Source organism: Talpa occidentalis, unplaced genomic scaffold (genome assembly GCF_014898055.3).
Source record: "Talpa occidentalis isolate TD23 unplaced genomic scaffold, MPIMG_talOcc4v2.1 talOcc4.5, whole genome shotgun sequence".
In the NCBI taxonomy this organism is placed as follows: domain Eukaryota; kingdom Metazoa; phylum Chordata; class Mammalia; order Eulipotyphla; family Talpidae; genus Talpa; species Talpa occidentalis.
The window spans coordinates 96,934,703-97,067,923 of NW_023604861.1; the positions used below are offsets into that span (position 1 = coordinate 96,934,703).

Here is a 133,221-nt window from a genome sequence, read left to right on the forward strand (position 1 = left end):
TTTGACAATCATCCTTAGCTACAATGTGTACAAAAATTATAGCTAATAAAAAAAAGGTGCTAACATTTGATTTTTCTATATAAGGACATTTAAAAACCTTATGGTTGTTTCAAAAAAAAAAAACCCAAAAAAAGTAACAGGGTGGTCCCCAGGCAAAGGAGAGGTTCCAAGTTCCCTGTCCCACCCAAGGAAGGTTGGAGCTGAGAAGGGAAAAGAAGCTGGAGAGGAGACTGGAGGTGGGAAACAAGAAGGATGGGGACCAAGAAGGAGACCTGGAAGGGGCACATGGAGCAGAGAGACGTGAAGAAACTGCACTTGGGGTCTCCCCTGGTGGCAGAGGCGGTTGAGCACAGCACTGTGAAGCTGTCCACAGCCTCTGCAGCACGGGTTCAATCCTGGCCTGTGAGAATCCCACACGGCAAGGCACACCTCTCCTGTCTCACCCCTGCTCCCCTCAGCAGTGTATTTAGGTAGATCTGCCTGTTCTGCTCCCCACTCTGTCTCTGCTGAATCCTCTCACCCTCCCGCGCATCTGGCCTGTACCCCTGTTCTTGTATGCATTAATAAATAAATCTTTTAAAAAAAGAAAAAAAAAGTGCACTTGCTTCTTGGTCTTGGTTCTGTCCCAGACATGCTGTATAATCAAAAGAGTCTCTTGCCTAAAATGGTATACAAAATCCCAGCAATGCTTTTTTTAAAAAATTGAACCAAAAAATTGAAATTTATATGGGACAACAAAACACCTTGAATTGCAAAAGCAATCCTAAGAAAAAAGGAGAGAAATGGAGGAATCATGTTACCTAACTTCAAATTTTACTAAAAGCAGCAGTATTAAAAGAAAAAGGTATCTTTGGGACACAATCTTAGGGTGCTATAAGTCATGCTAGAATATGGACATCTCTGAGTGCAGATGTTTAGATGGATTTGTTATGTGTTCAGAAATAGATACATGGACCTATGGAACAGAATTGAAAGTACAGAAATAAATCCATGCATATATCAGCACCTAATCTATGGTAAAACATCCATGACCATAAAATGAGGGAGTGCAATTTCACTAATAAATGGTGCTGATATATGCTGAGAAAATTGGGAAGCACACACTAAAAAATGAAGTTTGATGATTTGCTAACACCATCCAAAAAATAATTCCAAATGATTACAGATTTAGATATAAGACCTGTAACAATAAAATACATAGAAGGAAACATCGGTGACATAGTCTATGATATTAACAATAAAAATATTTTTGATAATTCAAATCTTATGGAAAGGGAATTAAAAATAAAAATTGGGATTACCTCAAATTAAAAATCTTATATACAGTGAAAGAAAATGTAAGACAAATAGATAGCCTATAGAATGAGAGAAAATATTTGCACAATACATAGTTGATAAGGGATTAATATCCATGATACATAAATTCAACAATAAAATAACAAATGGGCAGCAGAAAATGAACAAACAATTCACCGTAGAGGCTATTAATGCACATGATTAATTTTTGTAAATATTTCAATTATGCTTAAGAAAAATGTAAATTCTCCTATTGTTACATGCAGAACTTTATAAATGCCCCTTAGGTCAAGTCTATTAACTTCAAAGCTCTTGTCTTCTATATCCTTGCTGATTTTTGTCTGGTTGCTTAAAAATGGGCCTGCCTGGTGGCGCTGCGGTTGAGCGCTAGGTTGCGAAGCTGCCCGCAGCCTCTGCAGCGCCGGTTCGATCCCCGGCTGCTCCCCAGCCACTGGAGGAGGGTCCCACATGGCGCACAGAACTCTCCTGCCACCCGCTGCTCCCCTCAGCAGTGTGCTTTGGTCCTTCTGCCTGTTCTGCTCCCCGCTCTGGCTCGGTGAATTCTCTCACCCTCCCACGCTTCTGACTGTACCCAGTGCTTGTATAAATAAATAAATAAATCTTTTTTTTTTTTTTTTTTTTTTTAGAGGCATGTTTTATTTATTTATTTATTTGTTTGTTTCTTTATACAAGCACTGGGTACAGTCAGAAGCGCGGGAGGGTGAGAGAATTCACCAGAGTCAGAGCAGGATGCAGGACAGGCAGAAGGACCGAAGTACACTGCTGAGGGGAGCAGCGGGCGGCAGGAGAGGTCTGCACGCCATGTGGGACCCTCCTCCAGTGGCCGGGGAGCAGCCGGGGATTGAACCGGCGCCGCAGAGGCTGCGGGCAGCTTCGCAACCCAGCGCTCAACCGCTGCGCCACCGGGGAAGCCCAATAAATAAATCTTTAAAAAAAAAAAAAAAAAAAAAAAAAAAAAAGAGGCAAATAAAAATCTCTTGAAATCCCTCACTTTGATATTGGATTAATCAATTCCTTCTATAGCTCTATCACATTTTCTTCACATAAGGCTATGTAATTAGGTGATATGTACACATATATCTATTTTTTACCTATTGATTTAATTTCCTTTTGTGGCCTGGTTAACTTTTTCTATGTGCTGGGTATTTTATATGTAAAATTATATGTGGTAATAATTTGGCACTTTCCTTCAAATGAGTACTACTTTAATTCAAATTTCCTCTGAATTTTTAGTAATGATTCAAGGACATAAGAAGGTTCTTGCTTATAATATAAATGATGGGGAAATATAACTTCCCTGGGAAAGATGTCTGGTTTCAAAGAACTTCTCTAAGTCTCTCACTTAGAGAACTATCTCAAGGTTCTCTGTCATTGATCACACCTACTGTTTGAAACATTCTACAAATCCCCTACACTAGCATTATTTTAAGCGGAAACAGAACAAGCTTCTTTTTTTCCAAATGTGTCCTCTGTTTTCCTGCCTAGTAACAATTATCTCCACTCTAGATGCCCATTTACCACTAAGACAACCTTTTCTTATGAAAATTACTCAAGAATTGGCTCAAATAATACCTCATTTGCGAAACCTTCCCCACTAATTCCCTTTTTTTCTGAATTGTCTTAACGCTTTATACTTTCATTTTAAGAAACTTTACTTTCTATAAACTGTATTTCCATTTTGTTTACAAGTTTGTGGAAGAACAGTTCAAGACCACTCAGTGGTTATTCTTACCCAAGCTGTGACCTGAGCAGTAGGAAATGCTGTCCAGTCGTCAATGGCTGAGTGCCCCAAGCTTCGCCAAGCAACAGCTGAAGAGAGATAGAAGAGACCTGTACCTTTTGATCAATGTGCAACCTCAGCTTTTGTGGAGTAAATTTAGGGCCTGGAACATATCAAGCATCCTGAAATTCCTCCTTGGTCACAGTCTTTTTTAGCAGTGGCCTCCTCTTCCTTTTCAATCTCTTCAGGATCTCTATGGAAGTAGAAATCAGGTATGTACGCACATGGGAGATGGTGCCACGCATGTGCAGAACTTCTTGGCCCAGAGTCCACCCATAGGGCGAAACCCAATGAGTGAGCGCCCAAATTGTTCCCTGGGCTGGCAGTTGTCCACATAGCGCGGTGGAGAGTATGTGTCGCACAGGAGGCAGATTACCATTAGCTGCCTCTGAGAGCTGCTGGTGGTCAGCCCTGGGATCAGTAACCAGTTGAAGTTGAGGCTTCTGGAAAGCTGCCTGGATTTGCCAAGTGAAGGTTGAAGGAGTGAACGAGATCAACCACGTGAGTAGTTATAGCAGCAGCAAACTTAGCACAGTTCCCTGGCCAGTACTCTTGGACATGATGCTGTCATCACCTCCTTTTTCAATGGCAACAATGACATGAGCTGCCAACACATGCTTCTCCCAAGTTCTTTCCGCATTTATGCTGTAACTGTTATCACTTTTCCTTTTGTAGATGTATTGTGTATTTGCAGGTCAAAGTTGATGCATACAAGTGGGTTACTGCTGCACAAGGAATTTAAGGACATTGTGCCCCTTTATTTGTAGAACATCAGGCGCAGTATATTATGAATAAATCCCTTTAAGTTACTCAGATCAGCCTCTTTCCATGTAGCCAGGAAAGGGCCTCACTGAGTCCTTAAGAGTTTTCGACTTTAAAGCCACAAGTTTTTAATATTGCATTAGATTGTAGGGACGCTACAGCTACATAACTTATTCACACACCTGAAAAACATGGAAGGTAATAGTACATTGCCTAGAAAGTTTTGTTTTGTTTTATTTTTTAAAAGATTTTCTTATGCATACAGAGGTGTGGGGTGTGAGAGGACCCACCAAAGACAAAGTGGGGAACAGAACAGGCAGATTGACGAAATACACTGCTGAGGGTCAGGAGAGGTGTGCTGCGCCATGTGGGTAGCTCCCTGGGCGGGGATCGCATTCGTATTGCAGTGGCTGCAGGCAGCTCCACAGGTTGCGTCTTAACCCCTGCGCCACCAGGGAGGGCCCCTTGGAAAGTTGTTGTGAGAATCTGAGGTAAACTGGCATCTGGCATAAAACATTGAAATAAACGTTAGCCTTAGGCTACCATTCCTTGGATGCACTGTGAGGACCTTCGAACAGTCCTCACTAAAGTGAAAAACTGGCGCATTCCAAGAACCAATACGAAAAACTCGACGAAACATTTCCGATCACAGATGAAAGGGCGCCGCCGAGCCCCGCACACGGTGGCGCCTGCGTAGCGCCGCGGCGCGGCGGGGAGAGGGCGTGCGCAGGGGCGGGGGGGGGCGGCGCGGCGGGGAGAGGGCGTGCGCAGGGGCGGGGGGGGGCGGCGCGGCGGGGAGAGGGCGTGCGCAGGGCCGGGGAGGGGGGCGGCGCGGCGGGGAGAGGGCGTGCGCAGGGGCGGGGGTGGCGGCGCGGCGGGGAGAGGGCGTGCGCAGGGCCGGGGAGGGGGGCGGCGCGGCGGGGAGAGGGCGTGCGCGGGGCCGGGGAGGGGGGCGGCGCGGCGGGGAGAGGGCGTGCGCGGGGCCGGGGAGGGGGGCGGCGGGGAGAGGGCGTGCGCAGGGCCGGAGAGGGGGCGGTGCGGCGGGAGAGGGCGTGCGCAGGGGCGGGGGGGGGCGGTGGGGAGGGGGCGGCGCGGCGGGGAGAGGGCGTGCGCAGGGCCGGGGGGCGGGGCGGCGCGTGCGCGGAGCGGCTCGCGCCCGCCCTCCTCCTCCCGCTGCGGTGGTTGCTCTAGAGCCGCCTGGCCCTGGGGAGGGTGATGGATTTTGAGAATCTCTTCTCTAAGCCCCCCAACCCGGCCCTTGGCAAAAAGCCGGCCACGGACTCTGAGAAAAGGTGATCCCTTGTCTTTTCATGCTTCGAGCGCGGGGCCCGCCTCTGCGTTCCCCCGCGGGCCCCGGGGGCGCTGTCCCCGCCTCGCCGCCGGCTTCCGCGGGAGCGCGTGCGGCAGCCTGGCCTGCGCCGGCACGGATGGTTGGGCAGCCGGGGCGCGGGGAGAAGCCGGGCCATCTAGTGGGTCACCGCGGCCAGAGGTGCCCCCGGCATGGGCGAAGGGAGCGGCGGGTCCTGGCGTCTTTCGGGATGGGGCAGGGTCTCCTGGATCCTTCCTTTCTTGTGCGCTCCTCTAGCCGGGGTAGGAGCCGGTCCTCTGGCCTCTTGGCACTTGCACCAGGCCGTGGGCTCGTAGAGGAGAGATCACTAGAGATTTTTCACTAAGACGATGCTAGGTATTTTTCTTTTTGGCAGGAAAGACCAAAATTTTAAAGCGGTGATAGGACAAGTAGTAAGTAGTCTGCCTTGAATCCACTGATTTGCACCAGATGATCCTAAAGACCACATGTAATAAAAGTAAAGCATCAGACACCATTTGGATATAATGTTTACTTTAGGTTGGAAATAGAATTGAGAATGCTGGCCAAATGTGGCGAATTTTTTTACCTCATTTTTTTGAAGATATGTAGCTCATTCATTACATGGTCATTCACTTTTATTCATTCACATCACAGCTGTCCGTTCACTTGTTTTCTGAGTTTGAAGTGCTGAGAAACCTAAACCTAGCCTTTCCCTCACAGTTTCTCCAGGCCGAAATCCACATGCACATTCTTTATTCCCTCTTTCTTTCATTCATGACATAACCTATTCCGGTTGGTTTTACCTCTAGGTATTTCAAATTTGTTCACTTTTTTTCTAATTCAAATACTTTACCCAATTCAGGTAGCATCTAGAGTTTTACTACCAAATTTAGTGAAATATATTACTTAATCTTCAGAAGAGAAGAGAATTAGAGAAGAGAATTAAGCAAAGGTTAATCATCACACAAAAGATAGCAACACAAACCCAATAGCTATCAGTTTGAAAATGTATTCGACAGAAAATTCGTTCACAAAAACTAAAGTACAGAAGAAATACTTTTGGATTTTTGCCAAAATATTAGGTGAAGGATGGTAATGAAGTGTAGTGAACTTCCCTAACTTGAAGGTCTGTAGTCTGTAAAAATTTTACCCTTAGTAATTTGCCTTTTAACAGCCTATGTATTGTTTTCCATGCATAAATATTTTTGTTGGCTTTAAATGCAATCAGATGAATCTTTTATAGCTTCTGGGTCTTTTCTTTCCTGGTGGTTTTAGGATGGGACTACTCATTTGAGCCCCTGCTATGTTTTGAGGCATTTTTCTAGGCCCTGGGGATGTAGCAATAATAAATAGTACATAATAAACAGTACATAAATAACTCATTTTAGGTGATGATAAATGCCATGGAGGAAATGAAAGTAGGTTGGAATTGCTGTTTAAGATATGTTAAGACTGTTTAGTAGGTACCCAGGTACTTGTGCTGAATAAGAAGTTGACTTTGCCTGCCTGGCTTAAATCTCACCTTCACTTTTTACTGTGACAAGTTACACAGCTCTCTAATTCATTTTTCTCATCTGTAAAGCAGGCTTCTAAGTAGTAGTATGTATTGCATAAGATTGTTGTGCTGGATGTAATCGTGCACAGAATCCTGAATAAGCATCATGTAAGTGTTAGCTGCTACTGTTACTGTTATTGTCATTATTGCTCTGCTTAAGGAGAGGTTGCTTCATATTCTGTAAGATGATTCATTAGTGAAAACTAGAACAGTAGAGCTTCATAGTATTTGGTGTATTGGCTGTTAATACGGAGTCTTCTGTAGAAGACTCACAATTTGGTACTTCATCTGATGGATGTAACTCAGAAGATGACTGGGGACAGATCAGTGCTAAAACTGTTGAATCGGATGAAGCTGAAAAGCTGGAGATCCTTAAATTTGAAAGAAGCACAAAGCTACCATTCACATCCCGGTGCTGGCAGTGCTTTTCCATGGCAATGATCTTTACAGAAAGTACTAATGTCTAAATCTTTGCCTTTATCTGGCTTGTAACTCATCTTAAGCCAGAGTTTTTATTCAGAAGTCACTACTTGCTAAGATACAGTTGTCCTCAGCCCCCTGTATTCATAGACTCAACCATTACTTTGATTTTCCTATAAATTTTATTGGTTCCTTTACCAGTTACTTATATTTCCTGTCTTCATCTTTCTTGGTTTCTTTTACAGTTTTGCTGGAATGAATATCCTCAAGCATTTGTCTCAGATGTGAATGCATGCTTTTCAGTCCTTGTGAGTCTGAAAATAACTTTTCTTTTTCATCTTCACACTTAAATAAAAGTTTGCTTTATTCCTGATCTTAAAAGATATCCTATGTTCTACCTGAAATACTCTTCTCTGTTACATTCTTCTTTGTGAACTCTTACATAGCTTATAATTTCAGAAAACCTTTGACCCTTCTGGGATAAGTGTGCCTCATATATGCACTTATCCCATCATATTGAAATCACTTTATTTCCTTCTCCTAAGCAGATAGAAAGTTCTTGGAAGGCAGGGTCTGTCTTTTTTATTTTTGTGTGACAGGATTTAAGGCCCAGAGCCTGGTATATGGTAGATACTCAGTTTTTGTTGTATGAATGGCATGCTAATTTATATAGCTATTATTACTTAAGTAGTATGATCATATAATTAAAATTTCAGTTTTACAGTTTACTCATAAATATGTTGATGTTTACTTCTCATCATAATTTTGTATATTATTTCTCTGAAGTATTTGGATAAGAGTTTGAATTTGGAATTTATTTGAGGACAAGCTGGAGATAAACCAAAGCAGTGAATTTTAATGCAGTGGCGTCTACCTTTTTAGGTTGAGAAAACCATTTTGTGTTATTTGATATTTTTGCTACAGAATCGATGATGAAATAGATGATACAGAAGTTGAAGAAACACAAGAAGAGAAAGTAAAATGGAAAGTAAAACTGGAGCGTGAACAAATTCCCAAAAAAGTAAGCTTACGTTGGCATATTGAAAAAGCCAGAAGGAATGGATGTGAGAAATTTATTAGGGATCCTGTTTGTCTCATTTAAGTCAGCATTTAAGACTCAGATACTTATACCTTTACTTATATGTTTAAAACTTTTATTATTTGAGAACTTTGTTGTCATTTAACATTAGCTTCTAGTATATTGCTTACTTTGATTTTCCCTGTTTCTGAAATGGGTTGTAAACTATTTTAAAAACTTCTTTCTTTTCAAATTAGATAAAAATTTTTGAGAGTTTTGATTTGCTAACTTAACTAATGTTAGTGATTTATAGCTTAAAGCTTCTGTCATTTTGCTAGAACTACCATAACCAGTACCACAAACTGAGTGGTTTAATAGAAATATTTTGTCTCACAGAAATAGAGGCCAGGAACCCAAGATCAAGGTGTTGGCAGGGTTGGTACCTTCAGAGACATGTGAGAAAGAATCTATTCTAAGCCTCTCCCCTGGCTTCTGGTGGTTTGTGGGTAATTGCTGGTGTTCCTCAGTTCACTTTCATCTTTACCACTCATATTTGAATGGTGTTCTCCCTGGGTCTGTGTTTGTGTTTCCTCTTTTTATAAGGATACCAGTCATATGAATTAGAGCCCACCTTAATGACCTCATCTTATGACATGCAATGGTCCTATCTTTGTATTTCATATGTTTCAATGCCCACTGAAAATAATTTTATCAATTAGTAACATTCATCTGTAATGTATAATAAAAATCATCGTAGCTGATTATTGAGTTTTGTTGCCAAATCATCTCATCTCTTTACTTCAAATGAATCAGACATGTTAGTACTTCTAGTAAGTAATAAGGGTCTGCTTCAGTAAGGGTGTACCTAATTACTAATGTGAATCCTTCTGATATTTTAAGATTTTTTTTTTTTAAATTTTATTTATACAAGAGCTGGGGTACAGGCCAGAGGCATGGGAGGGTGAGAGGATTCACCAGAGACAGAGCCGGGAACAGAACAGGCAGACTGACTGAAATACACTGCTGAGGGGAGCAGCTGACGAGTCAGGAGAGGTCTGCTGCGCCATGTGGGTATCTCCCTGGCCAGCTGGGAATCGAACCCACATTGCAGAGGCTGTGGACAGCTGCTCAGCACTGAGCTCAACCTGCTGCGCCCAACCCACTGCACCATAGGAGGCCCCTTCTGATATTTTAACTTAAATACACTGAATAGAATCTCATCTCTGAATATTTAAGCAAAATATTGTGGGAACTGTTGCATATTGAGTGATTTTTTTTGGGGGGGGGTTTCCCTGTGTCCACTAAATAAAGGCCAATATCAAGTAAACATATTATCTATCACAGGAGTGGGCCAACTTTTTCATAAAGGACCAGACAGTGAATCTTTTTAGCTTGGCAAGCCATGTTATCTCTACGACTACTAAGTAACAATATAGCAAATAAGTGAAAGGGTGTATCTGGATTCCAGCAAAACTTTTTTGAAAACTGGGGGCCAGGCTGAGGTTTGTCATTATCTGATCTGTTAGTCCATAAGCTGTAAGTTTGTTCTGTAGTTATTTGGAAAAAGGTGTTCTTTCTTGAGGACTTGGGCACAAGGATCTTGGTGGCCTGAAAGTTGTTGGTTTGGTAGATAGTTTTGTCTTGCTATAATGAAGATAAGGTGTACATTGAAGTTGTTGTCAGGTTAAGAAATTTCCTTCCTCAGCCCCTTTTGATTCTTTAAGCAGGGAGCAAGCTCAGTTTCTAGGTTTGCCATCAGTTCTCTGGGGGTTCTTTTGACTGTGAATTTAACCATCAAAGGTAAGCCATTAGGTTGGACTACCTAGACTATTTTATAATAGTGATTCCTCTTCTTTTTTCATTTGTTTGTTTTGTTTCATATTTGCTGCTTTCATCAGTTACGTGAAAGTAAGTGAGACACCAGGCCCCAAAGCAGGATCCAAAGCATGATCATTAGCCAGTTTTACGATATGTATGTCCTTTCTTCCTGACATCAAAATAGGAGCTCTTTGGCACTATATTTTTTCCCAGTATATTCTTTAATTGAAATGTGTCATACTTGCTAGTTATGATTTTATATCTTGTTAAACCTGTGTCGCCAAGTATAGAAATCTGTGTGACCATTCCTTGGAATTCTTTGTACATAAAGTGCTTAAAGTTGTCTGCTATGATCAGCTGAGACTGCTCCAGCAACAGCTGCTATACCTGAGTTTCTGTCCCAGTGGATGAGCAGCTTCAACAGCAGAATGAAAAAATTACTTCTGAAAGTAAAATTAATTTGATTACAGAGAACAGGGCAATTCTTTATTCCTGTTGTCATTACTTTCACAGTCTCTGCCTCTAGTGCTCTGAATTATAGGGAAAGGAATAAGCTTTGGTAACTAATAATATCTTGAGATAGTGAATTTTCAGTCGGGCCATTATAGTTTACTTGTTCTTTTATGAAATGGTGACTTATTAAACTAAATCATTTAAAGAATAGTTGATACAAAGGGAGAAATAAAATGTAAACTGTAATGTTAGAATTCCTTATATCAAATAATTAAGGTTTGGGATTTAGACTTTTAAATCAGTAAAGTACATGTGGTATACAAATTCATAATCTTCCCTTGAATTATCCTTAAGGAGAAGAAGGTTGTGCTATGGTTTTTTTTTTTTAATTCTAAAAAATTGCAAATAAATGAGAGTGGAGAGAATATGAACCCTCAGGAAAGCCAACCTCAACAACGATCAACAATCTAGTCTCTAGTCTTATACAGCCAGATTGTTTGAATATTACTAGGATTTCTAATTGAAAATGTAATTTTTACTTAGTCTAGGCACTTTGGAAATTCTACATCGTCAAAGAATTTGTCATATAGAAAATCAAGAAGTAAGGACTATGATGTATATAGTGATAATGATACCTGCAGTCAGGAATCAGAAGATACTTTTGCGAAAGAGCTTCAACAGTATATACAAGCTAAAGAAATGGCAAAAGCTGCTCAATCTTTATGTGCTGAAGAATCTCTGAAGAAAGATGTTGCAAAGGATACTCAGAAAGGTAAGGGTCAATCTGTTTTGTCATTTAAAGTTTATCTAGAGGGCATACTCCCTGGTGGCACAGGGTTTCAAGACAGCTCTATCAAGCTATCACCAGCAACTGCAGCATGAGTTTGATCCCTGGCCAGCCAGGGAGCTAACCCACATGCACAGCAGACCTCTCCATTGCACCTGGTGCTCCCCTTAGCAGTGTATTTCAATAGATCTTCCTGTTCCGCTCCTCACTCTCTCTCTGGTGAGGGGAGCAGTGGCTGAGACAGGAGAGGTCTTCTGTGCCATGTGGGTTAGCTCCCTGACGGGGATCTAACTCATTCTGAGCAGTGGCAGCTGATAGCTTGATAATGCTGACTTAACCCCTTGTGCCACCAGGGAGGCCCTATATAAAAAACTTTAATGAAAAACCTGACAATTACATATGAGTTTATTTTACTTGAAGCTCTACTGTTATAGTGCTATGAAGTCCCTAATTAGGTCTTACTCTGAGCACTTGAAAAAAGATATGACTTATGGCTAGCAAGGTATATTTGATTAATTTACCTTGCTTCGTCTGTTCCCCTGCTTCCTCCCCAGTAATATCTTATATATTTTCATAAAGAATGAGTCAGGGATCCCAAATATATTCATTATCATTTTGATCTCTTAATCACAGAGCTTCTAGAATGATAGGTGGGCATCATACCAGTTTTCACTTACTGAATTGTGGAGAGCTTTTCCTGCATTATTATAGAATATACTTCTTAGGAGTAAACTGCCTATTTCACTTCATGTCATCTTTAAAGTTAATTTTCTTGTTTTCAGCTGTTAAACAAAAAAATAAAAGCCTTAAAGCTATTCACAAGAATGGTAAACAGAAGAAAATGAAGCGAAAATGGCCTGGCACTGGGGACAAAGGATCAAATGCTTTACTGAAGAACAGTGGTTCACAGGAACAGGTACATGCATGTGAGGGGATGCCTACATGCTCTTGGATTTTTATCTTATACCTCAGTGACAGGAAGTATTATTTAATCTTGAAAGGTTGGGACATCCCCAAAATGAGGGTTATCTAGTAGTAAAAATCTCTTACCATCAGTGGGGTCTCCATGTTCTTCCTTTTCACTCATTAGCTGCCAACACCCATTGTAATTCTGAGTGTTCTGCCTATTGCCCTTCAATCACACCAAAGCCTCTTGGTTTTGGAATGTTGTACTGTCAGTGATAATGGGAAAACATACGAGAAGCAGGGAGAAGATAAAATAGCCATGAGGACATTTCAAAGGGCACAATCTTACAAAATTTCTGTGATTTCAGTCCGTGGTTTACTACTTCCTCATTCCCTCTAGAAGTGAAAAATTAGTATTTCTTAGCATTAGCCTTACCAACTACTCCTTATTCTCCTGATATTTTGATTTTACTTTGTAGCAGTCCTCCTTCTTGGTCTTTAGATGTATTCAAGATGTGATAGTAAACAGCTCCTCTGGATCCTGCTTTTCTGAGGGCTTTCAAACTAGATGGCAACTTTTTTATTAGGCTTGGTCACAGGAGACGAGAGTTAAGGGTGGTAAAATATTAGTAATACCAAATATTGTAGATAGAAATATTTATATAAAAATCTATTGAATAGCTCTGTAGATGCTAATGTAATAAATAACATAATCAAATAGAACCAAAGGTTTAAACTGACACATATTTATAAGACATATAGTTGTGATAATGATAACTGGAAATTTGACATTATTGCAAACTGGGTAAATGTCAGCCCCCTTCTTTGCTTGTTCTGTAATTACTGTAGTCCTAAAACTGTATTCAGCCATTTGCTGTGTAGAAACTAAGCAGTACCACAATTTAACACTCTAAAAGTAATTTGTGTTTCTAAAGAGCTAAAATATATTATGAAATTCTCCTTTTTATACCTTTATTGCCATCTTGAGGGTTTTTTCTAGTTATGTTTGTCAGAATATATAATTGGCCGGTATGCTCAGTTCAACCCGTGAGCATATCATTAAAGCTAAAGATTATAGATTTTTTGGCTTACCTTATGATTTTCAGTTTTGACTCTACTATTCTAAGGAACCTGTTCTTAGGCTTCACTTTCCATCATGAGTAGTAGCACGTTAATTTTTTTATCCATTAAAATCATAAAGGCAAAGTACAATAAAGGATTCAAGTAGCACAGACACCAACGTTCAGTGATGGAATGCTGTTGAAAATGATTCCAACTGATGTACAAAAGTCCAGATCTTACACATGAAGATCAATGTGAAGTCACTTTTCAATGCTTTAAAGGTGGCTTAAAATAATTTTGTGTAATGGCAAAATGTTTAATTTTATGTTTCTCATATTGAGCTTTTTGTTTTTGTTTTTAAAGGATGGTAAACCTAATGAAAAGCAGCAGCATGTGAGAATGAGTCAGGAATTCATCAACCAACATACAGTGGAACGCAAGGGAAAACAAATTTGTAAATATTTCCTTGAAAGGAAATGTATTAAGGTACAAAAATGTGTAAGCAAAATTATGCTGAAATGTCAGGTGTAGTAAAAATGTACTAAAACCAACTCGTTTCCCTTAGACATTCTGGAAGCATACTTCTACATTTTGAAACTGTTTTCTTCTGAGAAAGTTTCCATTAGAAAATTTTAATGAAGTGTTCTTTTATGTTTGAGAAAGTAGATAATTAAAAAAAAGATTTGTGTTAAAAATGTTTAGAACTTAACAAAATTTAGAGCAGATATATGTGCTGTGGTTATAACATGTTAAGAATTAGGCCATACAGCTCTAAAACTCATTTTTTTCCACAGTTATTTGCTTACTTTATTTAAAGGAATTAGTGATGATTTAAACCTTGAGAAATAATGACTTTTCTTTCTTTTGATTCAGGGAGACCAGTGTAAATTTGATCATGATGCAGAGATAGAGAAGAAGAAGGAAATGTGTAAGTTTTATGTACAAGGATATTGTACCAGAGGTGAAAACTGCCTGTATTTGCATAATATCCTTTGTCAAAAAACATAATAATTCTGCTCTTAATATTTACTTTTTAAATACATATTTACTTTTTAAAAACATTTAAATAAAAAAAATTGTTAGTAAAACCAATGTTTTAGCTGTGGCAAAATCATATTATCTAAGCCCAACTCAGTATCAAAGTGATGAAATTATGTCCCGACACCCCCATTGCCCTGAAGGAAAAGAGGAATTCTTTAAAAATTCTCTCAAATAAAGATCCTTTCTGCTTGACCTGAATAGGATAGCAGGTTCATGGGACTTTGTCAAGTCCCAGAAAGACTATGTCAGAATTTGTGCTATGATATTCACTAATAGAATCTGTATTCATATAAGCTACTTCATAAAAAGAGGCTGGGATTGTATAATTTGAAAATTCTGCACTGTATGGAAGTTAATTGTCCCTTAATTTGAGGAATAACCCTAGCACTTCAGTGCAAATATATCGACATGTTGTCATAACATGAAACGTAAATGTTTTAGGGTAATAGCATCTTTGGTCACCACAAAAGCTGTTTTCCTTTATTTATTCAATACTAGGAATCTCAAATTCTAACTTAAGAATTTTTTCCTAAAAAAAATATTGAAGTTGTATAAGTGGATCCTGTTGTAAGCAAGCCTAAGTATATGAAGAATCCAAACTTGAACTCATATTATTGTCATTGGCTTTAATTCCCTCATCCCAAAAGAAAGCTTTAAAAATACATTTCTTAAGGTGTTTTATACCCCTTCCTTACACCAGTGAAATATTTATAGTATATTATAAGAGTGGATATGAAAGAAGAGTTCTGTAAAAACCAATATACTTGATTTATATAATCATCCTTCAATGTAACCCATTTCATCTTTATTATCTCATTTTTTAAATAGTGAATTCAATGTTTCTACTAGTAGTAAAGTCCTTTAAATAGATATGAAAAATAAAGTAATTAAGTTTTAATAAGTTATTTTATTTGATTAAAATTGTTCTCCTTAACATTTCGGTTACATGAATATCCTTGCAAGTTTTATCATACAGGAACAAAATGTTATCAAGGAGATTATTGCAAATTTTCTCATGATCCACTGACTGCTGAAACACAAGAACTATTGGCTAAAGTAAGTACACTTAATAACATTTTGTTTTCCTTTTTTGAAAGACTGAACTTAGGGCGAGAATTTGAAAAGATATTGTTTTTTAAGGACAATGCCTCTTTGATTAGCAATTGGAGTATCTTAGGACTGATAATCTAAGAATTTTCTTATGTTTAGAGAATTATTAATTTGTATATTTTTCCATATAGCTTAAGGGAAATTTTATACTCATTGCTGGTACAAACTGGAATGTTCTTAAAACTTTAATGGGAGTCAGCAACTTTAAAAACTAAGCACAACAAAGGAAAAACAAAATAAATAGAAATAGTTCTCCTGTTACACTCTTAGAAGGAAAGTTAAGGATCATTGGTTGACAGATACTTTAGAGTTATATCTAACAAAGCTCAAATAGTTATTTCAAAATGTTTTCTTCAAATATTCTTTGTAAGAAAAGGTAACCAAAAAATAATCATTTATACTCTTTTCATTTCCCACATCATTGGAAGCTGCTCTCTTCAAAAGTAAATTGAAATATAAGTGAAAAATAAAACATTCTTTTAAAACTAAACCATATCTGTGGCAAGTGTTCCCTTGAGTCTATATTTTTAGGTTGTAAGATATGAAGGGTTACCCTGGAATTAGAAGTTATGCCAAATATTTGATTTACTGGTAGTGTGAAATACAGATTAAAAAAATGACATTAAAATTAATTTTTCACTTCCTTTTATACAAATATTATGTCATTATTAGGATGAATATTATTGTAATCATTAGAAAATTACAAGAGTATGATTAGTTACCTGAATTAACCATTAATGCATAAAAATGATTTTTTTTTCATATTAGGTTTTGGATACTGACAAGAAGTCATCATGAAAATAAAATATATAAAAAAAGGTAAAATTAGAATTTAACACTGAACCATCTCTAGAAGTTGGTATAGAAACATTAGGGCTTTTTCCGTTTTCCCAATAGTCTTTTTCTCCTTTCTCATTAAAAAATTGTGAAATATTTGATACATATACATAGATATATGTAGGTTTCCATGGACCTGCTTCTTTTTCTGCATTTGTAACTATCTTTTATGTTTTTATTCTCTTTTGTTTCTTTTTTTTTAAGAACAATTTTTTTTTAAAGATTTATTTATTTATTTATACAAGAACTGGGTATAGTCAGAAGTGCGGGAGGGTGAGATAATTCACCAGAGCAGGGAGCAGAACAGGCAGAAGGACCGAGGTACACTGCTGAGGGGAGCAGTGGGCAGCAGGAGAGGTCTGCGCGCCATGTGGGACCCTCGCCCTGCGGCCAGGGATCTAACCGGCCCTGCAGAGGCTGAGGGCAGCCTTGCAACCCATAGCTCAACTGCTGTGCCACCGGGGAGGCCCCTCTTTTGTTTCTTAATAGACCTGCCGAATGTGTGTGATTTGCTAAATGGTATATTTAGTTTTGTTTTGGATTTGGATTTTATTTTTTTTTTTATTTATTTTTTTTTTTTAAAGATTTATTTGTTTGTTTATTTATACAAGCACTGGGTACAGTCAGAAACGCAGGAGGGTGAGAGAATTCACCAGAGCCAGAGCGGGGAGCAGAGCAGGCAGAAGGACCAAAGCACACTGCTGGGGGGAGCAGCGGGCGGCAGGAGAGGTCTGCGCGCCATGTGGGACCCTCCTCCAGTGGCCGGGGAGCAGCCGGGGATCGAACCGGCACTGCAGAGGCTGCGGGCAGCTTCGCAACCCAGCGCTCAACCACTGCGCCACAGGGGAGGCCCTGGATTTGGATTTTATTTAAAGAGTATCATATTTGTGTCTTAATTGCTACCTTGCTGTTTTCTTTTTTTTTTTAACACTTTTTTTTTTTAATAGAGGCATGTTTTATTCATTTATTTGTTTTGTTTGTTTATACAAGCACTGGGTACAGTCAGAAGCGTGGGAGGGTGAGAGACTTCACCAGAGCCAGAGCGGGGAGCAGAGCAGGCAGAAGGACCGAAGTACACTGCTGAGGGGAGCAGCGGGTGGCAGGAGAGGTCTGTGCGCCATGTGGGACCCTCCTCCGGTGGCCGGGGAGTAGCTGGGGATCGAACCGGCGCTGCAGAGGCCACGGGCAGCTTCGCAACTCAGCGCTCAACCGCTGCGCCACCAGGGAGGCCCTACCTTGCTGTTTTCACTAAACATTATGCTTTTAAGTCATTCATGTAGATGCATGTATCTTCATTCATTCATTTTTATTCCCTATGACATTTTATTCTTTGAATATGTTACAATTTGTTTCTGATTATTATTTTCAATTTTTGAAATACAAATTCTTATAAATAATCTAGATTTTATAAGATACACATGGGTGTGAGTTGTCCTGGGTATATATCAAGTAGCAGAATAGTGGTTTATCTTAAACCACATCTTTTCTACAGTAGTTATAACAATTTATACTCACACCAACTATGTAAAGGAATGCCTATTGTTCCGCACTTGTCCATGTTTTGATTGTCAGGACTTTAAATTTTTTTACTAACTTAGAGGGCATAAAAAAGGTGTATCATAGCTTTATTTTCATGATTTAGCATCTTTTATTATGCTTACTAGCTTTTTTTTTGAGTTTTTTTTTTTAATTTTTTTTTTTTTTAATAGAGGCATGTTTATTTATTTGCTTGTTTGTTTGTTTTGTTTATACATGCACTGGGTACAGTCAGAAGCGCGGGAGGGTGAGAGAAATCACCAGAGCCAGAGCGGGGAGCAGAGCAGGCAGAAGGACCGAAGTACACTGCTGAGGGGAGCAGCGGGCGGCAGGAGAGGTCTGCGCGCCATGTGGGACCCTCCTCTGGTGGCCGGGGAGCAGCCGGGGATCAAACCGGCGCCGCGGAGACTGCGGACAGCTTCGCAACCCAGCGTTCAACCGCTGCGCCACCGGGGAGGCCCGAGCTTTTTTTTTTTTCCGAGCTTTTTTTTTTTTTAAGATTTATTTATTTATTTATTTACAAGCACTGGGTACAGTCAGAAGCGCGGGAGGGTGAGAGAATTCACCAGAGCCAGAGCAGGGAGCAGAGTAGGCAGAAGGACTGAAATACACTGCTGAGGGGAGCAGCGGGCAGCAGGAGAGGCCTGCGAGCCACATGGGACCCTCCTCCGGTGGCTGGGGAGCAGCTGGGGATCGAACCGGCGCTGCAGAGGCTGCGGGCAGCTTCGCAACCCAGCGCTTAGCCGCTGCGCCACCTGAGAGGCCCTATGCTTACTAGCTTTTGAGGTTAATCTTTGGTGACATCACATCTGTGAATATCTTTTGCCCATGTTTCAGTTGGGCCAATTGTCCATAATAAGCTGATTTTATATATTCCTAATTTAATCCTTTGTGAGGTATTTGTGACATGTCTTATCCTATTTTGTGAGTTATCTTTTGTTCTTTTTGAGTTGTATCAATGAGCAGTTAATTATTTTTTTGGTAGGTTCTGTGTTTTTTGTCTTTGCATTGTTCTCATGACTAATAATGTTGAGCATCTTGTCATGTGTCATTGGTCAAATCAGATCTATGTCCCTTTTTTAACTGCATTGTCTTCTTACTATTGAGTTATAAGAGTTCTTTATATATGTTGGATATAAGTACTTTATCAGGTGTATGATTTGCAAATTTTTTTTTTTTAAGATTTATTTTATTTATATAAGAGCCGGGGTACAGGCCAGAGGCTCAGGAGGGTGAGAGGATCCACCAGAGGCAGAGTGGGGAATAGAACAGGCAGACTGATGAAATACACTGCTGAGGGGAGCAGCGGGCGAGACAGGAGAGGTCTGCTCACCATGTGGGTTGCTCCAAGGCCGGCGGGGATCGAACCGGCACTGCACAGGCTGCGGACAGCTTCACAGCACGTCGCTCAACCGCCTGTGCCACCAGGGAGGCGCTGATTTGCAAATTTTTGAAAAGATTTATTTATTTATGCATACAAGAACTAGGGTGTAGACCAGAGGTGTGGAGGGTGACAGGATACACCAGAGATGGACTGGGGAGCAGAACAGACAGACTGACTTGAAATATGCTGCTGAGGGGAACAGCGGGTGAGTCCCCAGCATAGTCACAGGCATGCAGGAGAGCTGCTGCCTTTTTTCTTTGATGAATCACGCTCTGGATATTGTATCTAAGAATTCTTTGCTTAACACAAGGTCACAAGGCTTGCTCTTACGTTCTTTTCTAAGATTTTTAGTTCTAGCTTTTATGTCTAATTCATTTTGAATTAATTTGGGGTATAGTATAGTTAATGATCTAAGTTTTTATATATAAATATCCAGTTGTCCCTGCACTGTTTTAAAAAAAGACTATCCTTTGTGCATTGAGTTGCCCTGACACCTTTGTCAAAAATCAATTGACTGTAAATGTAAGGATTTATTTCTGAGTCCAGAAAATTGATCTATGTGTCTGTCCATTGATCTATGTGTCTGTCCTTTTATGCACTTGTGCAGTTTTTTTCTTTTATAATATCTTGATTACTATAGCTTTATAATCAAGTATAAACTACCCAGTTTTGCTCTTTTCAAAGATTGTTTTGGCTATTCTGTGTCTTGATTTTCCATGCAAATTTTAGAAGCAGCTTTTATTTTTTTATTTTTTTTTTTTTGGAAGTTTTTTTTTTTTTTTTTTAATAGAGGCATGTTTTTTATTTATTTATTTGTTTGTTTCTTTGTTTATACATGCACTGGGTACAGTCAGAAGCGCGGGAGGGTGAGAGAATTCACTAGAGCCAGAGCAGAGAGCAGAGCAGGCAGAAGGACCGAAGTACACTGCTGAGGGGAGCAGCGGGCGGCAGGAGAGGTCTGCGCGCCATGTGGGACCCTCCTCTGGTGGCTGGGGAGCAGCCGGGGATCGAACCAGCGCCGCAGAGGTCGCCAGCAGCTTCGCAACCCAGCGCTCAACCGCTGCGCCACCAGGGAGGCCCTAGAAGCAGCTTTTAAATTTTTGCAAAAAAAAAAAAAAAACCCCAAAACCTGTTTACATTTATTTGTACACTGAAAACTACAAAACTCTGAAATTAAAAATCTAAATAAATGGAGATACATTTCATGTTCATGTCAGAGGATTCAATGTTAATATGGCAGTTCTCTATAAATTCAGTGTACTCCATATCAAAATCCCAACATTTGATTTGCCTCTGTGAGCTTGAAAAATATTTTCCAAGGAGTTACAAAATTATACATGCCTGAGATATCTATCTAACCTATAATGTAGAGCTAATGGATCTTTATGTTATAGTACAAAAAGTTCCTTGATGTCCTTTCAGTCTCCCTTGCAGTTGGAATTTATTTGCCCTTGCTTTTAATATTCATTTGCCCATCACTTTACTTTTAGTTTTTCTGAGTAAATTTTAGGGTTTTTTTTTTTTTTTTTTGTACCAGCATGTAGTTGGGTTTTGCTCTGAGTTAAACCAGAAGTACTTTTCATTTGCTAAATGAATTAAAGCCCATTCACATTTATTGAAATGAGAGAAGGTTTGGTTTAGCCTCTGTCATAGTTGCTGTGTATATTGTATTGGTATATTTTCCCTCTCTGTAACTTTTTTCTCTTTAATACATTTTCTTCATTCCACTTTTATTCTGTTTTGCTTTTTCCACTTTTGTTCAGTAACACTTAAGTTCTCATTCAAACCTATTCTTGCAATATAGTCTTCATTTTTGAAAATGATTTTTTCAATTTACCAAAACAAGAGTTTTTTTTTTTTTTTTTTTAATAGAGGCATGTTTTTATTTATTTATTTGTTTGTTTTTGTTTATACATGCACTGGGTACAGTCAGAAGCGCGGGAGGGCGAGAGAATTCACCAGAGCCAGAGCGGGGAGCAGAACAGGCAGAAGGACCGAAGTACACTGCTGAGGGGAGCAGCGGGCGGCAGGAGAGGTCTGCGCGCCATGTGGGACCCTCCTCCGGTGGCCAGGGAGCAGCCGGGGATCAAACCGGCGCCACGGAGGCCGCGGGCAGCTTCGCAACCCAGCGCTCAACCGCTGCGCCACCGGGGAGGCCCAAAACAAGAGTTTTTAGTAACATAAGCTTTTGGGTTTTGACAAAATATTAAAATTTTATATTATATTCATGTTATAAAGTCATTTACAATCTTAACTTTCTCACTTTTTTTTCATGGTGTAAGTAAATAAGTGATTACATGTAGCGATAGAAAGTTTTATAAGATTAATACATAATTTATAAGACTAATACATAATTTAGACTCAAAATTAAATACGGGAAGCTGGAAATCCTTTAAATATACTCTATGGAAATAAGTGGCATTTCTTTTTTTTTTAAAAAAAAATTATTTATTTATGCATACAAGAGCTGTGGTATAGGCCAGAGGTGTGGGGGGTGGGGTGGTGAGAGGATTTACCTGAGACAGAGTGGGGAACAGAACAGGCAGATTAACTGAAATACACTGCTAAGGGGAGCAGTGGACTAGACAGAAGTGTGCTGCGCCATGTGGGATAGCCAGAGATCAGAACTCATGCTGCAATGGCTGCTGATAGCTTCATAGTGCTGAGACTTAACCCCTTGCGCCACCAGGGAGGCCCCCAAGTGTCTTATTTCTTTTTTTTTTTTTTTTTTTAAAGATTTATTTATTTATTTATACAAGCACTGGGGCACAGTCAGAAGCGCGGGAGGGTGAGAGAATTCACCAGAGCCAGAGCGGGGAGCAGAGCAGGCAGAAGGACCGAAGTACACTGCTGAGGGGAGCAGCGGGCGGCAGGAGAGGTCTGCGCGCCATGTGGGACCCTCCTCCGGTGGCCGGGAAGCAGCCGGGGATCGAACCGGCGCCGCAGAGGCCGCGGGCAGCTTCTCAACCCAGCGCTCAACCGCTGCGCCACCGGGGAAGCCCCCGTGTCTTATTTCTTAATGGAGAAAAAAAATCAGAATTTTTGGATTTAACATCAGAAAATTTTGATAATGACTTTCTCTTGTATCATTTCTGAGGTCAGTCAACTCTTGTTTTACTATGTCCATTTTTTTGTTCAGTTCTGGTCTTAGATTTTGAATTTCAATTCAAGATATATTTTCATATTCCTAAAGTAGGAATATTTAATTCAGTTTGGACTTTTGTGTTAATTTTTTCTGGCTCTTTTTTGCGGGGGAGTAAGCAGAGGTGACTAAGATGGCAATTTTTACCAGCTAACTTGTTTTTGTATTGTGTTTTCTTTTGTAGCTTTGATTGAATGAAGAGTGCTTATGTCCACCTGTTAAAGACAGTTCAAGACTGATGGAGTGGTTTGAGATTCCTTATTTAAAGCGCCCTCTTGTGTCATTGTGATGGCATGCACTTCTTTTTTTTTTTTTTTTTTTTTAAATAGAGGCATGTTTTATTTATTTATTTTATTTGTTTGTTTGTTTTGTTTATACATGCACTGGGTACAGTCAGAAGCGCAGGAGGGTGAGAGAATTCACCAGAGCCAGAGTGGGGAGCAGAGCAGGCAGAAGGACCGAAGCACACTGCTGAGGGGAGCAGCGGGCGGCAGGAGAGGTCTGCGCGCCATGTGGGATCCTCCTTTGGTCATGCACTTCTTAATGGATGGAGTGAAGAGACTTAGTGCATCAGTGAAGGGGGTCTTCACCCCGTTCTAGCCATTGGAACAAAAGAAGAACATATATGACAGAGATACCGGCTAATGGGTAAATGTTGTGTAGTAATTGCAGAAGTCTCTTCTGATTGAGTTTTCTTAATAAGAATCAAAATTAGACTGAGTACAGATGGGAGGATAGGTGTCCAGAGATTTGAAGAGAGCAAACTGTAAGGTGTTTCTCTAGGAAAACACTAAATAGTAGATAGATGATGAATATTTAATGTCATTAAGTACTTCCACAACATATTTTTAATAGTTGCTCACAATTCTGTTTTATGACTTAAAATATGGTTCTATGATTTAAAAAAAAAAAAATTCCTGTTTTGGACATTAAATTTTGTTTCTAATTTTCTACCATTATAAATAAAGAGGAACAATGTCTCTTGTTATACTACTCCTAAACTTGAAGTTCTTACCTTTTTTGTTTTCAAGAAAAAAAGAATGGTTATCTTTCTTATTGATTCATAAACAAAAGTTAGATTATATGTGTGGGTATAATATAAATTTTTGGAATATGAGGAAGTATTTAACACAGTATTCAAGTACAGAATTTTCCAATTATAAGTAATGAGATTCTAAATTTGCATTTTTATATAATTATTAGAAAAATACCACAAAACAAACTATTATCATATTGTTTTACTACTGGGAAAATAATACAGTAGCATCACTAACTTGCTGTAAACGTGGCACAGAGTATGCGAAATTTGGTGATGCTCCTTAGCAAAGTCCTACTTGAAATATGAAACAAATTTATTATGGTCATATTGCATATACTCCAAGCAAAAGTTTATCTGACAGGTTCTAGGAAAAAATGAAAACAGACCAGCATTTTCTATTTTTTCCTGATGGAGAAAATGACAGAGAAGAAAGTTGGGAAGAAACTAGGTCCTTGGTAACAAATCAGCCATGGAATTCACCAACTTTAGAGGACATACTTTTCAGATTTCATGTTGTGACACATGAAATAATGTATTTTCTGGACTGCTTTAAGTCATTTTGACTTGAGTTCTATTACTTGCAGCCAAACACAAGCAGATAATAAGCTAAAAAATTATGAGCCAAGACGTAGGCCTACATTGATCTAACCAAAGTCCACTTTTCACCCCAACCACCCTCTTCATGAAGATTACCTTCAGTCTTGGCACCTGCAGACAGCACAGTAAGAAGTGGGTATTAGAAAGGAGGAAGCATGACAATGGGGAAGGCTGTTTTTATGACAAAACTGGGGCAAAAACTAGGAAGAAATAGATTTATTTGGAAGGTTTTGAGCATGTGTTGCGTTGGAAGGCATGGCTGATGCCCCACTCCCCTCAGGCTGGTGTTGATTCCTGTGAAATTTGGAGCACTCCTTTACATTTTTTAAAAATAGAAACTTAAGGGCCTCCCTGCTGGCGCAGCAGTTGAGCACTGGGCTGTGAAGCTGCCTGCAGCCTCTGCAGCGCCGGATCATCCCCGGCCACCGGCGAGGGTCCCACATGGCGCAGCAGACCTCTCCTACTGTGCCCGCTGCTCCCCTCAGCAGTGTATTTTGTCAGTCTGCCTGTTCTGTTCCCCGCTCTGGCTCTGGTGAATTCTCTCACTCTCCTGTGCTTCTGACTGTACCCAGTGCTTGTGTAAATAAATAAATAAATCTTAAAAAAAAAAAAATAGAAAGTTAAAAAGAGGACATTTTATTATATGTCATTTTCAGATACATATTTATTTTCATAGCTAACATCTCTGAAATTGGAATATATTTTATAATTGAGAGAATATCACTTTTTTTTTTCTTGGTAAAACATAAAAAGTGGTGGACCTTACTAAGTTAGTCACATATTTAGATTTGAATGTAATTTTTAACTGGAGTTATACATGTATATAGTAACCATTTATTTGAAATTAAAATTTATGAATTTTTTATGAATTAGTGAGTTATGAAAACAAAGATTTTTTTATGAAGAAGAGAGGTTCCCAGTCTCTTTCCCCCACTTGTGGTAGTCAGAATTTCCTGATGACTCTTAAGATTCCTTGCCTCTGATATACACTACCTGTACCATTCCCTCCCGTTGAGTGTGGCATTACCGAGTATCCTGAATGACTATGATGGACTTTACTCTCAGGATTAGTTTATATTATGTCTGAAATGAAGAGATTTTTACCTTTGGTGTAATTAATGTCTCAGAGGTTGGTTTTAATTTAAGCAAAAGGGAGATGATCCCAGGTGCATCTGAACTAATCTGGTAAACCTGTAAGAGAGACCAGCCCTCCTGAAGTCAAAGATCGGAACATGAGAGAGGTCCTGCTAACTTTGGAGGAAAAAGCGACCATGTGTCCAGAGCTGAGAGCAACTCCAGTGACATGGCAGAAATGGGAATTTTAGCCTTACAATCACGAGTTACTGAATTCTGCCAACAGCCTGAATGAACTGGGAAGGGTTGATCGAGGCTCATTTTGTATATTTTCACCTCAGTCAATTTGACCATATTTTTACGAGCCCAGATTCCTTTTAACTGAGAATAGTACTTGCAATCCAAGATCTGGATGCTGGATGTGCTCATTGCTTCGGAGGCTGACCAAATGATGACGGGCCCTGAGAATGTAGCTTTTCAAGACCTGTCATAGATCAACAAGTGACAACTGCAAGTGGGGAATGGGGCATTTGAAGAGTTCCAAATCTGTTTGCCCACTGTGGTGACTACTAGGGTACTGGTTTTCAGTGATTGTGATTATAGGCCTGTTGATCTTCAGGGCTGCTTTGGAGCTGGGGAGAAATTGAGAATTAGAGTAAATTGAAATACTCAAGGCATTTTACCAACATTCCATTGTTTTTCTTCAGTAAATTCTTTTTGAATTGTTGTAAGCCTTTAATTTCCAGGGTTCTGAAGAAAAGTTGGACCTTTTTTTTATTATATTTAAAGATTTATTTATTTATACAAGCACTGGGGTACAGGCCAGAGGCACAGGAGGGTGAGAGACAGAGCAGGGAGCAGAACAGGTAGAAGAATCGAAGTACACTGCTGAGGGGAGCAGTGGGCAAGACAGGAGAGGTCTGCCGCGCCATGTGGGAATCTCCCTGGCCGGCCGGGAATCAAACCCGCACTGCAGAGGCTGCGGACAACTTCACAGCGCTGAGCTCAACCCGCTGTGCCACTGGGGAGACCCAAAAAGTTAGACTTTTTAGCTATTGGTCTCATGTCTTTAGTGGACTTTCAGAGATCTTTAATCTGCTATTCCAGACAGAAATTTCTGGTTCAGGGCCTCCCCTGGTGGCGCAGGGGTTGAGTGCTGGGCTGCGAGGCTGCCTCCAGCCTCTGCAGCGCCGGTTTGTTCCCCGGCTGCCTGCGAGAGTCCCACAAAAAAAAAAGAAAAAGAAATTTCTGTTTCATTCAAATGTATTGATATCACGCTACATTTTTTTTTTGCATTCATATTTGTACTTTAGAAATATTTATTTATCACTGGTAAGAAGACTGTGCCATCTACTAGTCCTTTTATCTCAGAATCCTTCCCTCTCTGGCTGTCCAGGGGCTCATCTTCCTGGCAGGATGCTCCTTGTTCCTTAGTATTTGGGACTTTTACCCCTGCTCCAGATTTTACAACTATCCTTTTAAGGGATTCCACAGAAGCAGTCTTATTTAACATTCACATAAGTCTTAAATAAATACAAATTTTGTGTACCAGCTGTATTCTATGAAAAATATTTCAAATTTATTTGCCTGGATGTGTTGCTTGGCAGGTATGTTTGTTACATAATAATATAAACTGGATTTTAATCTTGAACTTCCTGAACAAATTTGATTCAGTCCCATATCTGCTGACACACCAGCTCTTTTCAGCTTTCCGTATGCCCACAGACTCAAGCCAATTTAAACTTCCTTGTGTAGCTGAAGTCAGGCAAACGCGGAATCAATAGAAATGCCCTGTTTTAGCCAAATGTACATAAAACAGTCATTTCAGCCCACGAAGGAGGAAAACCTGGTCCTAGTGAATTCCTGATTGTCTGAGACTGAATGCCTGTCCTTATGCAGCTGTGAAGGGATCTATGTTCTCCCCAAGCTGGGGAGACCATGTGAGCAGCCCCTCAGGAAACAGAAACCTGTGCGGCCTCCCCTGGCTCCTGCCGTTCTAACCTGCCAGCTCTGCAGGACTGTGTTCTCCGGGACGTGCCCTACAGCTAAATCTGTGTCAGGAAAAAGCAGGGGGAGATGGTCTTGACTTTCGAAATGGGATGTACAGACCTTTCCATTTGGAGACTGAAATGCAAAACAAAGAAGGGGGTACCCTTCTGGGTAAAAGGGGAGTAGTAAGTAGGGCGAGCTGACACTAAACTGGGAAGACACTGCTGGCGCCCACATGTTAAATCCCAGCAGGAATACCACAGGTGTAAAAAGCTGTGGGCGGGAGCTCCATGAAGGTCCATGAATTAGCTAGGGTCTGAACCCAACCATGAATTAGAAGGGTCTCTTGTTCAGAACCTTTCAGGTCAAATCAAGGTATGGGAAATTGGGATTCAGGATGCCAATAATACCCTTAGGTCTCAGTCTCCTTGCTGGCCTTCACTGTTGCCTTTGAGGCTTCCCCCACATTCCTCTTGCCAGGGGCAGCTTTAGTGAACATCAGGCAAGGACACACCTCACTCCACCCTTTTTTAGTCTCAGCTTCTCTCACATCCCTTGTCTTAAATTGTTCTTGATATTCTGGAAACAGCTCAAGGGTGTTTAATGCCTGTCTTGTTGAGGCTGTATTTTCTGCAAGAATCAGGAACATAAAAAGTCTTCAGTAATAATAAAATATTAGAACATTAAAGGGGCACTATTTTTCTTTCCCAACCATATGAAAAATGGTGGATCTTTGGGTGAAAGAGTAAAAAGGATTTTTAAAACATGTTTAAGCTTTGAAGTGGTAGAGAATAAACCATGAAACAGCTCAGATGGGGATGATGTGTTCTGCTCAAGTCATTCAAGAATTCTCCAAGGACAGAAATAAAGGACAGTCACCAGAGATAAGTTAGGCATGTGTGAGTCAGAGTACTGGATGGCTTCCTGTGTATAAACTAGGCATGTAACATGCCTTCCTACACATGATATTCACATGTACATGTGAGGTTTCCCCCATTGAGGATTCACTGGTCCAAGTACATTTCCCCTGACTCAGCTGCTTGTGACTACTTCAACCAAAAGAATATGGGGGAGGTGACCCTATGTGATTTCCAGGGCTGGGTCAAAAAGGCCATGCCTTTTCTGGAACACTTATACTAGGAACCCTGAGCAACACATCAGAAGTCCGACCACCCTAGCCAGGAAGAGTCCATGGCTGGGGACTCTGTCCACTAAAACCAAGAAACAATGACTAGTCAGTTCCAATGAGTACTCCTAGCACTCAGATTTTTATCTCTATTCTACATGGAAAGATGTGTGATCCTTGGGAAGAAAATGGCTGACCTAAAGGATGAGACATAGAAAATAAAGATCTGAGACATTTTGTTATATGAGACATCCACATACCTGTCAAAGACCAGTAGGGATCTGTCAAAAGGAATCAGCCAGCTTGATTCTTAGGGAGTTTCTAAGAGCCAAAGATAGCAAAAATAAGGATAATATTGCAATAGATTACTCAAAGAAGAAAACAATATTCCCTGGACATGTTGAAAAGGTTCTTTCAGGATACTACCTCATTTGGAACCAGCAAAGGGGTTGGAAAGTCAAGACTTTCTCCCGCCTTTCCTATACAAACCAGACCTCAGTGTAACCAAACAATTGATGAAAGCAAGTTTATAAAGTATGCTAGCTAATAAATGAAGAAGAACCAATGACACTAAAATTATTTGCAACCCCTTAAAGAAGTAATGATCTAGGTAATAATCATCAATGACTGCTGACATCAGAAAAAAGAGGCCACTAGAGATTTGGTGAAATCTCTAGATATAGCTGATGATAGAGAAGAACTGGGGCAAAGACACTACAGAGATGCACTTAGGAAAATACAGATTGTAAGACATGATAGAGGACAAACGATCCAGTATTCTATCTTCTAACAGGTTTTTCCGATGTAACTGTGAGAACCACTGCTTTCAGTTAAAGGAGATTAAAGAGATTTATCAACAAATTACAGTGCATGGGCCTTATTCAAACAATAAATCACCACCCACTGAGAAATTTGAACAATGACTGAGTATTTGAAGGTATTAAGGAATTATTGCTGTTATTTAGGAATGACTGGTATGGAGGGGATGCTTTCTTTAAAAAAAAGTCTTTATTGTCTAGAGATACATACTGAAATATTTTACAGATGAAATGATATAATATCCAGTATCTGTTTCAAAATCATCGGGTGGGGCAAGAATAGAGATGAAACAAGATTGGCCTATGTTTATTGTTGAAGTTGGTGACTTGGACATGGGATTCACTGTATTTTTCTCTCTAGTTTTGTATATGTTTGCAATTGTGCATAATAAAAAGTTTTAAAAATTCCCAACCAAATAATATAGAATTATATTACCTGGTGAGGGGTGTAAACTAGTAACTGTTAATTATTAGCTACTCTAACCTAGAGCAGATTGGTGCTTTGAAAGGACAAAAAAGTCTGTTTCCATTTAGGAGAAAGTAAATTGAGAGGATATAGAGAGCACAGTATTGCCTAGGGAGGGAGGACACAGACAATCCACAAGTGGAGGACTCACGCAGCTGGGTACTCTTATGTTGAGGCCAAGGGGACTGGGCCTCAGATGGGATTTTACAAATGGAAGCAGGTTTGTTGGCAATGGCAGATCTTGGCAATGCAGACCACTCTTTACACTGGACCTGTTTGGCATTCATATTATTATCATACATTGGTTTAGGTGGGGCACCTGTTCTATAGGTCCCAAATGATTCCTCACATGCTGGGAGGTAAGAGGCTTCTCTTTCTAGGCTGCACCCACGCCCTCTGCAGAAAGAAGAGGACAGTGTTGGGGCATCTTATTTTCAGGAACATGGCCAGGCCCTTGGGCTCTGGTGTTCTGTACAGGGGTTTGGGTTGTTCCATCATAGCACCATTTGGGAACATGAGGCTGTGGATAATCGTTTTAATAAAGTCTTGAAACAACCTGGAAAAGTACATTTGTAGGCCCTTTTTCTGTTGTTGGATGGAGAGAGTGCAGCTGAGACCCTGGCAGCAGAATTTCGAAGGCAACTCTTGATTGTGTCTCTCTCTTTGCTGACAAAGTAAGGTGTCCCAGAAACCATTTTGATTTAGGATTTGATCACTAAAGAAGCAACATGTTTCTCTAGCTCCACCTCACACCAAGACGAATTTTTAAGTGAAATGTGATGCAATCTCACTTAAGACTAACATTGACACATCTTCACAGCTTAGCTAGCTCAGTTTGAATTTAGGGTCTTTCACAGTCCATTCCTAGCCTCAGGCAGTGCTTTCTTTCCTCATTCACCAGGAGGGCATCATCTCTGGCTTTACCATCAGAAGTAACTATAATCAATGGCAATGCAAGCATTTTCTAAAACTCTCTGTTGCCAGATATTGCCTTCCTTACCAATCTACCATTTGGCCAACCCAAATTTCTATTGGTAGAGCAATCCCAACATCAACTTTGTGTTTTCTTTCTTCCTCATTTAAGCCAGGGGTCCAGCCTAGAAAGACAATCAGGTATCCTTTCCTAGAAGGAACTGGGCTAGCACGTGCTCAGGGACAGGCCAGGTGGATGGGGAGGAGCAATAGACTGTTTCTCCAATTATAGCAACAGGTTATCTTTTGAGATATGATTTCTCAAAAGGGGATCAATTCAGGCAGAATCTATGCTTTAACACTGGTCCCTTAGTCTAGAAGAACTTGCATGGGGGTGCCAGGACCTCTCATGGTTCCCTGATGAGAGAAGGCTGGCTGTCATGCCAAAGAGAGGAATTTGAGTAAGAGTAATATGGACGGGTTGTGGTTAAGGGCCCCTGGACCCATGCCACGTGCATGATTTGACCCCCAGCATGATTAGAACCACTTCATCACAAGGTTTGACTGTAACAATACAGAAGGATTAACTGTCATCTCAGACACATACCAGGAACTTCTCCCTCCCCAGATAGTTCAAACTCAATGCCATTCACATGACATTTTGAGAAGCCGCCTATGCACCTGAAAAAACAATTTGAGAAAATGAGTGCATAATCTAGGGGAAGCACCTTAAAGCAAAAAATATGGTGGCAGCAGTTTGGGTTTTGTGGCTGTCCTTTGCCACTCCATGGGTGAAGAGGCAGGTTGGCATGTGACAGGGGTGGGCAGAGAGGTCTGTTGCAGTCCATACCCCCTTCTGAGTCTTAGGGAAAGAGAAATGAGCCCAGACCTCCACACCCTGGCACCCCCGTGGCACCCTTAGAAGTCGTAAGGGGATACAAAGATGGTGACCTTGGACACATGATTGGCCTGGGAGGCGCGGTCCAGGTATTCTGTCATGTCAACGTCCACCTCCAGCGTCTGAGGCCCCTCCAAGGTCTGGACGAGGATCAGCTCCCCAGTCTGTCTGTCCGAGCGGTGCATCACAAAGTGGCCACGACCATTCCCACCCACAATTCCAAATCGCAGGCTGTTGGGTCCAGGTCGGCCAGGGGCTGAGGCTGTGGCCATGCGGAAAAGTGTGATAGGCGTCTTCAGGTTGGAAGGCAGAGAGAGGTAATGGAAGGAGATGGTCTTGGGCAGGTGGTGGCATGGTCTGCTGTCCATGGGGCAGGGGTTTCGCTCACACTGGCTGGAGCAGAGAGGCAAAACACAAGGAGTCAGCCTTGGGGAAGCTGGCCAGGGGCTGGCTTGGACCTGGCTTGTTTGCCCCACCTGACCACTTGTAGAGGCCACCAAAGTGGCCTTCCCAGTCTCGGGTCCCTCAGTACAGGTGCAAGAAAGCAAGGCCAGTTTTAGGCGTGACCAGGGGAGAGATGCTGTCCTGAGTACCCATACATGTGTGCATGTGTGAATACGTGTGTATGTGCAGGGACTGTTCCTATACTTTTTACAGAAAAGTAAAGCAGGGAAGATTAACAATGGTGATGCTGGTATTCAACGCAGGTGCCCTTCTGTAGGAGCTGAGACCTCTCTTGGGATGGGATCCCAGCAGCTAGCTGGCAACATCCTGGATGGGTGGTTCCCACATGGTGAGCTTTCTTAACACCCACTATTTATTCTTCAAGTAGGAAACCATCTTCCCAACCATCTAGAGCCAGCGTCTTGTGGAAATGCTTTTGATGTTTCTCTGTCTTCTCAAACATAAGAGATAAATGCAATGTCGCCTATTTGGTGACTGATATCATCATGGTTGATATCACACCCACGGTTAATAAATGATGTTCCCAAAGGGCGGACATACAGGCTCTCTCCCCCTTCACTCAGTGACTCCTGTGGAAGATCCTGGTGTCTTCACTCTCACTGTGGCTCCCAGGCTTAAGTGCCACTGACTTGCTTGCTGTTTCTAATCTACTATCGCTCCCAAAATAATTCGAGCATCTAAACTTGTCTAGTCAATTCACTCTAAAGCTAAGCTTCCTGTGATTCTATTTCAGAAGAAAATGCATACAATTTGTCATCACTGTAATTATTTTTAAAGGTCCATCACCCACCTTTTGGAAAAAAGACTCACAAAACTATTAAGGGTTGAGGTTGCTAGAAGTTGAATCATCTAGTAAGTAGCATTAGAAAAGCAGAATGATAGAATGTAAAGTTACAGGATATACAAGTGACTAGCTGGGGGAACATGAGAAACTGGTATAGATACACCTGCCTCCTGGTAAAGTTCTCCCTGCAGTGACCCTCTCTGACAGTGCCACCCTTGGGGGGCTGCGGTCCCATCATCCTTCATGTCCACACAGATGCGCTTGGAACATTACTCCTATCATGCACAGTGGACTCTTATGGCACAAAGCAACAGTGTGTCCAGTGCAGACAATTAAGGAAGCTCGGAGAAGCCATACTTCCATCTCCCCAACTTTCATCTTTCCTCGTACATATCTGTACTTCTCCCCATTGTACTTCTCCCTAAAAACTTCTTGGAAGAATGTGGCCCAGCCAACGTGGAGGCCCAGCTGTGCGTGGCCCAGGCTATACTCACAAGGGAGACGTCTTCACGTAGCTGGCATTGTCGCTGCCCTCAGGGCACTCTGGGCTGACACACTGGAAGCCCCCACCTGTGTTGATGCATGTGGTTCCCGGGGGGCACACATGCTGTGGGCTCACACACTCATCGACATCTGAAATATGGGATACCCGGTGAGGGTGAAGGTCCTCCAATGTTTCCTCCTTCACTGACAGGACCACACTAAAGGCCCCATCAGGCATCGGCATGTGTTGGTCTGACATGGCGAGCTTGCCAGACACCTACAGCTTATTCTTAAAGCAGGAAAGCCTATTTTTCTCAGCCATTTGAGAACTTGGTCTTGTGGAAGTGCTGCAAAACCATGCTGGGGAACTCCATCCCCAGACCCTGTTCTCCTTCCCTGGGGTATGAGTGGTTGTGGAGGTGCCGGAATGCAGCAAGTAAGGGTTACAACATAGACTGCTCTCGAACCTGCCTCCTCCCTAACCGAAAGGCCCCGGTCCTGTCTTAGGCTGTTTTCATGGCCCCTTTGGACTTCCTACTCAGCCTTACTCTCATTTGTATGCATTCTCTGCTCCCTTTAAGATGTGAGTTTCCCAGGTGGAGGCTGTGTTTCTACCCAACCCTGCACAATTCTGCATGGGCCTTCATGTATAATTATCAGATGGATGGAGCAAGCCATTGTGGATACCTTCTCCTGCTTTAGTACCCGATATCCTCAGTCCTGCAGTAGAGCCCACTAATTTTTCACTGGGAAGCCACCTCTTTTCTCCCATTCCTACATCAGCCTGCCAAGAGCCCTCTGCCCTCTCTCCTGCCCCTTCTACCTCACAAGTTCAGAGCCACTGTCTGGGACCTGCTGGACGCTTGCTATGTCCTGTCTCCATGGGGGCAGTATTGCTGAGGGGTCTCCTAGTTGAGGCCAGCCTGCATCTGCAGACCCAGTTTTCTCCAAAATCACTGGATCATTGGGGTTGCTGGGCCAGCATCTGGGGACAGCAACAGCATGAAGACCATTTTGTCCTCATGTCTGAGATGCATATTCTGACTATGGACTAATGTGAAGACTGTACATCTGTGTTTCTCAAACCTGTGTTTTCCTTAAGAAGTGGGGAAGTGGGAGGCCTCAACATGGTAATAATAGTCATCACAAAAGTGAACACAAGCCACTGGCAGCAGTCCCCAGATGCCCCCTATGTACCCAAGTGGGTAATGAACCACCTTCAGTGCAGAAGTGTTTGTGTCCTTGACATAGTGACCAGATTGGGACTGTTAGTGTGCCCAGTGTCCCTGGGACCTCTCTGCTGGTGATGTTGGTGACTGCTGGGAGGGTCCTCAGCCTCTCCATTCCGCCAATCATCCCCACTTTGCACATATCCCCTTTTGCCCTCTTTGGGATCCTTCTGCTGACATAGCAGCCAATACTTGCCAATGAAATCACCTTCCCACTGTGTCTGGAATTGGCCTCAGAAACTTCAACCCAGTCCTCCAGGAGGCTACTACCTAGGATCAGGATTCTTCCGATCTTATTGCTCCCCTCACCATCTTGAGATCCACTTTCTGTTGCTATGGCAACTGATTGCTCTGGACTGTACCTCCTGGCTCTCAGGTCCTCTGACTTACAGTTGGGTTTGGCAGATGGGAGACTTGAGGGACTAGGATGTTGATTCTTCTGTACTGTCCCTGCCTGGATGCAGTTCTGGTGTTAACTGTCCACCATGGTCATGCTCTATTAGGCCTCCCCTTACTTCTCAAGGCCAGAGGTAGTGATGGTCTCTCCCTCTTGCCTGTCCCTGAGTGCTCAGTCTTGTTCTGGTCCTCAGCTGCTATGGAGCCCAGCCACACTAAAACTTTAGTGTCCATCAGGTACTGCCCATTTCAGAGGCGGATTTGGCAGTGCAGGGCAGTGGAGAATCTGCACTGTCCAGAGCCTCATGGTCTCCTCCAGGTTGCATAATGTGGGTGACCAACTGGTTGCTCTGCTTTTGAGTCCAGCCCTAGCTAAAAGCATTGCTGAGTGGGAGGACATAACCTGACCTTGAAACCAGTTATTCCATAAGGTCTATTCCAAAAGAGACTATTTGCCAGTATGGTTAAGCAACTAATTTTCCTACATATATAGATGACGATGTGACTGATTTTGAGAGGTCCTTCCCCCCCCCCTTTTTTTTTAAGGCTGAATATATCTGAGATTTTGAAGCGCTTAAAACCCCTCCCCGTACTCCATTCTGAGGTCCTGGCAGGTCACTGAAGCAGCAAATGACCAGGTGTGGAGGCCACTCTCCAGGCCCAAAGCCACCTGCCTCTGAAACAGTCTCACTTACCCTCACAGCTCTTCCCATCAGCCAAGGTCCGGTACCCACTTGGGCAGGTGCAGCGGTAGGAGCCCGGGGTGTTCACACAGGTGTGCATGCAGAGCCGGGGATGCCCCTCTCTCCTGTAGAGCTCACACTCATTCACATCTGGGGACAGAAATGCTCAGTATGATTCCAGATGCTGCAGGGCAGGCATCCAAGGACTGAGCCCTCATCCCAGTAGAATACCCAGAAGAGGAGCAGGGATGCTCCCATTTTCCCAGAAGACAATGGTATGGAGGAGTGAGAGGGAGCTAATGTGTTCGACCCTCCCTCGGCCCCCAGTCTAAGGCTGAATACTAATTGGAGACCCCACAGAGGCTGGCAAATCAGGTCTAGCAGCCTAGAGGGCAAGGGTGCACCTCGCTCCCCTGATGAGTTCAAAGCCCCATCTTAATGCTTTGGGAATCATCTTTGAGAGTAATGGAGCATTATTTCTGCTGTTGCATTATGAGGCTGTCAGCACCAACTCAGCACAAACTCAGGTTTGAAGCCATGGTTTCAGGCAGAACTTTGGTAATCACGAGAAGAGAGCAGGAGCGGGCGGGTCAGCAAAGCTAAGCAGAGCAGAGGGCAGGGAGTGAGTCCCAGTCCCTGTACACCAGCGCAGCGATTCAAGCTCCTCCCTGCCACCCACTCTTTTGATTCCAGTCAGAGGGGGATTGGGAAGAAAGGGGTGCAAGATTTTCCTAGATGAATGCGCAAGCTTGTGTGGAGATAGGATCTGATTGCACGTGAACCTGTCCCCACGTCCCCCTCGCTGCTTCCTCTGCAGCCTTCCTTTCTTGTGACCCTTGATATCTACCTGCTAGCTGTGTCTTAACCACAATTAGGTCAGCATTTGCCCTCCCAGCTCGCTGCCCCAACCTCCCGCCCCCTGCACCGCCGCTGCGCCGCGCCCGGGCCGGAGGCCGCACCTACCCTGGCAGACGCTGTCGGCGCCGGCGGCGCGGCTCAGGTGGAATCCCGCTTCGCAGCTGCAGTGCTGCGCGCGCTCCACCTGCGCACAGCGCGGCGCGCGGCTGAAGGCAGGGTCGCCGGCCACGCTGCCCTCCGGGGCGGCTGCGGGGAGAAGACACCCTCAGTGCCCGGCCCTGGCGCACCTGCCGGGGGCCCAACCCTGAGTAGGGCCCGGGAGGAAAACCGAGACGGGGCGCGGCCCTTCTCAGAGGTCACTCTGGAGTAGGGAAAGGAAAGACAAGTCATTAAGCAAAAAAAATTCAGCCGAAGGTGTAGCGCCCAGTCTAAGGGACGGAGGGCGGGGAGCGCACCCGAATATAATAATATTGCATGAAAAAGCAGGCCCCACAGGGCCTCCCCGGTGGCGCAGCGGTTGAGCGCTGGGTTGCGAAGCTGCCCACAGCCTTTGCAGTGCTGGTTCGATCCCCGGCTGCTCCCCGGCCACTGGAGGAGTGTCCCGCATGGCGCGCAGACCTCTCCTGCCGCCCGCTGCTCCCCTCAGCAGTGTACTTCGGTCCTTCTGCCTGCTCTGCTCCCCGCTCTGGCTCTGGTGAATTCTCTCACCCTCCCGCGCTTCTGACTGTACCAGTGCTTGTATGTATTTATGTATGTATAAATAAATAAATAAATAAATCTTTTTAAAAAAAAAAAAAGAAAGAAAAAGCAGGTCACACAACTGAGCACCAAGAGGGCCCAGGGTGATGTGAAATTCATGTTTCCATTTAAAAACACCAACATGCTAACTTTGATCACCGGAGTTTAAAATTAAAATGCTGTTTTGGGGGTTTCTCTTTTGTTGCACTTTGTTCTTTTCTATGCGACTAAGTTTTTTTGTTGTTGTTTTTAATCAAGAACATAAATCACTTTTCTTATCAGAAAAAAAGGAGAGGTTTTGAAGGTTTTCAAAGGATTTAGAGCTCTCATTTGGTTAAGGGAGATGATAGAGAAATCGGTGGCAAAAGGAATTGAATGAGGACAGGAACTGTAGGATTCCACTTAAATGAGTTCTTAGAGTAGTTAAATTCAGAGAGGGGTAGTGGCGTGATTGTTGGGGGAGGCTGATGGAAGAGGGTGGGGGGTGCTAGTTTCAATGGGACAGAGTTCCCTTTTGCAAGATGAAGAGTTCTGGAGGTGGTTGGTAGTGGTGGTTGCCCAGCACTGTGAATATTTAATAACACTGAACTGTATGCTTAAAATGATATAACATATATATATATATATATATATAACAGCAATCAAGAAAAGGTGAATGGATTAAAAAATAATAATAATCACAGAGTGTCTCCCTGCGCTGCTGGAAAGACACAGGCAGAGCTGGTCAGAAGGAGGGCTCCAGGCTGAGCACCAGGAGAGGAAGAAGCCATGGCTTTGCTGGGCCCTTCACTGAGACTGAGAGGACATGAGCAGCCTTTGGATGCACCTGCTCACTCACTCCTTCCTTTTCCTGGAGTCTATTTCTATCATGAGGATACTTTATATGTAAAGAGCCCTCCTGGACCTGAGGAACTACTGGCTGGGTACAGAAACCCTTAGGTGGGGCCTAAAATATTGTGTCTGGGACCAAAACATTAGGGTTAAAAGGGGGCCCGTTTCTTTTTTTCCTTCCTGTTTGTAAGGCGGGGAGAAGCAGCAGGGCTGCCAAGAAGGCCCTGCCTCCTTCTGTTTCCACAGAGAGCAGCCCCAAAGACAGGAGCTGTCAAGGGGCCTCTGGACTCCCTGGATGGCAGCCTCCTGAGAAAGCAGCCAGTAGGCTGACTCAGCTGAATAGAATCGAGACATATTAGGCAGCAAATCTCTTGGGGGTAATATTTTAAACTGACCTAGGGCTGGGCCCAATGCAAGGATATCAAGATTTGGCAAAGCTCTTGCTCTCTGAATACTATGCTGACTATCAGTTCCCCCACCAAGCACAGACATTGCACACACATTGACAGTACACTCCAGGCTCTTCTGGCGAAGGAATAGGTCCTCTTTTGGCTCTTCCTTTTTAAATATAAGAAACATTGATTACAGCACAGTATGAGGAGTCCCCTCTCTCCCTCACACATTCCTTATTATTGGGGTTTCTTGCATTTGCAAAAACAGCTGCTGTTTGACTTATAGACCTTCTGCCTGGAGATTTGTTAGGCTTTAAGATGTGGATAATAACCTCATCACCAGTCAAATGTCTGGTTTTCCAGGACTGAAAATACTTGAGCGTGTATCAATAGCTACTAATTTTGAGGATGTGATGGGAGCATTTAAAAGGAGAAATTGTTTTTCTGATCTGCAGGGGAAATATCCATGAAGTGAAGGTGGCATCAAGGAAATTTTTCAGGTCAAATACCCAATCAGGAAGCTTTCAGGTTGGGAGTCAGAACTTCCATTTTCATTTCCTTCCATAAGAAGGATTAAAACTGTTACCCCATGGAGCTAAACTCCATCCCCAATAACCATCTCATGGAACCAGAGGCATCAGTAGACAGGAAACAGAAGAAACACCAACTCTCTGAGATCCCAACAGGTCTGCATTGGGGGACACTTGAACATGGTCTTCTTCCCTGTCTTCACCCAGTTCCACAGCAGCTACATACCAGTCTGTGCCTGATATTGACAGCGGTTTCCAGTCCTTCCTACAGGACAAATGCATTTGTACTGGTTGACTCCTTCTGTACATGTCCCACCATTTTGACAAGGTTGGCTAGAGCATTCACTGATTTCTAGGAAAAGAAAAAAATTTCAAGGACAAGACTGTGCATTCTAATTCTAAAACAAACAAAAAATGATGGGTTAACTTTCTTCACATTGTAGGATGGTTCCAATTTCCTATCTCTCCCCTACCCATCCCTTGCTACTGTCTCTATCACATGAAATAGGGCTCTATCACATGCCAATGGGGCTGGCATGCAGCCTGCCTTCCATTCAGCAAGCCACGTGCCCTGGTACACACTGTGCCCACCTGAAGCTCTGCCTGTGGGAGCTGGCCCATCACCTGGCCATGCTCCACCCAGAGGCACCACTTTCTAATTTGCAATGCAGGTAGTTTTAGCCAGAGGCAGCTACTGTGGGCACAAGCCCACACTTCCTTTGAGTCAAATCCTACCTGACCCTACCTCTATCAGCCTGCATCCAGGTAGAACATGTTTTGAATGAGTGCCCAATTCAGGGAAGTTAGATGTAGAAGAAATAGCCCATCAGAATGTCCAGAGATGGAGAAATCAATTTTCTCCCCATCCTGCCCAGAAGCTCTCCTGTGCTTGACATTTCCTGTGCATCTAGGGAAGACCCTTTCTTGATTCTTACCCTCCTTAATGTTGAAAAATAGAAATGTTCCTTAATCATATACACAACAGTCATGTGCAAAAACTCTGTACACATATTTAGAAGTTTAATAGGTTTTTCTCTATGTGATTAGGGCTACAGGTAATTTTTCTTTGCCTATTTATACCTTTTTGCACTTTTCTATTTTCCCACAATGAACATTTATAAATGTTCTAATTAGGAAAAAAGATTGTTAAAAACCCTCCAGCCACATCTGCTTGTTATGAATTCTTTAAGCCCAGTTTAACACACAGAACAGAGACCATTTCCAGCAGAGAGGTCTGTCAGTTCACTGACTTGACCACAGCATCCTGGGAAAGAACATTGGAAACATCTCCTTGTTGGCATAAGAGCATGGCCCTGCTGTGGCTATTGAGAGGAAGAAAAAGGTGCTTTGCTTCTAATGAGAACAACAGCTTGGCTGTGGGTGGATTGGCAGGCCCTTCAGCTTCCCTGAGCTTCTCGTGATTGGGATGTTATGTAGACAGTTATATGGCTTCTATTAAACATGAAAGGACCCATATGCTCCAAATACTGCTTATCCCTGGGGAAGGAGCCTTTTCAATTTCTCAGTAATCTCAGCCGGGCGCACTCTTGCACATACATTCTGTTTTCAGATGACCTATTTCCTGGAATGTGTCTGGAATGACACTGAACACAAATACCACAGTGCTTAGAATTCCTACACCCATTGTCCAGTCCCATTGTTTCTCACCAGTGCAATCTGAGGTTGGGCAGCCCACTCAGCCATGAAGTTGTGGGCAGAAAGCCAAAGAGGGTGAACACCAGTATCTTTCAGTTTGGCCCCAGTGTGACCCACACCATGGTTCCCTGTTTGGCTTCCAGGGGAAGGCACTGAGCCAGGCCACACCTGCCTGCACTGTGGGGTGGGGGTGGGGGTGGAGGGGTGGTTGGCTCCAAAGCCAGGCACAGGTGCCCAGGACCCTTGCCTTATCTCCCTTTCTGGATCGTGTTGCAGGATTTTCATTTCTAGACAGGCTCCACACAGACTTTCTTTCTTCTCTTGATGTACAGTCAGTGGTGTTCCGCCGCCCAGTGGCCAGCCCGGCGCCCCATTATGTCCTGGGCGAAGTTCAGTCATCACACTCACATCCATCCCAGGAGGTAGCTTTCAGTTCAGTGCATGGAGACTTCAGAGCTGTGAAGAGGGCGCCGGTGTTGGCCACAGGACAGGCTGCCAGCTAAAATCGTGGCGAATTCTGTTTTAATTTACTGTTTAGTGAGCAGTTACTTTTTCCCTAGACCTGAGCTAAGTGCTTAATAGACAAGTTCTGATTGTTTTTCCTTTATTTTAATTCTTTCCTGGATTCAATCAGCTTGTTTCAAAATTCCATTTGTCCAGTCACTTCTCATTTTTATTGATGCTGTTCTTTCAGTTTTTATCTTCAAAAGATTTCTTTCAGCTCATTTAGAAATATCAGATGACAGTTTTCATCTGTTTCATGGGCATGTCTTCTGGCATCTCTTCATTCCAGAGACGTGATTCTCTGTTTTGTTGTATGGGATTTGACAAAAAATTTATTTTCTATTACTCATTTTTAGGCAAAAGAAGTCTTCCCACATGGCTTTCCTAACTTCCTGACTCCTATTCTCTCACTTCTGTCATTGTTTCTCATGTGGCTCATGCCTTCTCAGCTCCCCTGTCCCACTTTCTCTGGAATCTCTTTCATTTACCAGTTTTCTTTGTTGGACTCAGTCTGAATTCTCTTCCCATTAGAGACCTTGATATCTGAATTTTGTCCTAGAGATTTTTGAGAGTGCCCAGAGACTAGGCCCCTTTCTAGTGACTGAAACTTCTATTGACAAGATGAATTAACACCTGAGGGAATCGATTCAAGAAGGCCGATACTGAGATGACTCCTCATACAATTATTCAGTTACAAATAAACAGAAAAAAATCCTCTGGGCATCTGGGTGAAAAGACCTAGATGCTTATTACACCAATAATTACATCAGTTAAACAGAGGACAGAAGACATATTAAGATACTCATGTTGATTTATAATGACACACATTTGAAACATACATAATGTTATAAAGCAAAGTTACCTTTAAAAAAAAAGATAATCTAGGAAAGAAATTGTAAGATGGGTTTATTAGGTCCATACAAAGTGGCATCCAGTAGTAAAGCTGCACCCTTTCTCAAAGGGCAAGAACATTGGCCCCTTTGAGTTCCTTTTGTTGCAGACTTGTGGGATGTTGACATAAGGATGGTGACCATCAATCACCAAGAAGAGCAGATAGCTCTTCTATGTCTACAGAAGGATACAGTCTGTCCCACCCAGATGAAACAAAGATCCACCTGAAGCCAATCTAGCTTCTGGAGTGATGGCCAGAGACCAAAAAGATGCAAACTTCCAGTTATACGTACAAGGGAGGTAGGTAATGCACACTGATATCTATAGCTGGCCCTGCCTTATGGCATGTTGGAAAGTTAAGATGGTAAATACATAAAGTTCTCCCATCACAAGGGAAAAAAAAGCTTCTTTCCTTTTTTTGGGTCTCTGTATGAGATGACAGATGTTAACAAAAGGATTACTGTGGTAATCACTTCCTAATATATGAAGCCAGGTCATTATGCTATCTACCTGAAACTTACACAGTGCTGTGACAATTGTATCTCAATAAAACTGGGGGCAAGTACAGAGACCAGAAGGTTGTGTTCAATGACTCCATCCAGAAGAAGTTAGCAATATGGAGCCTGGGGGGAAAAGCTCATTTTCTTGAACAAACTGCAAAGGAATAAGGCAAGGCATGTGAGCGGGGGGCAAAGATTGTCGATTTTAAAAAGATGTAATGACAAATTTGATCAATTGTAGTATATGGAATTTATTTGAACTCAGGCTCGCAGAAAGTGTTAAAAATATGAAACTATTGGAGAAATTTTCACCCTGACTAAATATTTGAAGATATTAAGGAACTGCTGTGTTGATAATTACTGGGTTATGAGAACATGGGGGTCATCATACTGTTCTTTCTACTGAGTGTTTGCATGAAATTTTCCATGTTGAAAACGTCTTAAGATTGCTTGCCTAAGCATTATTTATGATTGCAAAAATCTGGAAACAGTAGAGAAATGACTAAATAAGTATAGACTAGTCTTTCTGAGGAAGTGCCTCATATCATTCAATTTACATTTATTTATTTATTTTTTAAAGATTGATTTATTTATGCATATAAGAACTAGAGTAAAGGCCAGAGGTGCGGGGCGTGAGAGGACTCACCAGAGACAGAGTGGGGAGCAGAACAGGCAGATTGACTGAAATATACAGCTGAGGGGAGTAGCAGGTGAGACAGAAGAGGTCTGCTGTGCCATGTAGGTCCCTCCCTAGCTGGGGATCAAACTCATGCTGCAGTGGCTGGCACAGCCTGACAGTGCTGTGTCTTTAACCCCTGAGTCACCAGAGAAGCCCCATTCAAGTTACATTTAACAACTATAAACCAGAGACACACTATGGGGGGGGGCAGGGAAAGAAGGGATTGGGGTCAAAATAAGGGGGGTGCAATTGTATGGGGAATATAAAAATAAAAAAATAATAAAAAAACAAAAAAATGAAATAGTGGAAAGAAGAGTTAAGTGAGATTTGCTTATGTTAATTAACACAACACAGATGATGCTGAATATGTAATATTTGCATATATATGCTTAGGTAAAAGTCTGAAAGGAAATTCATTGTCTTTAACCATAATCTCTCATTCATTCAATCATTGGATACATCAGCCAGCTAATCACTCAGTAACTATTAAGTGACTGCTATATGAAAGGAAGCTTTTTCTAATCAAATCCTTTCTTAAAGTTCTCCGAGGAAAGGCCAAAAGATGTGTGAAGTGGAGCTGTCCTCTAGCCTGACTAAAATAAACTTGGAAACATGCAAACCGATGCTGTGCCCGGCCCCCTGTGGCTCACCACTGGGCCTCTTCTGTCTCCTTTGCTCTCTTCCATTTATTTTTTTTAATATTTTATTTTATATAATTCTTACATCATTTTTCATTTTTGCACAATGTATGCATTTTCATTTTGGTTATATTCCCCATACAATTGCACACCCCCCTTTATTTTGACCCTAATCCTTCCTCTCCCCGCCACTCCCCACCAAGTGTGTCTCTGGTTTATAGTTGCTTGTTGATTTTGATATTTTCTTTGTATTAATTTGTCTTTTTCCTGGTCTCTTATTTAGGTTTTCTAAATTCCTGCTATGAGTGAGACCATCCGGTATTTTTCTTTTTCTTTCTGACTTATTTCACTGAGCATGATCCCTCTTGCTTCATCCATGTTGCTGCAAACTGCAGCGCCCTTTGGGTCTCTATCCTCAGTCACTTCTTTTCTATCTCTAGCCTCTCCTCTTTTTTTTTTTAAAGATTTATTTATTTATTTATACAAGCACTGGGTACAGTCAGAAGCGCGGGAGGGTGAGAGAATTCACCAGAGCCAGAGCGGGAAGCAGAGCAGGCAGAAGGACCGAAGTACACTGCTGAGGGGAGCAGCGGGCGGCAGGAGAGGTCTGCGCGCCCTTCTCTGGTGGCCGGGAGCAGCTGGGGATCAAACCGGCGCTTCAGAGGCTGCGGGCAGCTTCGCAACCCAGCGCTCAACCGCTGCACCACCGGGGAGGCCCTAGCCTCTCCTCTTGCTACTCTTATCACTTCCATGAATTTATATACTATCTCTGTGCTAATAGTTCCCCACTGCGTATCTCTGGCCCTGCCTTCACCCTTGAGCTCCAGACCTTACTTCCAACCATCCGCCTGACAGCTCTGTTGGGAAAGACAAACTCTTGCGTGCTGTCTTTTGACTTCTACTTAATAAGAATGGGCCTGGGCCTGGAACGCTTCCTTATCAGGAGATAAATATCTACACGGTCTTTCTTAGAAATCTTTTCCTGTCTTGTGCTCTTCGTTCTGCTTATGTGTGTGTCAATGGCCCTCCAGCATGCCTGCAGCTTTCAATATTTCAATAGACTCCATGGAAGTTGGGGTCTTCCACTGCTGCAGGAGAGGCATACATGTAGGTGAACTGTCGTGCATTGCCTGCTGCGGGAGCCCCACTGGCCGTGAAGGACCAACAGCCACTGCTGATGCTGATCTTGCTGTCTCTTCCCTTTGTGAGTAAAAGGGTTATCCCATCCAGTCTCTGACTGCAGCGTGTTTTCTTTAGCCACTAAGATAACAAGATGCAGGGGCAGAAGTATCCAGAGTCCCCCCTGGGATTGGTAATGGGTACACTGTATTTGCTGTTCTGGAATCGATAACTAGATATGTACAACTCATGTCTCCATGGGTTGAATAAATGGATCTCTACTAGTATGTCCCATAAGCATTTTAACTTAACATTTAACTTTACTTAAGTAGGATTCTGATCAATGACCCACTCAGGGATTGTTTAAAAAGAAATCTATGTATGTCTCTAGGTCTTCACTCCTCCAAAGACATCATACATCTTGCAGCCTTGATTTCCCTTCCTCCATCATAGCCCATGTGGGATAGCAGCAAGTCCCACCAACTCTAGCTCTAAATTTACTTTCACTCTCCCCTGCCATCTCTCTTCCCTGAACTTCTCCAGTGGTGGTTTCCTGACTCCCATTTTACCTCCAATTCATTCTCTGCACAGCAACAAATCACCAGGTACTGCAACTAAAATCTCACTGCCTGCACAGCCTTCCTGGCTACAGGCTGACCTGTGTGTGTCTCTACTTCCCTTGCTCACTCTCTGTTCACACATTTCTCCTACGACAAGGTTTTATAACTTATTTTTCATTTCCTCAAGCACGCCAAATTCTCCCCTTCTTTGGGGCCTTTTCACATGTTACTCCTTCCTAGAATGGCATCTTCCCCATGCTGCCCATTTACCTGCTGGTCACGTGACTAGGTTCCGTTTATCCTCAGCATCATTGTCATTGTCTTAGAGAGACCTTTGACTATTCCTCATATCCACGGTATTTATTCTTAATCCCTTGTTAGATAACTTCGCCTCAAAGCATTGACCCGAAAGGTCAACTCATTTACCTTTGTATTTGGCTACCTGTTTTGCTTGCCTCCGGAATATGAGCATGAAGCTGCACAGTGTCTCTTAGGTTCAGCATTGAATCCCTGGCCCCCAGCACAATGCATAGCTGGTGCTAATGAAAATCAGTTGAGCAAATGTATGAAGGTTTGAAAAAGTGACTGACGAAAAAACAACTCCTTTTTCCCAAAATGGTGGTAAGGGACAAAGGCATTTACTTTTCTCAAATTTTTTCTTTGGTTACTCATATTGTCAAAGGGACAAGTCCTATGGCTTGTGGTTCCCCCATTTCAGAAAGTTTGAAAAACATGCCTTTCAGAAAAAGAAAGAAAAAAGGGAAATAATTCAGGAAACCAAATGGCTGTTTTCCATTGCGGAGTTCTGGAACCATCCTCTGCCCACTGGGCTTTTTTTTTTAATGGTGTAATTATGTGTAATTTCCCTTTATGCCAAGTTGGGTTCATCATCTTTCCAAGCAATTGACTGGGGGCTGGGTGCGGGGAAGTTATTAAAGTGCTGCCAAAGTTTTCACTGACACTTTGGGTCCTGAAATGAATCCCCTGTAATTAAGAAATTATTCCCCCCTGTGGTCTCAATATATGGCAACTTCAAGACTGTTGATTTGGAACATGAAATGGATGCATGCAGTAGTGGGTGATAATATCCAGAACCACTCTGGGACCAAGGGAGTGGAGGTAGGATTTACTGGATTGCTGATTTCCAGTCTATGTCATGCCATATGTCACAATTGGTCACTAAATAGCAGAGAGCAGCACTATTCTCCCTCTAGACAATCCCTTTGAGATTCTCACTGGAGATAGCATCTATTAATCAAATAAATTCCTGCCGAGGTGTGTCAACACAGGCACTGTACAACAGAACGAGCAGCCATGAAGAACATTTCTCCAAAGTACCTCCTTCTTGTCACTCTCCACACCTCACAAAAGGTTTCTTGTCCCAAGGTCAATAAGAGCCAGTCATCACCGAGAGTGAATAGAGGTATTGAGGGACATAGACATTGCAGCCAGGATGTCCAGGTATGAATCAACACATCCTGCCCTTAGCTGCATAGCCTTGGAAAAGTTCCTTCACTGCTTCATGCCTCAGTTTCCCCATATGCAAAACAAGATGGAATTGTGAGGGTTTGGTAAGCTCATGTGGATAGGGAGCAGCCCAGGCCTGTGCAGAGGTGTCATCAGACACATTGGCTGCAGTTCTGGGACTGAAGAGTGGTCAGGGCATCAGGCAGAATGTGTCCCTAAGAATTACCTTTCCTACCCTGAACATCCCTGGGGATGAGGGGCCGTACCTTTACATTGGGGCTGCTCCCCTGTCCAGGTGCCATTGGGAAGACACACCACACTGCTGGGCCCAACCAGCCGGAACCCAGGGTTGCAGGTAAAATGGACTTCGTGATCCACTAAGTACTTGCTTCCAAACTTTCTGCCATCAGGAGGAGCATTCAGGGCAGGGCAGGAAACTGTAAGGAGAAAGAGAAGGAGCACAGCAGTTTAGACATCACTCTCATTACAAGGTTCCCACCTTTAAGGGCCCTCTATTGAGTGCCTACTCCAGTGTGCCCTGGGCCGGGCACTATAGAAGCAATGGCTCACAGAATCCTCAAATACTCTTCGGCATGGGTAATAGGATACCCGCTTAGTGAAACTGAGGAGACCATGACTCAGAGACACTAGGTGTTGTTCGCAGGACTTCAAAACAGGGGAGGTCAGAGCAAGGGCCCCCTGCAGGTGCGTCTCACCTTCCCACTCGCTCTGCTTTCCAGGAGCTCCGGCCACACAGGGTTTCCTTCATCTCCTGATCAGACCAGACTCAATCTCACCTCACCTCCAGCCCTGGGCTTTTACTCTTCTCTCTGCCTGGGATGTTCTTTCCCTGAAGCCTCTTTTTTTTTTTTTTTTTTAAAGATTTATTGTATTTATAAAGAACCTGGGTGCAGGCCAGATGCGCAGGAGGGCGAGAGGACTCACCAGAGACAGAGCGGGGAACAGAGCAGGCAGACTGACGAAATACACTGCTGAGGGGAGCAGCGAGCGCGACAGCAGAGGTCTGCTCGCCAAGTGGGTTGCTCGGAAGGCGGTGGGGATTGAACCGGCACTGCAGATGCTGCGGACAGCTTCACAGCGCTGGGCTCAACCGCCTGCGCCACCAGGGTGGCCCTCCTTGGAGCATCTTATCTCTGGCTCTTTCTCACTCATTTGGGTCTCCACTTGAGACCTCATCTCCCAATGTGTTCTCTGACACCCTGCTTAGCTGAAACCTCCACCCCCAGCTCACTTGGCTTCCTTCTTACCATTTGTAACCATGAAAGTTACCTTACTGACATGTTTGTTCCCATGCGTGTTGTCAGTCTTCTCTCTCAGAATGGAACTTGAGAGGGCAGGGTGCCTGGTCTCATGTCCCTGCCACAAGCCGGGCACTTAGTAATTGCCCAACAAATAATATGTGACACACAAATAAAATCAGAAGTATTTATTGAGTTCTTACTATGTGCTAGGCACTATATTAGATGCCTGGGGTACATCAGGGGCCAAAACAGACAAAATCAGGCACTCGGGAAGTTAGAACCCTCTATCACTGGAGACAATTGATAACACGATCAATAAGCAAATGGCAGAGTCTGAGAGAATGGTAGTGTCGTGTAGAAATGAAAGTAGGGAACAGAGCTGGGGATGCCAGGGGAGGGGTACAATTGTGAATAGGGTGGTCAGGGTAGGCTTCACTGGTGCAAAGGGTTGAAGAAAGTGATGGCATAACCACACAGATGATCTGGGGAGGGCAGGGGGAACATGCAGGTGCAAAGGTCCTGAAGTGGTGTCTGGGGAATGTCAAGGAGACCTGGGCTGCAGTGGGTGGGGCTGTGGAAAGGTTTGAACAGAGTCATGGAGTGACAGACTTAAAAGCTGACAGCACCGCTCTGGCTGCAGCTTGAGCTTGTGGTGTCAGGTGTGAGCTCACAGCGCCCCAGGGCATGATGAGGGTGGGTCAGACCAGGGTGGGAGCTGGGATTGGAGAGGGATGGTTTGAGCCCTGGTTGTGCCGTGAAGGCAGAAGCAGCTGGATTCTCTGCAGGACAGTGGTGCGCTGTTACCTGCCGCAAGGGGGTGCTTGGCACCCTTATTTAATGAGAAAGTGTCCACAGGCTGGATTTGCATTTAGCTTAGTTGGAAATTCAGAACCATTTCTAAAAACACTTTAAAATAATTTCTAAGTGTCATTTGTAGAAATACTGCTAGGGTTTTAAACAGATGAACATGAAATTATTGCTCTGTGTAGGCTATAGTGGTGCCAGTGTCATGGCATCCACCATGACAGAACACCAGCCCACGTGTTGATGTGGAGGAGCCCCACACCCCATGGGTCCTTTGGGTTCCCAAGGGCAGCAGCAAAGCACTGTGACTCTGGCCCCAAATCCCACCCGTGTTCTTCCCGGGGCAGCCATGGCAGCCTGGCTTGGGGAGCAAGGCAGGAGCCCACCCCCTCTCTGAGTGCTCTCAATGCTCTTTGGTTATTGGGGGACAACTGACCGTGGCTGCATTGTGGTCTTTTTGGCATGCAGGGGTAAAAGCGGTGTGAGAAGGAAGTGTGACCTCACCTCCTAGTCTTGGGCACTCCCAGATTGCTGCCTCAGTCCCTATAAATACATGACTTGATAGCGCTTTTAAAAAATTACTGCTTTATTGTGCTGAACAGGATTGAAAATGCTTTGAGGGGAAAGACGTTGGGTCTCTCCAAGGGTGAAAAAAATTAAGAATCTTCAAAGAAGAAAAACTACCTGCTGGGGCAACTCACAGGTAAATCATACCTCACTACCTCAGACAGTTCTGGCACAAAGGATGTGTTTATAAATGGTGGTAGAATTAATGAATGGATGCAGATTAATTAAAAATCAACTACTTGATTTAATTGGCAGTCACTTCCTCAGTGGGAGCCAAAGGCTTCTGTCCAGTGGGAGGACATACTTCCTGGTGGGCTCATTTTGCCATGACCACGTCCTGGTGAGTCTCCAGGGCCACAGGGGAGCTCCTCGCACCTTCCGGAGTGAGGTCAATGTATAAGGAATGAGATCAGCACTTAAGTAATCCCAGCAATTTGGGAACACGAATGGAGTGAAACTGCCTGCATGAGCCCCAAAGCTGTAGGAAAGAAAAGCTGGGGAGATAGGATGAAGATACTTTACAGAGAAGTCCGAAAAAGGAAGGCCAATTTTCCAGGATGAAGAAGTATTCTTCATGATCTCCAGCAAATGTCATTTAAAAAAAAAAGCAAAAGATTTTTTTTTTTTTTTTTTTTTAACTATCTGCAATTACTATGGGGCAATCTCTGGCTTCACCTAGGCACAGGTGCAGTTCCCAACCCCCACCCCAGCACATGGCAATGGGAAACTTGGTAGCTGCCTGCCCCACATACAACACATGAGAGATACAGTACATGGTGACAATTTTTTCAAAAAGAGAATTGGTCACTTCTAATAATCTCACATGGTTCAGGGAAGACAGACCCTGAAGCTGGGGATGAGACTGTAATTAGAAATAGCTACCTTTCTGTCTACTAGAGTAGACAGGGCAGTTTTATAAATTATCTCAATTAACTCAAGCAGGGCAGTTTTTGTTTGTTTGTTTTATTTTAAAAGATTTATTTATTTATTTATACAAGCACTGGGCACAGTCAGAAGCGCGGGAGGGTGAGAGAATTCACCAGAGCCACAGCAGGGAGCAGAACAGGCAGATGGACGAAGTACACTGCTGAGGGAGGGCAGCAGGCGGCAGGAGAGGTCTGCGCGTCATGTGGGACCCTCACCCTGTGGCCGGGGATCGAACCGGTGCTGCAGAGGCTGAGGGCACATTCACAACCCAGCGCTCAACCGCTGCACCACCGGGGAGGCCCAAGCAGGGCAGTTTTATAATTTATCTCCTGCAGGTTCTTCTGTCAGACTCCCAGGGATTATAGACACCTCTGATCCCGTGAAGACAGAAAGGATCTGTGAACTTGAGCCTCTATCAGAAAAAAGAAATTCACCAGATCTGGGGCCTACTACTTCTAACTCATTTCTCTTGGCCCCAGTTTCCCTATCTGAAGCATAAAGGATGTCCTGCCGCATCTTGGAATAATGAGTCTCACAGAGGGCTGGGCCCTCACAGCACCCTGGAAAGCTTGAGGCACTTTGGTGGCTAAGTCTAGTTCCGCAACAGTGGTGCCAAGAGAAACAGTCAACTTGGTGCTCAGATACTGGATTTGCTACCAAATCTCTGAGAAGGTGGGAAATCCAATGCCTTCCTGGCAAACTTCATCTTAACATGACTACATGCCATCAGCTGCTCTGTGGGCTTATGGCTTAGAGCCAGCAGGACCCAACCCCACCCCAACTCCATCCCACCAGGGATTGGCTGGGGGACGTGCAGCGTCCATCTCTGGGCCTTGACAATGAGCCAGCAGTTGCAGGGACAGCCAGGAAAAGCACCGAGGGTCCTCGGAGTCATCCTCAGGAGAGGGAGTTTGGGGGTGGGGAGGAGTCTGTAACCCCACTAGACAAACAGATCTTGCCCCCAGCTTCCCTACCCTCCCACCCTTCAGGCACTAATGGGGGAGTCATTCTTATGCCTGAAAATCCGAAGCCAATGTCAGGCCCTGGGCTATACCAGGCAGGCCACGCTGGCTTAGAATGTTGATCCAGGGGGACGGTGTGTGTTCAAGGAGATTATATGTGGAACTCTCTGTGCCTTCTGCTCAACTTTGCTGTAAACTTAAAACTGCTCTAAGAAGTAATCTATTGGGGCCTCCCTGGTGGCGCAAGGGGTTAAGCACCATACTATGAAGCAATCCACAGCCTCTGCAGCACGAGTTCAATCCCCTGCCAGCCAGGGAGCAACCCACATGGCGAAGCAGACCTCTCCTTTCTCGCTTGTTGCTCCCCTCAGCAGTGTATTTCAGTCAGTCTGCTTGTTCTGTTCCCCGCTCTGTCTCTGGTGAGTCCTCTCACCTCCCTGCCCCTGCACCTCTGGCCTGTACTACAGCTCTTGTATGCATAAATAAATAAATCTTAAAAAAAAAAAGTTATCTATTATATGGAAAAAAAAAACAAACACAAAAACAAAAACAACCTGGAGCCAACTAGTCTACCTGGGCAGGGAATGGGGAAGGAAGAAGCAGCGTTGGCCCCCAAAGTGGGGCCTTTCAACAGTTCTGTAAGGATAACATGCAGACATGAGCGTTCCTCAGCCTGGAATGAAAAGGTCTAAGGGAAAATGCACAATGTTCAGATGGGGAAAGGAGAGCTGGTAGATGCCTTTTTAATACAGTGCACCCCTCCCCACCAAACTGTTAAAAAATGGGCCCCAGATGGAAGATGAGGCAGGGAAAGGCATAGGACCTCCCACAATCCATTACCTGCCCAGTGCTGCACCGAGATCCCACCCAGAATTCATTTCCCACACCCACACACCCACATCCCCTCCTTTTTTTAAAAAAGGGGGAGAGAAATGCTTTCATAGATACTTATATGTAATTACATTTGAGATGGTCTTCCCATACGCAAAGATATCTTAAAGAGTACCTGGCTGGCAGTAACCCTACAAAGAAGGCCTGGGTTGTCTCTATTTCATGGATGACAATATAGAACCTGACAGTCCAGCAACCTGCCCCAAATCATGGGGCTTAGGACCTGAGCTGTAGAGCCAGGTGGGAGCTCTGCCAACTCCAATTCCAGTGCTCCTGTATCCCCCACATGGGCAGCTCAGAACGGGGAGAAAGGCCACAAGGAAGGGTCTGTGTGCCCCGTGGCTCCAGCGTGTTGACTCAGCACCCACCTGGGGGGGCATCTGGGCCCACTCGGTTCACAGAGCTCTGCAGCGCAGCCAGGCGGCTCTTCATGTTGCGTATGCCCTCAGCGAAGCGGGTCTCCTGGCCCTTGAGCAGCTGCTGCAGCTGGCGGATGGCTGTGAGGAGCTGCTGCTTGCTCAGGCAGTTCTGGGGAGAGAAAAACCACATGCATCACCCTCTCTGGTTCAGTCCCATGTGCTCCATCGGGGGCCCACGATGTAAGAGTGAACTCATAAGGTGTTCACCGCCCCAGCCTTCCTTCCAGATGGTGACATTTGTCGAGTAAGGTCACCAGATGTATGGTCCCACATATGGTTGCCCCAGTTCACCTCTCAAACAAAATAAAACTCCCACTTCCACAGTGAAGGCAGAAAGAACTGAGGACTCTGGACACGGGGACCAAAGAGTCTTGCATTCAGTCTGCTTACTGCACAAGACGCTCCTGATTCTCTCAATTGAATGCTGGGATACCTGGGCCTTGGGGAACCTCTTCTTTCTTGCAAGTTGGACATTTTTAAAAGCAGAGGGATGCTGAAATACACAAAACAGGCCAAACAGGGATATCTAATGATTCCTACTTTAAAAAGTGTAACAGGGCAAATAAGAAAAAAATCTTAATAGTGTTAAAGAAGTATTCACTAAAAGGCAATGCCCAGTTCTGGTGATTTTTGAAAAAGCTTTAAAAACAGAACAAGGAGACTCCTGCTTCCACGATAAAGCCTAACTTAGAGCAACACTCTGCATCAGGCTTAGTGATGAGTCTCGATAGCCTGTAAGAGGCAGAATATGAGGAGTGGAGAGGGGAGCCTACAGTGGGCAGTGATAGGACCCTGGCTGTGGGGAGTCCTCAGGGGTTGTGAGCGACCTCATCATGGCCTTTTCTTACCTGACTCATGATCTGTATGGAAGAAGGGAGAACATTAAGAAGGTACTGGTAGTTACCTCTAGGGATAGACTTATGACTACTTTTTCTTTACTCTTATCTTCATACTTATTTTTTCTATGTGCAACTGGTATTAGTTTTACAAATCTTAAAATCTTCTAAAAACCAGTGGGGTGGCAGGGAGGCACGTGACCTCTGCAGACTGGGTGGCTTCCGGCCTCACCGGTGGAAGGCTGCCACCAGGGTGGAAACACAGCTACCACCGCTCTCCCAGGGAGGCTGCCAGGCCCTGCACCTTGGAGATCGCACCAAACAGATGACTCACTGGCCTGATTCAATGGACGCTTTTGACAAAGCTGAATCCCCAGTTGCCCCTGGAACTCATTAATCCATGGGGGTTCCTTGGCTGCCACCCTAACCAGGGCCTGACTGGGCCCAGCCCCAAATGCAATTGCTGGGAAGAGAAGTTTTGTTTGCTTTCCTTCTTCCTCCCCCGTTGCGGTCCTTCCCACGCAGTTTCCGGGGCACCCGGGCAGTGACCTCCCACAATCCATTACCTGCCCAGTGCTGCACCGAGATCCCACCCAGAATTCATTTCCCACACCCACATCCCCTCCTTTTTTTAAAAAAGGGGGAGAGAAATGCTTTTATAGATACTTATATGTAATTACATTTGAGATGGTCTTCCCATATGCAAAGATATCTTAAAGAGTACCTGGCTGGCAGTAGCCCTGCGAAGAAGGCCTGGGTTGTCTCTATTTCATGGATGACAATAGAGAACCTGACAGTCCAGCAACCTGCCCCAAATCATGGGGCTTAGGACCTGAGCTGTAGAGCCAGGTGGGAGCTCTGCCAACTCCAATTCCAGTGCTCCTGTATCCCCCACAAGCCATGGTGCCCCATGAGACTGTCTTATGCCTTGTCTCATTTGTTCACACACCCGCGTGGTGAATGGTCTTGCTGATTTGCACTATGGACTGATAATTCTATGGTCCAAGCCAAAGATCCCACAGGAGTAGATATCTATCTCCTGTACAAATATTAGGTTGGGAGGCATAGACAGAGGAGACAGGAAGTGGGGAAAGAACAGGGATGAAACATCCTTCACCATACTGAGACAGGCAACTGCTGCCTCCCTTTGCAACAAGCCCTGGCCCAGACATCAGGGAGAGGGTTTGCAGAGCTACAGTTGCCCTGGGTACACAAAAAGGCTAAGTTTTAAAGAGGGAAGAGGAGATTCCCCTCCCTAGGAACCTGGTATCGGTGACACAGGGCTCCCAGAGAGCATGTATGGAGGGAAGGGGAGCATATATGGAGGCACCAGTAAGTACAGAAAGAAGGGGAGCATTATGGAAGGAATGGGGCCCAGATCACTTGGTCATTGAGCAGCCCAGTGTCTCTAGTTCTCATTGTTCCTCTGTCCAGACACAAGTGTCCTCTGCTTCAAGGCACTTCCTGCTTAGCACCCAAGTCAAGGACAACCAGCATCAGCCACCTGCCCCTCCAAGGCTCATTAGAGAGAAGGAAGATGTGTTCATCTTGCCAGTCACAACTGAGAACCTTCAAGTCCAAGCACACTCAGGCTGCATGCCAGGCAGGAAGGAAGAGGGACAGGCGGTGGGGGCATTTGTTGAGGAAAGGTTGGGAAGCCTTGGCCCATCCCTGTCTCTGACCTTGCTGGGTGATGGTAACAGAACACAGTATCATACAAAGAAGATGTTTGTGAGTCTAGAAATAAACCCATGCATTCATGGTCAATTGATTTCCAACAAAGGAGTCAAGAATGTACAGTGGGGAAGGATAGTCTCTTCAATAAATGGGTTGGGGAAATGGACAGCCATCAACAAAAGAATGAAACCAGACTCTAATCTTAGACCATGCATAAAAATCAACTCAAACTGGATTAAAGATAAACAAAGATGATATGTGTCCCTCCAGTTCACTCATCCCCCTGCAGAACCCGGCAGGCCTGACCCCTCCCATCCCACCCCGGCCTCCTTGTTGTTTGGGCTCAATTTATAAATGACGTTCAAGACCCAGAGCTACTCTCAAGACACCAAAAGGCAGGAGTGAAGCTCCAGGGATGTGGGGGGCCCACAGGGGTGTCCTTGAGGCCTTTGTTCTCCTGTGTCCAGGCTCGAAGTCCTGCGTAGTGGCTCTCTTGGCACAGTGGCTATTTCTGAGAGCCCCGTAGGTGACGATGAGCCTGAGGCCAGTCCAGGTGGCCATGAGTTACCCTTTGGTCCTTGGAGGGGCCATCTCTCGCTCTAGTTCCTCCCAAGCCGCAGCTATGTGTCAGGTCAGCACTTTGCTAATGGGAACACAGATGTTTTGATGCCTTTAGGTCTAGGAAGGGACCAAGCACACTTGCCAAATGTGTGCCTGCTGGCCAAGGTCTGAAGCCCTTGGCATCTGAGTCATGTCAGATCCGTGCATGTTTTTTCCTCCAGAAGTTATTTTAATTTTAGACCAAGTCGGAGGCAGATTATAACCCTGACTTCTCTCATCCCAGTGACCTCTAACCAGCACCCTCACAGAAGAGCAGAGAAAATGGATGCTTCTGGGGGAAGTGAGAATTCTTCTTGGGGGGAGTTACCCAGCAATCTTGTATTAGTCAGAGTTCTCTAGAGAAATAGAACCAATAGGCTGTCTACTGCATATGGACACATCCTATGGAGAGAGAGGAATGAGAGACAGATTTATTTTAAGGAAGCGGCTCATACAGTTTTGGGTCTGGCAAGTGAAAATCTGTAGGACAGGAGAACAAGGGATGAGAGGACATTGTGCTCAAGTCCAAAGGCAGTCTGGAGGCAGAATTGCTCCCTTCTTGGGTACCCAACCTTTTGGCAGCAGCTATAACATGGCGCTCTGCTTTTCTAAGTCTACCAATTTAATGCTAATTAATGTTAAAAAAAAAATACCCACTCAGCAACATCCAGACTAATATTTACCCAAATATCTGGATACCATGGTCAGCCACATAAAATTAACCATCACTTGGGGCCTCCCTGGTGGCGCAAGGGGTTGAGATGCAACCTATGAAGCTGTCCGCAGTCACTGCAGCACGAGTTCGATCTCCGGCCAGACAGGGAGCAACCCACATGGCGCAGCAGACCTCTCCTGACATGCCTGCTGATCCCCTCAGCAGTGTATTTCAGTCAGTCTGCCTGTTCTGTTCCCCACACATCTCTGGTGAATCCTCTCACCCTCCACACCTCTGGCCTGTACCAGTTCTTGTATGCAAAAATAAATAAATCTTTTTAAAAAAATTAACCATCACAGCCCTCCACCTGGGGTCTCACTTTGAGGCTTTGAGCCCCCTGTGCTGAGTATTTGGGGGCATTTACCATGCTGGCTAGCCATAATTCTACTTTTACACCACCAGCCTCCTTTCTGTCTATTTTTTAAATCAGTCATGGGAGCAGTGACAACAATGGGAGCCTAGAGCTGCCACCACCACACTTCACACAGTAACAAGGACAAACGCAGGGTGTGGGTACCAAAGTTACTTGTTCAGAGTGACATATACAGGATTTAACCTCCAGTGCCCCTTCTCCAGGCCCTGATGAGACTGGGTGACTGGGCCACCACAAGCCCTGCCTCAACCATCTCCTGACTCCTCCTCTTCGCAGCAGCCTTCACTGAGCTGACGTCCACTTCTGGACACCTCTGTCCTGGCCATGTTGTATGCCTGAGGGCAGCAAACAAGTTTCATAGACAACTTGAAATGCTCTCCACTGAGTATAAGATCTGAGCATACACCAGATGGCCGTTTGAATGAACCAACCAACAAATAACCAACCAAAAAATGAATGGAGTAGGTGTGAGCCCAGAGTACACTTAGTCTTACTACCCAAACCTGCCTTATTCTCCCACTGGTTAGCTGCCCAGCTGACTGTTGTCCAGTTGCCACATACACCTGCAGACTTTGCTGTGCTTTAACAGCATCATATTATCTTCAACAAGCATCTCCCCTGGAGCCCAGTCCAGTGGGGAGCTGAGTTCTCTCTCTCTGTCTCTCTCTGTCTCTCTCTCTTGTTCTCACTCTCGCTCTTAAACACACATTCTCTCTCTCTCTCTCTCTCTCGCTCTCTCTCTCTCACACACACACACACACACACAGCCACCTGACCAACTGCAATCCCCTGTGGGAATCTGCCTGGTGCTCGGCCCTTCCCCCAGCTGCTTGAAGACCTAGTTGCAGACATGACCATGTTTTTCTGGTTTCCTTTTGAGATTTAACCCAATGTCCTATAGGAAGAGAAAGATGGTTTAGAAAATAGAGCAAAGAAGGAGGAGAAATTTAACATACTGCATCATCTCCTCATTCACTCATTGACTCATTACTCCTCTAATTTTTACCAAGCACCGTACTCTGTACCAGAAACTGCCATAGAAATCAGAACCATCTTTATCTCATTTAGACCTGCTGACAGTTGTATTAGGCAGGCAGGATTTACAGCTAGAGAAACTGAGGTTAAGGTCACCTGGTGGGTAGATGGTGGGGCTACATCATGCATTGCCCATCCACTTGGAAAGCGTGTTTAGTCCACAGTTACCATGATGAGGGGCTCAAAGAAGGCTCCAGTTTATTAGCGACTCTTCTCAGTCCATTCCCGCTCCCCCCTCCATACTCACAGGCAGTTAACTCTGAGGAGGTGGAGAAGGTGGAGGAAAGCGGTCAGGTTGGGGAGCAGGCCTGGTGCTGGTCAGTAGCATGGGCAAATCAAGAGGGAGAGAGAATAGCTGCTGGGGTCTTGGGAATTGGTCATGGGTGAAATTCAGAGTCTTTGAGTCTTTATTCTGAGAGTAGCTAACCTGGATGGTCATGAAGGTTATATCAAATATGTGGCATGCTTTCAGATTTTACTACACTCTAGAGAAAAATCCCAAGTGTGTCTGGGCAAGAAGACAACAAAGAGACAGAAAGGATCCGGGGGGACCATGGCACATGTGTCTCCCCCATTCTCCCTGTGTCCTCACTTGTTCCCTTACAACCTATGCTTCCTAATAACAGAGATGAGGAGCAGACTGCATCACTTCCTTACGTAAGCCCCACTGATGAGACCTCACCCATGAGGACAAATGCAAACTCCGCACCATGGAGCTGACAGGGTGTGTTAATTTTCTTTTGCTTCTATAACAAATCAACATCAACCTGGCAGCTTATAGCAACACATGTTTATTCTTTTATAGTCCTAGGGCCAGAAATCTGACATGGATGTCACTGGCTGAAACTCAAGGTAAGTGTCACAGGTTTCGAGAATATGAATATAGACATCTTGGAGAGACCACTCTTCTGCGCACAGAGCCCTGTGTAATGGAGCCCTACCTACCCCAACTATGGCTAGAGTGGGTGCCTTCTCTCAACTGGGCTCAATAGTTGAACCTCCTCTGTGTTTCTCCACACACCTTAGCAATTCATTTCCACCCCAGGATCTTTGCACTGGCTGTTACCTCTGTATAGGAGATCTGTCCCAGCTCCTTAAAGGTTGGGCTCCTATCTTTCCACTTTCACTTTGAAGCTCCCTCCTCAGAGAGTCCTTACATGCCCACTTAGTGTGGAATAGTCTCCTAGCCTCCCTCCAACATGGCACCCTATTTCAGCTATTTGTCATCTGATTTGTGGGAAGGTTGGCAGAAGACCAGGAAACCCACCACTGTCCCTATGGATCAGGAGAGAGGCCCAGACAATCAGGCCTCTAACAACAATGAGATGATCACTCCTCCTGGGGGATCTGGGAGGCAGAACTGTCCTGGCATGTGGAGGGAGGGCCAGTGTCCACCTAGCAAAAGGAGCAGCTTCATAGGCCTCTGACTTGGTCTGCCCAGAATCAAGTTGGCATGAAACAGGGCCCTCCAGGGTGAGTGGCCTGGGAGGGCATGGGGTTCTAGTTGAAAGACTTCAGGGCAATTTGAGAAACCACTGTGCTACTCAGCCACACCTTCCTCGCTGCCCATGTCTTACCCTCAACACTCACTGCTCAGTGTTCCAAGTGTCAGAAGCTGCCCCCACGAGCAAAAGGGCCTCCATTCTTCTCTCTAATCAGGACTGCCCAAGACAGGACTTGAGTCTCTTTCCTGCTCAAGAAAGCAAAAGGTGCCATGAAGGCCTCCCTGACACCTGTCCTCATGCTGACTCCACCCAGCTGTGTAAACACAGGTTGGGGACGAGGGAGGAGGAATCTCTGGGCCACTAGGGTGGAAAGTTTGCAGAAATAACCATAGTCCTTATCCTTCCCCACACCCACACAATGTGAAGGAAACTGCCAATTCTTCTCATCAAAAGGAACCTCTGCTTTTCCACTTCTGGATATGGGCTGGTCTCCTGACTTGCTGTGGCCAGCAGAGTCCAGTGGAAGTGCTGCCCTGGTTCTCAGGCTGTGTCTCAAGAAGTCTTGTGCTCAGTCTTGGATCGCCGCCACCTCCACCACCATGTGAGAAGGTCTGTGAGCTCCCTGGAAGCTGAGAGGCCATGTGGGGCAGAGCCAGACACACCAGATGGGCCACACTACACCAGCCAGACCCAGCTGGCCCGTCCACGGATGAGTGAACAGTCCGGCTCAGATTGCCACCCTGCTCTGCCAACTCCAGATCCAGAGCTGCTCTTTCAAAACCACAGGCAGGTCCTTGTCTGCTTTGTTCCCAGGCCAGGCTCATCGTAGGTCACTGAGGCACCACTTTGTGTTATGGAATACCCCATTTTAGATCTGAATAATTCACATATCCCCGTACCTTCAGCTTGTCTCCATGTATTTGTATAATACAAGGGCTAGTGTGTGAAAATCCCTACAGCAGGGCTGGCAAATGCCCCCAGGGCAGCCACCATGGCAGATGCCCCTAATTGACCATGCAATCCTTTCAGGCTGAGCTTCAGTGACCAACAGTCCACCTCTACCAAGACTCTAGGCAGACCCAGGGAATCGATCTGAATTGGCAGCTAAGCCGACCATACCATCCTAGGAAGGAAGACGCCTGGGTTTTCATTCTCCCACCCTTCATCACCCCATTCACTCTCAGACCAAAGCCTAGGTCTGGAATCCTCTCACCCCAACCCCCCTCGGACAGGAGGGATGTTGGATGAGGTCATTGTTCCCCCTCTCTCTCCTTCCTTGGCTTTTCTCCTACCTGCGGCCTCACTGCCACTTCTCTGGGAGCACCTGAGTCCCCAGCTGCAGGGATAGGGATGCCACAGCTGGCTGCTTAAAAGTTTTAGTGGAGAAAAAGGGTAACATCTATAGTAGGAAAGGGATTTGGGAATGCTTAACCATAGAGAATTGAAAGCTCATTCTCCTGAGAGAAAGCCAGGAAAGAGGATGACAAACGATCTAGAACACGTAATCTTCAGCCCAGGCAGAAGTCCCTGGGCAGCTGCAAGGCCACAGCAGGATTAAGGGTTCAGGCTCCAGGGAAAAGCAGCTGACAGCAGCAATCATGCTTACAGAGATGAGGGCAAAGAGAAAAAACTTCAAGAAAACTAAAAGGCTGTACAAAAAGGAAGTTAATCATAGTAGACTATTTGGCTGTGCAGTGAACAGCAGAACAAAGCATTAATCTGCTATTGCAGAAGATCCATCATTTAGAAATGCAGAGTGCTCTTCAGGGTACTTAAAAACTGTTGTCTTAGAGAGAGAGGACTATGGACCAATTTCTTCTCATTTTTTAAATGGAGACACCATTGGTTAACAGCACTATGTAAGTTTAGGAGTACAACTTCACATCCCTATAGATGTAAACACCACACCACCACAACCACCACTATCCAGTTGATCCCCTTCTATGTGTTCCAAACACCTCCCATCTTCTATCCCTCTGGTTACCTCCATTTTGTTGTCAGAATCTAAGGATTTGTTTATGTTTTGTTTTGGGTAAAGATTGGGTAAAGAAGATGTGGCATATATATACACAATGGAATACTACTCAGCTATAAAAATGCTGGAATCTTGCCTTTTGCCACAACAGGGATGGACTGTTATGGACTGGATGGTGATTATGCTAGGTGAAATAAGTCTCTTAGCAAAAGTGAAAGAGAGGGCCTCCCCGGTGGCGCAGCGGTTGAGCGCTGGGTTGTGAACCTGCCCGCAGCCTCTGCGGCGCCAGTTCGATCCCCAGCTGCTCCCCGGCCACCAGAGGAGGGTCCCACATGGCGCGCAGACCTCTCCTGCCGCCCGCTGCTCCCCTCAGCAGTGTACTTCGGTCCTTCTGCCTGCTCTGCTCCCCGCTCTGGCTCTGGTGAATTCTCTCACCCTCCCGCGCTTCTGAGTGTACCCAGTGCTTGTATAAACAAAACAAACAAACAAACAAACAAACAAATAAATAAATAAACATGCCTCTATAAAATTAAAAAAAAAAGTGAAAGAGAAAGACAAATAATGGATGACTTTAGTTATATGTGAACTAATTTCTTAAAAGTCATAAACTACCAGAAATCACCCAAAGGAAAAAAGGCTAACCTAAAGAGCTCTGTAACTATCAAAGAAATTGAATTCATAGTCAAAAACCTTCCAGAAAAGAAACCTTAGTCCCATATGATTTCAATGGTAAATTTTACTAAACATTCCAAGAAGAACTAACATCAATTCCACACAATCTCCTTCAGGAAACAAAAGAGAAGGGAATATTTTATGTTTCATTTTATGAAGCCCAGATAACAAAACCAGGCAAAGACAGTAAAGAAAACTATAGCACAGACACTGGCAAACCCACAGGTCTCTGTTGCTACTACTGAACAGTGCAACTGAGCACTGAAAGCAACTATAAATGATATGTGAATGAATTGAGGCAAGAAGCAATCCAATTCCCTGATATTTACACAAGAGAAATGAATATTTGCACTCACACAAAAACTGTATGGAAATGTTTAAAGCCACTCTAATCATAAATGACTAAACACTGGAAATGACACCATGGGTGTTATTCAGTTCAAGGGGTGAATGGATAAACTGTAATTGCTAACACAATGGAATATTATGCAGCAATAAAAAGGAATGACACACACCCAAAACAACATGGAAGAATCCTAAATGCATTTGCCAGTTTAAAGAAGTCGGACTCAAAGCTCATGAACTTTTAAAATTCCATTTATATGAAATTATGGAGAGGACGAAGTGCAAGTAATGAAGGGTAGCTCAGAGCTGGCAGAGATTAAAGTGGGTAGAGGGCATGAATTTCAAAAGGTCATTTTGGGGATGGTGGAACTGTTCTGTATCCTGACTGTAGGATATGGTTATCACATGTAGAACATAGTTTTATGACTAAAATCATGAAAATATAAAATATTTTTAAAATTAAACTGTGAAAAGCAATGTGTCAAATGGGAGGAGGCAACCAAAAAAATGAAGCTCTGATGGCGGAATGTGGAACATTGTGACCTCAGGTCACAAGGAGAAACTCGAGGGAGGGGGAATCCTTCTGAAAAACCATAGTACCTCCACCCCACACTCAGGAGGAGGCTAAGAGCCTGCCTTTCCTGTTCAGCCAGAGGCACTATAGAAGGAAGAGGGTGAGGTATAGGGATTTTTAAAGTGTTCTCCCTTTCTTGTCTCCCCAGCAGGACTGTTTCTCTTCCGGTGGGAAGGCTACAGAGTGGACAGCAGTATTGAGAAAGGGTGCCTACTGGTGGGAACCCCACTCTGCTCAACCTTCCCTCCTTCCCCACAACCACCTGCTCTCCATCACCAAAAGCTGCAAAGTGCCTCAGGACAGATGTGCCGATAAGAGGGAAACAAGAGGAAAGGCTGGAGGATGGCAGGAGAGAGAGGGCGATTGCCTGTCCCCACAAGATCATTGCTCCAGATCTTTGCTGAGAGAGACCTCCTACTCCCCTGTAGAGTGCACACACACACACACACATCGCCATGCAACATTCACACACATACATGCACACGGTCACAATCATAAGCACCAGCACACAGACCTGTACACACCTGTGTGCACACACACATACACACACACATCACCATGCAACATTCATACACATGCATGCACACGGTCACAATCATAAGCACCAGCACACAGACCTATACACACCTGTGTGCACACACACATACACACACAAATACACATTCTTCATATTTCCCTTGCTCTGCTACCAAAGTCACTGGTAAACAGAGGAATCCCAGACAGGACCGTGGGTGCTGCCACGAGAAAATCTCACTGCTTCTGCCTAGGGGTCTCTGGGTTGCTGTCTGTCCATCATCTCCTCTGTGCAAGACATAGTCCCATTTAGCTTTATTTTCTAAACACTTGCTGAGTTTCTACCAGCCAACAGATCTTACTGCTGGGGTCAGGAGGCCCAGGGCCCATACCGTGTTCAGCTCAGGTAAATTTTGGGTCCATGGTCACCTCAGGTTCTCAAGAGCCCAATCTTGTGTCCACTGTGAATTCCCCTGCCCTCCGCCCTCCCCTAGGCCCACGGCTTTTTAATTCTGAAAGCTGGAGTCCTCCTACATCTAAGGAATCTGCTTGATTAGAGTTACCAGGGACAATTTTAAAAAAAAGACTGATATCTGAGCTCCAATCCAGACCCACTGAGTCAGGATTTCTGGGCTGAGGCAAGCATCAAGATTTCTAGAAAGAAGCTGGCCAGGTGATCTGTTGTGCAGGCAAGGCCGGCCCAGAGACTGCTCAGCCCCACCCTGCTGAGTGAGACCAGCCCAGTATGCCCCAGCTCCATTCATTCCTCTGAACTCCTACTAGAGCAGGTCCCTGGGTACTAAGTCCAGATGTGGGCCCTGTCCCTGGCACCTTGTAGTGGGAATGTAACAGGGTGGTCCCCAGGAAAGGGGGAGGTTCCAGGTTTCCTGCCCCACCCAAAACGAGGGTGGAGCTGAGCAGGGAGAGAAGAAGCTGCAGAGGAGACAGAGGAAGGTGGAAGCAGAATGGAGCCTGGAGGAGGCACATGGAGCAGAGAGACACGTGAAGAAACTACACATGCCTTTTGGTCGTGGACGGGGTGACACAGATGTGGGTGAGACCCATGGGTTGGTGACAATGGCAGCTTTTATCTTGATTTTGATTTTGCTCTTTTCCTTCCAGACTTGTCTGGTTGCTTCTGATCCTTTTCTGTGGGTCCCCACTGGAAGATCTTTAGACTTATGGTAGGCTTTTTGGGGCTTGTTCTGGGCCAATCCTGCTTGGGTGAACTTTTACTCACGAGGGGACGGGTATCTTTGGGTGCTTGGTTTAGAAACTGTATTTTTTGCCTTTCCTGTATTGTTTACTAATTGTATTAAAGTTCCTTTTCATTGGGGCCTCCCCGGTGGCGCAGCGGTTGAGCGCTGGGTTGCGAAGCTGACCACAGTCTCTGCAGCGCCGGTTCGATCCCCGGCTGCTCCCCGGCCACCGGAGGAGGGTCCCACATGGCGCGCAGACCTCTCCTGCCGCCCGCTGCTCCCCTCAGCAGTGTACTTCGGTCCTTCTGCCTGCTCTGCTCCCCGCTCTGGCTCTGGTGAATTCTCTCACCCTCCCGCGCTTCTGACTGTACCCAGTGCTTGTACAAATAAAAATAAATAAATAAATAAATAATAAATCTTTAAAAAAAAAAAAAAAAGTTCCTTTTCATTAAAGTCTCATATGTTTTGTGTTGATGTGGCAGATGGCAGAACCTAATTAGAGCAGGCAGATTTGAGGGGTGCCCCTCACCCTGCCCTGTAATAGGAAGACAGACAATAAACCCCAAACCTGCCAAAATAATTGTCCCAAACGTCATCAATCCTATGCCATAGTCCTTTAGAGGAACATAATGGAAAACACAAGGGGGGAGGGAGGAGACCTATTTATTTATTTATTTATTTATTTATTTAAGATTTATTCATTTATGCATACAAGAGCTGGGGTACAGGCAGAGATGTAGGGAATGAGAGGATTCACCAGAGACAGAGTGGGGAGCAGAACAGGTAGACTGACTGAAATATACCGCTGAGGGGAGCAACGGGCAAGACAGGAGAGGTCTGCTGAGCCATGTGGGCTGCTCCCTGGCAAGGCCAGGGATCGAACTCGTGCTGCAGAGGCTGCAGACTGCTTCATAGGTTGCGTCTTAACCCTTTGCGCTACCAGGTAGGCCCGGGAGGGGACCTATTTAGAGTGGGTTGGGAAGCCCTCTGCAAAGAGGTGTTTATTTGAGCAAAGATCCAAAGAGGAGCCATGTAAAGAGGGGTTCAGCATGCACGGGATACTGAGACCTCTTTCGAGCTGGTCAGGAGAAGCCCCCAACCTCATAGGACTTTCTATGCACGAAAGTATCACTAGCATTTCCAGATCAACTTCTAGGGCTATTCTTTGGCTCCCTTCCCCTCACAAAGGCCAGTGAGACAGGGCTTTTGAGGTAAAGAAACTGAAGTTCAGAGGATAAGGAATTTGAGAAAGACTGGATATGGCAGGGCAGAGAGTGAACCCAGATCTTCCAGGAACAGTGTCTGAGAGAGTTCCTGTTTCTGCCTCTGCAGCAGTTGCCAACATCTGAGGCTGCAGAGGTCTCACCTGTTTTCCAGGTAACCTTGAGAGACAGTTAGCCCAGTAAAGCAGACACTGACAGTGTAGGGCTCCTCCACATCCTTTCTACCCTGCCCCCTCCATTGGCTTTGGATGGCTTGGGGATGCACCTACCTAACCCCTTGTGCTTCAGTTAGACTCTGGGTCTGAGGTTTTGTATTGTTTTGTAATTTGCAGTGTGGGTGGGTGCCCCTTCTTCCGGTTGGGTGGATTAATTCCTGCCTCAGGCTAGGCCTCTGTTACCAGATGGCTGAATAGCTTCCTTCAGTTTCACTTCTACACCTCACCACTTCTTCACAAACATCACCCATGGGGTAGTTTGAACCAGGTTGGTCCTGCCTGGAATCCTTTCCTGAAACCCAGATTTCTAGGTGGCCAAGGAGACCTGCAGGCCAAGGAGACCTGCATGGTGTGGGAATTTAGTCCATGGACTAGTGTTTGTGGGGAAGAGGAAAGTCTGGAGCCCAAGAGAGACCAAATTTATTCCATTTCTTCCTGGCTGCATGACTTTGAGTAAGTCACAATCTCCCTAGGCCTCAGTTTCTGCATCTGCAAAATGGTATGGCAATAATTCAAATCTCAATGAACTGCTCCAAGAATGAACTGCCTGAAAGATGCTTAGCAAGAACCTAGCCCTCATCAGGCTCTCAGTAAGCTCCTGCAGGCCTGCTTCCCTTAGTGTTTACACTTTTGCAGCTGAGGACCTATTGTTGGGGTACCTGCTCACTCAGTCCACAGCCCACACCCATCCCAGAGACAGGGGTCTTTGGCTGCCAGAGCTAATCTAGAGGTTACTGAACCCTCATTCTCTATAATTCCAATTCCACCTTTGGAAGGAGGCATTTTTATCAGCATTCTTATCTTAATTTTAACCACCCGTTCTTAATGGTCAAATAAATAAATGCAGTAGGACTCCAACAAATGCCAAAGGGCACGGACAAGAAAACTAAACAGCCTGTATGTGTGGGAAAGCAAATGTAGTCTCATAGACTCCGGATGGGAACACTCGAGAAACCTCCCGCCCACCTCTGCCTGGGACACGTTACAAAATGCAAAGTCCTAGCCCGTTTAAAAATTGGTAGTGGTAAGAAACATTTCAGTGAGCAATTTAAATGTCGGAGGTTGGAGAGCTGGGACGTTCTCGGAGTACTTGGGTGACAGGGAGCTCTGATGGAGACCCAGGCAAGACAGAAGTCTCATAAATGCCAAGGTAATCCTCGTCCAGCCGGCGCTTCTCACGTGGCGCCTTCTCCCCAGCGGACAGATGCTTTTACACAAACTGCTCCCGGGTCTTCCCAGAAACCCGGCGGGAGATGCGTCTGATAGGACAGATGGGGGATCGCATCTCTGAAAATGGAACGCTGGCCCAGAATCTCTCCAAGCCCCCCAGCCTCAACCCACTGCCGTGGAATGTGGCGAGCCCAGGTCCTCCGGCCTCGGCGTCGCTTCCCCCTGCAGCCCCGACAGATGAGAGTGGCAGGACACTGACCTGGGAAGCCCGCGATTCGGGGCAGGCGAGGAGCAGCAGCAGAAGGAAGAGCGCGCGGGGACAGCTGGGCACCATCTTGCCAATCGGAACCTTTCTGCTTGGGAAGGGGAAATAACTTCGTCTGCCTTTCCTGCCGAGTTTGCCCCAGCGGGTGCCGCGCCGCCCCTGCAGGGTGCCGGGCTCCTCCGCGCCCAGGAGCGGCTCCGGCCGGCGGGAGGCGGGAGTGCGCGGGCGCCGGCGGCTCCGCTCCCGAGGCGCCGCGTGGGTCCAGGTGCGCGGCGCGCAGGCTTTGGACCACCCGCGCCCACGAGCGTCCGCAGCCGCCGCACGAGACAGCTCCGGCGAGGCCGGGAGGCGCCAGCCCCTTGGCTAAGGCCAAGGAGGAGGGGCTGCCCGGCCAGGAATGCGCCTGGGAGCGCGCCCAACCCGCGCTCCCCGAAGAGGCCGGGCGAGAGGCCGAGGCATCCTTAGGGCCCTCTCAGGGAAGGGCAACCGGGGCAGCTCGGCCGGTACCCGGCATCTACTGGAGCCTCGGGGTCCACCTGGGCTGGGCTGGGACGCTTCTGACCGGCCCCTTTCCCGGCTGGGGAAACTGAGGCTCACATCACGTAGCAAGCAACACGTGGTAGAGCCGGGAGTCCAATCCAGATCCATCTTACTTAGAAACCCACGCAAGGCCAACTTCCTCAGACACCAGGATCAGTTTGGCCAGGAGATAGGCTTCATTTTTTAAAAAGATTTATTTATTTATGCATACAAGAACTGGGGTACAGGCAAGAGGGTGTGTGTGTGTGAGAGAGAGAGGATTCACCAGAGACAGAGCGGGGAACAGAACAGGCAGACTGACGAAATACACTGCTGAGGGGAGCAGTGGGTGAGTCAGGGGAGGTCTGCCGCGCCATGGGGGTAGCTCCCTGGCCGGTTGGGGATTGAACTCATGCTGCAGAGGCTGCAGATAGCTTCATAGGTTGCGTCGTAACCCCTTGTGCCACCAGGGAGGCCCAGGAGATAGGCTTCATAAACTTGACATAAGTTAAACTAAATTCTCCATAAGACCAGCATCTTTTCAAATAATGCTGTTGGGAGACAAGAACACACAACCTACAGACCTAATTTTACAGCCTTCTGCTTCCCAAGTGGAAGGAGAAACTCAGTTTAACAGGGAGGCAGGGTTTTCGGAGTGTTGCATGGTCTGCTGAAATTCGGTGGGAAACAGGCTGGGAAGGGCTGACTCAGGCTCCTGGAAAATATTTCCTTTCTAACTAGAAAGTTTTCAGAAGGCTATACTGCAGATGTCCTGGTGCACATCAAGTCTGATGAAGTTTCAAAGATATATTTCCTTTTCTGAATTTCACTTGTTAGTGCCCAATCAGATATCAGGGAATGAACTTGGAAGATTGCAGCCGCAGGCAGGAACTGTTTTCTATTGCAAGCCAGAAAGGAAAGTTGGTGCCCCTTGGCAAGCAAGGGGCATGGTGTGGGGGCCCAGCCACCTGGGTAGTCATTACCCAGAAAATCCTACTGTGCTTCTCCCTCCCCTTCCTGCCAAAGGAAGTAGAACAGGCCAGTTAATCTTACTCTCATTCCTACTTAAACATCTTGGAGAGAGACCTGGACAGAAGAGTGCTTCTGCCTGTCCAGGTGGAGGGTATCAGGCAGGCAGGGCCCAAGCCTGGGCCACCGGTGGGAACTGTGGTTTTCTGCCTCAATCTCTCATGTGTATGCTGTCCATGCTAAAGGCCAGTGTCGTCTCTCTTTCTGTCCCCCGCCCCAGTAATGAAAGGATTCGTTCTGGTCAGTGTGGCCGTGTTTATTTTGTATTTTATCCCACCTTGTGTTTACGGGGCAGCCTCCCCGGAAGGCCAAACCTTCTTAGTCCTGCTCTGGCTGTGCGCTGGAAACCACACATTGGCAGATGTAAGCAAGCCTTCTTCTCTTTTCTTATGCCCACTCCATGGTTTCCTAAAGCTGGAAGAGACTCCTGACTTCACAGATGAAGACTCTGGAGTGGGGCGTGATTGAGTGACTTGCCCAAAGTATGCAAACCCAGGGCCCCTTCCCAGAGCTGGGTTGTTTCTAAGACAGACCATCTTCAATCTACCCCACCTTTGACTTACATGATCATGGGGTTTCAGGGACTGTTATTGACAGGAATAGATATTTTTTTCCTTTTAAAAAATTTAGCAAGGATTTCTAAGTTTGAACAGGGATTTTTCCCCCCTATTTGCTAATTTCTGTCTGTTATTCTTGTCCTATGACAGCCTTCTGTTTGGTGTTCTGATGTCTGGTCTGAATTACCCTTCTAAGGTCCTGCTGCTCCAGCACCACTGTCCCTTGGCTCTCTGTCCTCAATTGCCCTTGATCTGTAGTCATCCAGGAGATCCTCAGTGGCCCAGAACCTGTCAAAACTGTCTAAAAGCAGACAGCCCATGAAAATAAGCCCAGTACCCTTTATTAAAAACTCCCCAAACTAACCTTTGACAATAAAATGGGCCTATCAGAAACACTTCTCCTGTTTGCTCTATATTTAGTTTTCATGAGATTATTCTAAGTGTTAAGGGATTGGCAGGAGGTCTACTTGTCTAAAGAAAATATTTTAAAAGTTTTCCGGCAGAATCTATTGCCATCTCTTGGGATTGGTGCTTGGATGTTGTCATGTTCCCTGGGGATGCAAAATGAGATGAGGTTTGTCATGGAAATCTGTATAAGACCTAGCCAGAAGCAGCACTTAGTCTAAAGTGGTCATTCCAGAGCTGTCCTCCTGGGTCCATACGGTGTCATACACCATATGGCTTACCCTTGTAGGTTTCATGGGCTTCTCAGTGATTTACCTGTGGTTAAATCTTGCCTGTTAGTTCATTGTGGATTCTTTCCCTTTACCGCCTCCATCCCCACATTTATCTCTGATTCTAAATGTCATCAGTCACTAAGCACTTACTTACAAGGGTTCCAGGAATAAAGCCGTGTTCCTGTGATAATAGGATTGTCCTGTGATAACCTGACACAGGGTAACAGGGTAGCAACAGGGCCCAGCAGGAATGCTGTGACATAGTTTAATTCATTCACTACATAAATATTTATCAAGTGCTGGCTCCAGGCAGAGCCCTGAGTGAAGCACTACATTAAGCTTTCACATGACATCAAGTCCTAGCCAACCAAACCATGCAGTACAGCACTGAACTTTGAAAATATTTTCTGCTCGTGTATGATATCATGACATCTAGACAAGGTTTTCCCTCTAGAAAACTGTTTCCAATTTTATAAAATGAAAATCTATGGGGAAAAAAATCTAATTGTTCCATGATTAAAGACCAAATACCAGTCAACTTCTGCCAAAAGTAGGAAAACATGGCAAATCCATGAATGCCATTCCACACTGACGTCCAAAGGCTGCTGGAAGGGGCAGAGTAGTGGCTGTAGTCAAGGACACACAGTCCTTGAAATCAGACACACCTGGATCAAATCTTACTCCATGCACGCTGCAATGTAGTCTTGCAACTCTCCTTTCTTTGCCAGCCTCAGTTTCTTCATGCATATAATGGAAACAGTCTTTGTCTGAAGAGTTTTACCGAGTTTCAAAATACTATTAAATTCCCAACATAGTGCTTAGCATTTAGTAGGTGCTTAGTTCATGGGGCATTGCTTAAATTTACTGGTGATCCTTCATACAGGGAAAATATGAGGGACTAACATTTCTGGAGCACTTGTGGTAGGCTAGGCCCTCTGTTAATCAAGTGTTTTCATTTATTCCCTCATAACAACACAGGGAAATGGATCCCATTATTTTCCCCATTTTACAGATTGGGAAACTGAAGCTTAGAATGCTTCAGAAAGTTGCCCAAAATCCAAAAGCAAGTTAGTGATTGGGAGAGAGGAGTGTTTGCACCATGAATGTACTCTCTGCTGCACACTGTAGCAGAAACTACACACAAGGATTTGCTCATTATTTTCAGTCACGTTTTGATGTTTTCTAAGGCAGATTTATCAGAATTAGCTTCAAGTATAATTTTTCAAAAACATTTTTTACTGTAAATTGAGACCACACCTATCCAAGTTAGACCTAATGATAACAACCTCCAAGGAATTATGAAAATTAATTCTGGGTAGGTGAGCTTGGCTGCCTTCCAAAATTAATTCCCAGGCCTAGAATTCAGACAGCTCTATTTGCCTCCTCAAGTGCTCTCTGCATCCTTTCCCATCCAGCGCTTTTGTCCCCCAGAGGCCAACCTGTAGGAAACACTTCAATAGTCTTGCAGTGCCCTCTGGAATCTGGTTTGGCGTGGAAATTTTATAATATAAACATCAATATTTTTTCGTGTGTGTATGTGTGTGGCTACCTTCTTTCACTAAGTATAATGTTCTCAAGTTTCATCCATAGTGTAGCATCTATCAGGACTTCATTGTCTTTTGTGGCTATTGGTGGCAATGAGACTGATCTTATTCTGTGCAGAAAAGAGTATGGAGTTTCCTCAAACTATTAAGAATAGTTTGGCATCTTTTCGAAGAATGCAGAAACACTAAACAAAGAGTTGTATGTGCTCCTGCCTTCTTTACAGCACTATTTACAATAATCAAATTACAGAAACAACTTGTGCCCAATGACAGATAAAAGGGTACAGAAGATGTAGTATATAGACACAAAGGAAACTTACTTTGTTGTCAAAAAAAAAAGATAAATGCTTGCTATTTGCGACTCTATGGGTGGCACCAGAGGGGATTATGCTAAGAGGAATAAAGTCAGGAGGTGGTGTCAGTTACTTGTGGAACACGAAGAAACCAAACAAAGGATCAGATAAAGCCAAACTAACAACAAACCCTGGAAATCTGACTATGAAACTGAGATTACCAGAAGGGAGAGGGGAGGGGGGAGAAAAAAAGAACAGCAACAATGGTTGCTTTGGCAGAGGACTGTGGGTATTTTGGTGGTGGGTGTGGTGTAGTAACAACACCCGAAGGGGGAGATCCTATAACTCTAAGCCACAAAACTGATATAAACCAATGTTACTTCAATTAAAAAAAATTATATATATATAATTATATACACACACACACACACACACACACACACACATAAAGAAGGGAAGGGAAAAATGAGAAATTCTTAAGAAGTAATTTCATAGTTAGTGAAAAGGCTAACTTCACTCTCTTAATTCTTTGGGAACATACACCTTAATGCCCAAACTTTTGTTTTTTTAAAGGGAAGATAACATTTATGGACTAAAATATTTAGTCTCAGTATTTTCAGTGCCACAAGTAAAATAGACTCTGTCACTCTCTGGATTCCACTATACCCCAGGAAATCTCCATTTATCAAGAGCCAGAGTATTATGTACTCAGTATTATGACTATGTAGAGGCAGAATTTTGGGCTAGAATAAAAGACAGCAAAGTCACATAAAATGACACAGCAAGGGTAACCAAAGCATGTAAAATGTATTTCAAGTTGTGACATGCAGTTTAACTTTCTGTGGCACCTCCAACCCATTGATCCCCAAAATCCCAGAGGTTATAAAAGCTAATAAGTAGGCCAAGTCTGACCTGAGGGACAATGAAGTTTTCCTGCCTCCCCATTTTCTTATCTGTAAAATGATCTCAGAAGCCACTTCCAGTTTTTAAGTTCTAATTCTGAGGAAAACTGGAAAAATATTTAAAAATGGTAATTTGTGCAGCTTTTATAATAACCTTAGCTGTCTTGTGAAGTCCTGAGCACCTGGTATTTTGTCAGGATAGTCTGTGTACTTTTTTTTTTTTTGAAAAGTGTTTTATTTGATCTCTAAATTTGTTTAATGGTATTTGTGAAGTAAAAGTATACATTTTTTAAAAGCAAGAATTTTTAGAGACCAAAAATGTTGAGATCAGATCTCTTCAGAGACATTACTTTGGCACCATCTACTGGATAGCTTAAATTTTTTTTCTGTATATTAACTTTCATTGCAGTTTCTTAATACTTTCCCAAAATGATTTAAAGGAAATATTGTCAAAATTAGTTACATTTGAATTTGGTACCATGCAAGTTTATGTCAGTTGGAATTTAGCTGTGGACCCACTACCGCTCAATGGGTATAGAACTTGCCCTGGATAACTTCATTTTAACACAGATAAATAAAAGTAGCCTGTGTTTGAATTTCACATGCAGGAGCTTGTTTTGGCTGGGTCTGGGTAGCACCTCTGACAATCACTGCTGCTTGTTTTGTAGACCTTAGCTGCCTTGTGAAGGCCTGTGCAAAGGCAATTTTAGATACATTATCTAACTTGCATGACAAGCAAACTTGCGTTTGTTAACTGAAACTTCCCTTTTCCCCAAGACTCTGAGAATAATCCTTCAAGGATGTTTCCCACCAGCACTGTTTCAGCATTGTCACCTGCCAGGAAAGTGAGTTTGGCACATTATTTAACCACTCTAGTGTCCCTTTTCTATCTATAAACTTAGAAGCTTTTTCCATCTGCTCTGCTCCCCACTCTGTCTCTGGTGAATACTCTCACCCCCTGCAACTCTGGCCTGTACCCCAGTTCTTATATGCATAATCTTTCTTTCTTTTTTTTTTAAACAGGGGAGAGTGCGAACGCAGTCCCCCACTACCACAAATTATGCAGTCGAGTTTCCCACATTTGGGGAAATCGCAGGGGTCAGCACATCCGGAGTGCAATGGATAAGCCTCGCCCTGGGAAAACCACTTCGTGATCATGGTATCTCCCCTGCAAGGTAAGTATGCATAATCTTTCAGAAAAAAAAACAAACTTGTGGGCCTCCCCGGTGGCGCAGCGGTTGAGCGCTGGGTTGCGAAGCTGCCCGCAGCCTCCGCGGCGCCGGTTCGATCCCCGGCTGCTCCCAGGCCACCGGAGGAGGGTTCCACATGGCGCGCAGACCACTCCTGCCGCCCGCTGCTCCCCTCAGCAGTGTACTTCGGTCCTTCTGCCTGCTCTGCTCCCTGCTCTGGATCTGGTGAATTCTCTCACCCTCCCGCGCTTCTGACTGTACCCAGTGCATGTATAAACAAACAAACAAAATAAATAAATAAATTAAATAAATAAAGCATGCCTCTATTAAAAAAAAAAAAAAAAAAAAAAAAAAAAAAAAAAAAACAAACTTGTAAGTTTTATCTACTTTATTGGTCACTATGAGAATACAATGGTTAAGAAAGCCTGGCATTAAGTACTCCCAATACTCCTTAAGCTGTCATCACTTAATAATCCCAGGTTTTCCTCTGGGATGACTCATCTTGACCACCCCCAAGGCTGGGATAATTTCTATGAAGAAAATTCCCCAAGTTCCAAGTAGCCAAGGCAGGGTGGATTTATTTATTAATGGATTTAACTGTGATATAAAACAATCTTTGTTTCTAGAAGTCATATACCCTCATAACGACGTTTATCTTTTTACCTGTTTATCTTAGAAAACTGAGAAAACATAGAAAGCCCTTTAAATCTCTCCTAATCCATTGCCCCAAATAATCTGTGGTTGAAGTCATCAGTTGTCCACTCAAGTCCATCCTCTCCTTTCATGGGAGATTAGGCAGGCATATGGCTCTTGACATTTCCCAGTCTAACTGGCAGTTTGCTGCGGCAGCGATGTTTTTGCCAATGGAATATGCTGAGAAGTGGTGTGCACACTTCCAGGTGTAGCCCCACAAAACTTCCCAAGCTGGATGAACATTTGCCTCTGCTGATAGGTTCCGATGGTAGACATGCAAGATGGAAATAAATCTTGGGTCCGCAAGGGACCATGTGGAGAGATGTTCACTCTACACCTACCTAGATTTGTCACATGATCATGAAGCAAACTTCTACTGAAATGTTGGTACAATTTGACCATCCCCCAGTTGAACCTAAATACCAAGTGGTCCTAGTGATATATTCCACTGGATCCTTTTTCCACTTTGTTAAGGCTCCACATACACAACTTTGTATCCTATTCCTTTTCTTTTATTGTAATCCCTAATAATTTAATGATTACAAAGTGTTCTATAACATGCAGCTGGTTGAACCATAATTCACTGAACTACTGTTGATGTTTCTAATTTTGTCTCTAAATCATGCTCTACTAAACACTTTTGTGTGGAAGTCTTTTTCTGTATTTGGAATCATTTTTGAAACATCACCTAAACGGGCAGTATTTGAAGGTTATAAACATAGTTGACCTTCTTTCCACAAAAACTGAATCCATGACATTACCATCAATGTGTGCTCATTTCAGACTATTAGAGCAAAAGAGTTTTGCAAATATTTATAATGGTGTAAATATATGAATTTGATTTTTAAATTTAATTTGTGAATTCCTTTATTTTGTATTTCTGTGATCACTATTGAGGTTGAACACTTTTCCATGCTTGTTAATTAGTTGTACCTCTTAAGAACCTTATGTCCTGCAATTTACTGGAATCTATATTTCCTATACATTTATACCTTAGTAGATATTAACAGGCATTCATGCAAAATTCCAGAAGGTATTTTATTAAAAGTTAGAATATTAAGGCACAAAAATACATTAATTTTTTCAAACAAAAATCTTTGAAATAGTTTTGTCCTACAATCAAAACAATTTCTTCCAAATTATACAATAATTTAACCTTTTAAAATAGAAAAATATAACTTCTTACACCCCTAAACTTTCTCCCCAGATAATGTTTTCCTAGTTCTAAAGACACTGTTTAATGCAGTAGTGAGCCCTGCATTATAATATACATTTCCTTAAAAATCTAGCTTTGTCACATGTATATTTGATATGTTTAGAACTTTAACCAATATGTTAAACTTGTAAGGCTTGGTGTTTTGTATTGCTTATTGCATGCTGTTGATCAGACAAAGACAAAAGTACCCAGCCAAGTGATATATAAATTTAGTATAACATGTCTCAACTTTAAACCAGTCATGTATAACCTAATTTAATAACTCAAACCCCTTAAAAAAGGAATTAAAAATCAACTTTATATTTACATTTTTATACTTTGTCTTGACATTACAGTAGTGCAAACAATGTACAATAATTTTGTCCTATATTACAGGGGGGAAGTCAGTATTCTCTATGGGATATGAAAAATTTCGGTAATTTATATTTTTACAAGGGAAGGGAATATCATATCTCTTCAGCTTAAAAAGTTCACATATTCAAATAGTTTAATACTAATTTAACTCAAACCATGAAATTTTTAAATAAATTTCACACATCATATAAATCTTACATAAGTTGTATAAGAACACTTAGCCATTTTATTTGGAAACATGTACAAACTGGACTCATCCTCAGATTCCTTCATTAATAGGGACACCCATCTCGACAGCATTGTAAGAATGGATCTGATGGCCTCAGAGACCTTGATGATGTTTCTGGAAACTTCATGCAGAAGCAGGGATAATGAGCTGTACAGTAGCCCTGGGTATAATTTCTCCCCAGTGTCTTCATGTGAAGTACATCTATGGCTCCAGGGTTTATCTAAGAAGGTCCTTCATAGGATATTCAATTAGGGTCATGAAACAGCAACAGATCACACTATTATTAAAAGTGACAGACTCAGTATACGTCCTTTGAGAAACAGTATTTCTATCAAAGCTATGAGGAGTGCATTCTGCTTTCTCTAACTAATGAGAAAAGTTTGCATTTCAACCTGTAGCTGAATCTTGTAGGCAGTCTCATTTCTCTTCCCAGTTGTAGAAAATGTGTTTTTATAATACTATGGAGAGTATGTCTGAAGCCGTTTACTTTATCATCACACCTACCATCAACTCCTTACTCCGACTTCATTAAATATGCAACTCCTACTGGCTGGAAGCTCAGGAGTCTGCATTTTAAAATTCAATTAGAATCATATGATGAGTTGGACGGTAATCTGACTCAAAATGTGAGGCATGGTATTAGACAAAAATGCTGGGAACAAGAAGCAATGTCACCTCCACTCTGAAACAACTGGGCGGAGGGTGGCATACACCAAAACCAGAATGGACATAAATGCTGGGACAATGCAGTGGGTGGGTGGGACCCTGTCCCTGGGGCAGAAACTGAAATAAGGAATGGAGTCCACACTATTAACTTAGAAATCCTTCTCTAGGACAGATATTGTAAAGTACTGACATCTTGAAGCCCATGCTTTTTTTGAGCGATGTTTGACAACATCTGGATTTCACTATAGGAAATTAATTTGGAAAATATTATTCAAGGATACCATTACTTGAAATAAATTTTCACAAACTTCTGTAACATGAGAAAGAAAGAAATGAATTGAAAAAGCAAAAGAAAAACTTTTGTTTTGTAGCTTCACATCCAGAGAAAAGGTTATATTTGCTTGTTAAAATTTAGGACGTTAAAGTTTCTTAATCAACAATCCCTGAAGTCATTCTTAATGCACAAGATTAAAACTCTTCAAAAGAAAGACATACAAGATTCTTATTTTAATTCCTAGTCTAAATGTCCACTACCCCTGAATCTTTGGTCATGAAAGGAGCAAAACATCACATTTCTGTCACGCTACATTCAATTGCCTTTCAAGTTTAGAACACTTTGCATTTCAAAAAACTTTTCAAATCACACATTACATATAAATGTAACAAAATATTGTATAAACATGATTGAAGGTTAACAAATGAAAAGATTAATAGTGATGTGCTGTGCAGTTAAATGTTTTATTATAAAACCAAGTATGTCAAGTTTACACAAAAGATAAGGTTCTAAGTTCCCTAAGGTTCACTGGTCATGAGTCACCCAGTTTGTGGGGGAGAAGTGCTCAGGGAGCCCTGTGGCTGGGTGCCCACCACCCGCCTCAGGCAGATTCGCAGCAGTACATGCACATACAGCCTGAGTCAGGGCGGACTGGCAGAGCTCTGGAAGTGACCATCACAATCACTTTCTCTGGAGAGTTAGGTTCCCCAGAGCGTAGAAAGAGAAGACCTAACTCCATGATTTGATGTGCATGGTGATATTTGCAAACAAGGGCTTTGTGCAAATGTGTGCACACACACACGTGCACACTTGGCAAAACTAATCACATAATCATCCTTATTTTCCAGGCAATTTAATGGACATTAAACTGACAGTCAGGAGTCAGTTTATGAAGGGTTGCATGGCCTTCCCACCACCCGGATATTTAATTTTAATATACAGATTTCTAAGATGATGCAATAAAAACTTGTTGCACTATATCAAAACAAAGCTCTCTTTGAGCCTTAAGTGAGTCCTTCACCGTTAGCCAGTCTCATTTATACTGGTCCCAATCACATTATTTTTTCTGAGGAGAACATTTTTTCTGCCATTTCAGATCTGGTCATGATTTCCTAAAAAAAAGAAAAAAAATGCATCAAAATGCATCTGGAAGGTGCACCTTCCAGAACATAACAAAATTCTCTAATCTTCCCATACAACTTTGTAGAAGACTGAAATTTATAATTACACAACAATATACACAGAGTATTAGATACAGAAATAAAAACCATGTAACTCACACTTTCTAGTGACATAAAATTACCTGCTGAGAAATTCAGAAAACTTCATTGTATTGCTAGCTAGAAAATACTTCAAGTTCAGAAGTATCAGTATGAGGCAATAGGCCAAAATAGGGTTTTTAGGGATAGCTCATCAAGGAAATTATTTCAACGTATGCAATTAATGTCTATTTGAAATTATAAATCAACAATCAAATGAATACCATAAATGCCCTTTTAAAGTAATTCTATGGTATATCTTTCTGTAGTATAGAAGTTCAGGTGTTTTATAGCAAGGTACATGTATACTGAGCCCTTCTCAAAACTCCCCATTCCACACAGGCAAATCAACATTTGATATCAAAGTTATTTCCCTTACCTTTTCATGAACAGAGCTGTAGCTTCTCTCATATTCTACAACTACATAAACTACTTCTTTTTCTTCAGTTGTTACACTTTTTAATTTTTTTGTCTTGGGCTACACTTCAATGTCCAGAGGCTCCTTAGTTAAATTTTCCCCCCAAACTTTTCTAAATCCACATTCTCTATTGAGTAATTTCTACTTAGTAAGTGAAAATGAGTCAGAAACTTTTATTTACTACCTCAGCAAAATATCTACAAATATAAAATAAAATTCCATCTTAAGGTCTTCTAAATTCTTACCTATAAACAAGATGTCAAAAAGATCAGACTCAAAATCTCATAAAGTAATCCTTCCCCTCTTTTACAACCAACAATCATTTAATTTGTTCCTGTTTTATATGAGAATCTAGTTCCTTTTACTTTATCAACAAACCAATGTATGGTGTCTTTCAGCCTGCTCAATTTGTAATCATGTCACAAAAGTAACTTTCTGAAATCCTTTCTGAAATATTTTTCTACTTTGTGAAAATAATAGCTCCAAAGAAATAAACGAAAATATATTTTACCTCATCTGAATCCACTAACACTGGAAGAGCTCTGAAACAAAATAAAAAAACAAAACAATTGGCAATGCATTAAGAGGCCATTTATCAACTAAAGTTGGACAGAAGAATATCCCATCAATTCTTCCTTCTGGACAGACAACAAAAATGAATACTAAGGTTCATCAACAAACATGGAGAAGTATTTATGCCAATGCTGTTCTTAAGAGTTCACAAACTGAAAACAACCCATATTCGTTACCTATGATTTACTCATATAATGGAACACTATACAGCAAAGAAAATAAATGAACTACTGAGAGATACAGAGTTTTTTTAAACTGACACAAGTAATGTTCAGTAACAGATTTTAGGTCAGCAGTATCTTTGGGAAATGGGGTGATGATTTCAAAGGAAAATGAGGGTGCTCTAATGATGTCCTATTTTTTACCTAGGCACTAGGTACCTGAGTGTGCTCATATTAAAAATTTATTGAGCTATCCACTTACAATTTGTGCTTTTCATAATGTGTTATATTTTCAAAAATATCAGTTAAAAAGTAAAGTAAGAATATAATCACAACTTTGAAGTAGAAACAACAACATAAACAACGATCAGTAATTCTAGAGACAAATATGTTGGAGAAATATCAATGACTAAAGCATACAAATGAATAATTCCAAACATAACTGAAATCCAACTGCATATTTATTTAAGCCCCTGTTATTTTTGACTAAAATTGGATATGTATCTGAGTACTGGTGTGCTATCTCATTTGAAAATCCACATTACCTATCTGACTGTTTTCTGCTTCTACTGTGGGAACAGCTATCTGGAATTCTTGTATCAAACACAACACAGCTGAAGAGGCACTGAATAACTCAAAGCTCCCAGAGGGCCTTCCTCTGCGCTCTTCCTATGCTCATGTTCTTCTCCGGTGCTTCTACACCATACATGTATGGTTGTTACAAGTACTTTAAAAAAAAAGTTTTATGTATGTTTGAACTTTTCCATAATAGACAGTTGAAAGAAAATAACATAATTTTGATCCTGATCATCTTAGATCAGAAAAAGCTGGTTTAGGTCAGGAGTATTAAAATCATGGCCGTATAGAGAAAAAAGGAAAGCAAGAGACTAAGGTAGCATGAAGGTTCCATATGAAGTAAATCAGTCATTCACTAATCATAGGACATACAGAAACATAGAGAGGTAAGGTTTGAAAAGCACATGACAAAGGATAAACATGATCCCTTTATGCTACAGCCTGAGTAAATTCTAGACTAAAACTTTAACAGAGGATATTTACACATCTGTGAATGAAGAGGGAATATTTTCTTCTACCCACTTCAAATCTTCATCCTGTAGAAATAAAGTTACACATTATTTATATGTTATTACCTGAAAGCAGAATTTTAAAACAGAATGTATAACAATTTAAGTATGTAAACTCAAATGCATGACATTCTTTTAATTTCTACATATGTTGTAGGAAGTTGACATTTATGCCTTACAGAAATTATGTCAACATTTTCTTAGAGAGTTAAAGAAAAATTTGGATTCTAAATAGTTGTACTTATTGGTTTTAGTTAGATGCATAGGTATGATTTTTTTTGTCCTGAAAAAACACAGTAAAGATACAAAGAACCGATACATAAGATAGAAAACCATTCTAATAAATATATACCATACTCACAAAATTATCAGAAGTAGTAGGTTTAGCGGTTCCATTGGCAGCCGTCTTTGAGACTCTTAATTTTATCCCTTCAGCTATGATGAGAAATATTATATACATGAAAATATAAAATCAGAATATTTTCCTCTATAATCTCATATTTAATATACAATTGGTAAAAGTATTATATGATTTTTAAAAGATAATTAATAGTGGGAGCTTTGGGCAGGTGTTGGCTTTGATATACCATTTGGAAATGTAGGTGGGATGGAAAAAGTTAATGGAGTTGACAATTATTTGCAACAACCACCAAATTTTCAATTTGCTAGGCTGAATTCTAATTTTAGAGATGTTTAAATAAGCAAGCATGTAACAAAACAAACATTCACACATATATGCATATTTCCTCAGAAAGTGTCATCACATTTTCAAGTTTATGAATTAAAAAAAAAAATCTACAGGATTTTTGGTATCATACTCATGAATAAAACACATCTTTGGTTATGCTTTAAGTTCTCTGATGTATAAAATAAGGAAAAAGATTCTCTTCACATTTGACTAAGGCTCTTCTTTTGTTGGCCATCTGAGTAGAGCAAACATGAGGAACCTGAGTTGTGGAACCAGAGAGCCTCATTTAGAATTCTGGCTGACCTAACCAACCTGGGCAAAGCAACTAACAACTCTTGTTTCCAGCTATAAAATGGAAATTGTCTACCTTGTAGACAAGTTAGCATACAAATGGTGCCTGACACAAAATCCATGCAAAGTATTTACTTTTGTTACTATGATAACTGGTACACAGTGCTTCTCCATAAACGAGGACAACTGGCACAGTATGAAGACATCAAGAGCATAAGTTGATAAAATGAATGAAAACAAGGTTCCTCAATCTAAAGATTTCCATTTGAAATCCTGACATTTGAGATCTATTCTCTTGAAAGGGCAAATCAGTGACTTGTTAAAAGTTGAGGTGTTAACATATATAATACACAAATTTTAAGTGTACATTCTGAAGAAGAGCTTTTACAAATATGTGCACTTGTGGAATTACCATCTCAATCAAGACATTTAACCTTTCTGTTACCATGGAGGTTTCTTTAAATTCCTTTCCAAGTCACTATTAGTTCTACTAGAAGCAACAATTGTGCTGATTTATATAATCACCATACCTGGGTTTTGCCTGTGCTAGAACTTCATATGTAGTAACATAATTCATGGACTCTCTATGTATTCTTTTGGATTTGCTACTTTCACTCAATATAAAGGTTTTAAGATTTATTCATGTTGTACAATGTTGGTCACTGAGAATATCCCATTGTATGGGTATATTATAACTACTTTACTCATTTACCTCTTGATGAATTTTTAGGATATAACCAGTTTAATACTATTAAGAATAAAGCTACTATAAATAATAGTGTACATTAAAGTCTTTCTGTGGACATCTGTTTCTCATAAATATCTGAGTAGAATGGCTAGACTTCATGACAGGTGTATGTTTAACATTTTAAGAAGCTGAAATTTTTATCTTAAAATCATTTAAAATATATTAATTATATTTTATTGGGAGGACACACTGATTATGTTGCAATTTATTATTTTAGACAATTAAGAGCATCAAAAAAAATGGGGAAAAAAATGTTTCTAATACAAGAAACCAAAATGAAACAAAGATAAAATTACTCTCAACATCTGAGCTACTAATTGATGTTGCCTTAACAAATGTTTATTATGGCAAAATTAATAAAATGATAAGCTGCTATACAGAAATTATAGAACACGGACCATAGCACTAAAACCATAATTAGAAATGCTTTGGCTATGACCAGGAAATTACAGATGTACATATAATTTTAAAAGAACAAGAGGTGATTCAAAGAAACCTCGCAATCATCATTAAGAAGGTGAGTATTATTTAAGATCTAAGCACTGCACACACATCCACATGCACACCCCAAATTGGCTTTATGTAAAAGTGTACCTACTTCATTACTTGGACTTTAAGATCAAACAAGTAATAAAAGTTTAAACTATGTTGGCAATCTTGAGAGTGTCACTACAAACTTTTATTTTTGTGACTGTCTACCATGATGGAAGTTTCCTCAGATAGAGCTTACAAATACAGGGAAAACTGTCCCATGGGGTGAAAAAAACAGCTCCCCAAGGACACTAGGAGATATCTCTGGCGCCACCTAGCGACCAGGAAAAAAGTCACTAACACCCCATAGAACAGGGACCTTTCTTCAGTAAAGACTGCTTGAAACCAGCAGAAGGCTCCCGGAGGAGCCAGGGGTGAGCTGGGAAGTTAGCCCATGCCAGGCCCCTTCCAACCAGCAGTCTGAGCCCACAGCGGGAGTGGGCACCCACGGCTGGGGCAGACTGGGTGCGCAGAAGAGTGTGCCTGAGACCAGACGAGCAGGGAGTGCATCCCGCATTGCCATTTTAGAACAGGGACATTTCTTCAGTAAAGACTGCCTGAAACCAGCAGAAGGCTCCCTCAGGAGCCAGAGGTGAGCGGGGAAGCTCGCCCATGCCAGGCCCCTTCTGGCCTGCAGTCCAAGCCCAGAGGGGGAGCAGGAACCCACCTCCGGGGCAGACCAGGCACACAGGGGAGTTTGTCCCCACATTGGCATTTTGGAACAGGGACCTTTCTTCAGTAAAGACTGCTTGAAGCCGACAGATGGCTCCTGGAGGAGCCAGAGGGGAGCGGAGAAGTTCACCCAAGATGCCGGCCAGTCCCAGCAACACAGTGTCCCAATACATACAACAAATTAGAAAACAGATAGTAGCAACAGACAGTAGCAACTCCTCAGGAAAAAAAGCACACCACAAAAAGAAAACCACACCCCAGATTGCAACGACAGTAACTTGGAAGAACTTCTGAGCCTTCCAGAAAGAGAATTTAAAATTGCCATGATTAAAAAAGTGACAGAACTCATAAAGGAAAACAATGATATGGGAAAAATAATCAACCATCAGAAGAATGAAATTGAGTCCCTAAAGAGAGAAGCAAAAGAAATGCAGTAGATCAAAGAATTAATGGAGGCACTAAAGAACTCTGGGAAAAGCAATGAAAGCAGAATAGATGAAATGGAAGAACGAGTAAGTACTCTTGAAGACACAGAAATAAAAAGAACCAAAACAGAAAAGGAAAGAGAAGTACGAAGGAAAAAGACCAAAGAAAAACTTCGGGAACTATCTGACTCCATGAGGAAAGGAAATATAAGAGTTATAGGAATACCAGAAAGAGAGGAGAGAGATGTAGGAACAGAGAAAATATTCAAGGAGATAACTGAAGAGAACTTCCCAAACATGAAGAAGGAGTTGAAAATTGATATACAAGAAGCAAGAAGAACACCAAACTTCCATGACGAAAGGAAAAATACAGCAAGACACATAATAGTAAAGCTCCCAAGAATCCAGGACAAGGAAAAAATAATGAAGCTGACAAGAGGGAAGAAACAGATAACATTCAAAGGAAAACCAATCAGGCTGACATCAGACTTCTCTGAAGAAACACTACGGGCAAGGAGAGAGTGGAGAGACATAGTCAACAGACTCCAAGAAAACAGATGCCAACCAAGAATACTCTATCCCGCAAAGCTCTCCTTCCTCTATGAAGAAAGAATAAGGACCTTCCCAGACAAACAGAAACTCTGGAATTTCATTACGACTAAACCCCTACTCCAAAAAATACTACAAGGAATCCTAAAGTCAGAACCTCAGAGGGATGAATAACAACGAAAGAAGGCCAAAAAAAAAAAAAAAAAGTTATTAAAAGAATAAATAATTAAAATCAAAGGAAAGACAAACACAATGGCAAATACAGATGTTAACATATCAATATTAACTCTAAATGTAAATGGACTAAACTCTTCAATAAAAAGACACAGAGTCACAGGCTGGATTAAGAAACAAAACCCAACCTTTTGCTGTCTCCAGGAAACACAAGTAGCTACAAAAGATAAAAACAGACTCAAAGTTAAAGGATGGAAAACAATCCTACAAGCAAATGGACCAAAAAAGAAAGCAGGAACAGCTATACTTATATCAGATAAAACAGATTTCAAACTCAAAAAGATAAATAGAGACCCCAACGGTCACTACATTATGATCAAGGGGACAATACTTCAAGAAGAAATAACACTCATTAACATATATTCACCAAACGAAGGAGCACCAAAATATTATCAGACAACTGTTGTCAACTCTGAAAACAGACATCAGAGAAAACACATACGTAGTGGGAGACTTCAACACACCACTATCAACAATGGATAGATCAACAAGACAAAAAATAAGTAAAGAAACTAAAGCTCTAAATAAGGACCTAGAGCATTTGGGCTTAATAGACATCTATAGAACACTAAACCCCAAAAAAACGGAGTATACATTTTTCTCAAGCGCACATGGATCATTCTCCAGGATCGATCACACACTGGGGCACAAGACAAACATCAACAGATACACCAAGACTGAAATCATACCAACCATCTTTTCTGACCATGAAGGCATCAAACTAGAAATAAACCATAAAAAGAAGGCAAGGAACTCTCCTACCTCATAGAGATTAAAAACCACACTGGACTAATGAGGAGATCAAAGAAGAAATTAAAAAATTCTTTGAATTGAATGACAAGGAGGACACCAATTTCCTAAATGTATGGGATACAGCAAAAGCAGTAATAAGAGGAAAATATATAGCAATAGAGGCTCACATCAAGAAAGAAGAAAGAACTCAAAGAAACAACCTAATCTCGCAGCTCAAAGATCTAGAAAAAGAACAACAAAAAACCCCAAAACCAGTAGAAGAAAAGAAATAATAAAAACCAAAGCAGAAATAAATGAAATTGAAACTAAAAAAAAAAAACGATCCAAAAGATCAATGAAACCAAGAACTGGTTCTTCGAAAAAATCAATAAAATAGACAAACCCCTAGCCAGGCTCACAAAGGGAAAAAGGGAGAAAGCACAAATAAACAGGATCATAAATGAAAAAGGAGAAATCACAACGGACACAGCAGAAATCAAAAGAATAATCAGTAACTACTATGAACAGTTATATGGAAACAAGTTCAACAATCTAGAGGAGATGGACAAATTCCTACAACCCTACAATCACCCAAAGCTAGATAAAGAAGAAATAGAACACCTAAACAGACCAATTACAAGCAGCGAAATTGAAATGGTAATCAAAAACCTCCCCAAATACAAAAGCCCAGGACCTGATGGATTTACAAATGAATTCTACCAAACATACAGAGACAAATTAGTGCCTATCCTTCACAAACTCTTCCCAAAAATTGAGAAGGAAGGGACAATACCAAACACGTTCTATGAAGCCAACATTACACTAATACCAAAACCAAACAAGGACAACACAAAAAAGGAAAACTACAGGCCAATCTCCCTAATGAACACTGATGCAAAAATCCTCAATAAAAAATTTTAGCTATCAGAATCCAACAATGTATCCATAAGATAATTCACCACGACCAAGTAGGATTCATTCCAGGGACACAAGGATGGTTCAACATCCGAAAATCAATCAACGTTATCCAACACATCAACAAAAAGAAATATAAAAAACATATGATAATATCAATAGATGCTGAGAAAACTTTTGACAAAGTGCAACACCCATTTATGATAAAAGTCCTTGAAATTCTTGGGATACAAGGAACATACCTCAACATCATAAAGGCCATATATGACAAGCCAACAGCCAGTATCATTCTCAATGGTGAAAAGCTGAAAGCAATTCCATTAAGATCTGGAACAAGACAAGGATGTCCACTCTCACCACTGCTTTTCAATATAATACTGGAAGTCCTAGCCAGAGCAATAAGACAAGAGAAAGACATACAAGGAATCTAAATAGGAAAAGAAGAAGTCAAACTATCACTATTTGCAGATGATATGATAATATACATAGAGAACCCCAAAAACTCCACAGAAAAACTAATTCAACTCATCAATCAGTTCAGTAAAGTGGCAGGATACAAAATCAACACGCAAAAGTCAGTAGCCTTCCTATACACAAACAATAAATCTGAAGAAGAAGAAATAAAAAAACCATCCCTTTTATTATCGAAACAAAAAAAATCAAATACTTGGGAATAAATCTAACAAAAGAGGTAAAGGAACTATACAAAGAAAACTATAAAACACTGTTAAAAGAAATAGAAGAAGACACAAAGAAATGGAAAGACATCCCCTGCTCATGGATTGGAAGAATAAACATTATTAAAATGGCCATCCTACCAAAAGCAATATACAGATTCAATGCTATTCCAATCAAAATTTCAATGTCATTCTTAAAAGAAACAGAACAATTATTGATGAAATTCATATGGAATCACCAAAAACCCCAAATAGCCAAAGCTCTCCTGAAAAAAAAAGAAGGGAATGGAGGCATCACACTCCCATATTTCAAACTATACTACAAAGCCATAATCATCAAAACTGCATGGTACTAGAACAAGAACAGACATACAGACCAATGGAATCAAATAGAAAATCCAGAAATAAACCCACAGATTTATGTCAACTAATCTTTGACAAAGGAGCAAAGACTATGCATTGGAGCAAAGAAAGTTTGTTCAATAAATGGTGCTGGGAAAACTGGGTCGCTAAATGCAAAAGAATGAAGCTTGACCACTACCTCACACCATACACAAAATCAACCCAAAATGGATTAAAGAACTAGACATAAGACCTGAAACCATAAAATAAATAGAAGGAAATACAGGCGAAACACTACATGATATTCACATCAAAGACATCTTTACAGACACATCACCCAAAGCAGTGATAGTGAAGGCAAAGATAAACAGCTGGGACTACATCAAATTAAAGAGCTTCTGCACAGCAAAAGAGACAATAACCAAAACCAGAGAAACCCCTCCGACTGGGAGAACATTTTTGCACCCAACACTAATGATAAAGGACTGATCACAAAAATCTGCAAAGAGCTGATGAGACTCAACAACAACAAAGAAAATAATCCAGTCAAAAAATGGGCAGAAGAGCTAAAAAGAAACTTCTCTGAAGAGAAGTTTTCCTCTGAAGAGGAAATGCAAATGGCCAACAGGCATATGAAAAAATGTTCAACATCACTTGTAATCAGGGAAATGCAAATCAAAACTACCATGAGATACCATCTTATACCAGTGAGAATGGCTCATATTAAAAAAACTAGCAACAACAAATGTTGGCGAGGGTGTGAAGAAAAAGGAACTCTTCTGCACTGTTGGTGGGAGTGCAAACTGGTCCAACAACTATGGAGAGCTGTGTGGAGATTTCTGGACCTACTAAACATAGAGCTTCCATAGGCTCCAGCAATTCCACTCCTAGGTATTTACCCAAAGGACACAGAAACATCAATTCCAAAGAGCACCTGCACCCCTATGTTTATAGCAGCACTATTTACAATAGCTAAGCTTTGGAAACAACCCAAATGCCCAAAAATAGATGACTGGATCAAGAAGATGTGGTGCATATATACCATGGAATATTACTCAGCATTCCAAAAAGATAAACACATGCAATTTGCAGCAACATGGATGGCGCTGGAAGGGATCATGCTCAGCGAAATAAGGCAGAAAGAAAAAGAAAAATACCGGATGGTCTCACTCATAGCAGGAATCTAGAAAACTTAAATAAGGGACCAGGAAAATGAATAACTATAAGAAAGTGAAAATCAAAATCAACAAAAAACTATGAACCAGAGACACTCCATGGGGGTAGGGGCGGGAGGGGAGGGATTGGGGTCAAAATAAGGGGGTTGCAATTGTATGGGGAATATAAAAATAAAATTTATTATAAAAAAAAAAATCAAACTACAAAATTAAAAAAAAAAGAGAAATGGAGAAGAAAAAAAAAAAAACAGGGAAAAAATGTGCATGGCCTTGCATTATAACTACAATATTCCCGTTAAAACTATACAATGGTCATTTAAAAAGAAAACATATTACTTACTCAAATTTTCAGATGTTACCATGAATTCTTCAACTTCATCATCAGAATCATCTATTAAGGGCAGGAAGGCATATCTATATGAAAACCAAGGAACAGTTTTAATTTTACTAGCATGTTTAAACCTGTTTAGTTTTCAGCTTATTTCTAAGAGTCATTCCACACAAAAATATCTGCATTTTAAAAGTTTCTCATAAATTAAAACAATAAAAATTTTAATTATTGGATCATTAAATTAGGCAAGATTATTGTGAAGAAACATACTAGAGCTCTCAAATCCTGCTGGTAAAAACACAGATGGATAAAATCTTTCTAGAAAGCAACTTTGAAATATGTAATGTTCAGGGAAGGGAATTTTCTGCTATACTTTTTTCCCCATGTCATATTTATCTCCACTACTTATTAATCTTATCCTTTAATGAAAGAAAAGTTTCCAATCACTAATCTGATTGGTGAAAATAAAGCATATTGATTGAGTCTCATTTGCTAGGTTCAACAAGTATTCAAATAGCACTACTACTGATAACAGCAAAAGCCAAGAAACAAAGTGTCTGATAATTAGAGGCTGTTATATAAACCATGTTGAATGCCCTATAGCTGTTAAAACTAATTGGCAGATCTATATAAAATGATGTGGAGGAAAAAGTAGATGCACAAAAATGCATACATGTAAGTATGCATGTATTTATTAAGTAATTTTAAAATAATAGAAACACACACAATGGTATAAACTTTTTTCACTTTTCCAATAAGGATATATAAGAAACTTAATAGTACCTTCCTTGGGGGAGAGGAACAGGCATACAGTCTAAAGCACAACTCTTTATTTTTTTTTTTTCAAGTTTTTTCTTTCTCTTTTATTTATTATTATTATTTTTTTATAGTCATTTTTATTTATTTGTTTGTTTGTTTTGTTTATACATGCACTATGCACTGGGTACAGTCAGAAGTGCTGGAGGGTGAGAGAATTCACCAGAGCCAGAGTGGGGAGCAGAGCAGGCAGAAGGACCGAAGTACACTGCTGAAGGGAGCAGCGGGCAGCAGGAGAGGTCTGTGCGCCATGTGGGACCCTCCTCCGGTGGCCGGGGAGCAGCTGGGGGTCAAACCGGCACTGCAGAGGCCGCGGGCAGCTTCGCAACCCAGCGCTCAACCGCTGCGCCACCGGGGAGGCCCTAAAGCACAACTCTTTAAACCTCACTTTGGGATCTCTAGGATTCTGGTCTCACCCTTTCTTTCCAGCTTTATCTCCCTCCAATGTAGGTCACATTAAGCAAACCACATGCCTCAATGATCTCCAAAGTATACAAAGTCTTTTCCTACTATTCCATAAAATGCACATTCTTTCCCAGTCCTGCTCTTTTCCTCAAGGCATAACATAAATGTTGCCTTTTCATGGAGTCTTCCACAACCATCTTCCATCTCACCCCAGGACTTAGTTTATATTATATATCTCTTATTTTACTTTGTTATGTTTTTCTGTGTACTCCTTAAAAGGAAGGACTAGTTCCCCCCAGTTTCTATAAATCCATTTAATATTGTAGCCGGTAACTGACAAATGTTTACCAAACTTGAATTTTCCTACTAGGTACCTCTGATTATTTGCTGATGGTCTCCACAAAAACATTATTACAATAAGGATAACCGAAAAAAGAAAGCTCCAAAATGCTTCATCAACCCAGTGTTCCATCCAATCCTATAATAAGGACAATTCAACATAAAGTTAATTTTCTAATAAATATACAGATCTCCATTCAGATAGTATACATTGGTAAGTATTAATAAAATCTTTCCAATCATTAAGTTTTTCCAAATAAATATGTACAAATTTTTAAAAGAAACATAGACACTAAGAAATATTATGTTTACCAAATCAACATTAATTGCTAACTTCATCCTTATTACCAAACAGGTGAATAAAATCCTAACATAAATTATATAGTGCCACAAAGAAAATTAGGGGGTAAAGAGGCTTCAGAGGTTGCTATTTTCTAGACTAAAGTAGTCATGAGGCAGGTTAATAGGAGAATTAGAATTAAGTTGACAATTTTTTTTTCACATTGATGACACTATAATCTCTGATCCAAAAATCTTTTTTTTTTTTTTTAAAGATTTATTTATTGATTGATTGATACATACATACATACAAGCACTGGGTACAGTCAGAAGCGCGGGAGGGTGAGAGAATTCACCAGAGCCAGAGCGGGGAGCAGAGCAGGCAGAAGGACCGAAGTACACTGCTGAGGGGAGCAGCGGGCGGCAGGAGAGGTCTGCGCGCCATGTGGGACCCTCCTCAGGTGGCCGGGGAGCAGCCGGGGATCGAACCGGTGCTCTAGAGGCTGCGGGCAGCTTCGCAACCCAGCGCTCAACCGCTGCGCCACCGGGGAGGCCCTGATCCAAAAATCTTAATGCAATATTTTCCCCAATAGATTATTTTGTTTTTAGTAAGAGAGGCAATTTTATTTTGCCCAAAACATCCCTAAAGGCTGTTTGACATTCTAAATATCTCCTTTCAAAGAACTTGAGGGTTAACAGGAAGACATAAGAAACAATAATGAAAATCCAAAACATACATATAAAACTTCAAGTGAAAAATATCAAGCTTAGAGAAGGAAAAAAAAGGAATTCCAGAAGGTTCAGTCCCTTCTCTCATTGAGTTATACTTACATCAGCAAAAGTTCAGGATTTTCGGAGGGCTGTTTGTAAGTGCTTATATAGTAGAGATTAGCTCTAAATCAAGAAACCCACCGCAGAGGGCATTTTCTATCTCAGGTTTGGAAAGGTATCTTTTAATGAGAGAGCCCCTGGAGAGTGTCTTCCCAGGATTCAGGATGAGTATATAATCCTGGAAATATGTTAGACTAAGGGCTCATGGAACCATTTACATACAAAATAACCCAGTTTCATGGTGTAGAGGAAAAAAAAGATTTGCTGTTGTTTTAAATGAAATGATATAGGGAGAGAATTCTTTTCCAAAACAGATAAAAAATGAGAAAAGTAGATCTACGAAGAAGTGCATCAGATTCATTTAAAGAAGGCAAAAGTTTTTTAAACCTATGCAAAGGAAATGAAAGTAAAGAGAAAATCTCCACTAAAATTATCTATTTACAAACGCAAACTAAATTCTTCAAAATTATACTTGAAAGTATAATTAAAAATGAAATTACATAAAAAATATAGAAAGGTTATATTTACCGATTGACATTTTGCAATTCTAAATGTCTTGGTTGTCCACACCATAAAGATTACAGAAGCTGAAAAACACCAAAAAAGTCAACCTTTGAAGGGACATGCAATACTAAAATAATCCATTTAATAAGAAAATTAAATAGCTTACCCAGTACGGCAAAGATCAGAGTATTTGTAAAGTGCCTGTATAAAGAAAATTTCACTGTGTTCTTTCTTAGCCTTAGAGTCTTCATAGTTTGTGCCAAACTTATAAAAATGTAAAAGAAGTTAAGGAAAAGCATTTTATGTAATAACAGTTAACATAAAAAATAAAAATCTTACTACATCTCCAAAATTGGTACTGTTAAAAGAGTTCCTATAATTAAAAGTGAAATACATAGAAAATATTATCTTAGTCAACATTATACAATCATGGTACTAATTTTATCCCAGATTTTGCTTTACAATTTATCATCATCTGAACTAAATAAATTAAATACCCTGTCTTTTGGCCACTCTTCACATGTTCTGACGTGCCACTTGGCTTGTGCTTTCTGTTTCTGTGTATTTACATTTTATCATCCAAACACTATAATTAAGAAGTCAGGTCACCTACCAATTTCATTTTATAAATTGAAAAACAAATATCTGAAACATTTGGGTAGAGGGAGACTTTAATCAAAAGATTATTGCAATAGGAGGAAGGTTATTATGATAGAATGTTTTGACTAAAAGATCTGCAAAGATCTAAAGATCAAAGGCTAGGCAGAACAAGGTTTTACTTTTGCAGAGAGGAGTAAACAAGACTAGAAAGCAGGTGTGGGGAAGTGAGTGGCGTGACTGGACAGTTATCAGGGAAAGACATTATTTGAGGTGTGCAGATTCCCAGGAGGGGCTAATAAGGAGGATTATGGGTGGACAAAGCTCAGGGACTTGGGGGAATATGAATACTCAGTTTGGTCCAGTTTGGTATTTTGTCCAGATCAGTCAGTAAACAGATCTGTGTCTAGCCTAGTCATTGGTAAACAAGGGGGCATCTGGGAGTCTTACTCTGTGTCCTGAGGGGAAACAGGTTCTTTGTAGTAAGCCTTTTCCTGGAATACAAAAGGGCTGGGTTTTTCTTAACCGTAGTTGTTTTCCAGGAGCACAGGGTTCAAGTAAAGTTCAACACTGTCAAGTAGGCTCTTATACCACTATAAAACTACTCTTCCAACTTGTCACAGTGCTTGGATCTATTCATGTTCATTCTTCCTTTCCACATATGCTTCGTGAACATCTACTGCGCGCCAGACAGTGGAGACATGGAGGCAAACAAGACCATCAGGCTTCCTCCTCCTTCCTCCAATGAGGAAAGCAGATCCTCATACTCCGCAACATCATAAGTAAACACTCCCCAGGGGAGTGAGGACTGGATGCAAACCCTCTCTGGGCTTCAGGAAGGCCCCTCAGAAGAAGTGACATCTGAGCTGTCACGTTCAGTGACCTCTGAGCTATGGACAATTTTTGATCCTACAGAATACAGCCTTGCCATCTTCTAGACTCATAGGCTTGTAAGTATCTACAGATAATCCAGAGTTTCTGAAATTGTTTCTTTTTTCACTGATAACAGGCAGTGGTATTTACTCAAGGACTCAGTGACTTATTGCAAATTAATGGCAAACAAAGGCTGAAGCACAAGTCTCCGGATCCCATTCAGGGCTGTCATGGCTGAGAGGCCGGGCCTATTTCTGTAGCTTTGTAAGGCTCACAAACCTGCTCCCGGGGTCAATTCTTCCCTTACTTCTTCCTGGGGAGAGATTATACCTCCTAATTTAACTTTGAAGTACTTCTTTAATCAAAAGCTTACTTTCATATGAAAACTATCAAAACTGCTTTTCTTTTTTTTAAAAAATTTATTTATTCAAGAACCGAAGTAGAGGTCAGATGTGCGGGAGGGTGAGAGGATTCACCAGAGACAGAGTGGGGAACAGAACAGGCAGACTGACTGAAATACACTGCTGAGGGGAACCATGGGTGCAACAGAAGAGGTCTGCCATGCCATGTGGTTGCTCTGCAGCTGGCGGGGATCGAACCAGCACTGCAGAGGCTGTGGACACCTTCCCATCACTGCGCTCAACTGCCTGCGCCAACAGGGAGACCCCCCAAAACTGCCTTTCAAGCTTTCTAAATGATCCCTAAGTTGCAAAAGAAGATCAATTTCTAAAATAAGTTCAACCAATTTAAGTCTACTGTCACAATTTATAAAAATGCAAATATGCTTTATTCATTAAACATTATCAAGTCAAATACTTTTAAAACATTTTGGACTAATATCAATTATCTATTAAAAATCTGGTTTCATTTAATAATTCAAGTGTTTCTGAAAAGTCAAATAAAGGCTGAAAAGCAAATTCGAAACTACTTAAGCTTCCACTTACCAAGATGCTGTTAAATTTAGTTAAAGATAATTAAATCGTTTCTCCCATTAAAGGAAAGTAGTAATGAAAGCAAGCAGGCCCCATCACCCTAAGTGAGAATCAACGTGAATGCACTGCTGTGGCAGAAAAGGATATCCACCAGCACAAGCCAGAGTCAAGGAGAGAGAGAGGGAGGCTGGCCAGAAGCACAAGATCAGAATCATTTGCCTGTAGCAAAACAGCAAAATGTAAAACAAACAAGCAGAAAAGAAGAGGAAATAAAGGCTGTACACCTTTTGAATTTTGGGGGCTATTTTTTTCTACTACTTTAGAATTAGATTCTTACAAGATCATTAGCTATATTAAGGTCATCAAAATCAAAGGAAGCAAGGTCACTAAACTGAGCACTCAGTTCTGTATGTATGCATACCTGTTTCTTTTGCTTATAATTTGTAGTCATTTAGGAAACCATTTCCTTTTTGTACAGAGCAGCACACTGTTTATTTCAGTAAAGAAAATTCCCAAACAGCAGTCTAAAAGCAAACACCATAACTTCAGGTTCTAGCAGAGATACTAAATTTTCTTTCTCTCTCACCATGAAATGGCAACCAAGATCATTTTAATTTCTAGATTTCTTTATGACTTTTATCTAAAACACCTTTGTTGAAAATATTAATAATTAAGAAAACTAAATTTTTTGGCTAGTTTTTCTTATCTCTATACCCCAAACTGGCTCATTACATGTTGGAATAGACCAAAGTCAATATTGTCCATAAAAGAGATAAATTACCCTCACTCAAATTCAGAGGAAATTAGCAACTTTACAGCCACTTTCCTCTGGACCTTTCCATCAAGTTGCATTACTGAGTGCTTTTCCCAAAGAACTACTTTGTAAATGATTAAGAACAAGTTATCTTTGAAACACATATATGCAAATTACCATGAAAAAGATAATACAGATGTGTAAAATGTGCAAAGTCAATAGCGCAATGGAATGACTGACTGAAGAATATACCTCCTGCTAAAGGCTCTCAGCATATACAATTTTAGAAATAAGATAACTTCAAATTGAACAGATATCTTAAGTTCATTTCTAAATGCACAATGACAGAAGAGAAGACATTCAGATCTAGAGACAGTGATGCTGAGCCCAACAGCTTGATTCATCTTCATGGCAATTCTGTGCATATCAGTTATGTCTACACTGCTAGTCCATACATCATCCCCAACAAGGTATGTAGTGTGGTTCAGCAGATGGGGAGGGGTGCTGAACGGGTGGAGGAAAGCACAGTGGATTATGGTGGGGGACTATGGGTGCTTTGGTGATGGGACAGCTATAGTGACCACACCTGAGGGAGTAATCCTGTACTGTCAAAAAATTAACAAGGATGTAAAATAATGGTACATCATTAAAAAATAAATAATTGTGTGAAGCGTGTGTTATAATCAGTGAAGAGAGTCCCATGGTTTTCATTAGATTGTCAAAGGCATTTCTGACCCCAGAACCCAAAGAAAGCTAAACAAAAATACAGACTATAGAGATTTCTCAAAATATTAAAAAAAAAAACAAAACACCATAATATAGAGCAATTTTACCGCTAGCAATCTATTTAAAGAATGCAAAAACACTAATTTGAAGGGATATATGCACCCCTATATTGATCCACAGCACTATTTACAATAGACAAATTGTGGAAACAACCTAAGTGTCCAAAGTCAGATGAGTGGATTAAGAAGATGTGGTATATATACACCATGGACTACCATTCAGCTATAGACAAAAAATGATGAACTCATGCTATGTGTCACAACATGGGTAGAACTGGAGGGCGATTATGCTAAGAGAAATAAGTCAGGAGGATAAAGACAAGTACTGGATGGTGTCACTTATATATGGAATACAGAGAAACAAAGGGGCAGATAAACTAAACCAACAACAGACCCTAGTAAAATAGAAGCTACCAGAGGGAGTGAGTTCCGCAGGCTGGGGAGGGTGGGCAGGTGCCCAATGGACTATGGTGGAGTATCACTGGTGCCTTGGTGGTGGGTGCGGTGTGGTAACATACACCTGAAGGTTGTGATCCTCTATCTCTGAATCATACAGAGTGTTGTAACCAATGTTACCTCAGTAAAAAACAGAAACATACAGGAAATGTAAAGAATAGGCAGACCAGGCTGAGAGCACACCTGCAGAAAGGGAGAGTTTCCTTATAAAAACAGGCAAATTTAAGGCCTCTGACCCTTCCTATGACAACAAAGACAAGAAAGTGGAAATACAAGGAAAACAAAAGAATGTTTAATGTTAAAAGATAAGTATCAAAGACAGTGGGGGAAAAAACCTTTATAAGAGTTTCAAAGAGAACATAAATGTAGAAGATATAGATAAAAATACTATGAGATGTGCACAACGCTGTATCTCTGATGTAGTTTCTCTAGAATTCCTCCCATGTCAATGAATGCATATCAGAGCCTGCCATGGAGAAACAAACAATGGAGTTCCCCAGACTGAGCATGCATCACGTCAGTGAGGCGGATCCTCAAGGATCAGTTAACATAGCCTCTGAAACTTCTATCTCACCATCTCACTTAACTTGCTTTCCTGCTGTCCCACTGTGACCTCTGGAATGACCAAAGAGCCAGGTGTGCCATGGGACGGTATCTCTGCAGTACTGGTCACTGTTCACCACCCTCCGCACCAAAGCTTTCGCAGTCTCTACCCATGCCTGTATCCTGTAATTCCACCTCCATTCACCGTGGTGTTCCTCCCAGGCACGTTTCCCACCAGGTACCCTCATGGGCCCTCTCTTCTCTCACTGGTCTGTCTATATGTTCTTTTTGTGTTGCTTCCAAGGCTGCAACCTCTTTCCACATAAAGACAACCTCCAACCTTCACCACCAGTGAAGGGTGTTCTGGTAGCTCAAACTTCACCCACAAAGGTCCCTTCTCCAAGTTCACTGTCTTGAGAATGGCAATACTGCCCCGGCCATCCAAATGAGATGTGCAAGACTTCTCTGGAGTCTCTTTTCTTTCTTTTGCCACCCATTTATTTCTAACAAGTCTAGCATCTGAACTCCTTTTTCCATTTCCCTTGTTCTATTTCTAAGCCTCAGCACCTCTCCTCCACTGCAAATAACTTCGTACTCGACTTCTTTTCTCTACACTCCTATCCCCAGTCATCTTTTCATGTCATCCTTAAATTCTTTTCCACAGATTTCAGCATGCTAATTACCTGCACAATTCCAAATCCTCACTATTTTCTACCTTCCAAAGGGACTCTAAACTGTTAAACATGTCATTCTTTCCTTTCTGGCTGATTTTCCATGGTTATCCCAACACATTCACCTGCAGGCAAGCTATTTGGGGACATTCCCCTACTGTTTCTATATCTTCATGCTTCCAACTATGTTTTCTTCAATTCTTCCCAGAATGCCTTTTCCATAATGCCTTTCTTCCTGTAAGTCCCTCCTTTAAGTCCCTTTGTGTCCTCCTATTTTTTTTTTTTTAAAGATTTATTTATTTATATAAGCACTGGGGTACAGGCCAGAGGTACGGGAGGGTGAGAGAATCCACCAGAGACAGAGCAGGGAGCAGAACAGGCAGAAGGACCGAAATATACTGCTGAGGGGAGCAGCGGGTGAGACAGGAGAGGTCTGCCACACCATGTGGGAATCTCCCCGGGACAGGCGGGAATTGAACCGGTGCAGCGGAGGTTGCGGATAGCTTCACAGCGCTGCGCTCAACCCGCTACGCCACCAGGGAGGCCCCTGTCCTCCTAGTCTTAATTTAGATGTCAACATCTCTGTGAAGTGTTTTCTGATTTTTATACTAGAATTAACTTCTTTCATTGTTTGCATAACTCCCCTCAAGTTGGCAATTACTATTGCTACCCTGTTCTTCATTACGCACGTGTCTCTACTACAAATCATAAATTTCTTAAATGTGGGGGCACTGTTTTTCTTCCAGCCTCCTCAGGAATGGGGCACATATTACACATACTAAGGTTGCTGTTAACAGAGAAAATAAAGATATTGTTTGGGGAGTTGTTATCTTTTCACCTTCAACTAAGTTCTTATATTGCGGTAATAATAATGCATAATTATGTTTCTATTATTATTGAAAATTAAGAGTAATGATACAACAAATTATCTTAGGACATAGTAAAGGATATGAACCATACAAAAATGGAGTCAATGACTGCTAAAATAATGTCACCAAAAACAACAGCTAAGTGGTTAGAACCCTGAAAGATAAAAATAGGAAAAAAATCCTGAATGTCAAAGTTTCACTACATTATAGGAATTATAATCTGATTAAGAAAAACAATCTAGCTCATGTCATCATTTTATAGAAGTCACATCTAAGACTTTATTTATTAATAGAATTGTGTTCAGACACTGGAAATGATTTGTTTGGGCAGTAACAAATCTTAATTTGTCATCAAGTTGTTCAGTATAATGTAAAATTGTATAATGGCATGGCACTTTGGTCAACCATTTCAATCCCTGCCTTGTGTACTCCACACCACAGCCCAGGCTACTAATGAAATGGACTCCTGAACTTTCCCATCGCATGTGAAAGGATGAATATACACACAAGTGAGTAAGAACTGTGTGGAAAGATATAAACAAATTGTAGATTAGACATTCTAATTAAGAGTTGACAGAAAATCATATTTAAGCCAGTTTTATCTAAGATACTGACTATAAAGTTTTAAATAAAAAGAATGTACATGCTATATCTATATGTGGGATATTTATCTTCTTTTCTTTCTAGCAAAGATTAGTTTCCTGTGAAATATCAACTTACATATAATGTAAAGTTTTTTATTATCATGTAAAGGTAAAAGTAAATGTACCTTTCAAAGAGTTAAAGATATAGAGAATAGGTATGTCTAACTGAACATAGGTGTATCAAAGATAACAGGAAGAAGAATGAGGATTGGACCAGTACCCTGCTTTAAGGTTCAGATGAAAATAGTTTGTGAAATGACCTTTTCTAGCAATAAACAAATTATTCTCTCCATGCACAGTAATTTGATTTATAGATCTAAGCTAAAAGGCATTTTGGGTAAAAATTACAAGGTTATCTGAATCAAGTAAAATATAAGCTTTTTAATCACTAGCCATCAATCACATTATTAAGATAAACCAAGAGCTAGAGATACTAAGGGTCTTCACAGACATAAATACATATTTTGACAGTTCTCTAGAGAGTAAAGCACTGAGGCCCACAATGTCAGGTCATTTTTCCCTTGAAAATTACCTCCGCCTGGTCTTCCAAGAGGGGGGCCTGCTCAGTTGCTAAAAATACTGATTCCACAAGCGCTAGAGCAAACCTATAATCAGATGAGACTTACAGAAGTGATGCCATCTAATGTTTGTATGTATGAGAAGGGTACAATTAACTCCCTGTTCACTTACACGTGTTTAAAACAAGGGCTAAGGGAGAAATGAACATGTTCAGAGGGTAGGACAAACACAAATGTTCTTATAAAGAATAACTATGAACATTCTCCTGGGATGATATCAAGTGGTGTCTTCATAATCAAATAATGTTTTAAGAAGGGCTCTGTCCAGGCTTTTACTTTTGAGAAGTATTTTTAAAAAGGGAACTGTCCTATAGGAATAAATAGCTCAAATTTGACCTTTCTCATAAATTTCTTATCTTTAAAAATTCATCTCAGGAGATCTCGAGTAAAATCACATTTCACCACCCCTACGAAAAGAATGATGCAGTCTTTACCCCAATGACTCTCATCACGCCTTCGATAGCCGCGAAGATGAAGTAGAGCAGCCCCAGACCAATCACCCGGTGCATGACTGTTCCCAACCGAGGCCTGGAGTGAGGAAGAAGAAACAGAAGAAACGAAAGCAAAAACTGGTAAGTAAGATTCATCCGCATTTAGTCACTGGTGCCATTTTCCCACACCAGAGTAGTCACGATCTCAGCAAATCAGCCTGCTGCTGCCTCTGAGGGACTGTTTTAGCACACAGCGTTTTCTCTGGGAACAAGGCACAGATAGGCTCAGAAAAAAACATAAGAAAAAAAAAAAAAAACCAGTCTCCTTCTCTAGGACAGTAAGCTGTACAGATGCCCACACAGCAGTATTTTGAGGTCACACAGATGCTAGAGGATTCTGCCACTGAAATTCAAGTAATATAATAAACATAACCCAGGTGCTATTTCTACTAAATGAAAGAGTAGATTGATAAAACCTAAGAAGTTACGTGCCAACCTCTAAGTGTCTTAATAGAAGTAATAATTTAACTCTTTCACTAAACATTAATTTAAAAACATTCTGAGTTATGTTTTGTTAGAGATAATCCACTGATTTTGACTTGCGTAGAGAAAGTGCAGGATATTAAGAAGATAAATTCAATTACCTTCTGTCTCTCAATACCCAAAATAAGAGTGCTAACAGACCTGAGTTTTCATTGAAAATTAAAAAGAATCAAAATAACATTTTTTATTCCTTAAAAATATAAATGAGATGGGAAAATACAAAGATATTTTTTGCTATTAATAATTTGAAAATAGAAATCTCATGACATTTATAAATTAGAATTCACCGTACATGTTTTAACTTAAAAACCATCAGAACAGTTAAAAGAAAAAACTGGTTTTGAAAAAATACTCATGATAATCATTTAAAAATAAAATCTCAATAAAAATTAAACTAATATCCATAGCTCATACTTAAGACTACTTATATAATTTATTTAATCTAAGGTCTGATTCATCTGGCCAGCTAACTCCAGTAGCAACTGTTACACCTCTCACTTTGAGCTGACTATAACAAGTTGACAGTGAACTCAATCTTCTATTCTTTTTGCAACAACCATAGGCACCTGATGTTGACAAGAACTGAGAGGTACAAGATTCTGCAAGAGAATTTTGTGTTCTTAATACTGTACTAAGCTCCTCTTGGGCCACCCGCCTCCCACGGCCCCATAATTTGAGAAAGAACCTCAATAAAAGTATAATGAGAAGGTTTCCTGGCTAGAATCTCTCTACCCCCCCAATCCTGAGCTCACAAGCACACACGATTGCACACAGTGCATATTTACTGAGTGTCTGAGTTGTGCCATGGACCACACCAGGGCCTCCAGGTACAGTAGGACACACAACAGGCAAAGATCCTACTCCACTCAAGTGAGGGGGAGAGAGAGCAAAGACTAAGATGTACATCAAGTGGTCTTGTAAAAAAGAATGAGGGGTCAGCACGATGGAGGGTGCGTACTCTGTGAGGAATCCTACAGCGCAATCTTCCCTGGGAGAGGACAGTGGAGCAGAAGTGAGGAAGTGAACTATGTGTGGGATCTGGGAGAACACAGTTACAGGCAGAGGCCTTTACTGCACTGTGAAGAAGTGTTTGTATTTATAGAACAACAGCAGCAAGAAAGCCAGTTGCAAAGGGAGCGTGGCAGATGATGAAGTCAGCCATTGAGAAAGCCACAGAAGGGAGTCTGGGTTTTACTGAATGAATAAGAAAGTAACGAGATCTGAGTTACATTTTTAAAGCATCATCTTGGCCATTGCTGTATTTGAAAAGAATGATAGGAGACCAGGGCAGAAGCTGGAAAACCAGTCAGGAGCCAACTGAAGAGGCCTAGGCAGAGGGTGGTGGCTTGGACCAGGGGGGTAGCTCGGGAGGGGATGGGACTGAGTAATTCTGGAAGCATTCTGATGTTAGAAGCACAGAACTGGCTAAGCGTGCCCAGGGGTGCGAGTCACTAGGGGGAAGGTGAGGGGCCTGAGTCTGGGACACTCTAGTACCATAACTCAAGAAGATGAGGAAGGCTGGCAGCAGAGACAGATGGTGCAACCAGCACTCAACCAATGAAGCTGCTGACCAGGTACCTGTGTAAGGACTGAGTAGCCACTTGATTTGGCCAGGAGAGGTGACCTTGATAAGGACAGTCTCAACAGAAGGATGGGACAAAACCTTACTAGGGTATGTTCAAAAGAAAATGAGGGAAAGTTTAAGTGGCAAGTACAGACAGCTCACTTGAAAAATTACGCTGCACAGGAATGAAGAGAAATGGAGTAGAAGTAGAAGAAAAGGTCATATGGGATCGAGGGAGGGTTTTGCTTCTGCAGGTGATGGCAATGACAGCGTGCTGTTGGTAGTGACCCACCAGAGAGGAAGACTGATGATATGGGAGAAAAGAGGACTGAGTATCTGACCAGTTTCTTTGACAGATGAGATTAGAGCACAGGGCAGAGCAGGACTTAACCATGAGCAGGGATGGCCCCTGCCTTTCAAGAGGAAAAACACTGTGTAGGGTCAGATAAGGGGAAAACACTATGTAGGGTCAGATTTGATGGTAGGATCACATCGGAATTCCCGTCTGATGGCTATTTCCTTAGTGAGAAATGAACCAAGATCAGTGGAAATGGGTATGGGTAGCGAGTCAAAGGTTTGAGGAAAGAGAAGGGGTACAATTGTCTTGTGCAAAGAGGGAGAATGAGAAGATAAATTGTCAAGGGGATCTAGAACTGCCAGCACGACTAGGGCTGCATTGAAAGTTCAGGGTCATGAAGCAAAAGTCAGCCTGAGGAGGGTGGTTGGGTGTTCTTCTCAGGCAGCTCCTGCTGCTCCAGGTGAGCCTGACAGATAGAAAGCTGGTCTTACCAAGTGAAGTTGACACAGAGTCAGGCAGGGGGTTTCAGGTGTATTCAAGAATGTAAGTTCCCTGCTGACCTATTGGTAGGATCAAAGGGCCAGAAGCCATAGTAGAGTCAGAGCGACTGAAACTGAGAGTGGAGAAAGTAAACAGGAAACAGAGAGGTGACAATTAAAAAATAGGTTGCTTAAAGTTACGATTATGAAGAGGGAACAATTATGTAATAATAACAACTAGAAAATAGTCATGGGACTCAACAGCTGAGATGTGGTGAAGGGCAAGAGAAGATGGGGTGAGATCAGGTTACTTAAAGGATCATCCACAGGGAATTCTGATAGATGAAGTGTTGAGGACAGTGAAGCAAGTGCTCAGAGTGGACCACAGTTAGGTGTCGCAGATGATCCAGTCTGAAGGTCTGAGCTCTGGGAACCAGAGTGTCTTACGGAGGAGGGAAGAATGATGGTCTGAAAAAGGCAATGAGGATAAAGAAGATGAGCTCTTCCATATTTACAGCAGTGACTCACAGGTATGAGAGAGAAAAGATCTGTCTGAGATGGTCAGGAAGCAGCAGGCTTCCCAGGGGATAGCCAGGTGTCAGTCAGAAATTTTGCTGTCTTGGTATTTATTTCTCTTTCTCTCACAATGCTCAAATACAATCACAGAAGTGTAACTATTTCTAGGAAACAGAAATTGGTTTGAACTTTAAGAAATATTTAAAAATTTCCCTTCTTAAGGTTGGTTATTTATTCATCTAACTATATAGAGTTACTGGAACTCAAATTCAGGATCTTTATTTGCAGACAGTATAAACGAGCCAGTACATGCAAATCCCTCGAAAACATGTTCTTGCAATTATTTCCCTATAGGATTTACATTATAATATTGAGAAGTTTCCAGTTTTACAGAAGCCATAATGTAGATGAATGGAATCACAAGACTGTATACTGTCTTTTCAACACACCAATACTTACTTCACGATGCCATAACCCAAGCTCACAATAATCACAAGGAGGCGAGCCAATGTCCTCTTAATCGCTGATATCAACTCTGCAAATATCAATAAACCTTGAGCTGGGGAGGAAAAAGAGAATAACTCATTCACTCTGTGTACATCTGGAGGCCTGCCACCAAGATTCTAAATATGTAATGTACAACTATATTCTGACCTCAAACGAATTAGCGAGACTTGATTTAAAAGTCATCTAATCCAAATGCTATTTAAAAACTTCAGTATAGGGGAATTCATTTCCTGCTGAAGAACTCACTCCTTATTTGATCATCTCTAATGGGCACGCTTTCTCATATCAACCTGAAATCTGTCTCGCTGAGCTTCCCTCTGTTTTTGTTAATTCCCTTGAGGCTACAAAAATCTATGTCCTCCTTCTTGTCCAGTAAATATTTGAAAACCACAATGTCTTCTAGCTTTCTTTTCTCCAGGAAGCTTTCAGTATTTATTCATTTATTGCTCCTACTTTGTGGCTAAACTAGAAAAAGACACACCACGTCCCCTACCCTAATTTGTACTCTGGCTAAGCAGACAGAACTCAGGAGGTAAGTGCTAGAGGTAACACAGCACCATCTCCCAGAACTATGAAGAAAGTCAACCTAATGTTCACTTTAAGGAGGTGCGATTGAGTCCAGAAAAACTTCTCAGAGGACGTGATATCAAAATCAGTATTTGTTAACTTCTGGGAGAAGGGATAGGGGAAAGCAAAGGAAATGGCGTATGTGAGGGCAGGAAAGGGGAAAGAAGAAGGGCAAATATGCCATAAGTGAATGCTCACTATGTCTGTAGCAGGTCGTGTAATGAGAAAAGAAAGACAAAGGCAGGAACCAGTCACACAGAGCTTTAAGGCCATGTTGTGGGTCTGAACTGCTAAGGGCAGCAGGAAGTCAATGAGAGAAAACAGGGAATATAAGAGGAATTGGTAAACTAGGTCATCAGCCATACTAGTCTCTACATCTGTTTTTGTAAATATAGCTGCACTGGCTCACAGCCATGCCCATTTATTGCTGGTGGCTGCTTTCAAGCTACAATGGCAGAGTAGCTGCAACGGAGTCCATATGGCCCTCACAGTCAAAAAATAATTACTATGTGGCTTATGCAGAGAAAGTTTGCTGACCCTTGGAACAAAATGGGCAATTTTTTATTTTTATTTTTTAAAGATTTATTTATTTATTTATACAAAAACCGGGGTATAGGCCAGATTCGCAGGAGGGCAAGAGGATTTACCAGAGACAGAGCAGGGAACAGAACAGGCAGACTGATGAAATACACTGCTGAGGGGAGCAGCAGGTGCGACAGGAGAGGTCTGCCGAGCCATGTGGGACCCTCGCCGGCTGGCCAGCCGGGATCAAACCAGCACTGCAGAGGCTACGGACAGCTTCACAGCACTACGCTCAACCGCCTGCACCACCAGGGGAGGCCCTGGGCAATTTTTTATAAAGCCAAGATTGCGCTACTTAATAGCTTAAAAAGGAATTAGACTACAGGTGAGGAAAATGCTTAGGAGACTATTCTAGAAATCCAGCCAAGAGCTGATAAGCATGCTGGCAGTGAAGATGAAGAGAAGTAGAAAGATATTTGGAAACCAGTTGTGAACACACTGATTTCAGCCCACCTTTCTCTATTTTCTTCATATGCAATCACAAAAGACCTTGTCAAGTAACTTGAAGAAGTCTTGAAGAAATATGAAGGGCTACATTTTCCTAGCCACCAATCTGGAAGCACAAAAGAAAGAAGTCTATCTGACACAAACTACTTCTAAGGCACCAGGCTGCGTTCTAACATTCCCTGCTTCTCAGCCCTTAAAGAGTTTCCTAATGTCTACACTTCCGGAATCAATGCTAAGAAAGACAGCCTAGGTCACACAATTCCCACTCAGGAAAATTATAAACAACATCAACACATGTCCAGGATTCTTGTACCTCTTCTTTCACACAGGACTCCTCAAAGACACTGACAGCAGTCTTGGGGCTTCTTTTCCAAGCCCTTTGGTGTCATCTCAGAGGGGTGGAAGTCTGAGGATGGCAAATAGTTTCTCACCTCTTCCCGGATCTCAGGTTTTTGTTGCCCCTCACCTAAGTTCACACCACTCTTTACTCTCTCCAGATAGGAGCATCACCCCTAGCAGGCAAGGAGAGGAACTGCCTTCTCTGATGTTCAAGAGCACGACCTCCTAGTCCTGGCGCAGCTCTCTCCTTCCTCAAGTGTGTTAGAGCAGGCGGGCCCACACTGCTTGAACTCCGTAAGAGTGATAACACTTCTAACATGCCTTTCTGGGGTTCTGTCCTTTATTCTTTTGTATATGTCCTTTGAAACTTTTTATTTTGGGGAAAATACAAACTGTTCTGGGACACAGAGAAAGCAGTATATGTACTCCCATTTACCCACCATTCAGCTTCAAAAATTATCAACATTCTGCCAAATTTGCTTCATCTATATTTCAACTCACGTTCTTCATCCTGGAATATTTAAAAATAGCAGACACAACCAAGCCCTCTGAAAATCTGTACCAAAGCCAATTGTAACTGGCTGCTTAGAAGCACCATCCTGGGTACTTTCAATTGTCTTGAGCTATCACTTTCCAAAGGTTCAGTGATAGAATCATCTGTACCTTTACTTCACTGGCCTTTTCTAAATCTACCTTCTGGAAGTCTGGTACACACATATGTCTGCCCTGCTTCACACATCCCACTGAGAAAACTGTGATGGTGCCTTCAATGGACACAGGAAGTTGTTTTTTTTTTTTTTTTTAAGATTTATTTAATTTATTTATGTAAACAAGAGCTGGGGTCTAGGCCAGAGGTGCGGGGGGTTGAGAGTATTCACCAGAGACAGAGTGGGGAGCAGAACAGGCAGATGACCGAAATATACTGCTGAAGGGAGCAGCGGGTGAGAGAGGAGAAGTCTGCTGCACCACGTGGGTAGCTCCCTGGTGGGGGATCAAACTTGTGCTATAGTAGCTGTGGATAGCTTCACAGTGCTGAGACTTAACCCCTTGTGTCACCAAGGAGGCCCCACAGGAAGTTCTTTGTAAGAGCAACAAAGTGGAGAGAATGCAAAAAGGCTGAAGGAACCATTCATCCAGGCACCACAGATTTTATTCTCTGTGGCCAAATTTTCTTTTTTTGCAGGGGAAAGGAGAAGAAAGAGAATGATGTGGGAGGCGGGGGTGAGAAACAGAAATGGTGAAAGGATTAAAATTCCCTGTTCAGAACTTCATGTTATTTTCATTTAATACTTGGTAGATGAACCTTAGAGAATGGGAATTTTCTTTTCTCAGGAAGAAAGTGAGGGGAAGTCAGCGAGGAAAACTGAAAATGAAGATAACACACATGCTAACCTAGATCAGAGTTCAACTATAACATTCTCTTCTTGGCTTCCCTCCATTCACCTATATTATGGCTGATAACAAACCACTGAGGAAAGGGGCCCCCACAGTGCTACTCATGGATGCCAGCAGACTCCTGCATTATACTATATTTACGGAGATGGTCACAACTTACTTGATAGTCCAGTGCTGTTGATATTTTGGTATTCACTATAAAAAACGGCTTTTTCAAGCATTCCCAGGAAAATAACAGCTGCAATCCAGAACTGGATTCTTAATATATCTTTCCAATAACAGGCAGACCATGTTAGCCAGAGTACACCATATAAAATATAAACGATACACATCACCATGTAAAACTGTAGGAAGAGAAAGAATTTCAGTTAATCCTTTCCTGATCATTTGAAAATGGGCATTTCTACATTCAAGTATCTATTTTTTTTAATTTTCCAGTCATTCTGGAGTCAGAAATAGAGGTTAAGTCAAAGCATAAGGTACTAAGGGCTTACTACCTCTGAGCCACTGATTTTCCACTTAAGATACAAAATTCATTTTTTAAAAAAAGGAAAAATGAGAAATACTCACAATCATTAAAGGCCAATCTGATGCAGAGATATATCCATGAGGCCCCACCATTGAAAGAGAAACTGGTGACGGTTAGGGTGGGGTAAAAAAAATGAAAAAGTAAAATTAACAATCTTTTCTTAAGTTTTTGAATATAAGTTCATTCCCATCAGTTTCCATAAGTAGAAACCAAACAAAGATATGCTAAATTTTTACAGAGCACACATAAAGCATTGGATAATAAGTTACTAGTTGCTTGATTATGTAATCTTATTAAAGATACCTTTGCTTATAAAATGCTGGACCAAAACTGACCTTTTGCAGACTGCACAGTAGTATTGGTTTTATTTATTTTTTTAACATTTAAACTCTTTTTTTTTTTTAAAGATTTATTTATTTATTTTATACAAGCATTGGGTACAGTCAGAAGCATGGGAAGGTGAGAGAATTCACCAGAGTCAGAGCAGAGAGTAGAGCAGGCAGACTGACGAAGTACACTGCTGAGGGGAGCAGCAGGCGGCAGGAGAGGTCTGCGCGCCATGTGGGACCCTCCTCTGATGGCCGGGAAGCAGCCGGGGATGGAACCAGCGCTGCAGAGGCTGCGGGCAGCTTCGCAACCCAGCGCTCAACCGCTGCGCCACCAGGGAGGCCCTAGTATTGGTTTTAGTTTGGCCCCTCACTGAGAACTGTCTTCCCTAATGCAACTTGAGCTAAATTACTGATTTCAAGCATATAGTTTGGGATGTTGTCCAAGGCAGCAGTAACAATGCTAAATATAAGGAAATACTTGCAGAACTCGGCAACTGCTTCAGTTTCTAACAGGGGATTTAATCTGTCTGCTGGTGTCCGAAGAAAAGGACACTGAGGAAGAAAGGGGCACAGGCCAGGTAGCAGAACGACATCAAGGTGCCTGCTCCCTCTCTCTGGCATGGTCTAGGCCATTATGTCATCTTCAAAAAGGAAGTCCTACTTTTTACACTTTTCCAGAACAACCACCTCCACTAGCTTCCCCTGTCTCACCCCTGCTTTCTGCCTCCCCACTAGACTGAGTGCCACTCAGAGGTAAAGCCTATCTTATCTCTTGTTCCTACAGGATGAGCCAGAGCACTTTGCAAATCTCGAGGACACTCACATGTTTTTTGCCTACCGTCAGCCCAGCAGATACCCCACTGGAAATGGCAGTCAAAGTAATTCTAAGATATATGAAAGCAGTCATTCCTGTGAAAATTGCTTAGTATGAGCCTACTCATGACTGGGCAGTGTGAAGTAGAGCTAAACAAGGCACAGAGGGTCTACCATGAGGTCAGGGGAGAAGCAAGTCCTTACAAATCACACAGTTAACAGACATACTTCTACTCCTAGGCTACAGACCTTTCAAATTTTTTTTTCAAAGAGCCAAAATTTTAAACCCCTAATGATGGCTATTTTTTCTTTTTGATCTTCTAAAGTTAGAATTTATTTATTTATTTAATATCTACTTCAAATGTAATTGAGGTGTTGCCTACCCATCTCTACATGTTAAAATATGCTTTTTTTAATCTGGAAGGAAGGAGAATTTTATATCTCACTATAAAGTTTAAAATTTTTAATTTGGTCTCCCAGGTGACACAGTGGGTTGAGCGCAGCGCTGTGACGCTGTCTGCAGCCTCTACAGTGCGTGTTCGATTCCCAGCTGGCCAGGGAGATTCTCACATGGTGCAGTAGACCTCTCCTGTCTCTCCTGCTGCTCCCCTCAGTGGTCCCTTCAGTTTGTCTGCCTGTTCTGCTCCCCACTCTGTCTCTGGTGAATCCTCTCACCCTCCCGTGCCTCTGACCTGTACCCCAGTTCTTGTATAAAAATAAATAAATCTTGGCCCTCCCTGGTGGCGCAAGGGGTTGAGCACCGCACTATGAGGCAATCCACAGCCTCTGCAGCACGAATTCGATCCCCGGCTGGCCAGGGAGCAGCCGACATGGTGCAGCAGACCTCTCCTGTCTCTTCCGCTGCTCCCCTCAGCAGTGTATTTCAGTTGGTCTGCCTGTTCTGTTCCCCGCTCTGTCTCTGGTGAATCCTCTCACTCCCCGCATCTCTGGCCCATGCCCCAGCTCTTGTGTGCGTAAATGGATAAATCTTTAAAATAAACAAATCTTTAAAAAAATTAATAAGAAAATAATAAAAATTTTAATTTATCTTAATTTTAAATTTCCAACCCACTTAAAAAAAATAGAGTTGAGATAAACATAAGTCAGATTATTCATATAAACAAATTATTATTCAAATAAACAGATTATTCATTTTTGTGATTAACAGAAATTCACTTTTAAGCATTGTGCTTTAACAGAAAATAGATCTGTGTCAATGACAAAAATATAGAATACAGTGAAAGCAAACAATAAACATGCATGTAATTTTATTATACCATTCAAATTCCACTGTGCATCTGTTTTTTCCGTTTTAATGGAAACAATAAAGATATGAAACCCATCTCTCTGTGTTCTGGCTACAATATCCTGAAACAGGGAAAAAATAATCTTTAAGTTATTTTTTTAAATTGCTATATAAGAAATAAACATTGGTTCCTCATAATAAAACAATTTTTAGTAATTAAACCGGGCCCTTTCATAAAAACACTGAAAAATAAAACAATAAAAAAAAATGGTAGTCAGTGGAAGGACATTAGAAGAATTTCCCCCATTTTTTTAAACCACTATCTTCCCACACCTAAAGTGATAAAGAAGGAAAAGTCTTCTCCATTCTATATTCCTACCGGTTTCCCCTTAGCAGAACTATTCTGTTTTAATATAACCCTTCAATTAAAAAAAAATCGATTCCTCCCATATTATATCCTAGTATCACTAAGCATTCACTTTTTAAAAGTGTGTGTGGTTTTAAATTGAACTGGGTGAGGAAGTCATAATATTGTTAGAAATGATAGCTAAATTATTTAAATTTCTAAGGTACTATGTCACTAGCAGTCCAGTGAGGAAAAACTGCCTACTGTAATATCTAAGAACCTTCTAATGCTCCACATACCTGGACCAAACTTTTCACATTCCTCCTTACTATTTCCTCCCCTTCTCTTTCATTTCCCACTCCTTCCCCAGCCTGTACACAGCAAAAAGTTTGTCCTAGCCACTGCAGAGTAAATGACTTTGCATTCTCAGACTACAAGTTAAGATTGGCTGAGAAAACCAGCAATATGAAAGCAAACATTAAGCTCTCTCCTAAACCTATTCTCTGTTCCTACACACCATTCCTCCAACCCTCTCAACTTGTTAGTCTTCTGACTATTAGTAATTCCCTCAAATACTACATTCCTTCCCCCCAACCTGTGCTACACCATGGTTTCCATCTACTTCTTTAAATCCTTAATGATGATCATGCTGCCCAAATCACCACGTGCTGTCTTGGATATCTGGAAGTAGAATTTTAGTTTTTAAAGAAAAAGAAGGTTTAAACTAAAAGGCTTCTGTGCAGCAGAAGAAACTACTATTAAAACAAAAAGTCCTTTTACTGAACAGCAGAAAATATCTGCACATAAAATAGGTGACAAGGAACTAATAGCTAAGGTCTACACAGAGCTCATACAACTCTACAAACAGAGAACAAACACCCAATCAAAAAATGGGCAGAGGAATGAAATAAGATACTTCTCCAAAGACATACAGATGGTCAACAAGTACATGAAAAAAAAGTCTAACATCGGGCCTCCCCTGGTGGCGCAGGCGGTTGAGCGCAACGCTGTGAAGCTGTCCGCAGCCTCTGCAGCGCCAGTTCAATCCCGGCCAGCCAGTGAGGGTCCCATATGGTGCGGCAGACCTCTCCTGTCTCACCCGCTGCTCCCCTCAGCAGTGTATTTCGTCAGTCTGCCTGTTCTGTTTCCTGCTCTGTCTCTGGTGAAGCCTCTCACCCTCCCGTGCATCTGGCCAGTACCCCGGTTCTTGTATGAATAAATAAATAAATCTTAAAAAAAAAAAAAGAGGGGTTGGGGGAAGAAAATATGGTCTACAAAAATGTAAAAAATGATAAATGTTAAAATAAAAAAAAAGAAAAAAAAGGTCCAATATCACTTATGATCAGGTAATTGCAAATCAACAATTTGTAATACCACCTCACAGCTGTGAAAATGGCAAAAACAAACAACAACAAAAAAAATAGGAACAACAAATGTTAGCGAGGTTGTGGAGAAAAAGGAACCCCCACACACTGTTGGTGGGAATGTAGAGTGGCCCAGTCCCTATGAAAAAACAGTATGGGGCTTTCTCAAAATATTAAAGATATACACAATGATTTAGCAATCACACTCGTTGGCATTTATCCAAAGAATGCAAAACACTAATTTGAAAGGATATATGCACTTCCATGTTGACTGCAGCACCATTAACAACAGCCAAGTTAGGGAAAAACCTAAGTGCCCAACAACAGTGAGTGGATTAAGAAGTTGTATATATACACATTAGAATACTCTTCTGCTATTTAAAAAAACCCTACAGCCATTGTGACAACATGGATGGAACTGGAGGGGATTATGCTACGTGAAATAAACCAGAAGGAGAAATACAAATACCAGATGACTTTACTCATGTGTGGAACACACAGAAACAAAACAAAACAAAGGAACTGACAAAACCAAACCAAAACAAGCCCTAGAAATCTAACTGCAGAACTGAGGTTACTAGAGGGGCAGGGTGAGGGAGGGAACTAAGGGGAGAATGGTCTATGGTAAAGGGTTAAGGGTATTTTGGTGGTGGTGTCATGTGGTGATACACATGAACATATTCCCTTAATGTTTTAGGTATTGTATTTAGGTATTGACCTAACCAATATTTTATCAGTTAAAAAAAACAAAAACAACAAACAAACAAACAAAAAAACAAGAAAAAAGAAATGCTGGGTAGAAGTTAAATCTTAAAATAAAATTTAAAGAGATTTTTAAGGACAGAAACAAGTATATACAACATTCAGATATAAGAAATACATTGTTTTAAATGTTTTTCTTCCCCTAAATGTCTAAGTTCTACTTTATATCACTCTACAAGTATCTCTGTTAGCAGATGTTTCAGTTTTACTATAATTTGTATATTTTAAAGAGATAAAATGCCTTACCATTGATCTGTCGTGGTGTGAAACATTTCTGTTACTTGTTATTAGTTCTTTATTCTGGAAAAAAGAATAATAATTCCACTTTATATTGTTGCTTATCTACAATGTACAATTAAGAAAAAAATGGTGTTATGAATAAAGTAAAGATTTGAAAGCTATTATCAGCAAACAAATCTTATTGTACCCCAAATGTGAGTAACAAAATTCTGTCTTTGAAAACTCCCTTAGTGAGGATCATGGTTACCACTGGTGGGGAGAGTATGATGAACTGAAAGGGGTCCCTGGTGCTAAAACACTCCCTGCTTGACCTGAGTCTACATGGGTGTTGAGGTTTTGAAAATTCAAGTTGTACATTCCAGACATGTATGCTTTACACTATGTTTATTACACTTCAATACACATTAAGAAAGAACCTTAACTTTTGCTAATGATACATTTCGTTACAGAACTTACAGGAGAACAAAAATAAAATGATCCACAGCCTCACAACCCAGGGATTGCTTATAAATTTTAGAATCTAATAACCTTCTATGCTGGGTGGAGAAAGTACATAAAGGAGGAGAGTGTTCCAGTGTGTTCAATGTTGATAAATGAAATAAGCCGACAGAACTCTTGTAAGAGTACCAGATCATGGGATTTAACACATGGCGGTCACTGGTGATCTTGACTAGACCTATTTTGATGGAATGATGGGGGCAAAGGTCTGACTGGCGTGGACAGAAGAGAGAATGAGGGTGAATTACCAGCAGATTATAAAAGGAAGATTAAAAAAAATCACTTTTTAAAGATGTTGCTGCAAAGGGGTAAAATAAAATACAACAGTGGTGCCAATACCTTACTTATCATGTACTACTACAAATACAAAAGAACTAAGCCTAAAAATGAACAAATTAAGCCCCATTCTTTATCAAAATACTGGTAAGGCAAACAAGCTGACACTTATATTCACTGGGAATAAAATAAATTCTATCTTAATAAGGCAAGACAAATACTCACATTCAATGAAGGGAACACCTGCAAATCACTGTTGCAATCTAAGTTTTCATTTTTTGTTGTCCAACAATCAATGTTCTTGAAATAATGACCACAAAAGTCTTCATCAACACTAAGTTCATGGTTTCGTGACAGGTCCTACCCAAAAGAAAATTCTCTTATAATTTTTTCCAAATGTCTTAGCCAAAAAGATAAATAAAATTTAAAAGCTAAGTAATACCAACATTTATTCAGTTTGGAATACTTGAAATATGCAGAACAAAATACCAGAGTTTTGAGTATAATGTTAAATACAATTAAGGTAATCCTAACATTTTAGCCATTCTAGTGTTCTCAGACATAGCAGTATTTAATACACGCATAATCTTCTAGTAAGAAAAGCAATTAAGGTATGACCATGAAGAAATACTCTGTCTTGAGGCGACTTTCATTTTTTCCCCTACATGTAAGAGACCCAGAAAGAAAGTAGCATTAAACCACAAAGACAGACAAACCAAACAGCAACAGAAAGCAAAAGTGGCTAATTCAACTGAGTGTAAAGAGGACACTCATTTCCGTATCAATGACCCAAGGTTCTTCATCCTAGAAAGGATAAAGATGACCTAGCTACAGCTCCTAGGCATCAAGAAAAGGTTGATTCCTACTGGCAAAATAAGGAACAGTTTGAGCAAAATCAATCAGACCTGTAGTATATTATAACCCACAAAACAAAGTAAAAATATGAGTTCATACTGAAAACTGATTGATTTATGAGAGGTAAAACAAAGGAAAATGTCAGAATGCTAACAAATGTAGAATATAGAATTACTAATTTTTTTTAATGAATTGAAACTTTTACATTTATTTCTTGAATTAAGTTGATTTTTATTTGTTGTAAGTAACCTACGGTCCTTGTATCAATAGTTTCCATGGTCTGATTTAAACATTTACTAACATTTTTCATAAGGTTTATACTTATTATGAATATACTTTGATATAATTATTTATTGCCAAAGTCCCAATAAATCTGTGGAACTTCTAAAGCACAATCTAGTATTTCTAGCCTCCTCACCTAATGAGCTATTAAATCTATACACTCAAAATCTTTCCTTCACAGTTTTACATGACTTAAAAATTTGTTTTACTTACTTCCAGCTCAAAATGTTCATTGTGACAGATATGGTACTTCAAATGCCACTCTATGGTAAACTTCACAGGCCCAGAACAACTGAATGACTTAACTGTTTAGAAAAAGAAAGTTTCATTTTACAATAATAACATATTTATTTCAATATAAATTTAAGGTTTCAAGAATACAATTTAAAATAGGCTACTTTAATGAAACAATGAGTAATATATTACCTAATTTCTACCAAAGTCACCGCAAATGAGACATTAACTTATTATACTTAACTAAAAGTGATTATAGTACACAGCTGCATCTATATGCTCAGAACAATGTTAAAGTCAACTGAGTAGTTGGACAGGCTAGTCACTGCTTAATACATCTAAAATGTTTCCTTCACTCATTGATTCATTAAAAAATTACTGAGTGGGGCCTCCCCTGGTGGCGCAGCAGTTGAGCGCTGGGCTACAAAGCTGCCCGCAACCTCTGCAGCGCCGGCCGCTGGCAAGGGTCCTACATGGCGCGACAGACCTCTCCTGGCTCGCCTGCTGCTCCCCTCAACAGTGTTTTCAGTTGGTCTGCCTGTTCTGTTCCCTGCTCTGGCTCGGGTGAATTCTCTCACCCTCCATGCCTCTGGCCTGTGCCCCAGTTCTCATGTGCATGAATGGATGAATCGTTAAAAAAAAAAAAAGAAAAAATCTCTCAGTGTAATTCACCATATTAACAGGATAAGAGAAATGTACCACATAATCATATTGGTATATACAGAAAAGCATTTGGAAAAAAACTCAACAAACCATTCATGGTAAACTCTCAGAAAATTAGGAACAGAAGGAAATTCCTTCAACTTGATAAAAGGCATCTATAAAAAGATCTATATCATCGTCATTTCTCCCCATGTCTATAGAGTCGATTAATCCCAGTTAAAATCCAAGCAGATTTTTATATAGGAGTTGACTGGCTATTTGTAAAATTTATATGAAAATACAAAGTACCTAAAATAGTAAAAACAGTTTTCAAAATGAACAGAGTTGAGGAACTTTACTATTGGACTTTAAAACTTACAAAGTTACAGTAATTATAAATGTGTGGTACTGGTGTAAGAATAGACATGGAACAGTAGTCTCACTTATCCTGGGCATTTGCATATACTGTTGACCTCCTCTTCATCTGGCTGACTCCTGCTCTTCTTTCAGAAGGTTTAAAGCCTTCTCTAGCAAGCATACTATTTCTTTATGCTTTTCTAGACTATGTTAGGTGCCCTGCCCAAAGGCCTCTTGATCCTTGTTCTATCAAAGGTGCCTTCCCCTTCCCTCAGTATCTCTTAGTCAAGGGTAGGGATTGTACTCCTTGGATGGGGATCGAACTCATGCTGCAGTGGCTGCGGACAGCCTCATAGGTTGTGTCTCAACCCCTTGGGCAACCAGGGAGGCCCTATACTAAGAGATTTTCAACAGTGGGTCCACATGACTAAATCTAGAACAGGACAGTAAAAGAGGGAAAGCCAGATGTCTCAAATGCAAAACAGTACTGACACATCAAAAAAAAGCTAATCCTTAGCTCTACAGGCACTAAAATGGGACCTTGTGAGAACAGAGACTCAGTCCTTCACCACACCACTAAAGCAGATGTATAAACTAGAATTTCCAAATGAATAAGAACAAGAACTGTAAAGTGGATGTGTAATAATCAATTAGAAAGGATGCCCAATGGTAATGAAAAGTTTGTTTGGCGAGCATGGCACTAAAATAAGGAGGCTCAGGTAGAGGTGGCATCCACACCTGCCAGCCACATGGCAAGGCTACGGTCATGGTCCAAGACCTCTCTCTCATCCATGCCGTTGGGGCACTGCCAGCTTTTGCCTGACTAAACTACCTAATTTTTAAATGTTTCTGGAGCCTCATTCTTACTTTAGCTATGTTAATACCACTGTCTTAGTTGTGGGTTATTCTTAGGCTGCTCTCAGATATTACAGATTGATTTTTTTAAATCAAATTGCGTTTTCATAATTCATGTAACTTTTTTTGTCTACACTAGACTTTTACATTTTAATTGTCTGAAGACTGAGTATAAATTCATTACCACAATTAGATGCCATTATTTTTTCCCCCTCACCAAGCTCTTATCACCACTGATGATCTGTGATATCACCAAGCTGCTTTGAACTCATCTGTTTTGTAGTTGCTATCTGGCCTACCTCCCTCAGCAAAGACCCACATAAATCAGAATCCCCAACAAACAATCAGTACATGGTGTGCTAGAGAAAAGGGAAGTGTGTTTGGACCCTAAAAAGCCAATATGCTATACCCATTGAACACTGCTCCTTATCCCTAAACTCTAACTCTGACCACCAACTCATCTAGTCAAGTGACTGGAAATAATAAGAGGAGTTAGACTACAGTAAATGTTATCCAATATAAATCCATTAAAAATACTGAAAACCTCAAGCTCTATGACTGGCATATCAGTATTTATATTGTGTTTACATTGACAACACAGTGCTAACAAATACTTTGATTTTCATAAGTATTAAAATCCTAATTAAAATATTAGCATCTGATAATTTTAATTTCATACTATGATCATGTATTTATTTAGAAAATCTTCAGATCATAGTTTATCACAATCGTGACATTTCATCTGTTACTAAAAGAAATGCATCTAGTTTGAAAAGCTGGAATTCAGAGTCAAATTTCATAGAAATCAAATACTTTCTTGCTAAAGAATACTTTACTAGACTTTAGTGATAATTTTTAAGGAATGATTCATATTACATTTTCTGAGACAGGTTCAGAAAAATCTATTGTTGCAAATAACTAAGCTTTGATTGAAACAAAAGAAACCCTTAAAACACTAGAACCACGCAAAAACAAAACATTTGCCTAGTTCATAATATAGATTATATTAGTTCACAATATATTAATGAATTAGTTTATAAAACATGTATTGCAAGATGTTCCTTGTTTATATTGTTACATTTGTATTTATTTTATTAAAGTTTATTACACTTACCAGAAAACTTGATATCCGTAGAGTTAAACATAGTTTTCCTAAATATCAGCGGTCCTGATTTCTAAAATGGAAAAACAAGGAAAGTTTTAAAAAATTTTCTCTACCGTTTCATTGCTTTACCCTAGAAAATATATAGCTTTAATCCTGTGACCACAGTGATTATTTTTTTTTAAGATTTATTTATTTATGCATACAAGAGCTGGGGTGTAGGCCAGAGGTGCAGGGCTGGGGCGGGGGGGGGTAAATCCTTTCACGAGAGTGGGGAGCAAAACAGGCAGATTGACTGAAATACACTGCTGAGGGGAACAGTGGGTGAGACAGGAGAGATCTGCTGCGCCATGTGGGTTAGCTCCCTGGCAGGGGATTGAACTGGTGCTGCAGTGACTGAGGGATAACATGATAGTGCTAAGGCTTAACCCCTGTGTCACGGGGAAGGCCCCCACAGTGATTATTTTTTAAAAATGTTCATTTGATCACATCATTCACTTGCTTAAAAGCTTGCCTGCCATATCAATTTCCTTCAGTTGTGAGGTTCTGGAAAGTTCCTGCCTCAAGTGTCTCACCCTGGGGCTGCTGCCATTGCATGATTACTGCTGTTGGGACACAGGACCCATCTGTGCATTTAGCTGCTGTCTTGGGAACATTAAAGTACTTTTGCTAAAACAGGGATTCCTTTCCCTAAAGTGCTGTAGGTTTGCACGTGTACTTTTAACAGCTTGTCAGAGCTACAGGGTCCTGCATGATCAAGGCCTGCCCACCTCTCTTTAAGTTCCAAAAAGCATGATTGAGTCTCCCTCCTGCACCCAGAGCCTTAGTGGTCAACCTGAACACTTCCTTAAAAACCCTTCCATGTCACTCTTCATCTAGGTAATTCCTTCTTATCCTTCAAGGCTAGGTTCAAAAGACTTTCTCAGGAAGTCTTCTATTATGGCTTAAACCAAGCCAGGTCCCATACATGGTTCCTAAGATCCACTGATCCTCACAACCCTTACTACAACCAAAATGAAGTAATGTATTAGCTAACTGTTTAATGTCTGAAGGGACTGTGTTAAATGAGCAAGTGATTAAGAATTTTTTAAAACAATGAGAGGACAGTCATTTTTTTCTTACTGTCTTTCCCTCCCCAGGAATTTCAACAATGAACAACAAAACTCCAAGCCTGGATACCTCCTCTGATCCACATACTTAACTGTCTAAAGGTCATATCCTCTGCAGTGACCAACATCACCTAAACCAGCAACATTCCTCTTTTCCTCACCAACTCTTTCTACACTATTCTGGTTGTAGGTGGTGACACCCACAGTCACCCAAGCCATGGCTCCTCCTAGTGCCTCATCTCCATCACCCAACCCCAAAGTATGTCTATGATATCTCACAAACACTTCCCAAATTTAGTTCTTTCTCTCCATTCCCACCACCACTGCCTTAATGCAAGTCCTCAACATTTCCTGCCTACCATTCTATAGTAACTTAATTGGTACCTCTGTCTCCAGAGGTAAGATTATAATTTATCCCTAGATAGCAGTCAGAGGGATTATTAGCATTTATTAAAATCTAAAATCTTTCAATGGCTCTCTCTCATTCACACCAGAAAGTAGCTACTGGTGGTCAGGTAGCCTTTTCTATTCTATAGGTGTTTGGCCCACCAGGGGCCTTTTAAAAAACTTTCAATTAGTTAACATAATAAAATTATGGGTTCTGGCTTCACCTTATAAAAAGGAGACCTGGCAATTCTGTGCCCACACTGCCACTGCCATATAGTTTCTATCAGCTGGAGCTGAATGACAATTGCCCTCTTTAGAAGATTATGCAATCTGTATGTAGTCCACCCAGTTGCCCACTCTCCCCAGTCCTGAACCTACTTCACTTAACTCACTTGCCTCAGTTCCCATAGGTCTTTGAGTTTGCAACCCCTGGCTTCAAGCTCAAGGCCAAACTTGGGCAGGAAAGACTATGAGACCCTTCTAACACTCTTGCCTGAACTTCATGAAGTAGAGGCCCCAAGTACTGCTGCAGCTGTACTCCCCTCTTTCTTCTTCACCAAGGTGACATCTACTTATCTTTTAGAACCAGCCAGCAGAAAGCAACATAGGGTGATCATCCTGGTGCTTGGCTAATATCCCCAAATGCTGCCACATATGTAATTACTCATGAATCTGCTGTGACTATTGTTGCCTGAGTTTCCTGAAAGGGCTGTATCTAAAATTCATCTTTGCAATAATGGTCAGTATAGTGCATGGTGCACATTAGGTACTCAAACTATTTGCTGATCTTTACAATCAAAAGACCCATTTCTTGATAGATGAGCAGTGCAAATGAAATATTTCCCCATTTTCCTTTTCTGTTTATTTTTATTTATTTATTTTTTTTGTGGACCCTCGCCGGGGCTCAAACTGGCACTGCAGAGGAACCAAGCGCTCAACTGCGGCGCCACCAGGGGAGGCCCTTTCCTTTTCCATTTAAAGAAGTTCTACTAACTTGAAAAGGGACATTATCACACTACTCAACAACGGTGGACCTTCTGAACTGCTGTTGACTTGAGTCACACAGTACTAAAGCTTATGTGGGACCAAAGAAAAAAAATGTGTCTTTGTTAGTCAGGAAGTAAAGTCACTCCTCCCCTATGGCCTTTGGAATATCACCATCCAAAGTATAATTAGCAAAGATCTTTACAGATATGGTTAAGTAGTTTAACAATCTGTGAACAGTTGATTCACTTTAATATTACTTATTCTGACTTAGTTTATATTAGTGTGTGTCACTATGGACATGCTGCACCTCCCCCTGCAGTGACCTTCAGGGCTAATGGCTGTTGCCATGGTCCCTGAGGTCCAGCGTGGGCAAGGAACCATGCGCGCAGGGGGAGAACAGCAAACTCCCTAAAGCTTAGATAGGCGGGATGCCTGTTAAGAGATAACGACCACCAGAGGCCGCCACAAAGAAAGTAAAAAGGAATGCTGAACACACAGAACCTTATCTCGCTTTCTCAAGGCCCACAAACTTTATTCTGCTACAACTGTCTTTCTAAAATCTTTCCTTTTTCTGGTCATTGGTTGCTAATTAAAAAACATACATAATTTAATAATTAGGCTAATTCAAATGAAATGTTACTAAACTCTGTGTAATAATAGAATTGTTAGTTTTATGATTTCTCTGTTGTGTCCTTGGCTTTGTTAGCTTTGATCTTAATGAAAAAATATTACTTTGTGAAAAGTATATTCACCCATACTAATAAATAAGTTAGTGGTAGTGAATAGTTATTAATACAAAAAAGGTAATTACATAGAACAAAAAAAAGATTATTAGCCTGACTACTTAGCAATATGACTAGGTCCAGATGTAACTTGGGACATAGATCACTGCCCTGTCAATAAGTTAAACCTATGAGCCAGCTGGTTTAGTTCACTGATAACTGATCCTATGCCTTTAGAAAAACATATATATACTGACCACTGACTCAAATAAAATTGCACTCAGATTTTCACTCTCTTGAAGTGTGTCTCTTGAAGTGGCCAACTCCCTGACCGCCCCGCGCAATCTCTCAACCCTGAGACGGCCTCATCATCCACGGCCTCATCATCCATTGCCCGCGGCAGGACACAGCATGAAACCAAGAGTTTTGCTTTTTAACCATTCAGAGAAATTCAATAATGGAGATATGCAGACTACATTACTGGTGCACAAAACAGGGTACCAATCCAGAAGAATACTGGAAGAAATGGTTGCACTAGGAATTAAACTATTCTGGAGGGTGTAGTTTGTGTTATGTAGGAAGCATTTGTGGCCTCTGGTTGAGAAAAATAAAAAATAAAGGTTTTGCCTTTGACATTTCAATGCATGTGGAAAAGTCTCATCTGAAACAGCTGAATGAGTCACCCTCTGATCCTAAAAAAGCAAGAATTAACGCCTCTTCCAGATTTCCCGAACCTCTTTAGCAAGAGTTTCCAAAATTCTACTCTTGCATTCCTCCCACATCATTTCATGTAGGCAATGGATGCCAAGTTCTCAAATGACCAGCCCTGGAAAGTTAGTTTCCACACATTCATGCCTCCTGACAGCCTTTCAAACACTCCTATCACACATCTCAACCCACCTCCACACACACAGGTCCAGAACTAGGATAGGGGCTTAGAGAAATGCAGGAACCCACAAAGAGGGGAGAGTGGTGAGTGATTATTGAATTATTCCCTGTTCATTAAAAAAAAAAAGAAAGAAAAGAAAAAAAATCAATCAACCAGCACACGTGCTTTTCTACATTTAAGCCGAAACAGCAGTCCAGGAAAAGTCCTTGTGCCCTCAGGGGTGTGGTCCTGTGGCTGCTTAAGGGGAACCGAGGTCAAATCTCATAAGGTGCCGCTTCAAGTGCCGAGGAATTCGGGGGCTCAGGTTTGAATAAACGAGGACCTGATCCAGCCAGAATTTGTCAAAGAGCGAAAGGCCAGGACTTGGGGAGTGGTGATTCTCGGGATGAGTAACAGCGTTTAGAAGGGAGAACGGTCCTCAAGCACAAACATGATTACTGCAATCATGTTCCCCACAGCCTCGGACGGGCTGGAGGAGGGGGCGTCCCACCCACACGGACAAAGGCTCAGGGAGCGTCTCCGGGGACCCAGAGCAGGCCTGGCAAGCGCAGATGAACAAGGCCGGGGCCGGGGCCGTGGGGCGGCGGGACCGAGCCGGCCCCGGGAGACGCGCCGCGTCTGGGTTCCCCACTCCACTTACATCGCTGACCGTCGCGGTCCAGAGCCCGAGCTCGGGGACGCCGCCCACGGCCGCCGGGGCCCAGCACAGGAAGCAGAGGGCGACGCACAGCAGCCGGGCCCGCGATGGAAGGCGGCGGGAGGGCCGGAGCCAGGCCCCGGCGCGCGACGCGGGAGCCATCTTGACGCGGAAGCCGCACCTGGCGTTCCGTGACGCCCGCCACGCCCGGGGCCCCCGCACCTGACGCGGCTCCGCCCCCGGGAGGGGGAGGCGGCACGGGGCGGCGTGACTCGGACTCGGGGGTGCAGGGCTTTGGCTTGTGTAGGGGTGCGCGGTTAGGGCCCGGAAAACCGAGCTGAGAGCGGCGGTGGGGCTTAGGATTGGGCCCGGCTTAGAACTGAACGGGCTGGGGGGAGGAGCCGGGCCGTGGAGGCGGGCCTTCGGCGGGACCGGAGTTTGGGGCCGGGGCCAGTAGCGGGAGGGGGCCGGGCTCGAAGGTGGGGCTAAGAGCGGAAGGTAGTGTGGGGGCGGGCGGGGCTCGGAGCTGGGCGGGGCTTGGAGGCGGGCGGGGCTTGGGAGGGCGTGGTTTGGGGAGGGCGGGGCTTGGAGATCGGACTCAGAGCAAGGCTGGACTGTGGAGGCGGGGCCGGGCCGGGACGCGGGCCTCAAGGCTGGGCGGTGCCGTGGAGGCGGGGCCGAGAGGGAAGGCCAGGTGCTGGGAGGGCGTGTGCGGAGGCTGGTTCCACCCCAGGAGGAGGCTAGGGTCCAGATTCCACGTGACTCTGGTCTGGCGCTTAGTGGGAATTATGAGATGGACTTGCTCAGTCTGTGTTTCTTGACTCATTTGCACTTTGCTCGTCCTCCGAGTCCTTCAACGCTGGTGAGACAAATGGCCCTTTAAATTCATGGGAAAGCTTGAAAGGTACTTTAGGTCAGAGTCGTTTGAACCCAAGGCATCGTGGTGTGAGCATAACCTCGGCAGTTAGTAATTTTCAGAGCAAATAAAGTTACTTGATTACTTAAAGCTCAGATGGTAGACTTGGTGTATGTCAACTGGCATTCAACTGTAAAAGATGAATAAATGCTTGGCTTTTAAAGAGAACTAGTATATTATTACGTATAAATAATATCCAGAGGGAGAATACAATCTTGCATTAACATTGTCATTAACGTAAAATTAGATCAATTTATACTAAAGAGGCCCCGACTACCTTGCCAGTCAGTTATTGAGGACCTAAAACTCACTGAAGACTGCACTTGCATCTGTGCCCTTCGCAGCAAGAAGTGTGGTCATTTCTATGTCTGTCGAATAACAGGGATCACATGGGAACATCCACTAGAGATTTAGAAGGTATGACAGGTGGGAGGAGAGGACATGAGATGACATTTAAGTCAAGTCCTGCAGGAAGAGTTAAGGGTGGGTTGGCTGGGAGCAAGGTTTGAAGGTGTTTTAGTTAAAATAGAACAACCTATTCCAAGACCTGGAGCAGCAGAAAACCTTCCAGATGACTAGATATTGGTGTGAGGTGGATACTAGCAAGACTGAAAATAATTAAACAGTTCCAGGACATACAGTTCCCTATGAGCCAGGAAAGATAACACTTAGTCTAAGAACCCAGAGACACAGTGGTGATTTTAAAGCAAGGAGGATGAGGTTACCTCCTTCATTTTGGTTGTCACATGACCAGTTAAGACAATTTCAATAATTTGTATGACTTAAAAATAAGTTATAGTCATTCAGAGATGGTGGCTTCAACCACAAAAACAGCCAGGGGAATGGAGATTTAGATGGATTTTGGAGACATGAGAGGTAGATTTTAAATAAAAAAGTCCTGGTGACTGAATAGATGCTGCACCTTAGGAAGGAGCTTTAAGGTTGGTTCCAATGTTTGTGACTGGAACCACTGGGCAGAACACCAGGAGGCAGGAAAAATGTGAACAATATAAGTGGGGTTGCCCAGGGGGGTGGTCAAATGAAACCATAACATGGGTAGGTCTAGGTATGATTCTCAGGTCAGGAAAAGCAACTGAGGTTGTGATCAGTCTAATATAGAAATTGAATCCAGGAGTGAGAAACTGCCAAGGGATGCTAAGACTATGGGAGGCAGTGAAGGCATGAGATGGAGGCGAATCCTGAGGAACAAAGGTCTGGAAAGGAGTCCAGAGCAATTACATCATGGCAACCCTGGCAGCTCAGGAGAGTCACTGAGCTTTCTAAAATATCCAGTCACTAAAACTAGAAAGATAGTGACAGTAGAGCATGAGTGGTTTATAATCTACCTGGACTGTCCCATAGGATGGGTACCAGTCCTTGAATAATGTTATTTCATCCAACCTCGTTTTGTTAGCATGATGAGGGAAAAAATGTGCTGCTTGACACTGAACAAATCAGTATTATTTGAGAACCTGGTTTGTTGTACTATCTAGTTTTTCTTTAAGTCACAGTTTCTAAGAACCTATGGTTAATGTTAGGGACTTACTCCATTACCAAAACCCCACAGAAATAGGAGCAATAACCAGGACAAAATATCCCCACAAAACTACAAATTACAGGGCCTCCCCTGGTGGCGCAGCGGTTAAGCGCTGGGCTGCGAAGCTGCCCACAACCTCTGCAGCGCCGGTTTGATACCGGGCCACCGGCGAGGGTCCTTCATGGCGCGCAGACCTCTACTGCTGCCCACTGCTCCCCTCAGCAGCGTACTTCGTCAGTTTACCTGTTCTGTTCCCCGCTCTGGCTCTGTATCCAGTGCTTGTATAAATAAATAAATAAATCTTAAAAAAAAAAAAAACTACAGATAACAGGGGTGCTATCAGCATTTGAATTTCCAATTATAAGATGAATAAGCTTGAGGATATAATGTACAGGATGGTGACTACGGTTGATATTTTTGTATTACACATTTGAAATTTCCTGAGAGAGTAGAACTTAAATGTTGTCATCAAAAAAAATTTTTAGGGCCTCCCCAGTGGCGCAGCGGTTGAACGCTGGGTTGCGAAGCTGCCCACAGCCTCTGCAGCGCCGGTTCAATCCCTGGCTGCCAGGCAAGGGTCCCACATGGCGCGCAGACCTCTCCTGCCGCCCGCTGCTCCCCTCAGCAGTGTAGTTCGTCACTCTGTCTGTTCTACTCTCCGCTCTGGCTCTGGTGAATTCTCTTACCCTCCCATGCCTCCGACTGTACTCAGTGCTTGTATAAATAAATAAATCAATCTTAAAAAATTTTTTTTAAAATAAAAAAGGAAACTGCATGAGTTGATTATGGGGCGTTAATTAACTCGGTGTAGGAACCCTTTCACAATGTATACATGTATCAAATCACATTGTATATTTTAACTATATTATAGATTTATTTGTCAAATACACTGCAATAAAAGTGAAAAATAAGAGGTTGCTATGAACCAGTGTGGGATGGTCTTCAGGATATATTTTTCTAAGTAAATCCAAGTGCAAAAGAGAATATGTATTCTCTCTTATATAAGAGAGAAGGGGTAATAGCAAACATGCATGTTTGTGCTTTCCTCTAGTGGAATTTGTTGCAACTAATATAAAACTGAATCATAGTCCAGAAGTTACTGTGGGAGGAAATGAAAAGACAGCTGAGAACATAGAAGACCAGGAGCCCCTGAAATCCTACACTGCTAATTAGAGGCTTCTGGGTATGGTTAACAGCAAACATGAATAGTGCTATTTCCATAAAAGTTGTTTTTTTACATTTATTTTATTTATTTATACAAGAACCGGGATACAGGCCAGATGCGGGGGAGGGTGAGAGGATTCACCAGAGACAGAGCAGGAAACAGAACAGGCAGACTGACGAAATACACTGCTGTGGGGAGCAGCGGGCACGACAGGAAAGGTCTGGGCGCCATGTGGGACCCTCACCAGCAGGCAGGGATCGAACTGGCACTGAAGAGGCGCTTCACAGTGCAGCACTCAACTGCCTGTGCCACCAGGGGAGGCCCTGCATAAAAGTATTTTTCACTTATTGCTTTTACTTAAAATATTGGGATTATGTGAATTGAGAAATGTTGAAAGATTATTATGATTATTATGCACCTCCCACTTCTGGTTGCCTTCATTTAACTTTTTTTTCATAATCAATACTCTCTGATTTTACTTTTTTGAGGCTTATATATATGTAGCTGTGAAGATACATTTCTGATAGTTTCTTTTCACAAGAAACATAATTACATGTTGTATAAATATTTTTTCTATTGTGCCAAGTTTTTGTTGTTTACTAATACTTCAAACTGTTCTTGTTATGTAACCTACCAAATTCAGGAACTCAGAGAAATATTGTCTTTAGCGCACTACCCAGTCCTCACCAGTAGGTGACACTAGCTGCTTGAAAGTCTGACATAAATTAGTATCTACCCTATATGTCAATTGATGATATTATATAGACACCTTTAAAGTATTCAAACCTTAATTAAATCAATAAACACCCAATGCCTTAATCAGGGATAGATGTTACAAATTTGTGTTTATGAGTTAGCAGGGATTTTACATTATTTAACAGCAATGGCTTTTTTTTAATCAATTAATTTATTTTCTTATATCATTGTTCATTTTTGAACAGTGTTTTCTCCCCTCAAGTGTAGTCCCCTTAGTTCTCCCACCATGGTGGAGCCGGTGATCCATCACCACAGTCCCTTGTGGTCTTCCCTCCCCTGTCTTGACTCCTCCCACACTCCTTTCCCTGCTAACAGCAATGACTTTTATTTGTTGTTTGGATTTTTTTTCCTATTCTATTATAACTTTGTTTCCAAGGCAGATTAGAACTAACTCATTGATTTAAGCAAATCAAGTAGCAGTTGGTGTCTCCCAGTCAGAGGAACTGCTTGCTTAGGGATAAGAAGATCAATGAAGCAGATAAGAAGATCAATGAAGTCCTGTTGTCACTGTGAGGAGATGAGCATGTAGAAAGCCAACAAAATGAGACAGAATGGGTCAACATTTGACATGTAGCTAGAAAGAGTATGTGGAGTGATCTGGTTATTTATTTCAAGAGACCTTATTTTTTAGAGATTTCCTTAATTTGCATTCCCCCCAGAAGCAGACACCGAGTAGGAGTTTAGATGGAAGTAGTTTATTTGGGAGGTGCAGTAAATACCAACAGAAGAGTGTTATGGACTGAATTGTGTTCCCCCAAAGTTATGTTAAAGCCCTTATCTTCTTATCCCAGTGCCTTAGAATGTGACTGTATTTAAAGATAGGACCTTTAAAGCTATAATCAAGGTAGAAATGAGATCATATCACTGGGCCCCACTCCAATAGGATGATGTCCTGATAAGGGGAGGAGGTGAGCACAAAGAAACACAGAAAAAAAGGGCGTGTGGAGACACTGGGAGAAGAAAGCCATGTGCAGGCAGAGAGAAAGGCCTCAAAGAGACTAACCCTGCTGACACCTTGATTTCAGACTTCTAGCTCCCCACAGTATGAGTTTCTCAAGTCACCCAGTCTGGGGTGCTTTGTAATGTCAGCAATAGCACAGTGATATGGGGAGTAAGAAATTGTGACAGGGAGGGATTAGAGATCATAAAAAGGGCATCATCAAGTGAGCTACCACCTTGAACAAAGCGAATATAATCCCCAAGAGAAACAAAGGCGAAAGGTGTGAAGTCCATGACTTAGAGTCCTCTCACACAGGGATGAAGGAGCTGGGATATTCACACCCGCTGGTCCTTGGCTGAGGGCTGTCCCTAGAAGGGCACCAATTATACTGGCAGTTCCAGTTTGCTGTGAGAAGGCGGGGTAGCTTTCACCCACTTTTAAGGAAAGACTTTAAGCAAAGAGATGCATGCCACAAGCACTAGTAGTCGCTTTAGGCATACTGATGGTAAAGACAGGAGGCTTGTGGGCGGCCCACTAAGAAGGACTACTACAGAAAGTGACCGAGAAATATTTAGAAGAGCTTAGATGAGGTCTGGGACTTGCTTCAAAATAACACAAGACAGAGAGAAGAGAGTGGGGACATGGATAAAACAAGATTGGCCAGGAGTAGTTCATTTTTTAAAGACTGGAGATGGATATGTGGACAGTTACATGAGTGACTTTTGTGTAAGTTTAAAATTTTATATATCATGGCCTCCCCGGTAGCACAGCTGTTGAGCGCTGGGTTGCGAAGCTGTCTGTGGCCTCTGCAGCGCTGGTTCGATCCCAGGCTGCTCCCCGGCCACCGGAGGAGGGTCCCACATGGCGCACAGACCTCTCCTGCCGCCCGCTGCTCCCCTCAGCAGTGTACTTCGGTCCTTCTGCCTGCTCTGCTTCCCGACCTGGCTCTGGTGAATTCTCTCACCCTCCCGCACTTCTGACTGTACCCAGTGCTTGTATAAATAAATAAATCTTTTAAAAAATTTTTTATATAACAAAAAGTACATTAGAGATTCCTGTGAAATGGAGTAATGGGGACTAAATTTACTCTTCTGTCTAAAATGGCAACAATGAAAATACAGACCAAATAAATGCAGCGGTGTTTTCAAGACACTGAACATCAAGCAATGAATGACAGTTATACTTCAGAGAAAGGGCGCCCTATGATTGATTCAGCTTACTCACTGGCTTCTGGATCACAATGTAGGGAGGAGAAACCAAAGGAGAGCCTGTCTGATCCCTTGAATTAAGAAGACAGCCTGAGTTCAACGTGAATAGGGCAGCTAGTGTGCAGACAGGCCATCTAGAGGAGACTGTGTGGAGAGGAATCTCGAGATGTGTGGAGGGTCCTCCTAAAATCTTCAGCAGATAAATGTCAACCTCTGCATGTGAAGAACGGTCTAAAGTCAAGAAAAGAATCACCAAACAGAATGAAAGGAGTAATACTGCAAAAGGGCCAGGAAAAGTACCTGTTTCCATCAGCTAATCTAGAAAGCTTCATAGTTCATAGGGGATGAATGGAGTACTCAAAGGTTCTTGCTTCAGTAGTGGAGAGTGGTTAGTCCAGGGCTCATCTCAATGAACAAATCATAAAAGCAAGACCCAAAAGGAACAATTTTCAAGTAACCTAGAACAAAGAACCTCTTCTTGAGCTGTAGATGAACACAGACCTTCAGGCCCAGTTGAAGGAACTGAATATAACATCACCAAGGAAGTGAAGTGGGTGGTGGTAGGAAAGCTACTATGATCTTTGTTCCTATTTCTCAACCGAAGTCTTTCCAAAAAATCCAAGTTGGCTAGTATGTTATTGGAGGAAAAGTTCTGTAGAAAGCACGCTGTCTTTGTTGTTCAGAGGAAAATTCTGCCTAACCACTGCAGAAAAACCTTACAAAAAATAGGTGTCGTAGGAGCCACACTCTGATAGCCATGCATGATGAGATCCGTACGGACTTGGTTTTCCCAAATGATATTGTGGACAAGAGAATCTACGTGAAACTGATTGGCAGTCAATTTATAAAGGTTCATTTGGATAAAGCACAAGCAGAACATATGGAACAGAAGGTTGGAACTTTCTGGTAGCTATAAGAAGCTTACCAAAAAAGATGTTAATTTTTTTCATTATTTACTTTTTAAAAATTGTATTCTTTTTTAATTGAGATTGGTTTACAACAATGTAAATAATTTTAGGTTAGGTGCACACCTTTTCAAGATGTAAGTTACCATACATACCTACCCCAAAGCACCAATAATCCTCCACTGTAGTCCACTGGACTGCCCTCCTGCTTTATGTCCCACTTCCCAGGCCCCTTCGATAGTCTCACTTCTGCAGCCAATTTCTATGGTTATTTTTCGGATTACTTTTGTCTGTTCATTTGCTTTGTTTCTTCATATTCCACATGAGTGAAATCACCTGGTATTTTGTCTTTCTCTTTTGTTTTTGCTTGGCATAATCCCATCCAGTTCTGTCCATGTTGTTGCAAATGCCAAGATTTCATCATTTTATAGTTGAGTAATATTCCGCTGTGTATGTATACAATCTAGAATGAGGTTTTCTCATTCTAAGTCTAGATGATTCTATCATTCTTTTTTTCATCCATTTGTCTGTTGTTTGACATGTAGATTGTTTCTATGCCTTGGCTATTGTTAATAGTGCTGCAGTGAACACAGGAATGCTTAGATGCCCTCGAATTAATGTTTTTCGTTCTCTAGGTAGATACTGCATGGTTTTCTTAATTTCTTCCTCTTTTAGTTCCTTGTTTGCATATAGGAACTGATTTTTGTGTGCTGATTTTGTAACCTGCCACTTTGCTGACCTTGTTTATGGTTTCAATTAGTTTTTCTGTGGAGTCTTTCAGGTTCTCTATTTTCATATTTTCAACAAATAATTATAGTTTTGCTTCTTTTTCCCTGAATTTGATTCCTTTTGTATCTTTCTCTTGCCTAATAACTCTACCTAGGACTTCCAATACTATGTTGAATAGCAGTGGGGAGAGTGGACACCCTTGACTTGTACCAGTTCTTAGTGGAAAAACTCAGTTTTTCACCATTGAGAATGATGTTAACTGTTGGTTTTACATATCTGGCTTTTATTATGTTAAGGTTTTTTCCATTTATCCCCAGTTTTTTGAGGGTTTTCATCATAAATGGATGAAAACATTTCATCAAATGTTTTCTTGGTATCTATTGATATGAAAATATGGTCTTATCTTTCTTTTTGTTGATGTGGTGAATTATATTGATTGTTTTTTGGATGCTGAACCATCCTTGTGTATCTGCTATAAATCTTATTTAGGCGTGGTATCGAATCCTTTTAATGCATTTTTGGATTCTGTTTGCTAAGATTTTGTTGAGGATTTTTGTATCTGTGTTCTAGGAAAATTGGTCTACTGTTTTCTTTTTTGTGTTGTCTTTATTTGATTTTGGTATTATTGTAATGTTGGCCTCATAAAATGGGTGGTTGGCAGTATTACATCTATCTCAAATTTTTGGAAAAGTTTGAGCAGGATAGTTATTAGTTGATATTTGAAAATTTGGTGGAACTCACTTGTGAAGCTATCTGGTCCTAGAATTTTGTTTTTTGGTTTAATTACTGTTTCAGTTTCCTTGCTAGTGATTTGTTTATTCAGGTTTTCTCATTCTTCTCTGTTTATTCTAGATGATTGTATAATTCTAAGAATTTGCCTGTCTTGTCTAGGTTATTGAACTTGTTAGCATGCAAATATTCATAGTACTCTCTCATTTATCTGAATTTCATAGTGTCTGTTGAAACTTCTTTATAATTTTTGATCCTATTTGTCTGAGTTTTCTTCTTTTTTTTTTCTTAATTAGTCTGGAGATGGATTTGTCTATTTTGTTTATTTTTTCCCAGAAACCAGCATTTGGTTTCATTGATTATATTTTTTTGATTACTATTTCATTTATTTGTGCTCTAAATAAAATAATTTTTATTTCCTTTCTTCTGCTGATTTTTGGTTTTGTTTCTTCTTTTTCTGATTCCCCAAGATGAGAGGTAAGATTATTTACTTGGGCTCTTCTATTTTTCTTGATGTGGATGTCTTTTTTTTTTTTAATGATCATTTCTTCAGCTGTGCAGAAGCTTTTTAGCTTGATGTAGCCCCATTTGTTTATATTTTTGCTTTTTTTCACTTGCTATTGTACTGAATCACCAAAAGACATCACTAAAGCCAGTGTTGTGTAGTGTTTTACCTATATTTTTTCTCATGTATTTTATGGTTTCAGATCGTACATCCAAGTCTTTAATTCATTTTGAGTTAATTTTTGTATATAGTGTGAGATCGTGAGCTAGTTTCATTGTTTGGCAACTGAGGAGAGACATCCTGGTGAAATACTGCAAGTGAAAGCCAATCAATAGGATTAATCCAGGCAAGTCAGCAATAACCACTGACTCTGGAAGTAGGGGCAAATTAGAATCCATAATTGATGTAATTTATAATCTGAAATATGTGGGTTCAACAAAAATATATGAAACATGCAAAAAACCAAGATAATAGGGGAAAAAGTAATTAGAAATTGTCCTTAAAGAGGCCCAGATGTTGGCTTAGCAGACAATTTATTATTTTAAAAATAGTATCTGGGACCTCCCTGGTGGCACAAGGGGTTAAGACACAACCTATGAAGCTATCCACAGCCACTGCAGAATGAGTTTGATCCCCACCCAGAGAGCTACCCAC

The 133,221-nt window shown here is 42.0% G+C and overlaps 3 protein-coding genes, 1 non-coding gene and 1 pseudogene across 6 annotated transcripts; 2 read left to right on the forward strand and 3 right to left on the reverse strand.

Annotated features, from left to right (window-relative positions):
• The first annotated feature begins 5,014 nt into the window (after positions 1–5,014).
• ZC3H8 (zinc finger CCCH-type containing 8) lies at positions 5,015–22,567 on the forward strand. Of its 3 annotated transcripts, XM_054701855.1 has the most exons (10): positions 5,429–6,831; positions 7,389–7,451; positions 8,068–8,164; positions 10,976–11,204; positions 12,002–12,135; positions 13,551–13,673; positions 14,061–14,172; positions 15,175–15,284; positions 16,107–16,157; positions 22,422–22,567. In XM_054701855.1, the coding sequence occupies exons 2-9, from the start codon at positions 7,432–7,434 to the stop codon at positions 16,134–16,136; spliced, it is 855 nt and encodes a 284-aa protein (XP_054557830.1). In that variant the 5' UTR covers positions 5,429–6,831; positions 7,389–7,431; the 3' UTR covers positions 16,137–16,157; positions 22,422–22,567. The 3 variants fall into 3 exon arrangements, with proteins under 3 accessions (XP_037383717.1, XP_054557830.1, XP_054557829.1); XM_037527820.2 differs by lacking the exons at positions 5,429–6,831; positions 7,389–7,451 and adding an exon at positions 5,015–5,151; XM_054701854.1 differs by having other exon boundaries at positions 5,429–7,451.
• Positions 22,568–28,965: 6,398 nt separating this feature from the next.
• Positions 28,966–67,370, reverse strand: FBLN7 (fibulin 7). The gene is made up of 8 exons (XM_037527821.2): positions 67,218–67,370; positions 52,341–52,500; positions 46,826–46,996; positions 38,772–38,897; positions 36,160–36,300; positions 35,209–35,346; positions 32,900–33,038; positions 28,966–31,549 (listed from the first exon to the last, which is right to left on the reverse strand). The coding sequence occupies exons 1-8, from the start codon at positions 67,290–67,292 to the stop codon at positions 31,177–31,179; spliced, it is 1,323 nt and encodes a 440-aa protein (XP_037383718.1). The 5' UTR covers positions 67,293–67,370; the 3' UTR covers positions 28,966–31,176.
• A 6,394-nt stretch (positions 67,371–73,764) lies between these two features.
• Positions 73,765–73,927, reverse strand: LOC119260004 (U1 spliceosomal RNA). The gene has a single exon (XR_005128648.1). It is a non-coding gene; the product is annotated as a U1 spliceosomal RNA (small nuclear RNA).
• Positions 73,928–75,467: 1,540 nt separating this feature from the next.
• Positions 75,468–123,339, reverse strand: TMEM87B (transmembrane protein 87B). Its single transcript, XM_054701856.1, has 19 exons — positions 123,181–123,339; positions 118,459–118,519; positions 115,470–115,561; positions 114,345–114,479; positions 113,352–113,405; positions 110,665–110,755; positions 108,287–108,348; positions 107,877–108,060; positions 104,339–104,438; positions 100,483–100,576; positions 98,907–98,980; positions 92,513–92,619; positions 92,371–92,429; positions 90,768–90,871; positions 89,182–89,255; positions 81,224–81,297; positions 80,837–80,889; positions 79,555–79,585; positions 75,468–78,478 (listed from the first exon to the last, which is right to left on the reverse strand). The coding sequence occupies exons 1-19, from the start codon at positions 123,337–123,339 to the stop codon at positions 78,419–78,421; spliced, it is 1,668 nt and encodes a 555-aa protein (XP_054557831.1). The 3' UTR covers positions 75,468–78,418.
• Positions 123,340–127,777: 4,438 nt separating this feature from the next.
• On the forward strand, positions 127,778–130,640 carry LOC119258619 (40S ribosomal protein S7-like; annotated as a pseudogene).
• Positions 130,641–133,221: the final 2,581 nt, after the last annotated feature.

Excerpts from the sequence above, each read along its gene's own strand:
- ZC3H8 (XM_037527820.2), top strand. The coding sequence starts at position 5,075 with ATGGATTTTGAGAATCTCTTCTCTAAGCCCCCCAACCCGGCCCTTGGC. Across the intron at positions 5,152-8,067 it reads GCCACGGACTCTGAGAAAAG|AATCGATGATGAAATAGATG; the intron begins GTGATCCCTTGT and ends TTTTTGCTACAG. Across the intron at positions 13,674-14,060 it reads TTGAAAGGAAATGTATTAAG|GGAGACCAGTGTAAATTTGA; the intron begins GTACAAAAATGT and ends CTTTTGATTCAG.
- FBLN7 (XM_037527821.2), bottom strand. The coding sequence starts at position 67,292 with ATGGTGCCCAGCTGTCCCCGCGCGCTCTTCCTTCTGCTGCTGCTCCTC. Across the intron at positions 46,997-52,340 it reads GGGCCCAGATGCCCCCCCAG|TTTCCTGCCCTGCCCTGAAT; the intron begins GTGGGTGCTGAG and ends TTCTCCTTACAG. Across the intron at positions 36,301-38,771 it reads TCAATATCAGGCACAGACTG|CCGCCCCGGAGGGCAGCGTG; the intron begins GTATGTAGCTGC and ends TTCTCCCCGCAG.
- TMEM87B (XM_054701856.1), bottom strand. The coding sequence starts at position 123,339 with ATGGCTCCCGCGTCGCGCGCCGGGGCCTGGCTCCGGCCCTCCCGCCGC. Across the intron at positions 98,981-100,482 it reads GCGTGATGAGAGTCATTGGG|GGTTCTAACCACTTAGCTGT; the intron begins GTAAAGACTGCA and ends TTTATCTTTCAG. Across the intron at positions 79,586-80,836 it reads CCCTCTTCATTCACAGATGT|AGCTCTTCCAGTGTTAGTGG; the intron begins GTAAATATCCTC and ends ATTTTGTTTCAG.